The sequence below is a fragment of the Gymnodraco acuticeps genome, unplaced genomic scaffold (assembly GCF_902827175.1).
Source record: "Gymnodraco acuticeps unplaced genomic scaffold, fGymAcu1.1, whole genome shotgun sequence".
In the NCBI taxonomy this organism is placed as follows: domain Eukaryota; kingdom Metazoa; phylum Chordata; class Actinopteri; order Perciformes; family Bathydraconidae; genus Gymnodraco; species Gymnodraco acuticeps.
The window spans coordinates 1,128,224-1,272,402 of NW_022990583.1; the positions used below are offsets into that span (position 1 = coordinate 1,128,224).

General features: G+C 42.0%; 4 protein-coding genes across 8 annotated transcripts; 1 reads left to right on the forward strand and 3 right to left on the reverse strand.

The window, feature by feature from the left end:
- Positions 1 to 1,331: 1,331 nt before the first annotated feature.
- zbtb32 (zinc finger and BTB domain containing 32) lies at positions 1,332 to 15,193 on the reverse strand. The gene is given in 7 exon segments (XM_034228013.1): positions 1,332 to 2,658; positions 5,321 to 5,488; positions 7,222 to 7,331; positions 8,215 to 8,258; positions 8,260 to 9,024; positions 9,026 to 9,272; positions 15,132 to 15,193. Coding segments are annotated over 6 exon segments (1,533 nt in total). The 5' UTR covers positions 9,242 to 9,272; positions 15,132 to 15,193; the 3' UTR covers positions 1,332 to 2,428.
- A 4,238-nt stretch (positions 15,194 to 19,431) lies between these two features.
- On the reverse strand, positions 19,432 to 51,733 carry aplp1 (amyloid beta (A4) precursor-like protein 1). 3 transcript variants are annotated; one of them, XM_034228012.1, is made up of 17 exons: positions 51,437 to 51,733; positions 32,592 to 32,771; positions 31,026 to 31,155; positions 28,985 to 29,097; positions 28,306 to 28,499; positions 27,914 to 28,221; positions 26,388 to 26,515; positions 25,331 to 25,405; positions 25,063 to 25,221; positions 24,799 to 24,927; positions 24,314 to 24,413; positions 24,037 to 24,204; positions 23,895 to 23,912; positions 23,706 to 23,779; positions 23,507 to 23,572; positions 23,281 to 23,424; positions 19,432 to 22,447 (listed from the first exon to the last, which is right to left on the reverse strand). In XM_034228012.1, the coding sequence occupies exons 1-17, from the start codon at positions 51,500 to 51,502 to the stop codon at positions 22,346 to 22,348; spliced, it is 2,154 nt and encodes a 717-aa protein (XP_034083903.1). In that variant the 5' UTR covers positions 51,503 to 51,733; the 3' UTR covers positions 19,432 to 22,345. The 3 variants fall into 3 exon arrangements, with proteins under 3 accessions (XP_034083903.1, XP_034083902.1, XP_034083901.1); XM_034228011.1 differs by having other exon boundaries at positions 19,432 to 22,444; positions 23,895 to 23,915; XM_034228010.1 differs by having other exon boundaries at positions 23,895 to 23,915.
- Positions 51,734 to 52,500: 767 nt separating this feature from the next.
- zmp:0000001114 (suppressor of tumorigenicity 14 protein homolog) lies at positions 52,501 to 76,171 on the forward strand. 2 transcript variants are annotated; one of them, XM_034228008.1, is made up of 19 exons: positions 52,501 to 52,733; positions 62,828 to 62,975; positions 63,615 to 63,775; positions 64,785 to 64,855; positions 65,267 to 65,439; positions 66,147 to 66,182; positions 66,589 to 66,817; positions 68,027 to 68,166; positions 68,600 to 68,703; positions 69,243 to 69,352; positions 69,855 to 69,985; positions 70,421 to 70,525; positions 70,983 to 71,090; positions 71,249 to 71,362; positions 71,878 to 71,997; positions 72,447 to 72,627; positions 73,461 to 73,729; positions 74,658 to 74,794; positions 74,927 to 76,171. In XM_034228008.1, the coding sequence occupies exons 1-19, from the start codon at positions 52,707 to 52,709 to the stop codon at positions 75,086 to 75,088; spliced, it is 2,526 nt and encodes an 841-aa protein (XP_034083899.1). In that variant the 5' UTR covers positions 52,501 to 52,706; the 3' UTR covers positions 75,089 to 76,171. The 2 variants fall into 2 exon arrangements, with proteins under 2 accessions (XP_034083899.1, XP_034083900.1); XM_034228009.1 differs by lacking the exon at positions 52,501 to 52,733 and adding an exon at positions 62,209 to 62,400.
- A 459-nt stretch (positions 76,172 to 76,630) lies between these two features.
- On the reverse strand, positions 76,631 to 109,225 carry kirrel3l (kirre like nephrin family adhesion molecule 3, like). 2 transcript variants are annotated; one of them, XM_034228114.1, is made up of 15 exons: positions 108,580 to 109,225; positions 88,323 to 88,478; positions 87,570 to 87,719; positions 85,438 to 85,595; positions 84,031 to 84,181; positions 83,761 to 83,866; positions 83,301 to 83,449; positions 83,079 to 83,206; positions 81,591 to 81,717; positions 81,339 to 81,439; positions 80,478 to 80,676; positions 79,565 to 79,672; positions 79,252 to 79,361; positions 79,002 to 79,091; positions 76,631 to 78,882 (listed from the first exon to the last, which is right to left on the reverse strand). In XM_034228114.1, the coding sequence occupies exons 1-15, from the start codon at positions 108,617 to 108,619 to the stop codon at positions 78,388 to 78,390; spliced, it is 2,268 nt and encodes a 755-aa protein (XP_034084005.1). In that variant the 5' UTR covers positions 108,620 to 109,225; the 3' UTR covers positions 76,631 to 78,387. The 2 variants fall into 2 exon arrangements, with proteins under 2 accessions (XP_034084005.1, XP_034084004.1); XM_034228113.1 differs by having other exon boundaries at positions 79,553 to 79,672.
- Between the last annotated feature and the right edge of the window lie 34,954 nt (positions 109,226 to 144,179).

Genomic DNA, 144,179 nt, shown 5'->3' on the forward strand with positions numbered 1-144,179 from the left:
AAATGACCCTGAACATGAAATACCTTCACGGAGTGCGTCGATGCGCAAGCTATCATCCAAAGAACAGGAAGGTTTAGCTAGCACTGCAATCTTTAAAGGTCGTTTTCTCAAAATGAGTTTTTTCTCCTACTCTGAGTTCGAAATTTCAACTTCAGTAGCATGTACATACACCAAACCTTCCAGTTATATTCCTATCAATATTATGAAGGCTTTTACAGAAGGGTTTGTTCATATATAATTCATAGCCTGAATTATACAACATTGTATACCTAAAAACATGGCGAAAATGGATATTTTAGGGCTGTTGACAGTATTTTCTGATTTATGGAATGATAAAAAGAGATATCCAATATCCCTTCTGTAAAAGCCTTAGATACTAATATGACTACAAAAGGAAACAAGAATTTTGAATCTGGCTATATCCAAAGTTCAGATTTCGATTCCTGAAATGTGTTAAAATATGTGCATATTTAATGAGATAATGGATAATTTGCATATTTAAACATGCTATTTCAGAAAACTTGTAATACAAAAGACAATTGCCTTATTGTAAGTAATTAACTGGAGAAATTTCTAGCTGATACCTTTAAGTTAAAAAAAGTACCCTATTCACCTGGGGTGTCTCGCCTTAAGTTAAGTTAGTTGCCCCTCGAGCAGGAAGTGGGCCCCTGGTCTCTGAAGCACGCATTCAAAGAATATTGAACTTAATTTCTATGTTTCAATTTCACCTAAGTATGCTTGATGAAAAATGGTAACATGTGTTTGTTTTTTATTATTGTTTAAGTATTGTTTTATCATTGAGGTTTTGAAAAATGAAGCGTCTATCAACATACATGTTTTAATAATTTTGTTCGTGTTTTGAACATCATATTATTTATTGCACATTGTGTCTGCCCAATGGTTGATTAGTTTATTTTATGAATACCTCAGCTTATATCTTTTAATCTTGTTTCATATGAAGACGTTTATTATTTTCTAGCAAAACTTGAAAAGTAATAGACATTCCTTACAGGCCAAATTGTAGTTGGCTGGTATAGGATTTTGGCCGGTATAGGAATTTGTAAGTAGTTTTTGATTTGATTTGATTAGATTTATTTCAAATGTGTATAACAATAATTCAACATGTTTACATGAGAATTATTATACAATACAAAATTAATCAGTGTCAAATTGATATACAAAAATATTACTGATTTTAAATGTATAAACACATTTTAAATTGTTAAAAGAATATGTGAATATCTACGAAAAGATTACATCATTAAAATGTTCATCTACATGCATTTTATTACAAATACAACAACAAAGGATTGCCAATATGGCTGTTATGTGTAAGCTTGTTTATTTGAAGCATATCTAAAACAAGCAATGAAAGGTGCTTTACAAATCAAATGAATTATTATTATTATTAAAACATGGTATATTCATCCATTAAAGCCTTTAAATGGAAATATAGGTGAGTGTTTATTTATTTTCTACCCCATACATATTAATATAATACTGTACACATAATAATAATAACAGCTTTCAGTGGCTTAGCTCTTCTGAAAACTATTGGAAACTTCTTGGAAGACATGTGAATGGTTTTATAAATATGCTACGAGGACTTCTGGAATATTTTCACATAACTGCTGTGATGTTTGTCAAGATGTATGGCAGGTAGTATTTACCTATATTGTTGCCAGCAACATGTGTATTCGGCAGCTCCACATTAGTGACTGATGATTGAATAAAACTACTAATGAAAGATACAAAAAATGAGAAAGTGCCAGACTTCAAAGGTGTTATGCAATACAGATATATTATTTTAATCTGGGTCAACAAATGTAGTCTGCTTAAATCTTCCATTATTTAATGAAACAAATATATTTTTTTCCAGCTGCATACACAATACCTCAGCCACTTCTAACCTGATGATTCATTTGTGAGCAGTGCTACAGCAAACAACCACCTTTTGTTACAGTGGTTGTCCTCATGAGGGAGCTATAAACCTAGGTCCAACTTACAAAAGTTTACACAAGCGTCCAATAAATATGAAAGTAGGGAAGGTGCCTGCGTCATTTGACGAGGAGGAGCTGCTGATGTGACTTTAATGCACGTAAATGACCTAAAGTATCATGGTAAACACTTCCAGTAGCTTTGCAGACTTGCTATTGGAAATTAGTGCAGCATCTCTCTGTTCTATGATGGTGAACGTCAATACAAAGCAGTTTCAGTTTGTATAGAAGTTATTGCAACACCTGGGAGAGCCCCAATTTCTGCCTCATGTATTGTTAACTTGTGGTAAGTGTTGTCAAAGGACCTTGTTGGTTTTTAAAACGAACAAATGCTTAGCGGCTTTTATTAAAAAGTAATGATAGCACATTGGAGGCAACACCTTAAGCTACACTAATGAGAACTTTGTGAAGAAGTGTTTGTGTTGCGAGGCTCAGATATGTGAGTTGTACAGGTAGGTGCTGTTGATGCTCCAGTCAGGAGGGAAGTCCTGCACGGTGTGGCTCTTGATGTGTCTTTGCATGGAGACCAGGCTATTGCAGAACTCCAGACACACCGTGCACTGGTAGGGTGTGGCCCCCCCGTGAGTCCGCAGGTGCTTGATCATGGCCGAGTAGTCCCGTGAGCGCTGACCACAGAGACGACACTCGAAGGGTTTCTCTCCTTAAAGTAGATAGAGGAGAGGTGAGGGGGGGTAAGGAAGACAGAGAAAATAAGTGTGCTCATATGATGGGTAGCTTTAGACATTGACATTTTATTTGTTGCCAGTATTTGTTGATTTGTTTGATATGTTGCTATTATCCCTTGAATGCATATATATATATATATTTATATATATATATATATACAGTGGGGCAAAAAAGTATTTAGTCAGCCACCAATTGTGCAAGTTCTCCCACTTAAAAAGATGAGAGAGGCCTGTAATTTTCATCCTAGGTATACCTCAACTATGAGAGACAGAATGAGAAGAAAAAAAATCCAGAAAATCACATTGTCTGATTTTTAAAGAATTTATTTGCAAATTATGGTGGAAAATAAGTATTTGGTCAATAACAAAAGTTCATCTCAATACTTTGTTATATACCCTTTGTTGGCAATGACAGAGGTCAAACGTTTTCTGTAAGTCTTCACAAGGTTTTCACACACTGTTGCTGGTATTTTGGCCCATTCCTCCATGCAGATCTCCTCTAGAGCAGTGATGTTTTGGGGCTGTCGCTGGGCAACACGGACTTTCAACTCCCTCCAAAGATTTTCTATGGGGTTGAGATCTGGAGACTGGCTAGGCCACTCCAGGACCTTGAAATGCTTCTTACGAAGCCACTCCTTCGTTGCCCAGGTGGTGTGTTTGGGATCATTGTCATGCTGAAAGACCCAGCCACATTTAATCTTCAATGCCCTTGCTGATGGAAGGAGGTTGTCACTCAAAATCTCACGATACATGGCCCCATTCATTCTTTCCTTTACACGGATCAGTCGTCCTGGTCCCTTTGCAGAAAAACAGCCCCTAAGCATGATGTTTCCACCCCCATGTTTCACAGTAGATATGGTGTTCTTTGGATGCAACTCAGCATTCTTTCTCCTCCAAACACGTCTAGTTGAGTTTTTACCAAAAAGTTCTATTTTGGTTTCATCTGACCATATGACATTCTCCCAATCCTCTTCTGGATCATCTAAATGCTCTCTAGCAAACTTCAGACGGGCCTGGACATGTACTGGCTTAAGCAGGGGGACACGTCTGGCACTGCAGGATTTGAGTCCCTGGCGGCGTAGTGTGTTACTGATGGTAGTCTTTGTTACTTTGGTCCCAGCTCTCTGCAGGTCATTGACTAGGTCCCCCCGTGTGGTTCTGGGATTTTTGACCCCACGGGGTGAGATCTTGCGTGGAGCCCCAGATCGAGGGAGATTATCAGTGGTCTTGTATGTCTTCCATTTTCTAATAATTGCTCCCACAGTTGATTTCTTCACACCAAGCTGCTTACCTATTGCAGATTCAGTCTTCCCAGCCTGGTGCAGGTCTACAATTTTGTTTCTGGTGTCCTTTGACAGCTCTTTGGTCTTGGCCATAGTGGAGTTTGGAGTGTGACTGTTTGAGGTTGTGGACAGGTGTTTTTTATACTGATAACGACTTCAAAGAGGTGCCATTAATACAGTTAACAAGTGGAGGACAGAGGAGGCTCTTAAAGAAGAAGTTACAGGTCTGTGAGAGCCAGAAATGTTGTTTGTTTGTAGGTGACCAAATACTTATTTTACCGAGGAATTTACCAATTAATTCATTAATTGTGATTTCCTGGATTCTTTCCCCCCATTCTGTCTCTCATAGTTGAAGTGTACCTAGGATGAAAATTACAGGCCTCTCTCATCTTTTTAAGGGGGAAAACTTGCACAATTGGTGGCTGACTAAATACTTTTTTGCCCCACTGTATATAAAAAAAAATTGCTTTATAAATAGCTAAATAAAGGGTAAATCTTTAACAAATGTTCCAGATATCCATTAACTTGGCAATGCACCACTGCATGTAATCACCCTTAATCCAAGACTGTATGTAATTGTAAAAAAACCACAATATTTATGAATACTTATCAATAATAGAGCAACATAAAGGCTCGACAGAGAATCTTTTGAAAGCAGCAGCTTCCAAAGAGACAGCCATTTTTTTGTTATATGATAAATCTTATAGTTTAAGAACAAGCTAACATTTAAAATGGACCACCAGGTTCCTCTTGATAAAATATTTCAGGATTAGATTGATTTTATCGTCTTTTATATATCTTCTCTTGAAAATAAGGCGTACATTTTGGAGGTGTACATTAAGCTGCATGTGGTTCAGCATGTTTCAACCAATTTATATTTTGACCAATTTACAGCAAGTAATTTAAGGTCATTGCAAGGGCAACCTTTGAATTGCATCTAACCACAGAAATAATCACAATGGCTTTAAAAGCAGTATAAACTGACATGATGTTCACCATTGATAGATTTTCTATCTCGCGCAAGTTTCAGGTCTGCAAGTTTCGAGTTCCTGTTAGGTGTGTTTCATTGTATTTGAATGAGTGGAAATCATCTCCAGCCATTAAGTGGCTCAAAAACCTGAAAAAAAATCAGCAATGGTTTGTAGCAAATTGGCTAAAATTAGCTAAATTGCTCGAATGGTCCTTTCAGGCTAAAACTAAAACTTAAACTTGTCTCTGATCAGTTTTGACACTATGAGCAATCCTACTATTGTTAGTTTTCATTAGTTTAAAGTTATACATGTAACTCACAGTTCAAAGTTATTTCTGCTAAGGTATTATTAATCTCGCACTGCGGATTAAGCAGTGTGCTTACCGGTGTGAACTCTATGGTGTGTGTCCAGTTGGTGTTTCAGACTAAACTTCTTTGGGCAGTGTTGGCACTGGTAGGGTTTTTCTCCTCTGTGTTCTTGTTGATGGCATTGTGGTTCGTGCTGCACCACATCTCCTCTCCCACAGACACGACACCCTGCACAGACCTCACCTGTGAAAACAACAGGATGAAGTAAAACAGGTCACGGTTCGAACATTGCGGTGGGCAGTGAGGGGCCCGACTGTTCATGGAAAAACACAATAAATACACAAACCTTCCTGTAAAAGTGTTGAAGATGATATGGACCTCGATGTGTGAGTTCAATAGTGCTATAATGAAATTATACTTGTTTCTTTTTTGCTCTTGTGATGCTTACATACTGTACATACTTTAGTCCTTATAGACACAAACACAATGAGATTTGAAGAACACATACATGTAACTGACCAATTACTTACAACCAAAAACTTTGAGAGCTGATTGATAAGTCTATTGAGAATGATTTGAAAAGCGATTTGTTCCTCTTTATAATATTTTACATTTAATGTGTTTTTTTTGGTTTCTTTTTGTTGTGAAAAAGACATTTCGTGATCGCCTTGGGCTCTGGATTTATTTCCCCCCAAAAAGGCTTGCTTCTTAAATTGACAGCAGAAGTCACATTTAGGATTGACTTTTGCACATTCCTTGAAATGATAGCAATTTTCATAACAACAATTTATTAAAAAGTTTCTTGCAAATGCTTTGGAATAATATGTTTATCCGATTCACAGAATCGAATCACCTTTGACAGGCACAAGTCTATTTATGGTCAGCATCCTGTTGCAAGACATACATTCAGTTTGTAAACGCTTACTTTCCTGTTACGCTGAACACATGTATCACCTGCAGTCTGCATACGTGTTGGGGAGTCTTTTAAGAAGATAAAGGTGTGATTTTGAGGTAATAGGAGCAAAACAAACTGGGCCTCCTACTTTACACAGGATGCTGAAATATGGAGGGGGTGTACTGTAGATGAAGAGTAAACCACAACAATTGAACACTCACCACTCTAAACAAAGCCTGCTGAGACCTGTTGTCATTAGCATGCTTCCTGTCCAATATTTCTCTTCTCACTTTCAAACACCTATAAAGATAATGCTTTTTATATTGCCCTATTAACATACAGTTCTATCATTTTAGGGGAAAACAAATGACTGTGAAACACAGCCACACTATATGCAGGTACTCAAATGATTTTATCCGTACTTCTTGTTCAGTTTTTGTATTTTTACTTTAAAATAAAACGTTTTTTAAAATTAAATATATTTTCAATCATAGCTTGAGTAGAATTACTAGTATCCTTGTTATCACACTGCTTAATTAGAGCAGGTAGAAAACACATGTATCCCAGCTAATCTTTTAAGTATGAACATAATGTTACATCACATAAAAGATCTCACTCGGCTTAATTGTACAACATTATCTTTCCTACTCGCATATGCTTGTAAGGAGAAAGAGAAACTGTTGGTTTTACAAATTCCTTAGTGGTATTAAAGTGACTAACTTAATTATAGTTAATCAATATGTATAATTTTTGTTTGGTATAACTCAAACCACTGTTGCATTGCAGTGCATACTGTACTGCATATCTAGCTGTATCTAGTAATCACACTCCTGCTCCTGCTGCACCATGCTCTCGAAACCACAACTCTCTTTATCACTTTCCATTGCGTAGCTACGTATCTGGAGTCTGCCGAGGTTAAGGGTCACGACAAGAACTGTCTTACAATCGGTCAAATTGATAAGCTCTACACAGGATGAGCCCTGCTACAGCCCTGATCGTACTGAATAGTAATACTGGTATGCTCAACGTGTTGTAATCATTGAGAAGAACCATTTTTCTGTTAAAAAGCTTGTATTTTTACCCGATGGTGTGGAGGCTGGCTCCCGCTGCGTTGGATTATCATGGAGGGTGCTACAGCAGCGTTGGCAGTCTTTAACTCTCTCTCTGCTGGCTTTGGGTACCTCATGGTAACTGTGGAAAATAAATGTTCTGTTGTAAAAAATACATGAGTTGTTGCTTTTAACAATAATAATAAATATAAATGCAAGATGTATTCACTAAGTAAAAGCCATTAAAAAAATAAATAAAAATGTCAGTGCTGGTATTTTACAACATGTGTTATCACAGATTGCATCTTTGTAACCCCCTTTCCTTCCTCTTCATCCTCAACCACAAGATATTTATAGCGTTCATGCAGTAAAAGCTCTTTTAACTTTGATATAATGTGAGACTAGAAGGAACAGGAAAATAAAGAGGCAATGAAGAATAGCTATTTACTGAAAAAAGACATATAAATGTTTTGAACAAATTATTGTGGTACAGACGGAGCTATTCAAAGGCTAAGCACTGAAACTGTTTTTCAGTGGGTGGAAAATCTTGAATTCTGCAAAGGAGGGGAAAAATGTAGGGGCCTCCCCTTTACACACTGTTTAGTTACACAATGTGGAACACTGTACAAAATGCACAGACATGAAAAAGGTAGTAAATCACCAACAAACTAAGTGGTTTTCACACTAGTCTCTCTAGTATCACAACAGTGGCAGCAGTACATTCATTGAGAATTAGAACAAAGTTTGCGCTGTGATTAATCTAAAAAACTGAACATGATTTGTAAAAAAGAAAAAAAAAACATTGAATTAAGTATTGGCAGTTAAGGGTTAACTGGTGAAACTGCTCTAGTTGGAAAGTGCAGGAGGCTCGAACACACACAACTGCAGTGAGTCAGGTACAGCAGCTGTCGCAAAGGAACAATTGAGCAAATTAGGGGATTTCAATGTCTGAGAGGAATAATAGGGAGACAATGACTGAAAAAAACAAAACTACATTTTCCAAAACTATGCCCTAACTGACTTACCTCCTCTCACCGGTGTGACTGGTCCCAGTAAATGCTCTCTGGCTGGTTTTTTTTTCTTTTCAAGAGGCCTTGCTTGATAATGCTCCCCACCCCTGAAGGCCGAGCATAGAGGTTGTGTGTATAACTTGGATGAAAGCTTGAGTAGCCCATTACAGAGCTGTGAACAGGGGTTTGAAAATGAGCTCCGAGTAGGGGGAACATGTGGGGGGAGGAGAGGGGGAATGGGTATGCAATTGAGGACGGGCTCTGGGACTGAAGGGGGTGAGCTGCGATTAAACTTGAATAATTCCCTGCGATCCGCCTCAGGGTGCTCACAGAGCTCCACATGTTTGGAGGGAATGTCCATGGAGAGGAGAGTGTGGCGCTGCTACTGGCAGGCCTGGTGACACGCTCTCTGTTAGGGGATGATTCTAACACGGGGGGGCCTTTAAGCTTCTTCTTTTGGGGTGGCAGACTGTTGGGGTTCTTATCAGGATCACAGGGCGAGAGGTTCTCCATGACAATGCAATCGTTTGCCTCCTCTGGGGAAGAAGTCTCTTGGAGTTTCTCCTCCTCAACTGGACTTGATGATTGCTTTTGGCCGTTCTTCTCTGCACTTTCATCTTGCTCCTTCTCTTTGAAACATGGGATTTCTCTTCTGTCAGCCTCCACTTCTCTGTAGTTGAGTTTTCCCAGCTGCTTCAGGCACTGGTCCTCCAGCAGCTGCATCTCCAACAGCTGAGCAGCTCTATGCAGCAGATGCAGGTCCCCCTCAGTCACCTCCAGGGTCTGTGTGTAGGTGAAGTCCAGAACTTGCTGGAAGGTGCGGGGGGGAGAAATACTCCAGAGTGCAGTGGGCTGAGTTGTCTGTGGCTGCCTGGGCTAGCTGCTGCGCTAGTCTTCTGCTAGCACAAGCCAGTACTAGCCGATGAGCCTTAAATATGTGACTCTTTACTGAGATGATGACATCACAGAGGGATCCTGAGCGACGTAAGGCATCTGCCTCCTGCAGGAAGTGGAAGTATTGGGTGTTGTTGATGCGGATCATTTCTGAAGGCTGTAGAAGTATTATAAGATGTCTGAGAAAAGAAAGTCAAAGGAACAAAAGATCAGAAGGATCCCACCAGATTGTGATCATACTGACATTTCTATAAATACTAATTTTTACGTGGAAAAATCTTCAGATCAACAGCAGGGATTGGTTTGAAAGATAATGTGTTTATCTGCAGTTATTTCCATGCTTTCCAGACAGCGTTACCTATAGTGAAAGTTGAGGGGGCAGAATGTACAACCCAGTCTCATGGCATTTCGTGTTCACCAACACAATTTTTAATCTATTGATTCGTGTTCACCAACACGATTTTCCCCTTTTTTTCGTGTTGCACAGCACGATTTTAAAAGCAATGTATTTCTACTGGTAATGACACTTATGGAAGCACGGCATTCGTTTGTGTCGGCTGCCCTTAAAGGCAATGTGAGCGTCCATTCTCATTGGATAACGGAGAATTGTACACCCGGAAGTAAGTATTCCCCTTACTGTCGATTGATTTTACAGTGATATCTGCACTACTCATCGACTAAAAAAACACCCGATTATCCTTGTTAATTACACAACATTGATTGGTTTAAATTGTGTGCAATGCTTTTGTATTTTCCCCCTTTGATTCGGAGAAACAAATATTTTTTCGGAGTAAAGGATAGCAGAAGACACTACACTACCCAGAATCCCCAGCTATCGTTTAGGACTACACCATGTGCTCTGTTTGACAAACCCCGTGATAGTCCTCAAGCTCTGTGATTGGAGAGTGTGCTCCGAGGGTTACCGAGCCTCGAACAGCACTTGAAATGGGATGGAACCACGGCAGACTGTCCAAAACTGGATTTGAACGTGTCCACCGCGTCCCCCCCTCCCCCACCCCGTCCCCAGAACTACACATGCTGGCTATTCTGTTTCGCAAAATGTTCTTTATCTATGGCACGTCTCTACTGGGAGTTGTAGTTTTAAAAGACGTTTTCGTATTTCCCATAATAAGAAGTTGCCAGTATTAAACTGTGTACATCCCTGGAGGTTTAGGGGGTAGGAAACACTCAAATTTAAAACATATAATTAATAAATGGGTGAAAATTGCTTGTGCCCATAATGGGCAGCATTAATATATATACACACATGCCAGCGGTCAGAAGAGCTTTATTTAACAGCTGGTCTTATGTTTGTGATCCCTGTTGTTAATTGATAACATTACATTACATTACATTAATTGATAAGCCTGAAACATGCACTTGTCAAGGTTCAGAGGCACATTTAGCAAATATGGCAGTAGCCATCGATCAGCTTAAGATAAGATATACTTTATTGATCCCAAGTTGGAACATTTGCGTTACATCAGCATGTGTAACTGTTGTATGCAGTGGTGTTTATTTGTAAATCATTTAGTATAATCACACAATTTCTGTGTTTTATATTTAACAATTCTGTGTTCTTTATTTATTGATGGTTCAATACCTGACAAGGCCGGAGATGAAATATCTACATACATCTTATAAGAGTATAATACATTATGTATAATATCAGTTAAAATAAGTGCTTCAACATAGTTAACATTGCTGGAGGTATGCACAAATATTGATAGATGTCTTGTAATGCACTATTGAGGAACCTGCGACCCAAGTTTTTCATTCCATGCATAACTACACCATAGTTGTGTGGGCCTATATGATATGTCAATAAACCTTAGAAAATCTTGAAATCTTGAAAGGGATGTGCAAAATAGTCATTATATACAGTCTTTAATTAACTATTAGTAGAGAATAACAAGTAATGAATATACTTTATAGGGATCCTATTCATATCTAATAATAAAAATAATGAAATTAAATAACATGCTTTAACCACTAGGTGTCCCTTTATATCAGCTGTGCACCTTTATGGTGTAAATACAGCCTATCTACCAATTGGATCAAATATAAAAGTCAGCCGAATTAGTGTTGATACTGCAAGGAGACGTATTGTGTGAAAAGAAATGTAAGATGTTGTTTAATGGCTGATATATTTATGATCCACGTCACGTTTTCAGTTCCTCATGTTTGTCTAGAAGTCTTCTCATCAGGGCTCTATAAATACAGAACTACGGCAGATATGTAATATGTAATGCAACCGAACCGTGTATTACAATGTCGTTATGTGATGACTTTCAAAGAGAAAAGCAAGCACACTCGGAATAAAGTATTATTTTTATTTTTTTCCAATGTTTTCGGTCTGTTTCCCGTATTTGTTAATGACGATACGCTGTGAGATGTGAGACTGGAATTGTACAGGGGAAAATAACGTAGGCTATCTTTAGATGCGGATTTTGTTAAACTAATATGTTTGCGCTGTGGACATTACGGGGAAGGGGGTAGCAATAAAGATAACACCATTAAACAGTTACACAACATAACAGAAATAATATCGATAGCAGCGTCCCTAGCAACCACCTTGGTAACAATGAACACTTCCTGAAGTAATCTTCGTAATAACTAGCAAACTAAAGATCATGTACATCCACTGCACACATAATCTGAAATAACAACTCATATTTCTCGCATCAAATGACATCAAAACGCATTTTAATGGCCAAACTAACTTTAAAATAGGCATTTTCCACCGAGAATAAAACGAAGTTCGGCCATGTTTTTTTTTTCTGCAGGGAGAAATTTGAAGACCACGTGACATAGACGCCAGCCATTGGAATGAATGGTGAAAAAAAACGGGGTTTGTCAAACAGAGCACATGGTGTAGTCCAAACGATAGCTGGGGATTCTGGGTAGTGTAGTGTCTTCTGCCATCCTTTACTCCGAAAATATATTTGTTTCTCCGAATCGAAGGGGAAAAATACAAAAGCATTGCACACAATTTAAACTAATCAATGTTGTGTAATTAACAAGGATAATCGGGTGTTTTTTAGTCGATGAGTAGTGCAGATATCACTGTAAAATCAATCGACAGTAAGGGGAATACTTACTTCCGGGTGTACAATTCTCCGTTATCCAATGAGAATGGACGCTCACATTGCCTTTAAGGGCAGCCGACACAAACGAATGTCGTGCTTCCATGAGCGTCATTACCAGTAGAAATACATTGCTTTTAAAATCGTGCTGTGCATCACGAAAAAAAGGGGAAAATCGTGTTGGTGAACACGAATCAATAGATTAAAAATCGTGTTGGTGAACACGAAATGCCATGAGACTGGGTTGGAATGTACCAGGTTTGATTTCATAATTGTTTTACATTGCAATGAGTTGTTGTGACAGTCAATTTCATTTTCAACATGCCTTGCAAAACAGTTTATACAAAAGTTATAAATATGTTAATTGTTACTTTAAAATAAAAATGTTTGACTGTGTTTCTATACACCGATTTAATGTATATGTATAGGTGTGTATGTACGTGCACATGTATATGTATATATGTATATTGATATGTATGCATATATAGTTGTATGTGTATATGTGGGAATGTCAGTGTACGTACATGGTTGTGTATGTATATATGTATATTTGTATATATGTGTATGTATGTATGTATGTCGGTGTGCTTGTAGATGGGTATATGTATGTGTATGTATATATATATATATATATATGTGTGTGTGTGTGTGTGTGTGTTTAAGTAGATGCATGAGTACATGTGTAGAAATTTGTCATTTCAAACAACCGTACTTTTTCATTTGTCATTTTTGGGTCTCTAAAAATATATGATTTGCAAAACTATACTCTTAATATAATGTGACCCCAAATAAATAAAAAACAAAAATTAAATAAAAATGAGTACCTTAACAACTAGTAGAATTCTAATAATATTATTTTAGAAGACTGAAATACGCTGAAGAAGCTTTTGAACAAGACAGTGAATGATATTTTGTCTGAATGTCTAGTTGAAGTTTGAAATGTACTCCCTTTGTCAAAGCTTTGATATTCAGCGCTCACATACACACTCTAAAGCCACAAAGCCCGAACAGTATATGAAACTATGACTAATGACTGTACACACGGGTAAACATGAGAGTCAACAACAATAACTGTATTAGGTTGACTGTATTTTAAAAGATGAAGGTATTTTAAAATGATAAACATACAATTCAAGTGCACTGCAGGGGTGGAATATGTAAATATGCATTTATGTAAAGGAGATATTTGGAATTTCACACCTAAGACTGAGAGTAAATGAATGAAAAACACTGCAGCCGTGCGTCAAAACTACTGTGAAGAAGTCGTCTTCACATCATCTCCTTCTGAACTCTATAATAAACCTATATGATAATACAGTGTGTGGTCGGTTTTTGCAGCGGCGTTCACATCTACTGTTAACTATTACAGTGTGGATTTTCAGCAACCCCATTCTGTCCTCTGATGGTGAATGTAAATAGAAAGTAAATGTAAAACGCGATGACATTTGTCTCATCATTACTGGAAATGTTTTAAGTGTGTATGCCTTTGTACCCTCTTCAAAATTCAGTGACTCTGCAATAATTAACCAAATAAATTATTTATCTTACTGGAAAATGTTGTTCGAAAAAGCATTTGATTTGAAATATTTGTTGTATTATTTTGTAGATTATTTATACAAAACCACACCAAGTGCTGAGAGTGAAATGACAGTGGAGCGGCGCCAGTATCAGGTATCAAGTAACTTAGATTAAGTGAATTTGATAAGGTTCAGCCGGCAAGCTTTATGTTTTTATTTAGTTTTTATGTCTTCTATATACAAATAATTGCAGTTACACAATGTGTAATGTGGAGAGCACCGTGTTGACAGCAAGTAGAGATATTATCATGCAATGTAAACATGCATCAGCTCAGTGAAGGCTACTGTATCGCCTGCGTATACGAATATAAAACGGTGTAATTAACCACTACCGAAAGGCATGCGCTGCATATATCTCATACAACTATAACACACCTTATATTTTAATGTCTAGTTAAAATGTATTCTGTCCAATTAATATTTCTTTACAGTTGTCATTTTTCTGAATTCATATGAATTTCCTTTCACATAATAAGAATAATAATATTTAAAAAAGTAATAATAATGATACAAATAATAAAACTGTAATATTATTGTTATTATTGAAGTGAATAGCGTATAATAATTTAGTGAACAATTCATTATTTAATCGTAACAATTATGCTATTATTTGTACAGTGGTGTTATTGGTCCTCGAAGCAGCACTGTGAGGACAGTTTTTTTGTATTTAGGATGTTTAAGATGTTCAATGTAACTTCAGTTAACGTTATTTTATGTTAAAGAGCATTTTCAGGAACTTTAAAGCAGTGCAATGTGTTTTTGTAATATAACCACCTTTTATTCTCTGGGATTTTCTCTTTTCATTTGCAGAGACAGCTCCGAAATGCTTGTCTTTTAGTGGAGTGCCATTCCATTAACTTTAATTTAAACTTTTTGTTAGATTTTACTTTCAAATATCTACTCACATTTATGTCATATACCTGAAATGTACTATTTATAGAAATTAAGTGGTGTCTTTCATGTTATTTCTTGATTTTGTAATACACCGGCTTGTGCAATAACAAAATTCCCCTTGATGCTTTTCAAATCTTTATTGCACTATGCAGAGTAGTGACATAGTTCTCAATGCATAGTTCTCAATGCTTACAAGGTGGAAAACCTTGCATGCATATGTCTGATCTACACATCCTTTGACAGGACATGAACGTACAGCTAGCCTCTCCACAGCTCGAATGTAAAGGACCCAAAGTCACAAAGGAGATGCCTGAACTTAAAGCCTCAGCAGAAGTTCACAAGTGACACACAAGTTGTATTTACAGTACATCTTGAAATACAGCTAAATAGAGCAAAGATGAGAAGTGTTAAAGTGTTTCTTGTTGTGGTTTCAAGCATCAAATACTTAAAAAGCAGCAAGCAGTGTGAGTGAGACACTTACCCGGTTCTTAGTGAATATTCTCCCTGGAGAATAAGGAGCTACCTCGCATCATGACTGTGAAGTGACATTTCTGTCTGGGTACAGGTTTTGGTGAGGGACAGGTTGGTTTCCTCCTTTGACGTTACAGTCCCTCCTCTTCAGATGATCTCTCTCCCTTATTGGTGCATTGATCATGGTGCTAAAAGGGTTTTTTGCTGATAAAAGGTGGTGACTGTCTTTGAAGTAAAGCAGTTATTTGAATTATTTCCTATTGCTATTTCGCTTAAAGTATAGATGCAGATTTACTATTCATTATGTATTTGTTGTACAGGGTAAACCACAAATCAAACAAAAGTGAAAATATAAAGGTTACACATTTTAAAGAACTGAGAACGGTTTTCTTCTTTCTTATGATAAAGAAACAAGGAAGGCAGTTAGAGTGATATTTGCATACCCTTGATGCTGTTTACCTTCATATGCTGTACAGTACATGGTTTCCTCCCCTTCAGCATCACTTTCTGGTCAATACATTAATAGGATGTTCTGTGCTGAGACAAACACCACTTCAAAGTCCTTGATCTGTGACAGGAAACATACAAACAACAGATACAAGCCCGCTATTACTGGGCTAGGCCTAAAACCAGCACTCTTGAAATATAAATATATTCTCTGTGTTTCGATGTAGTGATCCTCTCAGATGTTTGTGTTAAAAAATGTACATAAATAGGTCAGCTGTAGAGCTGGTCAGTTAAGCAGACCTTGATAGTTTAGTACATTATGACTTCTTTTGTGTGCCTTTTAAAGCCTCATTTGACCATGATTAATAATCAGGCAGTCAAGATTACATATTTCTAAAATAATATGGTCATGCATTCACAAAAATCTATTATTTGTATACATTGTTTGTTTGTTGTTCATTATACATTATTTAACCTAGTTGTACTTGTTTCCCTTATAATCAACATTTGAAATGCAATCATTTTTGGGCCTTAATTTGTGGCTATTCATAGAATATTTTTGAAAATCTGCAAAATATATTATATAATTCAGCTGACAGTCATATTTTACATGTAGCTGGTGAACATACTGTATGTAACAATGAATCTAACACCTAAAGAGCCATATATTTTTGGGTGGAGATCGAAACAGAGCTGAAAAAGAGTGAATGTTGGCTGCAGTGTTGGATATAGTAATTAAAGCACTGCATGTTGTATTGAAGTTCTTCTGTCAAGAGTGGCCAAAAGGTTAACCCAGTATGGAACAGTAAATGAGAAGGCAGCAGACAATTATGGGACTTTAAGGCACACAAGGCCAAAAGTGGAGGATGGAGGAGAGGAAAGAAAAAAAAGGACAGACCTATACAGTATAGCGAGAGAAGCATTGCGTACAATTGTACATGAAAGATGTTAACAAACTGAAACAAAAAACGATGCAACAAACACAGTTGGCCAAAAGTAATCTATGGTAAATTGCAATTGGGGAGCAGATGGTCATATTGCTGATGCAAGCCCATGTAATATAACATGGCAAAAGCCCTTTGAAGTCACATCTGGTATGATTTGAGATGCAGTAAATGGAAGATAGAGTGGGTTTTTGTGGTCAAATCCTATTGTTCTTGGTCAAAATACTGAAAATGGATGACTTTATATGAATTATGAATAAAGACGGTAACAATAATGAATAATTACCTGATTATCATGATTTGTATCGTATGAGGAATTATCTCTTTGATTCCGATGGTTCTGTCTGCTTACATTTCACATTATGAGATCATTCAGGCATAGATCGGTGTCATCTGCATAACTTTTTAGTGTAGTTTTAGAGAAATAAAATAAATATAAACCCAGTTAGAACAGCTAGATGCTATCAGACATGTAACAAGTGTTGCCAAGTGTCTAGTTTACGTATCATTGGGGTTTTGGCTGTTTGAAAATAGGCTGCTGGATTCTTTAACTTTATTTTCGCAGCCAATGCCGCTAGCTTTTACCTTGGATTGTTTAATTTTGTTTGTGGGTGAAGAAGAAGAAAAGAAAATCAAGGTCCATACCAGATGAACAGTGTACAGGTGTCATTAGAGATAATATGTGACATCAAATTACATGTGAATGTGCTTGGCAAGAGACGGCCTTCATTGAATAACTTCATACAATTCCATATGGTAAAAGCCTACTAAGTAATGTAATTTTGTCAAATTAAATTTGGCATGCTGTGAAGACGGGAAGTACTTTTCACAGTGATGGGATTGTCTTCTTATGAAACTCAACGTTAAAGAAAATATCTGGCTTCCGGAGAGACTTTGAAGCACACCACAAGTCTTATCTGACTGAGAAATTAATTTGGAACATGTAGCACTTAAACACACAACACATCTTTTTCTTTGTCACCCACATGGTCAAGTGTGTATAGTGTTAAACAAAAGGTGGTTTCCATCTAGTAGTTCGGTAGCGTAGTGAGGTTTGACAAGTTGGTTAAGGTCACATCTCTTTTCATTGACGTTTTCTTTTTCAGATTTATCATTACGTCATAAATCCATTTTCAGTGCATATGCTTTTTTAATATCTACACATCTTCTTTTTTTTTTAAGTAAAATGTTGACCAGTAAGAAATAAAGTATAAACTGATTTTGGTATGAATGCTCTGTACATGTATAGCACGCAAGCTTTAGTTCCTCTGCTCTGTTATGCACCTGCTAAATATCACTTACCATCTGTAAAAGTTCAATCCTTGTGTGTATATGTGCACACATTAAGTGCTGACATTTGGAGGGACTACTGTGCATTTGTTTGCCTGTGTGAACAGTTATTGCCAAGTATTGCTCTAACCGCTGGACAGTCTGATCTCATCGATTCCTCTCAGAGAAATTAGCATTATACCAACACTTAAATGTCATCTGTAGCTATATGTGAAGGAGACAGCCAGAGCTGATGCAAAGGGCTTCACCTTCCAGTAATATCAAGACTGTCATTCCCCCCACACCACACTCATGCTATCCCCTCACTGTCAGTTTAACAATCACCATCAGACGTAGCACCAATGCTGACTCACTGAGGTGTCTAACTGTGTGGGGTATATGAGGTAAATGCTAGTCTGTGCGCATTCTGCAATAGCGTGTACTTCAGCCCACACACATTTTATATGATGTTAATGTTATTTGTCTTTTATTCATTTATTGAGCAACCTTTTGATCTACCTACTAAACGTTTTAATGTCTGCAAACTGAGGGGTTTCATATATTTTTTTTTTTGAATGAATCAAAGTGTTCCTGAACTAAACAAAACGCACACTCACACTGTGATGTGATAAAGGTTGTGTTAATATGAGTCGTCTTACATTACCACAGTGGCGGTATGTAAGCAATCGACTTCAGAGGAACCACTACCAAGATGACTGATGTGCGCATGATGCCTCAAGGCCAAACTGTCACTGTACAGCCACAGAGCCTTTTCACAGTTATCTGGGTAAGCAGGACTACCAGTTAGTGTTGTGGTTTGGAAGAAGTGAAGCTGTGCAGCTCGGGGCTGGGGTTGGCGCTTCTTTGTAAATTGTGGGTGAAGGAAGTGTGTGGCCTTCCCTGCCCACGCTTGTGACTGTAACATGAATTGGTGCTTGGGAACTGTTTCAAAGCAGCTAATTAGTTAGTTTAACAGAGGGCTTGATATGTATTGATGCTTCTCACAGCATCAAGTAGAGGAATACGATTAGATTAAAGCAGTCACTTTCTTAAAAATGAAAGGAAATTAACCTCCAAAGCTACAGTATATAATTTCTCAGTGCACTACATTAAGTTGTAAGGAACACACTCATGTTACTACCAATGTTACAATGATCGAAGATTATCAAGGTTGATTAAAAGTGTATGTGGTTGCTCAGTCTTCTCCCTACAGTAACATTGTTGATAGAGTTCTATCCACGAAAGTTTAAACAATGGTGCCTATACACAATATGGGCAATATAATCCAAGTTAATTTTGTAATGCTTTAACATAATTTTTGTCATCACACCTTGTGCACCAGGACACAAATTGCATTTATGTTGTATTAAAGACCAAACAAGTATGTTCTTATTGTACTTTAGGTTTCTTTTCCTAAGAATTAAGCTGGGGATTTGCACATTTCTTTTCCAGTATGAGTTAGTCATACAGTCTTCCCCCTGCTAGATTGTGTTTTTTTGTGGTTCATTACATGATGATCAATCTTCACTCACCTACATGTTGCCTGTGAAATTTATAACTGACATAAGTTTCCTTATCGCATGACCATGTTGTCAGACTTTTTAGAGAGAGAAAATGTGAATGTGAAAAGCAATTCAATAAGCACACACATTTATGGGTCATTCATTTTTATTACACTATTCATTTTTCTCGACCAGTTTTAATTTCTCAGATTGCTTGCAAATACAGTTACACAACAGAGAACATTTTGCCAAATAGAAATATCTGTCTGCTGATTTGTGGAGCATGTCTTTGGTTAAAGATCTGAATGAAAATGAAGAACAGCTCTCTCTATGGTGCTATCAACATCCCAAGAATCAATGCGTTATAATTTAAATCAGAGAGACAGGATCAATGTCTAACATTTAGCAACCTTTACACAAATTGAGTCATTTGGTTCTACTTGTGCTTAGCGCCTCTCCTTGTCAATTAGGCAGAGGTCATATGTCTATCTATATTTCACATTTCTGAACGTTATAAACTTGTCAATGTTTTCTTAAACAAGCTTTTAAATTTACATTACAGGTGAAAAGCATGACCCATGATCCAACTGATTATTACATAGAAATAAAAAATACAGAATAATTACATCCAAAACACAGCATTGTAAAAGGCAATAATGCAGCAATTAAAATCTCAATAACATTGTTTATATTTCGTCGGGAAGTAAGGGGACAGACAAACAAAGAAGTCTAGAGTTTGACAGAGGATGTACGTACAAATGTGTTTTGATTAACTACAGTATACACCATTCTAAGTCTGCTAAATGCTGGTAGGAAACCTTCAGTGGTTTGGGAAACACAGGCAAGCTTATTCTCATCTATGGTTTCAGTAGTATCATTACAAGATCAAATGACTTAAAACTGTGAACATACAACGTTTTCATTCACTAACGTAGCTGTACAAATTATACAAGGGCTATGACTTCACCTGTCATATCTCAACCGCAACCTGCAATTAACCTGACCAAGAGATTAATGCTAAGCAAACCATTACTCTGATAGTCAAACTCATTTTGCTTATTTCAAAAGCAAACTTTACACAAAAAAACAACCTATAAGTAAACTACTTTTCCCCTGAATGGACAAGATTTGCAGGTTTTAAAAGTAAAATGTTGACCAGTAAGAAATAAAGTATAAATTGATTTTGGTATGAATTATCTCTTCTATAGGATTGTTAAAGACTGATGGAAAAAAAGCAATGTTCCTTAACCAAGTCGGTTTGAATGAAGTGACTAAAGGAAATTCAACCTGACACACTAAGCGGTTAACAATCAGCCAGAAAAAAGGGTCAGTCCCTTTTTTTACTTACCTATACAGGGTACTATGTTGATCATAAATATGACGAACTACAATGAGTCATTCAGTGAAAAGCTATTTAAGAAGAGAGTAACTTAAATATAGCATCTATAGAGTACTAACATTCAATGTTGTTGAATCCAAATAAGTCAAACTGGGAGATTTAAAGACAAACAGCATGTTTTTCTACTACCATGCCTAAATGTGGTGTTTTTTTTGGATGTATTACACACAATGACACTTCACATTACTATAGCTGTGGCCTCTTTACACTCCGCTGCTCTGTACATGTATAGCACGCAAGCTTTAGTTCCTCTGCTCTGTTACGCACCTGCTAAATGTGAAAATTATCAGGCTGCTACAGAAAGTGTTGAAGGGCATCAGGCATCTAGTCTTTCTGTTGGATGTGTTCAACTTCACTACTGCTAAAAAGGTCTACTAGGGGAATGATGCATTACTGAAAATATGATGGAAACTCAACGTCTACCTTAAATACATTCAGAAAGAAGTTACTTTGTCGTTGTCTTGTGCTGGTTTTTACAACAGTCCGTTTTCAATCAGCCATGTTAGGAAAAATGATTCTCCTTCTCGTAACAGCACAATTTCTTTTATGTATTATTCCATTACATCGATGCAAATTAATCATAGAAATGTTTACATCTAGTAGTATGTATTTCTTACGTTATTTACAGTGTTAATTTTGTACGGTGACATTTCCGACTTCTCAAAAGCAATGACAAGAACAACACAAATAAATACAGCAGTATCATACACCAAGTTGTCATGCTTTCATTAAAATAACAGACTTCTGATTATTCTGTCTTACAGTTCTTTAGGCAGCAGTACAAATAAATCAAAAATCATTCACTGACTAAATTATCTAAATGGATATTTGGTATATTTTGCCAAATAATTTACAATACGTTTGAGGGTAGATCCTCAGAGTTAAAAACAAAAAAACATGACTTTTTTAGTTTTTCATAGTTCTGTATCGACTAGTGTGGTCTTTTTGGCCTTTTATGTTTTGAAATTAAAGCCTTAATGTCTCACACATTCAAAGTAAGAACCTCCAAGTCCTCATTTAACGTTCATTTTGTTTGTTCATAAGAGGAATCGTCCAATGTTACAGTAGCTCATGAATAGTTTGACAATTAGCTTAGTAAATGCCCCAATATCACCGAGTGAGTTTCGAATTTAGAATTAAACCATAACTTGACTAGGCTGTCACTCACACACAGATACATTATATCTAACTGTGGTACATTTTTAACAAAAGGGACTACTACTGAAAAATAAAAAGGTCTACTATAAAGCATTATGCACCGTTCAACTTCAGTTTCTAGTGAGGAGCAGTAGGTCAAGTCATGCCACTGGGATGGTTTTCCTGTCTATGAGGTGAGTGTATTTGAGGATTATGAAACGCTAATGTGTCACTGCTAATGGAAATCCTCAGACTCTAATGAGGAGGGGTATCAGATTACAATAGGTGATGTGAGTTTCTATCATATCTCATTATTCACATTCTAGTATTGATGATAGCTTGTTGTTGGTCATTTACAAAGGGTTTGGGACGTACCCTGTACTTGTTCAGATACTTTGTTAGCAACGCATCAAAAATCCGTCAAAGGGAGTGTGTGTAGCTGGGACACCACTGTAAGGAAGAGTGGGGGGAGGGGTGGGACAAAACAAGTGGTCAGGCATGACTTGTTGTTGATAACCCCGGTACCTCAGTTCATCTGTTCAAAGAATTTGTAGGTAGGGTTTTCATAGCCATGGTTTTGCATTTTGTTGAGCTGTCGTTCTTCTGGTGTCAGCATGGGGTCGACCTGCTGCGAGACAGACGAAAGCTCCAATTATTACACACTACAGACACATTCACAAGCACGGAGCACACATTCAACAATTCAAAGATGTGAGTACATTCAATACAATGATTTAGTTAACATTTGTAGGATGACTGCTGCAGTTTGTGGAGACTTCTCGAAGAATAATCCATAGTTTGCATTCTGGGAAATGGGCTTATTGGTTTACGTGAGTTAGATGAAAAGTACAATACCACTGTCCTATCTGTATTTAGCTGTAGATAGCAGTTGGTTAGCGTAGCTTAAAATAAACACTGAAAACATGGGAAAACCGCCAGCCTAAGTCTGTCTGCAGTTTGGAAAGTCGGCCTTCTAGCAGCTCATTAATTACCATGGTAAAATCTTGTTTGTTTAATCTGTAAAACATTTAAGTGTATAAACGACAATTTGCAACATTCCGACATTTTTTAACCTTTGAACAGAACAAGTTTAGCTATTTTCCCACATTTGTGAAAGATAAAAAGCTACAGCTGCTGGCTACATTATGTGAGTTTGGATTTAATATCCAAATCTTGCAAAGAAAGAACATACAGATATTTCTTAAAATATCAAACTGTCCCTTTACCCTAAAGGATCTTACAGTATTTACATATTCAAGCACATTGGAAGGTGATTTATGGAAGCAAAATGATAGCTTGAAGGTGGGAAATACATCTAAAAACCTTTGTGGTGCTTTAGACAGTGCTATTGAAGGAAATAATGACATATATATATATATAAAAAAACATTTTTGCTAAACTATAAAGTGCAAGACCACAGATGTGGTTCTCTAAGAGCTTTTGGCCTATCTAGGATCGTACCTCTACGATGCCATGACTGATTGTGCCGTATGGCTTCCTGCGTACCAGCAGCAAGCTGATTACCATCACCATGGCGATCGCCACGGCCACCACAAGCAACCCAACCATCGCGCCACGATTAAACGTCTCCAAAGCATCGGGTTGCTTTGGAAAGAAAACAAAGACCAGTTAGACATGAAATGAGCCATTCTGAATTACATTACGATGCTCATGCTCTTAGCCTCACCAGTTCATCTCTCTCGATCTCAGGAGGCTTGTTGACTACCTGCTTGAGCTCCACAGAGGTGTTGATCTAAAATGATAGGGAATTAGGGGAAACATTACAAAATATAACATAACTACAGAAAGCACAATTAATTAATGAAAAAAAACGATTATTCAACTGGGCTAGGTTTATATCACAGATTCTCAGATCATTTTCATACTTTTTCCTCATATTCGTATGTGGGGCCTCTCTCAGATGTGGTATAATCATATTCTTCTACTGGAGACACTAAGGCTGACAGGAGACAAAATGTTATAAAAACATGTAACTGTAAGCAAAAGTCATTATTTACACTACAATCATTGTAAACAGAAAAACATCATGCTTTAATGACACTGAACCGGCTCACCTTTCTTGTTAGGCTGCACTTCTTTGGAGAAAAAAAGAGGAAAATAGCATTAACAACAGCAGGCTGTGAGAGGTTTTTACATGCCACTCCCACCATTAAGGCAGAATTGTATCTGTTGAATATGATAACTGTGGATGTATACCAATGCGGGGAGGATAAGGCCTGTTCTGGAAGGCTCTCTCCTCTTCCTCCTCGTCATCCTTTTCCTCCTCGCTCTCGGCCGGCAGAAGCTCCTCGGTGGTGCGGGTCTCAGAGAAGGATGTGGTCATGAGCTCACTGATGTCTCCTCTTTCTGCCTTGACCAGCTCCTCTATAGGTCATACATAAAGAAACAATCCATCAGAACAGATATGTTACAACAGGAAATATTAAAAAAACAAGGCAGCCTGCAGATTTATAAAAACAGTAGCGTCGCTTACGTATATCATCGTGAAGCTCCTCAGCCAAGTTAGGATCCTTGTACAGCAGTGCAAGACTCTGGTTCATCCTCTCTTCAATGACATGGAGATGTGTGTACACCTGCAAAATATAATTATGCTTAGTTTTCTACGAAGAAAGGGCCAACAAAGCTCAATCAAAGAAGTCAAACTGGTCTTTGCTGTGAAAAGAGAAGCAGTGATTCGCTCCTTAAATGAATGAAAAATGAAAACCCAGATAAATATTCTAGTCTGCGTTTGAAGTCTGCACAGACTGACTTTGATCTGATTTTAATGAAAAGAAGATTGGTAGCCGTTTCACCTATGTGGATTCAGTTCTTATTAACTTATCTGTGACGAGTACTAACTTTTCAGCACACAGTGTTCTGTACTTTTCATGGCCAGCAGAAGACAGCCCCGCTTTTAAAAGAAAGTGTGTGCCAAAAGCCTCTAGGGGGCAAATACCTCATGCACTCTCAGACACACACCTGGAATTTCATCTGCTCAGCCTTCTGGGGGTCGACAGCCACAATATGCTGGTAATGTCTGAGTGTGTGTCTGCGGTCCTTCTGCTCTGCTGCCATGTATCGCTTCAGAGCCTGCAGCACACGCTCTGGCTGGAAGACAGAGGGGGCAGAGTCAGGAAATGCCAGACTGTTAGATAACGGCACACAGAAAGGATTTAAAGCAGATATGTAATTGAGCCAGGTTTAACTCTATCTATTCTTCTTTGCACTCCATGATGGGCGTACCTGAGGGGGGTCCGACTGTACGGCAGTAAGGTAGTTCTCCAGGGCCAGGCGGCGGTTGTTGTTGAGTATGGCCTCCACTCTGGCCAGATGAGTCTCCACCAGTCTCTGCCTCTCTCCAGCGACCTGCTCCTCCAGCGTCTGCAGCACAGACTGGAAGTGCTGGTAGAGGAAACATAGATGCAAGGATGACTAAAGGGGCTCTATAACCACATGAGTATTTCAACTATGGGATGAATCCTATCGAGTTTGAAAAACAATGACTGCTTACCTCATTCAGGGCCTGTCGCTCTAACCGAGGCAGATTCTTTGACTGGTTGTCTGCCTCGGCCCATTCCTTCATGATCTGAGGAGTTAAATATACTGTGTAATAGCACACTGATAAAAAGTACATTTGGCATAAAATGTGTTTAAGTTGTCATATCACATAAAGTGCATAAAGAGCAACAGTGCAACTCTCCCTTTTAACTTATGCACATGTAAACACAATGTCACCGATTTAGAAATGAATTGGTTTTAAAATCTTCGGATGTCTGGCTAAAAATCAAATGTCAACAATTTAGGAAATATACTAATTCACAGGCTGTTCCCTAAAGAAAGCCAGGCAATAGTTGTCATACCATATTTAATCACCTCAAAAGGAAATGCTGGCAGTTGTAAGGAATGTTTGAAATGTAGAGACAAAACAGACGCAGTAGTTTTCTGACTTACTAAGTTGTCCTTTTTTATATAAAAGGCTAGTTACGAAAGAACAGTAAACCTATCATAACTGTGCATCTTTAAAGACATGCTCTTATCAAACTGTTGAGCAAAATGGCCTGACAGTGATAAAAAGATGGTATTTGTGGTAAAACCACAAATCAAAAATACAATCTCTAACTTGTACAGCTCCTGTCTTGAGAATGTAAGCGTGTGTACTTGTTTGTCAGATAAGCACGCACACAAACACATCCAGATGTGAAGTGTGATAAACTTCCATCATGTGTTGTGTAAAAACAACAAATACTGCAAAGTATACATTTTTAAATCTTTGTATTTATAATAATGTTAACTCCTGGAGAGTCTTGTTTTGCACCCATTGGCATTTTAAAAGGATTAATTACACATGTGATTATATTCTAGCCACAGTCCATACAAGGTCACACTGACCAGCTCTTTTTGTTTGGGCATATTTGAATTCTAAATGTTTCTTGTCTTTATCTGCTGTCCTGATTGCACATAAAACATGTTGAGGATTAGATGAGAAAATGAGAGCAATAGAACAGCCAGTCTCAGTCCGACCTGCTAGTCAACAACCATTAGCCTCTTCTCTGCCGTGTGAAAGTCACCTCATTGATGCGCTTCATTCTGCGTTCCTCCAGGTCTGTTTTGGCACGCAGGAAGTTGGCATGCTCTGTGTCATCCACTGGCTTCTCAAAATAAACATCAACGCCATCTGTGGGCCTGGGTGTTGTCACTAGTTAGGAGAGACAGAAAACAGAGGTTATTACCGTCACACAGACTGCAAAAGCCAGAGAGCAATTATCCTGTTATTAAAAGAACTGCCTCGGTCAAAATGTGACAGGGAAGGCAATTTTACACTCCAATTTAAGGAAGGGGAAACATTCAACAAACCACAATAGAAAACTACATTGGATTTTGTTCTGGAAAGATGAATCAATTACTTAAGTTATGAATTACTTTAGAATCCCAAACATTTAGGAGATCTCTGATCCCATTCTGCTTGTTGTGTCTGGATTTTGAAGCGTGCAATTAACATTATTGACATCAAATTGTATCCAAACCAATGTAATAAGACTTTAGTTAAACTGAAGTAGTTACAGCGCACAAATGGATCATTTAATTGTTTCAATTGTTTCCCACACATACAGTGAGTAATATCATGGTTTCCATTCTGAGTTTGTTCTAAGTAGTTTATATGTTTGGTGGTCAGCTGCTCCATTTGCTGCACACATGAGAAAGAGCCCTGCTGAGGCCTGGAGGTTGCTGAGTGGGTGGAAGTGTGATATGCTTCAGATCTACATGACACACACACACAAGTGGTGAGGACAGTGGTCAGTGAAGACTGTTGAGAAATATTCAGTATATATTTAGACAGAGACACTTGTTTGCATTTCTCCAACATGTCCATCTTCATCCATGCACCTCACACATGTATGGGGTGTGTGTATTGGACCCCATACATGTGTGAGGTGCATGGATGAAGGTGGGCATGTTGGATGAAAACAGATAGTTTCACTTCACTACTATAGTTTACAGCCGAGGAGATGTGCTGAGCATCATAAGGGTTTTTATCAATATTACTATTCTTATCATACTCCTTATCTGTTCAGTTCTTTATTGAAACTCTTACAGGTTATTTTTTGCATCTATATAATAGCGTTTCATATAGATTTTAAATAGAAATCAATGAGGTTTCATGAGCAGCAAAAGTAATTCCTTCACTATATAAAATAAATAGTATTCCTGGAAACTGTGGAGTACTGTGGACAAAGCAGCAGAAATAACTATTTTTGAAATGTTTATGCTCGTTGAACATGTGTATTGACAAAGTAATGGCTTTTTATTTCAGCCCAGCACCAGCAATGAGAGCAGAGTAGATGCTACAGTGTGATAATAAATTAAACAAAACGATTAAAGATTATCGATAATAGAACTGGTTACATTTGGAGCATATCAATACTTGGGTTTATAATAATTGAGCTCCGGGGACACCGTTTAACCTGGTTCCGTACCCATCCCTATTCAAGAGTGATGCTGTCATCAACAGTTCTTAGACCTTTGATTTTTCTGTGTTGTTATCTACAGCTACTAAACACTATTTGCATGCCAAGCAAACATGAGGGACACTCACAGCTCTCTTCCTTCATCAGAGGTGCAGAGGTGGTGGGCTTCTGGCTTTTCTCGTAGAAGAAAGAGTCCATGTAGTCAGATGTTTGGTAGGGACCTGAGTCAATGGAGTATTCATACTCTTCTGGGCCTTTCACAGCTATTGCCTCTTCGTCCTCCTCCTCTTCCGCCTCTTCCTCATCAACTTCGTCTTCCTCGTCTTCCTCCTCCTCGTCTTCCTCCTCCACCACTTCATCATCCTCCTCTTCCATATCGGCTTCGTCTGCATCAGTGTCAGGAGAGGGGCTGGGAGTGGGGGCTGTCACTTTGGTTCTGTGGAAAGCCAAACAGTCATTACTTTGACAGCCTGTAATGCACATCTCTCAGCCTCCTACGTGTCAAGCTGAATGATCTTACACAGAATTGAGTTTTCCATTGGTCTGGGACGTGAATGTCTGAGGAGCAGCGGGGACGTCTCTCTCCTCCATCTCTGCTTTGCCGTTGGAACTCCCTCGGCCTGGGCAGCACACATACTCCACTCCTCGGAAATGATCTCCACATGGCAACAGCATTCCATAGCTGTGGAGCTCCAGATTGTCTGCAGTGCATTCCTGATAGGGTAGAAAGTTGAAATACTTTGTGTTAAAAGTTACAAAAAATAAAACAAAATGTAAATATAATGAGAGATAATTCTGAGTTTCTTCTTTCTGAATATACAATGTTGACAGGAGGTGATGTGAGGGAGTGTTACAGCTTGAACTCAGCCATCATTCTGCTCTTTAAAAAACACCTCAGGTAGGCGTACTGATGATGTGACGTGATGCACGACAAACCACAGAGCAGACGTGTCTAGTCTGGACTGCTGTTTCTGTTTTAGCTACAGAAATGTTTTTTTGGTGGCACTGGGTTGTTCAAGATTCAAGACTTTTATTGTCATTCGTACATAGCTACTTAGGTAAATCTTAGGTAACAGGCTCCTCCAACAGTGCAACACAATCAAACATGTGTATGTGATTACCCTGCTGCTTTAATGTGGCTTGGAAACTTGTATAATCTTTGTAGATATTTGCTTTACATCTCTATTTGCTCTTCTCACCTCCTTAGCAATGTTGTGCCAGTACACGTAGCTCTCGCAGGCATCCATCTGCTCCTGGTGGAGGAAACGGCATCGGTCGGGCACCAGCAGGGCCTCGCTCACATACTCGCCCCCTGCAGAGTGGAGAAAGGGCTAGTTCAGTGTATGATGATTTTAAACAGTGGGACTATTTTAAAGTGGACCTATTATGCTATATTGGAAACATATATTGTAGGGCCATACCTAACAAAACATGTCTGTGAAGTTTTTTGCTTAAAATACCAAACAGATCACCCATTGTAGCTATGCTGTTAGAGAAACGCGGATTTTGGGTCCTTAGCTTGAAAAAAACAAAAAGAGGAGGCGGAGCTAATGCCTGATCAGAATTCTACCGGAGATAAAGTTAAATTCGGTTGTGATAAAACGCCATCCTGTTCTAAAACATTATTTCTGAAACAGTATGGAGCTCAAATGCTTTTTCTCTTGCGGGTTTATCACAAGGTGAGTTCCTTTTTTTATTTCCTGCTTTTTAAACACGTGCTCTACAGTACAGGTTAGCTCTGAGTGTTAGCTAGGCTTGCTAATGTAAACAAAGACGGGATTACGTCCAAAACACGTCAGGCATTGTTTCTGATAGCAATTTTCTGTGGGTCCGCTGCCGATTTGACGTCAGATCGGCAGCAAATCTGTATCCGTTCGTTGTACCCCCGTTTTTTAAAAGATTTGGGTACGGAGGAAAAGAGAGAGGGTTTTATTTTCTGACGCTGCGTGAGTTCCGCGGGGACACATATTTATGTATAAAAGACATCACAAAGTGCATTTTGCATGATAGGTCCCCTTTAAGTCATAATAATAATAAACGTTATTTATATAGCACCTTTCATGATAGATGCAACCAAAAGTGCTTTACAGATACAAAGTAAAGACCACACATACAGATGAAACATGGAGGAACATAGGAGACAGGTTATAAACAAACAGAACGAGCTTATCACAGAACGATAAAACAATAAAACATGAACAGTGACACAACTAAAATTACCCCAAATAAAAAGCCAAATTAAAAAGATAGGTCTTCAATTTAGTTTTAAGAACTCCAATGGAATTTGCTGTTCTAAGATCCAAGAAGAAGTGTGGTGTTATAAGGAAATAAATAGCGTATATGAATGAAAAGAAGGCATAAAACAAATAAAAAGGATGGTGTAGAATAGTTAAATGGGGATGGGGTGCATACATTTGTAATGTACAAGCACTTTCAGAAGATAAACTGCAGCTATGGTATATTTAAAATGAATATTCAACATTTATTATAAAAATCATGAATGCAGCTGCCTTATTTGATTTAAGCAATGAATCATACAGAAGTGAGGAACAAGTTTTGTAATCTATTTGCATTTTAGACATGTTCCATATATGGCACTATTACTACATACTGGCCTTTAGGGCTTACGGTACACATAAAGGAAAGTGTTTACCTATGTTAAGGAGTAGTGAACTAAATGTAGTTAAACTAGTTGTAAAGTAAATTGAAGTAGCTTGCTGGTAGTTTCACTATGTTCATATTAAAACTTGATTGAAGTTCTCATACTATGTTTTTTGCCAGTACATTTTGACTTGAGAGAGTTCTACAGCGCTGTGTTTATAATAATCAAGAAGGTTTCTGGATCCAGGGTGACTCACTACTCACTCATTCACTCGTCCATTGTTAACCTATCTTCCCTCCTAGTGGCTTATAGCGGCCATGGCCCCTCTGCAATACTGTGGACTTGTTTCACTGTTCTTCTATTGTTCTAATAGTACTGAGGCAAAAATATATCGCTGTTGCATTGATTGAGATGCAAATTAATATTCATTTTTGTAAAACCATATAAAACCATATGTGGAATTGTTTTGGCCTTTGTTGTAGAGCAGTCAGAGTATGTCGTACCCCTGTCCACATTTTTGTTTCCATTGTCCATAGTACACAGTCAATCCATCAAAAGTATAAAAGGGAAGTATAGACGTACAGTATGAATTCCTAGCAGTGACATTATATAACGACAGTGTGGTGTGTTGATCTTACCTAGACAGCGGTAGGGCAGCACTATGAAGGGGTGTGGCTGGCAGTGGCCCCAACCTTTCTTACACCAGGCGGGGATGGTGACAGGTCTTTTTGACTCCTCTATATGGGAGATCGGAAGTGCTGGGTACATCTGGACGTACGGGTACATGCAGAGACCACCAGAGACAGAAACAGATAGATGGATGGACAGAACAGAGGGTTTAAAGACAGGAGGGACAGGGAGAATCAGTTTGAAGAGGGGTTGGGGGTTTGGTTGGGAGGGTGGGTAGAATGAAAGTAGCAGGAACCAGGGAGAAGAGGGGGGAGAGCACAGTCAGTGGGGAGAACACTAACAAGGGAGAGAGTCATGCAACATTTTCTCTAGATACTTATAGAAAGGCTGTTTAAATCCTTTCTTTCCAGCCATCTTAGACATGGCAAACTGAAATTATTATTTCAATAAACATTCTTCTTCTTTTATTTCCAATTTCACATGTGACTACTTTCACTTAAAATCAAGGCCAATAATTTAAAACTCATTATGAGCTTTAATAGTGAGAGAAATGATCTGGCACAGAGTCTGAATGCACACTTAAATGCTTTCATCACAAATGTCAAGGAAAACATGGATGCTTTGTGTAAAAGCTATCACAGCTGCATAATGTGTCTGCTAATCGCATTACACTCCATTCAGACCCGTAGCAGCAGTGTCTATTTTGACCTCCAGATGGCGCTTGGTTGCCTTTACCGTTCTACTTCAAATACATATTTTTGAGGGAGGAGTGTGTGGAGAGTAGGTGTAACATTGACTACCTTACAGCACATGTTTAAGAGTACACATATTGGATAACAAGAGGAGGGAAAGTGGATGGCGTTAAAAATGAAATATTGAAATATTCCAACAAGCCACCATCACTTCACTATATATGGTTACATATATAGATTAATAGGACAGGTGTTAGAAAAACCAAATTATATATTAGCAATTGGGATTTAATGCTTCATTCTTTCAACACTTTAACATCAAATGGACAGTTCACCTAAATATCTAAAACACATATTTATTATCTTGTCTGTTGTGCTATTTATAAATCTCTATATATATTTTTTAGTGCGAGTTGACACATGTTGGAGATATCGGCCATAGACAAGTCTGTTTTGTATTCAATATAATGGAACCAAATGGCTTGTGGTGCTTAAAAAGCACAACAGAGAGGTTTCTTTTCAGAAATCAATCACAAGCTAGATCCTCTCTTTCTATAGCGTTATAAGATAGAAAGAAAAAGGTTACTACATTATAGTCATGGTTCCTGGAAATACACATTGCTGTTAAGTTTTTCAAATATATTCAATGTTTTGCGCCACAGAGTAAGTGCCATTTAGTTGCATTTTACTGAGAGGAGGAATACATCTCCACGGATCTCCAAAACTCGGCAAATTGTATCTGAACAATCTATATTGTTTGAGAAAAGTCATTTGGATTTGATTTTCTGGGTGAACTGTTTCTTTAAGAGTGATTCGTTTTAAAGTCTGTTTTTAGATGCTGTACAGGTTTAAATGATTTATTTGCAAGGTGTAGGACCTTACCTCCTGACAGTAGGACAGGATCTCTCCGGGCTCTTTGAAGCAGCCCTGCCGGCCCTGAGGGTCCGGCTCCCATTGGCCAGTCTGTAGGTTAATGTGCAGGAGCTGACGGCCGCAAAACATGGCAATCTGTGGCTCAGCGCCTTCCGGGTCTGGCCCGTTCACCTCGGTCATGGCCAGGGCCTAGAGAGCATAGGAAGGAGGGAAGAGAGAGACAAGGGAGTAAAGTTAGAGTTAATATAAACACAGTGGCTGATAATACTGTGTTTGAAGCTGATCCAGGGCGGGTAGACCACAGATAATTCCTAAATGCACTCCAGCACTTTCCAACATTAGACCAAAAGTGTAAGCAAGGGTGCAAGACTGAGTGAGGGAAGATCGAAACAGAGTGGCGAGAATGTAGAGGAAGCTAATGCACAGGAGAATTGAGTGCACACTGCAAAGCTTTAATAGAATATCGGAGAACCTCAAATTCAGAAAAAAGATCTGTAAAAGACAGTGAAGTGAATGAGAAGAAGAGCCAATAAAAAGCCTGAGTTATTGTCTGGTGGCCTATTCTCCCTGTTGGCTGACAGCAGTGACAGCTGAGGAAAGGAGGAATGATTAAAAGGAAGGTGTATAGCATAAATATACAAGAGTATGTAAAAGATTGTCTGCCGCCCCTCCTCCAGCGGCCTTCTAGGATGTTGTTATTGATCGTGGGATATGTTGCCTCTGCCTGGGGGAGGGCCCAGGGGACCCCACATAGAGGAAGAAACAGCAGCTAGGGCTGGGAGTCAGGTGTTAATACAAGCTCATTGACCGATGGGCCACTTCACTACATTAACACACAGCACAGAGACAGAGAGAGCCCAGGGAGGAATAAAGGGGGGGTGGGGTTAGGTACTGTAAGAGTAGGACAAAGCTCTATAAACAGCACAAACAAGGATCTGCCTTAACAAACAAAGCAGGATTTCAAAAAATGTCACAGCAGCAGGCTCTCAAGAATCATGATAAATGTGGAAAAGTGAATCATGTTCCACTAGATGTCTGAGTCATCTTTGGGGCAGATTTGACCTTTTACAAACACGTCTGCAAGTAAGTCAAATATGTGGTTTCACAGTGCATCATTTGACAGCTCGTATCCTTTCATCTGCACTGACAGACAGATGGACCCACCGACGACAGACAAGACGAGCGACGCTGAACCAATTAGTAGGAAGTTGCCCAAAGGGAAGAAATGGAGGAGATAAAATATGGGAGAGTGGCGCCTGATCAAAGGAAAGCCCTACTTTGGCCAACTGGAGCTTAATTTTTGAAGTCCTAATTAAAATTCAAACAGAATAAAATAAATATATAAATCTCTTTGAGTAAATGTACAATAAATATAAAAGGCCCTGAGCAGCCTGTGCATTATAATTACACTAAGAGCAGTTTGTGTTTCTGCATGTCCTAGCAGATTTCTTACAAATTACAGATCTACTTTTCATTACTGCTGACCATTTCCAAAAGCATAGCGGAGTTTTTTACATTCATGATTGCATTTCCCTCCTAGGTTTTAGGCTTTTCATTCATTTTAATAGTTTAGATATAAATAAGCAGAGGATTACAAAGTTGCTTAAGACGTGTAATCACAGCCAACATGCTACAGGGTAGATTCAAAGTTTCTCTGCTTTAAATATAGCAAATTATCCAATGCAACACCATTAACTTCTTCCTTTTCTTCCTGTGAATATTGCCCATCGTTTGTCCTCTGGGGTTTTGGACAATATTTCTCTTAAAACAATGCTGTTTTGCAGCCAATCTAAATATGGGGCTGTTAGTACTTGCTGACAACTCCAGTGTGATGGATTACCCATCAAGCAAGTTGCTGCTTGTTAGTTAGCTGTAGTTAATCATCAACCAACAGTTAAATAAATGGAAACAATGGCTACTACATAAAGTATGGAATAAACATGTTGCAACAAAATTGCTTAACGGTGCTTTGGAAAAGTGTTGATTCATGATTTGTAGTGTGTTGTCAGCTATTAATGTAAATGTAAACTGTTGGTAGTTTCACAGCATGACATTTTATATTTTCCCTTAAAACTAAATGACAGTATTAGTAATTGACAGTGCTAAAATTGATCTTTTTTTAATGGTTAATTAACTTAAGAGTAATATTTGATGATTTGATACAATATAACACTGCTGAAGCTGCTGTAACAGTCTGTAGCTGCTGAGCTAGTGTCTAATATATATATATATCTCTCAGGGAAGGTCAGTGCCACAAAGAGAAAAATACTTCCGGATATTTGAGAAGATAACCTGGCAGCTCCCCCTGGTCCAGCTCTCTCATTCTGCCTGCTCTCCACTATACTGCACTTGCAGAAAATCAATGCTGAGCGACTGCAACTGTATCGCCACGTTCCCCCGAATCAATAGCAGTCCATCAGGAGCCTAAGGCCCTGACCTCCAGCACACCCAGCCTCCAGACAGATCTTGGAGCAGATTAGATCTCCCTCTTGTGATAACCCCTGATAAGAAATACTGTTTTAAGATGTACGCTTCTTTTCGTCTTGCACCACTACACATAGCAACACAAATGCATCCCAAAAAGATTATTCAGGGGCCGACGTCATAGAGCCGCTCTGTTCTGCTGTGTGAATGCCTCGCAGGGCTTTTGAAGGTGTTTCATTGTACTGTGTCATTATATTCTCACAGCAGTAACAGAAGCTGGCCTCAGCATGAGTCAGCCTTTTTAGTTCAGATTGAGTTTAGATCATTTAGATAATACTTTTAAAGAAGTATAAGTAGCTGGACAGAAATGTATTTTAGAGTATTGACATTTGCTTTACTTATATGTCCGACTGTGGACCTCTATTTTGGAAAAATAACACTGACTTGTATAATCAGTTGATGTTAAACTAAGGATTTATGGGAACATCTGGCAAGAATGTGCTTGAACACGGGCATGACTCAAGATGCCAGATTTTATTCCAGTGAAACTAGTTGACTGTTCTTCTCGATCATGTTTAGTCACATGGAACCTTATTGAATTACACAAAAATATATATATATATATCTTATACAATAAAGGCAAGCTTTTCATGCTATAACACAACTCATTAATTATTTCATTTATTTTTCAGCCCATGATAACATGTGATTGATATTTTTGTCTAAACAACTCAATATCCGACCTGAATCCCAGCCAGGACAGAACGCACATTATGTATGTACCAGAGGCCTGTTGTCTGTACAACAAGACAGTGGAGAGGATCTGCCAAGTTGCTAATCTTGTTAAAATGGCAAATTGGTCAGTCAGCCAAGAGCAGAGTCAAACTGATAACAACGGTTAATTTGAGAAGAAGGTCCAGAGAGGTTGTGGAGGGGGGCAGGGAATTCAATTTGTAGCTAGGTATGCTATTGCTTACAATACTAATACATCAAAATGTCATAGAGACCTACAGAGACATACAAAACAAATGGTCTCCTGTTTACAACGTTTCAAATATGTGCCTTTCTAAGAATTCTGTGAGGTCTTTAGCAGACACATTGCATTAGATACAGATTACATTTACAGACAATAGTCCTCTGTGGTGAAGGATTATGCATCCATTAACTGCTAAAAATAGCCTTTGCTTCAGTGAATGAATCACATTCTCCTGCCTTGATTAAGCTGTTTAGTCCATGTTTTATGCTTACAATTTATAGCTGTAATTCCCTTTGGACTGACTAATGCAGACACAGATTTGAGTGTCTTGGTGGTATGCAATTTTCATTTTCATACCAATTCAACTACAGTGTGTAAAGACAGCGGTGGCGTGAGCAGGTTAGGTCTCTCTGAACATTCAGTCTCCATTCAGAGGCACACTGATCCAGTTGGCTTCACTATCTGTCAACAATTATGCTTCTCCTCCAGTCCATGTCTCAGTGAGAAAATACTGTAAGTGTACTGAAGCATCTACAGATCAAGCATGAAGTAGGTGGGTGTGGGCGTGCAGAGGTTGGTAAGGCAACGCTGTTCAACCATCCTGAGTCTCACATATCATGTACTCGTGCTGATGAGGCTGAACAGGCAGACAGCCCAGAAGCCCGACAGCTCCCACTGCAGAGAACACTGCATCATTAATAACGACCCGGTGATATAAAGCATCGATTGGGTTTCTGCCTTTTTCACCAGGTTCTTCGCCTCCGTTAGCTCTCTTAAAATTCTATTTTACTCTCAACTGCTTCTCTATATCCGCTGCGTAGCGACTGTGCTGCTTCACTTTGTTATCTTGTACCTCCACAATTGCCGTAGCGGAAAGCGCCAAAAGGAAACTAAGGGATGTCCAGAAATTGTGGAAATAAGAAGGATATAATAATGGTTGATAATATGTTTACTATATCACTCTAGTAAATAATGCTGTGCATTCAAAATAAGAGAGACGACAGACTTGATCATTATAAATACTCCTGTCAGCTGGGTTGGGTTTGGGCCAGGGCAGAACATTTACATGTTCCTCCAACATCTTCCATCCTGTTCTAATTACATGTTCAGCACCTGTTCCATCCTTATGTTGCAGGATGACTTCATCCTCTGTAATGATGCAATCTCCTGGCCCTTGTAGGCAAGCCAGAGTGGTAGAGGCGGAGGGGAGGAGCCCACCAATCATTTGTCACCTTTTATAAGCTGCTGCCAGACTGTGCATTGGAGAACCACGCCATAAATGCATCAAAGGCTTCAATTTGATGCAGAGTCCTTAAGTGCTTGGAGCAGCATGTCTATAGTCACATAGGGGCCTTTGCTATCACTTAAAAGGATATGTTATTCCCTTGCATACTATTGTGATTGATAGTGTTTTGGTTTCCTTTTATCTATTTATGTTTTTGAGTTTCATCAATCTATAATTCATTTTTCTATACTTCCTTTGTTATATTATATGCTGTAAATCACCTGAGGTACGTGCTCTGTGCGCATGTATTCTGTTTAATCTTTCTTTCTATCTTTGGGAAACACTTGAACACTTTTTTGCTTATTCTTGACTCTCTGGATAGAGATATATGGGAGCTTGCTTGACACCTGATAATTAAGCGACATCAGACCCATGAGGAGCTAATCCCTATTTAGCAACAGGGACCTGGGATATCCCATCTGACCATAAGACTACATGTAGTGACAATGCAAGCAAACAACCAGACATCACAAAACGACACAGAAATCCAGGATCTAAGCAGCAAGACTTCACAAACTTCAAATAATTCTATTCTATTCTAAATAAGAACAAACACGTTACTATCACATCATGAGCTTTGTCACTTCTAAAGCCTATTGTGTAGGTTAACTGGGGTTGCTCGTGATTAGTATTATGGACTGGCACTGGCTGCTTTCCATCACTCGTGTGGAGAACACACCCACGTACAAATTGGCCTCATCGATGCATAACCCATGCGTGGATGACACACGCACACACACGAGCAGAGCTTCCTGAGCACGTCTTTGTGCTTCTCTGCAGCACAGATGGCTAAATAGTGGGTGTCTTCCTGCTCTCTGGGCCCCTCCTTCACTCTTTTTCTATATTCCCTCCCTGCGCCTCCTCCCAAGGCCGAGCTGGATCCACCCTAGCTTCCCTATCCTTGATATCCCTCGTCTCCCCCTCCCTCCCTAACAGCTTTCACACAATGCCTGACACTCTGCTGTATGGCCTCTCTCTCTAGGCCAGTGCTAAATGGCCAGAGAGATTTGGGAGCATTCATCATTGTAATCATGTTGGTTAAATTATTCATAGGCTCCATCAAGCCTCTTCCTGGTGTGGCATGTAGTTATTAGAGTAGCAACATTAGTCTGCCAGAATCTCATGGTGCAGTGGGGACAAAGGAGGATAGAGCAGGTTAGCTCAGCACATTGACACTCATTATTATACATCACTGGCTAATGGCTAATTGAAGTCATTACTTTTCTATTCAGAGGAGACCGATGGGCAGAGTGGAAAATATTGCATTGTTCTATAGCTTTCTGTAAACCACAAGCTCGCAGTGAAGTTACTTACTGAATCCTAACTTCAATACGATCGCCAACAAAGCTGAAAGTAACAATTATTTCCACAATCGATTAAGTTCTAATTCAATTGCCCATTTCATATCAATACACTTTTTCAAAAAGTACAAGGTGATGTCTTTAAGTGTCTTGTATTGTCAGCCCAAATAGATGTGTTTGACTGATATTATTTGTCCATCAAAAAATGAATAGGTGGAAAAATGATTGCATTTCACTACCGAGGGTTTTGGTTGCAGAGATGTGCTTCTCTAAGTCAGCTTCATCAGTCCAGATTACAGCGGTCCGCCTCCAGCTGGGCACCCTGGGAGCAGATGGCCCCATAATCACCCGGGTTCACCTAGGTCTGAAACAGCAGCCAACACCAGCTCCCAATATTTGATTTCATTTCAAGTTTAGCTTAAAATACACAACATGTCAGATGGCATCACTGCAGGAGCCTTCATGGATCTAGAGGCTGTCAGTGTCAACCATGTCATGATTGTGGTTATTTAGGATCATGTTTATACAGTGAACCCCACATCTTCCACCTAGCACTGAACAGGCTGCTGCGGCTGGGGATTAAGAAAGGGACTGAATTCTGTAAACGTCGCTATATCCTCCTGGAATCACATGACCTTAGTGAGATACCGATTTCCCTGATGTACGATATCAGTGTGAGACTCAACAGAAGCCAAATACCCTCACGGACAGATTTCACCTTTCCCAGCTGGGAGCCATGACTCATGATAAGTATCATGTTCACACACATCCTGCTTCTCTCTTCCCTTTTCTTTCTTTACAATCCATGATACACGCACCTGTATTTTACTCCCATTGTGAAGGCAATTATTGTTACAGAAATATTTCCTGTTAGCATTTGTTTTTTAAACATCCTGCCTTTCAGCAGTATCCGTTGTAAAACAGAAATGTCCAATGGATTCAGAATAAGAGAGCAGAAAACTCCCACATGGCAACATTGTTGGCATGCGTGGTGTTCCCAGTTTTATGGAAAGGCTGTATTTAGGATTGTGATACTTGTGTCATAAAAGAGGCTGAACTTATAAAGATGGCTTACGCTTTGTTCCACCCACATTTCAACATGCCTCTTCTGAGTCACCATAATGACGCCCCACTACATGTTTTTCTCCAGAAAGGACACAAACACAAAGCATAGAACATAGTTTGTCATGTTCACAGCGCTCTCTATGCCAGATAGAGATATGTGGGAGACAAACAACTACGTAGTAATAATGTCTCATAAAAACAAATCCACCAGAAAAAACAGTCAGTCCAGATTCCAGAGAGCTTTGTCAACACAGCAAAACTGATATTTTCTTTGTCTTCGGGTAACATTGTTATTTCTGCTGTTACATAACACAGCAAAACCTCCTTCACAGTTAAGCAACGCATCATGGGCGTGCCAGCATGTTAAAGCCAAACACAGTGAGCCTGCAGATATGATTTCAAGCTGAAGAGCTACCTCAGGAGATTGAAGGAATCAAAGGCTTAGCGGAGATTTGAGCACTGCAGGTCCGTCTGAAACATCCTAATGTCAACACAATTGCCACTAAATCAGGGATTTTCTGCAGGCAGATTGAGATTGACACAATGCAAACAAGCTCTCCAAATCTGTATTTAAGCGGTAAATACGTTCAAAAGGCTCGAATCGGGGACTGAAAGGTTAAAATCAGCCAGTGCATGTTGTGTATTATTGAATACTAATTTAATTATTTCACACAGGCTGTTTTTTTTACCTTTCCTCCCACATAGTTTAAAACCTCTCTTGTGATAAGCAAAACAGCATATTTGAATTATTTAAAAGAATGCATAAAATATCAAAAGCTTAAACCACAACAGGAGAAGAGGTCGGATAGCGCTTGTTTTCAATGTTATGAAAAACTGTCCCCCATTCATGACAGACTGGCTTTGAGTTTGAATCTCTTGGTAATCCACTCAAATCCAGAATTAAGCAGGTTAATGGAGATTAGGAAGTAACACGATTTCCAATTTTAGTCTGATATACAGATGATAAATGTATTCATAGAGTATGGTTTTAGAAAAGTGTGTATTTTTCTTGCAGGTAGATACGCGACTGGAGGTCTTTAAGCGATAACACAATGCCCTTGAGCATGTTTTAAGTAGATTAAGGGAATCAGGAAGCCTAAACGAGGGCATGTTTAGGTTGAAAGACTGTAATAATTGATCCACTTAAAGACAGACTGTCTTTCTGCGGTCTCCCTGACAAACAGCAGGCAGCCAGCATCAGTTAGATCTGAAGCATCGTCTTGTTTTCTTCTTATCTCACACTCCGGGCCTTTGCTGCCTCTCAAGCCCCTCACGCTGCCTTTGACTTTTGTATTTGCAGCCAATCTGTACTGCAGTCTATTTTCCTGGGTATTCTTCTTAAAATCCGCTCGTCATCTCTACCCCAGTGCAACGTGTACTTACCTGTCACTTCTTGTGCTTCTCGAGAACTGCACATAGTTCGTGAATGTACTCTCTGCAGATCTGTTGCAGCTTGTTAAAACATGTAAAGGAATCTGCCAATACAGTGACGTTTGATGATCAGTAATAACGGTTTGGAGATCATCTGTCAGGAAGGCAAATTAAACACAATGCATTACTTTGGATTTTCAATCTCTAAGGTAATTTTTTTTGGATTGTCTTTCAAGTTCATATTCTTTTGGCCATGGAAACATTTCCTCCATATGACTCAGGACCTCTACAAATTACTTTTGTAAAAAAAAAAATGTATTGTTACTCGTGGTGAATAATTTACATACAAATGGCATTTTTGTGGGTGAAGTATTCCTCTAATAGCACAAATATGTAAAGTAGGAACTCTTAATATGTACAGTTTCTGCTTTGGGGGTGTTCTATACCTTTTTATTAAAACAGTATAATTGAGTCTTTTAAATATAAGTTTGTACAATAATGAAAATGGTGCAGAACTGAATGTACATAAATAAAACAAACAGAAGATGGAGTAATGTACTATATGGGAAGGGGTGGGGAGGAGGCGGAAATGAAGACGGGGGTTAAAACATTCATATATTTCTTTCTTTCTGTCTCTGATTTATGCATGAATATACAATTCTGATGACATCATGCCAGCTCCTCTGGGAGCGTGTCTAGCAGATGCATCGTATGGAAATCAGGCTCTGAGGTTATATATACACATGTGTGAGCCTCACAAAGAGAATGGGAGATAGATGGAGAGGGCTGTGTGGTTGTGTGTATTTATTTGTATTATTGTATGTATTTTTTTAGGTGGGAATGTGACCAGAAAGCTAATAGAAATAATTGATCTTTGAATTGTGGTGGAGAGCCACGATCCATACCACATGTAATACATAATACATGCATTTAATATGTAACATTTAACCTCACAGGTTAAATGTTCACAGCTTTAATTCAGAGGCATGTGGTATAGCCACAGTTGGAACAAACTGGTCTTTAACTCCAAGTGAGAGGTTAAATATACACCATCACTGATAAAAAGAGCCCAGCATGGCTAGCTTTAGCCCAACAAACTGCAAAAGACATATTGAAGGGACAACCTCTTCCTCTTAGCCGTATGTTGCCCTGCGCAGCATCTTTGGCTACTGTTCATGGTAATGAGGTGCTCTGTTACTGAACAGCAGGATGAAAGCATTTTACCCTGGGGCCTGCTGGGACCAGCTTGTACAAAGCAAAGGGAAGGAAAGAAAAATCAAGGTTATGCTCACAAACTTGATGACACAGTTAGCGGCGCGGCTGACGTCACTCTCCCACGTTTAACATCAGCCTCCGCTCACATGGCGAGCTAGCTGTTTCACATGTTCCCATCCAACCCTGGAAACACACTTTTTTGTAGCCATCTCCTCTACTCTCAGCATCACTTGGCCACTGTGGATGGTTTCCATGGTAACACCACCCACAGGAGCCGGCTACCTTCCCTGTTACCGTAGCAACTAGTTCCCTACAGAATTTCAAGCATGTCACTCAGTCTCTCTCACTCCCGCTCGTCTGTCTGTCTGTCTGTCTGTCTGTCTGCCTGTCTGTCTGTCTGTCTGTCTGTCTGCCTGTCTGTCTCTCTCTCTCTCTCTCTCTCTCTCTCTCTCTGTCCCTTAAACGGAACATGTTTATTTGGACTTTCTTTCCTGGGCAGGACTCTAAACTCTGGTTTAGTGGTTTGTTAGCTTTCCCTTATCGCTGTCTGTTGGTTGTTTACATTCTACTTAAATTACTTGCAATACTGGGAACTGCTGAGCTGTGCTCATTGAGATAAGAGCAGACTAAAACTTAAATGTTTCCACTATAGTGTTGGGAATAATGTCTAATAATATAATTAATTGAATCATTGATAATATCATCTGTATATAAACAAGAATAGAGTGAAGAAAGATGAAGAGAGTGTAATTATAACTGTGCAAAGGCATAACAAACATAAATTAGATAATGGATAATGGATAAGCAGCCAGAAGAACTGATGGAAAATGGAGAAACAGCAAGAAAAGGAATTATCATCCATACTGGTTTATCTCGAAGCCCCTTCAGACTATTTGGTAAACAATTAATAATAAAAGCCATTCACCATTACAAATGTAAAAGGGGTTGCCTCTGTTTCATATGAACTCAATATCTTTGGGTTGTACTGAATTTCGGACATATCAGACATATTTTCTTAATAGATATTTCTCTTAGATTAAAGAAATCTACAGATTTATCATTTGAAAGACAGCCACAAGCGTAATATCTATATTATATAACATATTAATGGTTTTAACTATGTATATGCAATATTCAACATTTACTGGTAAAGTATATTACTCCCCTATTAGTGACACCATTATATTGTATTTTTTTAAATTACCCCACTCGTAGTTAATCACAATGTGATGACTCAGTAGCTGACTTAACGATTTGTCACGTTCTTCTGATTCGTCTGCTTTAGAGACAAACAACAGATCATCCTTACACTAGTTTTAATTATCGATTTGGAAGACTTCTTTTAGGTGTTCTCATAACCACTACTAAAAAACATTTGATATGTGCAAATTAGAATGATCTGATTATCACTGTTAAATAAAGACTAACATGATAAATCACCTCACATACAGTTTGATAAATCTACTGACGAGGAATAACAATGCAAACTGAGATCATGCCAGGCGGACATGTCCTGTCTTGCTTTCTCAGTGTTATTTTAGACCGGGCCACTCTTGTGAGATAATGAGTGCTGGCTGTGCAGTCTGCGAGTCTGTTCTGCAGAATCACTCAGTAGATTAAATATTAGTGTTATCTCATTTCCTAAAGCCATGAAGTCTCAGCAGAGCGTCCAACTGAAGGGAAAATGGTTTAATCATTGAGACAATCTGCACAAAAGACCCCACACTGAGGGCCTACAACCTCCATTTGTGCTTTCCCCTTTTATTACAATCTTTTCACAAGCCACCACCAGACTTGTGAGAGGAATCTAATTTGTCAGGCGAGTTTGAGTGAGCATTGATAACCGGCACAGCTTGGCCTTGGTGAGCATGATGACCCTGAGTTCAGAAAAGAGTGGAATACTATCTGTCTGTCTCCATCACTGAATGTTATTGTGATGAACAACAGGAGCAGCCACACCTGAGTCTCATCATCTATAGCAGCCTGGTTGTTTACAGTAGGCAAGCCTTCTGTGTATTCTGTATGGAATGGAGGCAGGGTCAATTGCAGGAAGCCTTGGAGAATCTAAGCTTGCTGAATACACAGTATCGAGTCAAATGCTATGGGAACACTTTATCTCAGGGGAAGAGGAGGGTATATTTGAGACTCTGCAATAAATAACCATCCTAATATACATTGGCACTGGCAAATAAACAACAGCTGGGAATATCTTGGTTGTAAATCTTAATTAAATAATATTAATATAACAGAAAAAGCCCTAGTACTCGTTATCAATCCAATACTAAGCTAACTTTACTGCTTACACATACACCTCACATAATAATACATTTTATTTCTATAGCGCTTTTCTTGAACCCAAAGACGCTTTACATTTGGGAGGGAGGGTAGACAAACAAAACAAAAACAAAGCCGAATGCAACAAGTTCACACCAGTTGTCTGGGGATTGTCAAAAAGCATTATAGGACATTTATTTAATCACTAGAAGATTTTATAGAATGTATTATTAGAAAATGGGTACAACTAAATTGCCAATATCAGTGAACCCTCACAAAATAACTTAACAAAAATTCCCACTGTATTGTCTTCGTTCATATTGTAGGAATATCTGATGTTAAACCCCTTCTGTTCAAGTGTCCTAGTAAGGTGTAGGGACAATAGAGAACCAGCATATGCCGATAAAGACAGACAGAGTCAGTCAGACGTCTAAACATTTCAAGAATGAAGAAAACAAATGCAAGAGAAGCAAAGTGCAGAATAAAAAGAAATCAAAAGAAGGGTGAGTTTGAAGCATCAATTATTCAAGGACTATCGGTAAGTATACACAAGGAAAGTGAAAAGATGTCACTGGCCACTGAAAGCTGCTGAGGCAGATGGAGGGGCAGTGTCTGGGAGAGTGGGGGGGGGGGGGAAGGGAGTGCCTTTGGGATGAGGCAGGGGCGGCTGGGGCAGAGACGGGGAGGAGGGGGGAGGTGGGGGGGCTGAAGCAAGGCGGAGACATGGGTGGGGATTTTTTTCTTTGTGTTCTGTAGAGCAAGGGTGGGGAGTAGACCTGGAGGGTGGGTACAATAACAATGGGATGGGGGCTTACAAAAAATAAAACAGGTAGTATCAAGAGGAAGGATTGGCAGAGCGTTGAGAGGGTGCGTGGCAAGTGCTAAAGCCCCGTTGACAAGCGAGAGCCCAGACCTTTCCACGGCCTTCAATAATTGATGCGGCTTCTGCAACGTGCCATCTTTATAAAGCAGCTAGTCTGTCTGAAATGTGTCTGCCTGTATTTCTGAGCTATCTGTGTAATACCACTGTACGTTTGTGAATTAGTGTCTTAGAAAAGTGTGTTGAGTTCTTCCAATAGGAGTGTTTTTTTATGCGAGTGCAAATTATTGTGGAATGTATGGAGCCCTGGAGGGTTCATAGAGAGAAAAATAAATAGAATATATGTTTCCCTCCATAGCAGCTCACAATGTTTCCCTGTAGACTGTACTTCCTGGCTGGATCAGTCTCCGTGGGCCTCGACAATTCCTTACTCCCTTAAAACCTGCAGCCACGAATGTTAAGGAAATTAGATTTTTTTTTTGCAGTCCCACTTCAATAAAACTCCAGTCTGGCCACAGGGTTTTTTCTTGCCTCTGCCTTCGCCCCCACACTCCCTCGTCTCATTTGAAGGCCACCTGTGAATACATGTACATGACAGAGATGGATCTCTCTGCTCTCCCAGCTGCCCGGGCTCAGCAGCTATCGGGCTGGGTTCCTCCATTAGCATGCACTCCACCCTGCAGCCCACATAACATTCTACATGCTCTACATCACTTAGACACTCTCCATCCTCCCTCACCCTCTCCGTTTTCTCAAATCATTCGCCGTGCCAGGGCAATCCCCGCTCTCTCCCTCTCTCTATCTCAACCAGCCCTAAATCTGTTTCACTGCGCTCTCTCTTTTGCCTCCTGAACATGGAGGACAAGTGTTATCACCACACTGCAGATGTTTTTGAAGGGGGCTGCTCTGAAACCTCCCACTGGCTGCGGCAGGACTAAACATCTCGCTTCGCCTTGGCATTAAACTTTTCTGCAGAATTCCAACCCATTAGGCTTACTGAGGCGCGTGTGCAGGCTGTGAAGACCTTGGGCTGTAGTGGTATCTCTGCCCTGCATACTCTGGAGGAAAGCCACAGCTGGATGTAATCAGGACGGTATGCTAGTTTCTCAACCCCTCAAGGTGACACTGAGCAAACTCATGACATTCGCAAACACACACAGACAACACCTGTAAATCCACGCAATCCCTGGGCTTCAGCTTTTACAAGCAATTGAGATTTCATCTGCAAGTACTCAAGTCCAGAAATGGTCCCATCTACATGTATTTCATATGTGACATTCAGTAAGAATGATGAAAGGTTGTGAAGCCTTGGGAAGTTATTTTGAATGCTTATATAACCTAGAAACAGCCATGTGATTTGGGAAAACATAACAATTAACTCATCAAATGCAGTGCATCCGGTTATGCATGGCAGGTTATAAAGATGGCACAAAGAGATGAGCGTTGCAAGCAAACATTATTAAATGCTGAATTGGGAATTACTCTCTTTCCAGCTGAGACGCATCATTTGAAATGTTGCAGAAAGGCCAGGAGACAAGATGAAAATCGTCTCAACCACGAGTTGGCAGAGCTTTCCTGAATCTAGGGAGGAGCCGTGCAAATATGCAATTAATGTCAAGTTATTTTCAGCAGAAAAGCTGGAAGAACTCCCAGCCTGGAGATACAAATTCATTCATTCACAATCTAAAAAGACAAGAAGTGATAATAGACATTTAAAAAACCCTATGACCTTTTGAAGCACGCAGCACAAGGCACTGTTTCAATGTTTCTGATTGGAAGAATGGCCAACATGGCACATTCATTTCTTTCATTAGACTGTCACCTCTACTAAAAGCTCAATGCTATAGGGCACTTTTACATCTGTCCTTTCCTCAAAACACTATCTCTTAAAATATTATTAAGCAACACAAATACTTGGAATACGTTGTAGTTTAAGCATGTGGTTACATTTGCAAACTGAAAACTGCTTTGTTAGATTAAGGAAAAAATAATGATTGGGCTTTAAATAAGTATGTGTTTGCAACTTGCAACATTAAATTACATATATAAATTCAGTACATAATTGACTTGCCGTGGGCTAATACATTAATATATAAGTTAAAATAAGTGTAAGTAAGTAAGGGAACACAAGCAGTCTTCTTGGTGAAAATCTGTTTTTTTTGGATAATTTTTCCACCCAGCCTCTTCCATACCACGTATTTGTGATACTTCATAAGCAAACCAAAAAATAAAACTTCAGGCACACAACATATGTAATTCAGAAGAAACTGTTTTTCCCTCTAAACATATTTGACAATGCAGTTCACTGTATGGGAGTGAAATGTTTAGGAGACCCGGCTGTTCCTCAGGTACAGAGTAGCTCTCATTTCAAGAGGACCCTGCAGGATTAAATCCAGGTGTTATAAGTGTGCTGCGCTTCCAAAACCTTGGAAAGGAAGTCAGACACGGGAACAGGGGGAAAACATGTGATACAACAAAATGGTACGTTTTATGCCCACTGGCACACGGATATAGTAGAGAATAGCAAGCGCACGGAAATCCATTAGTGGAACCTGATTATCTCTTGGCTCTAAAATTAATTAAGTGAGTGTAGGGCAGAGTGTATGTGTGTTTGTGAGAGAGAGAGAGAGAGAGAGAGAGAGAGAGAGAGAGAGAGAGAGAGAGAGAGAGAGAGAGAGAGAGAGAGAGAGAGATCTGGTTATCCTTGTCTTTTTCCTTGTTTTTTTCTCCCAACAAATCGTCTTGTGTTACTGCATAGAGAGGCAGATGGGGAGGTGCATGGATCTGAATGGCTGTATTCCAGCACGAGGCCTGAAATTGCTGTTTGGGAGGAGCTGCAATTTTATGACTCATCATTTTTATTTTAATCTCTAGCCGTACTTTAATCTGCTTCCTATCCTTCCGCTGTTTACTTCCATTTTCTCTCCCTCCCTTTATGTTTCATGCACTCCCAGATTTCTGTATTTCCTGAAACCTGTAGGTACGGTGGGATTTTCCGAGAGTGCCACCAATCTTCTTCTGAAGCCTCTCTGGAGCCGAGTGCTCGTGCTCAGGTTCATGCTGCAGTCATTTATCTTGATAAATACAGAACTTGATGAAAAAGCTGAGCACGTACCTGTAGTCTTTAGTCTCGCTTGTCACATGCCTTTTATCACATCCGGCTACACCAAACACAATCTTTATATGAAGCTTTCATAAATCAGGTTTTCCTTTGTGGTGGTTTTGCTGTAGATACATCTCACAAACTGCAGTCTGGCATTTTGACAAGTGAGAACTCTCATTGCCATAGTTATTCCCCAATGTTTGTAATCTTAAAGAGAGCACCTGGGTGGTCTGATAAAACATATCCCAGGGTAATATGATTATTTAGCTTTGTGCTTTATGATAATACGTATTTGAAACTGTTAGTAGAACCATTGCTGCAGTAGCTGTTTCTTCAATATCTCCAATTGTATGAGAGCATTATAGCAAATGTTGCAAATCATTGACCAGGACAGCTAAATGATAATATCAGATTTGTTTAAATTCATGTTGCATCAATGCGAGATGTACTTGGAGTGATAGATTATTTAATTCCCTCCTTCTAAAAAAATACATTTCTGTGAGGTAATATGATTACATTGATATACCGGGAAACATTTTAATATTGATATTGATATATCAATATCAATTGATATTGGTAAAATGTAATTACATATCATTCACTAATACTGTAAGAGCTGAAACTATTCGTCAACAGATGTAATTAGCAACCATTTTGAAAATCAATTAGTCATTCAAGTAAAATATATTTGAAACAAACACTCTTGTTTTCCTTATTTTTTCTGATAGGAAACTGAATACCTTTAGGGGTGGGAGTGTTGGTTGGACCAAACAAGATTCCTGAATATGTCAACTCATGCTTTAGGAAAATGTTATCAATGCTCATCAAAATATCTAAGTTCAATGAATAAAAAAGCTAGCCACAAAGGCCTGATTTTTGACAAACCCAGAAGATGAAATGTCTGGTAAATCAAGGTACTTCTAATCCATGTGAAAAAATCATGGGGAGAATGGCATTTTACAAAAAGTGTATCAAGGTCTGAGTTACATCACCTACCCATATAATATTGTATGCATCACAATCATAATGTGATTAAAACGGTATATTGCCTACTCCTATTAAATATGAAAGAGCACATGTGACCCATAGAAAACCTGCTGGCACACATAACCCAAAAAAGTTAAAACAATGTTCTATGCTCCATGCATGTCAGACTTCATGATGTAGAAATGTACAGGCTGCCTAAAAAGGTGGTTGTCATATTTTCACGCTTGACCTTGAGTATCATGTCAATTATCTAAATGCTCTTGGGGCTGTGACAAGTACAATACTGGCAGCTGCCATAGGAAGCCCAAATAGGACTTGAGTGACATATGTGACAACTTAGCATCAATGTGTCCAACCAATCAGAACACAGTATGATGCTTGATATGTATTTCAGTTAACAAATGATCATGGCTTTATAATTCAGAACGCTGAATGGAAGTGTAATTTGATTATATTCTGATTATCCCAGTGCACTGACACATATACATTTAACACTATTAAAGAGAGATCAAAACAAATGTATCCAATTTGCACATTTCCATCTGAATAAATGTTGAGTAAATTAGGGGAGGCTGACAGTTTTATTAGGGCTAATACCACAGTGTAATCCAGCCAGCCAACTCTCTCAGAGTAATCTTCAGTGTAAACCTTCATGGGCAGGTCTCCTTGTATGAAGCTAAAGCCTGTTCCTCAGCATAGCAGTAATCCCACTAAGGCTCTTAGAGAAGTGAAATTATTTCAAAATGAAAGGAGAGGCTTTATGACTGTTGCAGAATCACTGTGGAAGATGGCTAATAAATAAACATCTCACAAATCCTCTTAGGAACTTGGGCAGACTCTGAACCAACAGACAGGATGCTCAGTTATCTATCTCTGACTGTAACTTCATTCACTCTTAATTTCCAGGTGGGAAAGTATGTCTGACCTGAACCACAGCTCCAGCTGGGACATCATGACTCATCCTCCCCTCCCCTCCTCCCTCCCCCATACCATCCACACTCACCTCCAAACACCACCCTGTTTCTACACACAAATGTCCATGCTCCAACCTGCATTAATGCCTCAGGTCCATTACAGGAATGAGATGATGGGTGATGGAGTTATTGAAAATGAAAGTCCATCAAACTGCATGTCTGCTGATAAGACAGTGGGAAGGTGGAAGCAGCTGTCGTTCTCTAACAGAGACTTTCACTATCTCCTCTCTACATATTGATGGAGACAGATGCCGATAAAATGACTCCACATCTCTCACTAGAATACTCTGGATTGCACTCTATGTCCAATGATATATCAAAGTCACCCCCTCTTCGATGATCAGTTTATTCGGATATTTAGAAATAGAGGTAGGCCCTTATGAAAGAACATGATCCACTGAAAATCTAAGACCACTTTTTTCTTATCTATTCAGTGCTTTGCCATCAAAACCAAAAATGGAATACAGAAAAGCAATTGAATATGCATGACTCCATCCTGCTGAAGAGCTGCACCACTCCTCTAAAAAGGACGGATGCAAGCTGATTCCTTTCTCTCTGACAAGGCCAGATGGGACGCAATGAGATGGGATTTGATTTCCATCCTTCCAAACAGAAAAGCCTGAGTGACATTTTTTCCATATCTGATACAGGCCCCGACTTGACGCAGCAAACCGAATACACTGTAAACCACTTCTTCATAAAGCCTTTTATATTTACGTCCTGAATTCTGGCTATCATTCATATTTTACTGCAGCATTTGCATTTGTAAATCCTCTCTCTATCACTGCCTTTTGGTGGACGTTGCGTGCCATTACTCTTGTTGACATAGGACGGAGCCAGAGGATGCATTTACAAATTAAACATGCCCTAGATTGATAAGGGTGTGTGTCAGCAATATGGAGATAGAGGCAGCTGTAGCCTATGAAATGCATGTGTAATGGCGACATTAACTATGATAACGCATTATTTTATAAAAAAGTCACATCGACATTCAGCTTAACAGAAGGCAAAATTACATTGTGCCATTGGTACAAATGGTTCAGATTGTGTTGCTCTTACCTCGACGTTGTCCAGCACGCAGTAGGACAATACAGCCATTAATATTGGTATTGCGGTATGTCCCATTTTCTCGCCTTCTTTTATATTTGTTATAACGAAGTTAAATGTTAAATAACTGCCTCCACCATAGGCTGTCTGGTTACATCAGCTGAAGTGATGGACACTGCGTTCGTCGGGCGCCTTCCTGCGATATCTCCTGCGTCTGCGTCCTGCTCGCTCTCGCCAACGGGCTCTCCAATGGCAGCCTGGGATATTATGAGGATGAAGCCTGACAGAACCAAGCCCTGTTTCTGCGGGTATTTATCACAGAGTTTACTTATGGTGTCCTCACGGTGGCTTGGTAAAGGGGGACATCTGGTGGTGTATGTGAAGACTGCACAGAATTTCAGCGTCAGTTTGAGGGAAGATCCACCTGAAAATAGAATACCATAGACTGTATATATGTAGAATACCAATAGACATTACCTTTAATGTGTGGGTTTACATATAAGATTAACAGCAAGCAGACTTACTGTAGGAAGACCTCATCCAGGAGGTTTCATTAAAAAATGCTCCTCAAGTAAAAGTGCAAAAGTATTGGCATAGCCTACAAATATAGGCTACTTAAAATACAAAAAGTAAAAGTACTCAATATGCAGATTGGCCCATTTCAGAATGATGTTAGGCTACATATTTGTATTATACTTATTGTATGCATTAAAGTGTTTATCACAGCTGGTAAAGGTGCAGCTAGTTTTAATTACTTTGTATACTGCAGGGTAGCTTGTGAATTTACTCCAGGTGGAACTAAAGAGTTGATTATATTTCACATCATTAATCAAAATCTGCAAAGTAACTAAAGATATTAAATAAAGTGGTCTAAAAGTAAACCAGTTCTTGGCGACAACATCCGTAAATGGACCACACCAAACGGGGGAGAAGCAGGTGTTTGAATAAACATGTGGGTTAAGAGTCATAGGTAATTATTAGGTGCAATGACAGCATGGTCTTGTAGTTCTTTGAATTGGTTTCACCCACAAACCGCTACACTGCACATACAGCAGGTATTTAGGGGCGTGGTTTATTCCCCCAAAGGTGTGTGCGGAAGAGCTCTGTCTCAGGTGCTTCGTGACGATACAAGAAGACCTGCAGACATTTGGATTTAACCTTAACGAAGTGATAATATAGTCATTTTTATAAAGAATAAGCTACACATCTACTATTCATTACAACACTGGTGTGAAGGTAAAGCTGATCCTGTTGGACTTCAGTGGGAGGGCGCTTTTGGAAGATGCATTCCGCCCGATATGAATACAACGTAAGTTCTTATCAAGTTTGAAATTAAACTTCTTTGTGCTAATGAATATGTAAATTGTTCTGTACAACAGAGAGACACACCGTTTTACTACACACCCAAAGTGTGGGCCTAGCTTTTCTGTCGGAGCTAACTATCTGTTTACACGACGAGTTCTACATTACCAACGATTACAAACGTGATATTTTGGCCCTTGACAACGTTTTGGTATATGGGGCATTCTACCGAATTAGGGCAAAGTGCGGTCCCACAACAAGAAAAACGATTTAACAAAACAATTAAGTATTCATGACATAGATATGTACTAAGAATATGTTATGGTCTATTTAAACACAAGGCATTCAATTAGATAGTGATAAGCTTAATACAAAAACATCATTTATAGGGTACTTTCTATTGGGAAGTAGCTGTCCCCAACCCTGACATTTCAATTTCAATTTCTGTAAATAACACTTAAAACATTTTATTTTGTTCAATGGTGTATTTAGAAGATCTTTATGATTACATTCAAACAGAAGTTGGAATATTTACATTTATTGTGGGTTTAATTTTTTAATAAAACAAACTATACTCAAAAAATCATGTCCCCAGTTTTCATGTCACTACCGAAACACAAGGGAAAGTCCAATGGCTGAGCCTGGTTTTTAGCCACTGCATTTTTGACTAGGCACTAGGCTTGTTTTATACTTTATATATCTTAGCATATTCTTACACACTGTTCATACTGCTCACAGGCTGCTGTGTATATCTAGTGCAGGGGGGTCAAACTCAATTGCATCGCGGGCCCCTATCAGCATCATGACTGCACTCAAAGGGCCGGTTGTAACTTTAAGAATATATAAAAATACATATATAATAAATATATATATATACAGTAATGCATTATTTTTACATGATTACCTCTGCATTGGATTATTATCTGATAGGGTAATAACTTCATAATAAACTATGTCTGAAAGCAGAAGATAGGGTGAATAATAGCAAGTCTCTTCAGTGAGAATGGCACAAAATGATTTAAAAAGAAAAGCCACATTCTGGGGAAAAAGTCACAAAAAGAAGAAGTGAGAATTTGAAAAAAATAAGTGAAATAAAAAAGGTTCTGAGAAAAGGTCAAATTCTAAGAAAAAAGGCATATTTAGAAGAAAAAAAGTCAAATTTGAGATGCATTGTGGGACATGTAGTTTATGGGCATCGTGCATCTGTAAATCATCATGTAACCGTATAATAAACATATCATATTCTTTGCAAGCTCTTGTGGTGCCACATTAAATGAACTCACGGGCCAGATTTGAGTTTGACACCCCTGATCTAGTGTATTCATACCCACCTCACTGTTTATTCATCATTCAATTAATTCTATATTTTATTCTGCTTTTTGCACTCCTTGTTAGAAGCTAAACTGCATTTCGTTGTCTCACACCTGTAATATGTGCAATAACAATAAAGTTGAATATGATCTTGAGCAGGAACAAATGTATTTACTTAGTACATATCTGACAAGCACCAACACTGATACTATGATGTTGTTTTCCCTCTGATCTGAATGAATAATTGAACTTTGAAGACTTCACTTAGGCTTACACCATTTTTAATCCTATGTGGTGTGTCATTGTGGGCAGTGGTCTGTCACAGCAAAACAAGTCGGGAAAGTTTAGCATGTCTGAAGTGAACATTGTATGTAAATAATAGAATAGAGGCCTAGAAAACCTGTTAATATAAACATTGCTGTTATTAGTCTATGTATTTGTTTACGGTATGGAAAACATTGGTTGAATGTGAGTTGAGGTACAGTTTTGTGTGTGCATCAACAAAAACTACAATTATACTTTGTGGTAAAATGCATTATTGGTTGCAAGTACACTAACATGTTACCACAGTGGTTTTAGATCAACCACGTTGTTTGTGTGTGATATTCAAACAGGCTTTTAGAAATTATAATGGGATGAGAAAACTGCCAAAGGCTTATTTTTCCTCACCTATAGGTCAACGTCTTCTGGAACATGCATACATTATGTAAATATCCATACAGTTCTTGTCACTACATAATTCAGTCTTGTTTGAGATGAATGAATTACCAGTAGAGGTTGTGGGCAGAAAATAGTGTCGGCCAGCCAAAGGTGAACTTCACTCTGCGGGGACTCATTAATGGTTACAAGGCTTTGGTCAGTGCTGCTGAAATGTACCAGCTCTTTACAGCATATATTTGACAGCCTCACAAAAACACTCCTTACCCTAGGGGAAAAACTCACTGGAGTGTACTAGTAATGCTGAGAATGTAGCCAAACAGGAAAAGGCTATTTCAGCAAAATAAACCTTTTTCTTTATGTGTGACAATAACAAGGAGTTCAAATCCATCTGTTTGACATGAAAAATATCTATAGAGCCATTGCCAGGCTCAGACAGGAGTGGGTGCCTGTTAGGTATTTGTCATAAAAGAATGGCCAAGCGTGTCCTTACTTGACCCCTCCCTGCTTATTTGGAGACATAGCGAAACTAAGAAAACAAGCTGCTGCTTTTTCCTTTACTTCCTTTCATTTATTTTTTCATTAAAAGGTTATTCTTTGGAAAAGTGCGTGGGATTGGATTTCTCAAGAAAACTTTGAGTTGCTGTAGATTTCAAAATATACCTTCACAAAAAAATACTTTAAAGCTTGCCATGTACCACTCCTTGGCATTCTGCTCCTAAAAGTTGGGAGAGATAGTTGTTGTTTATTAAGATGCAGTGAAACTGTTGGGAAACTATCATTTATTTCCTTTGTTAATATTTGATTACTTCAATAAGTAGATACTGGATCTAATGGGAATTCTATGATTATTGCAGTCAGTCTGTTCTCTGTTTATGTGGTGACTCAGTAGAGTAGAGAGAAACAATTCTTCAGGCAAGGCCATGCTTTTCTCTTTTTTCTCTTACTGCATTTCAGGACACATTTCAAGGGTATTCTTGTTGAACAGCAGTAAAATGAGTACAGTGTTAACGTCACGTCTCTTATTGTTGACTCTACTGAGTGATGCTTTCAAAGGAAAAGTGGACAAAACTGGATAGTTAAATAAATGTTTAATTGGTTCAGTTATCACATGGGCTTTGTTTGTACTTATTCAGGGCTTTGCCTCTTTGACAAATGACATTCTCTGTGTGTAAATCCTGATGGAGGCTGCTTCCATACAAGGCCAGCAGCATTCATTCAGTCCTTCTCTGTTCTGTAAAGAGGAAGACGCAGTTATGGAGGATTTTGTAGATTTTCTCCCAGCCTTTTGCCTAGTTCCTCCTTGAGCAGCAACTCTGTAGTATGCTACAAGGCTGTAGCCTCACTCCTCCTCACACACAGTGATGCTGCAGTATTAGGGGCTAACTGTAAAGTGTATGCTTAGGGCCAGGCCCAAGGTCAAGTAATAGATCTCTGCAGGTGTTTACTAAAAGTAAATATGAGGCTACTGAAATTGTATTGATTGGCTGTCATATTTGATTGTTGCTTTTTTGCTAGCAGTCTCCCGGGTGTTTTCTTTTGGATAGGACAGATCTATGCTGGTGAGTTCAAAGGAGGTTTTTAAGAGCGTTTTAAATGGGAACTCTACTGATTTTCAAATCAAAGTCCGTTAACAGGTCGTTGAGGGGTTCTACCGCATATGTGTAAAAAGTTACTAAAGCTTTTTTTGGTCTCCAGAGGGAGCAATGCCAAAACTGATTAACTGCTCTAAGTGATGTCACTTGAGGCAAAGTCAATTGAGGCTGAAGAATAACACTTTGAAAGTGAATACATTTAGGGGTGTTTGATTAAAAACAAGTGAGCTTACCTCTGTTTTCTAGTGACACTGATTTAGCTGCTTCTAGTATAATGTGCCACAATCAGCCCTCAAGGAAGAGCGGCAGTCTCCTTTCCTTGTGGCCAAACTGTGGGACTACAACTTCCGCGTCCTTCACATAAAGCCATGGGTCCCAAACATCCTTTTTCCCATAGACTTAACTTTTATGTAGTTAAGGTTAATCAACTTAAATCATTAGTCCTTAATTGCAAGCTAATGTGTGTGAGTCGAGGTGAGTTGCTGGGAGGCAGGGTTATGTATCTCTAAGGGTCCCATGTATGTGGAAGATCTGGGTCCTGTTATACTCACTATAAGTCAGTAACAGTCAAGATAATGTTTTTGGCTCTATGCACTACTGAGCAACCTTTTTATATGAATGAACAGTGTCACAGCCTCAAAAGGCTGTATCCAGGTCTCTTTATACGTCCACTGCCCAAATCTTTAACCAATCTGTGGCAGGTTGCATAGTGGGTAATGAAGGCTCCAGGTTTTAACACGACTATGCAAATGTGCAGAAGAAATTATGTGGTTTATCTGGTTCAGCTGCATGAATTTCTTAATATTATTTTATCCATCCTGAGTTGGACAATGTTGTGGCTGTGCAATTCTAAAAGGGTGGAGCTCTACTCTATACAGTCTATGAGCTCTACTTTAGGGCTGAATGCTTGGCTTTTGGCAGGTTTTGCTGTGTGTCACTGTGAAACGGTGTCAGCTTCTAGTCACTACACATTAGTTTCGAAATATGTCGACAAACCACTTGAGCAGTTGCAACAACAACATGCAGATTATATGCAAATGTAAAAAATATCGGGCTGCACCTGTGTGAACACACATGGAGGTTTAGAGAAACATTTTTGCTTATTGTACACATACAAAAAGCTTGTAGGCCTTTTTGTTGATCCAGACAGTTTGATTTGTCACAATACGAAGAGCACTTAATGATGTCTGGTCCCGCCAAGTCACGACAGAGCAAGAGTCAGCCAACACTATTCCAGAACTGAAGCACTTAACATAATTCTTAAGGGTTGTACTTGTATATCATATTTTGTATGTTTCGTGTTTACTATCATTTTGCTGGGATTTCTTAGTTCAGCGCTATGAATATTTTTGATCCCCTATCTTTGCTCTCAACATCTTATACGAAAATGTAAAAAACATTTTTTTTTTATCATATCGGTATTGGCTATAGAATTTCTGTATCAGTTAAAAACAATACATCTGTTGCATCCCTTACTTAAAATCATTAATCATTGACTTTATTATTCCCACGTGCTTTGCTGTGACATGTCAGCATGTCTTCTGCTGAGACCAAGAATCATTGTATTTATATTAGCTGAGAATGAGACTTTAATATCTATAATATAGTGGGTCCCTTTTTACAAGGTACGCCATGTTGCAAGGTCATTTTTATACTTTAGGACAAACCATACAGCGGCACAAGAAAAAGTTATTTTGGGTTATATCATTACCTGAAGGCCACCATAGCTCTCAGAAACACTTCAGTTTGTTCCAATTTGCAATCACCCCACTAGATGCCACCAAATCCTACATATTGTCCCTTTAAGGATTATTACACTTACACTATACACCCGACACAACCCTTCATTATGTCAAACATTGCACAGCTGTGAAGAAAATGTTTTTCACCCAAAATAATGACTTAGTTTCTCAAAATAACAAGATACCGAGTCAGTGTATTTTGAGAAAGTTTCCATAGCATCTAAGTAGCCAAGTACAATACATCTCTAGTTTATACCCCGACAAGAATTCTGGATTGTTCAGACAAATCGTTGTTAATAAGGTTGTAGACCAGTGTTGTAATGACATAGCTGCAACTGTGCTTGAGGTCTTCGTCATTTTTCACCACACCCTTCAGCAGTTCTAAATTGTTTCCCACTTGTCAAACCGGTTAGACTACTTGGAAAAACTGACTGCAGGATATTTCACAACAACTTTGATTGCTTTTCTTGTTAAACATTAACATTTCGTTTTAGTCTGCATCCACATGATTGGTTGTGTTGAGAGACGGACAGCACTACTTCCTGTTTAATAATTGGCATGGCACGGCTGAGCTGGTATTTAAAAAAACGATTACACATACATAGCTATAAAATGTTATACTAACTCTTTCTAGGAGTGAAGAATGGGAAATGATGGAGAGTATATAATATAATGGTTTTATTAGGCTGTGATCAGGGTAGATAGAGGGAGATAGACCCTGGAGCACTCGCTGGCCCCATCTCTAATGATCCTCCTCATTCTGGCCCATGATTGCTGTTAGAGATTCCAATTAGAAAGCATGTGTGGAAGCCCTAGCCGCGTAAGAATAGGCCTTAATTGCCATGAGTTATCATCTAGACTCATGTAATTGAGCCCCCATCTTCAGGGGCAGCACATCTGACAAATTGATTTAATACCAAAGTGATTCTCCACCCCTAATAGCACTTGGGCTTCTTCACTCATGGGCTACTACAGGCACTGAATTCATTGTGTGTTGATTACTAACTGTCCAGAAACCTCTCTCTCAGTCCACCCACTTGAGAGAGCTCAACAACATACACAGACAGACAGACAGACAGACAGACAGACAGACAGACAGACCCATAATCTCTACGTGGTCCTTCTCAGTTAATCATGTAATTTCTTCCCACAAACATGTGTACCTGAAGGTGTGAGTGTGGTAGCTTCGTCCCACTACCTGAACAGGTCTGATCAGTCTTGTATGCCACCATATGACTATACCTGTTTGAACTTGTCTCTCTAGGAAAGAAGTTAAAGGACACATCCCATTTTTGTTTATATATATCTGAAGTTAAGATATTGAGAAAGGAAACTGTTCTTGTTTGTTTTACAAATAAAAATAATAATAGGTCTACACATTTGTCATATTTTCATAATGGGGACAGTGATGAATTAAAAAAAATGTATGTGATTAATGTGCTGACAGTGTTATTTCTATAAGTTTACTTACGGAAAACACCTTCTAAGACAGGGATGGGCAAATGGTGGCCCGGGGGTTGTTATGCCTGCTGTGACGTTAAGTTACCACTTTTAATTATGCCTTTACAAGCTTAAAAGTTGTATTTATCATCTGAATTTGGCGAAACAAGTTTAATATTCTAAAAACCAAGACTTTGTTTATTTGAAATCAGATGAAAACAAACTGTCACAGACCCTGCCCTGTTATCTATGATTACTATACACTTTTCATTCACAATTTCAGCGGGAGGGAGGGGGAGCGGCGCTGAGGAACAGCAGAGTGCGGGTTGACGGGTGTCTGTGTTGACATTCCCCTTAGGGGTGCACCGAATGGGAAATTCTTGGCCGAAACCGATACCGAAAATAGGAAACAGTTGGCCGAAAACCGAGTGCCGAAAGGCCGAAAATGATTAATAGAAATATATATATATAATGTATACATTTTTTACCAATGTTGTTCAGCTACCTGATTATGGAAATAGACATGATTATGGCAAAACTTCACTTAAATAATAATCACTATTATGGGTCCATAAAACATTTATTCAGCACTTTTGAATGCATACAGTACATTTATATATGTCATGTATTATTGCTAAAAAACATTATATCGCAGTCTTAGTGTCGCCAACTCGTTTCTAATATGCAAAGACAACAAATGCGTCTATGATGTATTTTCGATCAGACGAGATCTCTCTCCCCCGTCTGTGTGCGAGGGGGCGGGGCAGTTTACACACACGCAGCTGCTACATGCAGCGGAGCACACTGCGGAGATGGCGGAGAGAACGCGCTCCGAGGTGTGGTTAAACTTTACCCGTCTCGATGTGGAGAATACTTGTTACCATAAGTGCAATAAGAGTTTAGCATGTAAGCACGAGCAATTTGTCTAAACATTTAGCAAAAGTGCACCGCATGCAGACGGAGAAATGTACCGGGTTCGACCGTCTTTCTAGCAGCCCTGTAGCCCCATCCACGAGTAACGTTTCCACGTCATGTGTTATGTATGCTAGCAGCAACACACGGAGTTAACTACATTATACAAACATGGGTTAATGATTAGAGGAAACTGAGTTATTTAGTTTGTTAAAATTTCAGCTATTCTGTTTACAGTCTGTCATCAGATTATTTAATACGATTTGTTAAAGGCTCAGGGCAATCTCGATGACAAAGGTCAATGTTCCCCCCCCTGTGAGCCAGCCGCGAGCATGGTCGCCGCGTCTTTATTACGTCATCACAACAACACGTTAGGTTACCAACGTAAGCCTGTTCTGACATTCGGTGATATTTTTTCGGTGCAAAAACCCTTTCGGCCGAAAGCCGAAAGGGCCTTTTTAACCATTTAAGGCCGATAATTTTCGGTGGCCGAATATTCGGTGCATCCCTAATTCCCTTATTGTGCGTCATCAGAGACAGGCTACAAGTGTCTTAGGTTCAAGTTAGACAACTAGTGTCTGGGTTAGTGTTCATGACTTCATGTTTATGTCATCTTAATGTTTAATCTCAATACACACACATTTTCCGTGCTTTCCAATAGTTTAAAATAGTTGTATTCCACTGTTAAATAACCTGTTCAATACAAACATGCCACTTGTACAAATTAAATAACATTTCTGTGAACTGATATTTGTTTAGTGAGCTTAGTAGAGGATGTTCCCTGAAAGATTGTAAAATGTCAATGAAGATGTCAGACTTAATTTGTTAATAATTACATACATGCAATTTGTGTGTGTGTGTGTGTTCCAAGTGAATCTGCGGCCCCCTGGTGGCCAGTACATACATTATGTGGCCTCCACCACCATCCAAGTTGCCCATCCCTGTTCTAAGACAATGGTGTCAAAGTCATCAAAGTCCACTTTATTGTGTGGGAGATACAGACAGGGAGATTAAATAGCTTTTTCTCATAATCCGGACAAATACAAATTATGGCATTGTTCTCCAATTTAAAACAAATATATATATTTTTTTTTATATATGTGAAGTTTGCATACAACCCAAATAATCTTTTGCAGCATCTTTCTGCATTATTCATTCAATATTTATATTAAAGGAGAACATGTGATGGTTCCTGCAGAACCTGTTGTTGGTGAACCAATCATTGTGGAATCATATCTATTGTAAAGCAGAGGTTAGTTGCAGTGGTAATGGCGATTGATGCCACTTTTAGATGTGCTCGCAAAGCTAATTATTTCTAAACGTTTTCCACATAGCCAAAACCAGGGAAAGCCACTCCTCTCGCATTGATATTTAAATGTTGTATTTAATATAAGTATAGAAATGTAATGTATACTGTCTCTCAGAAATGAAGAGATGCTGATAAATGACATTGTTTTTGATCAATACAACTATTTACTTGTCAATCTTTATTTATTTATTTATATAGCACATTTATAACAACCTCAGTTGACCAAAGTGCTGTACAGGGAACAAATATAAAATAACACAATAGGAGTAAAATAATAAAACCATAATTAAAAACAAGATAAAACGCACAATAACTAGAAACGTATAAAAACACATACAAATATCAAAATGTTGTGCTTAACTAGTATTAAAACCCAGTGCAAAGAAGTGAATTTTTAGCTGATATTTAAAAAGTTCATTAGACTGAGCAGTGTGGATTTGTACTGGGAGGCTGCTCCACAGTCTGGCTGCCACAGCGTAAGCGCCTGTGGTTATTTTCCTGCACAGAGGAACCACACACAGCTAAGCACATTGCTCTAGTCTAGCTGAAGCACGCCGGTGCAACAACTCAGACAGGTAGTGTGGTGCCAGTCCATGCAACGATTTAAAAACTTTAATGAGTAAATGCTTAAACTGGATCCTGTAACTGACAGGAAGCCAGTGAAGATCTGCCAGAACAGCTGTGATGTGGTCATATACTCTCAGCCCGGTAAGAAGGCGTGAAGCCGCATTTTGGACACCAATACGTCAGGGAGATACAATAATCTAAACGAGACGTTATAAATAGGTGGATGATCTGGTGATTTACTTACTTCATTCTGCTTTTCTATTGTCAAGTTTTCCAATTAACCATGGACATTTGTAGAGTTAATACCTTTATTTTAAAATAAATGTACAGCAATCAAACAGCAAATGTTGACAATTAGTGTCAAATATATGTTTTCAATGTTCAGCGATTTGATGTGTCATCTGTTATTGTCATTATTACCATTGTTGTTGTTATTATATATGCTCTCCAACTATCAGCAGTTGCCATTGAAAAGCCCACGTCACGTAATTAAAGTAAATATGATCTGCATCCACATCACGGTACACTTGCTGTATGTTTGCTGACCGTGTATCTTTTTCTTCATCAGGGCCGCAATGGCCGTCACGAGCAGATTGACTTCCTTACCAACAAAGAAAAGCCGTCGTCAAAGCGGAAGATCGGCATGGTGATCGGGGTTGTGGTGGCTCTTCTCATCCTTGCCGCCGTTGCAGCATTCCTCATTTGGCTGTTTCTCTGTGAGTACAGTTAGATGCTTCCCTCTTATATATCATCCACAGTAGAGTAGTCTTGAAGTTTGAAGCACAGTGCTTTAATATGTCTGGAGATGTTGGACATGTGGCGGACAGTTTTTGACAAATATCAAAGTTATTCTAAACGGAAATAAATGAGAAATTAGCTGAATATTTAAATTATTTAAATCAGTTACTGCCAAGACAGCCATAACATCAGATACTGCGGAGTGGATCATGTGCACTTACTGTGAAGACACAGCTCTTTGATAGAAGAGTGTAAGAGTGGCTTGTTTGGACTTTGTAATTTCCCATTAGTGTTTGCCTATTTGACAGCTCGGACTTTCTGCTTTTAATAATGCAAAAGAGACAAATATCACAAAGACTAAGGCACAGCTTCCTTGTCATTTACTCATACTGGGTTTGATGAAAAGGCCTCTGAAGTGTTGATAAACAGCCTCTTGATTCAACTGGCTGCTTGAATTGCTCCGAGAGCCTAACAGTCTGCTGGATATCAGATCACACTGTACAACTTTTGAAATGGTGCTTCAGGGTCTCTTTAAAGCTCTACTCTTCTAACAGAGGGAGCTATCTCATAGCATTTTGTTGATCAAACACTGAACTCACACCTGCCTCTCCCCCAAGTTAAAGATGCTGATTCAGAAGGCAGTTATAATATGCGGCTCGGGCCTTCACAGCAGGTCTACAGTGGGCATATGAAGTTGGTTGATGTACCGTATGACCAGAAGCTGGAGGACACCAACAGCAAGGAGTTCGACAAATTGGCAGACAACCTGGAGGCACTAGTGAGTTTCACATAAAGTTTCACATGACTTTCCTGTGTTTCTTCCCCTTTCTTTCATTTATCCTATTTATTGTTAACTATTTTTAGCACAGTGTTACATTCTGTTCCCTTTTCTCAGTGAGGATTAGCTGTGAAAACGCCCCTCCCAATGCACAGTTACTGCTGAAGGCACAGTAGTGTGGGCGGGATAAAACGCTGCACATTCGCTTCGTGATTCCCTCAACAGCATCTCCTATTATTGGAGGCAGTGGAGATGTTTGTAGCACCACTTAGGAGCAAGTTGATAGCAACAAAAAAACAAACATCAAGAGCACACAAACGTACATAAGTGAGGGTAAGGATTAGAGTGCAGCTGGAATATTAGATCACTAGATGATTGAGGGGAAAAAGCTTTTTGATGTACTAGCTTTTTTGCAATCGCATACAACAACAAACAGGATAGCTTTTTTAAGGAAAAGTTTCAGGTCTACGTTAGTCTTTACACGATTGGGAAGTATGGCTTTAAGTAAACAATGCTTGGCTTAAAAACACCCTTGAGATAGAGATGTCATGTTCAACTAGTTGTATTCTGTCTCTAGAGTCCTTGAGAAAATATAGTTTATCCTCTCTGTGTCTCTAAAGTTGTTTTTAGTAAAATGCTAATGGGTTAACTTTTGATGTTGCTAATTTAAACTAATAGTCATTTTGGTATATTGATATTTATATTCCCAATGTCATTTGCTGCTAAATCTCTAACATTACAAATGAAACCTGCTCATGCTTTCCTTCTCTTTTCTTGGCGTTAGATGTTGTATAATACATGTTGGTGTCTAACCTGCATTTAAAACTACAAAGAATGACTGCAGCCTCGTCTGATACACTTTGCAGCTGAAGGCAAAACACTTAATTGAGAATCCCATTGTTGTGTGCTTTGCATGGGAGGCGGTTTTTATGTTAACATGCTAATTTGTACTTCTGTCTTCAGGCAGACAAGCAGTCCTTAACATGTTCTATTCAATAAAACCACACAGCTTTTACAAAACTACAAGAAAGATCCTCTCCTCGGAAAATACTACAGCAAGTCTGTGGTCACTGCTTTCAGGTAATGAGATGTTGAGATTGTTCTCTTTTTTATACTGCTGAGCAGATGGTGAAAACTTCATGAAAAAAAAAAATGTTCACAATACATCTTGCATGAAGAAAATGTTGTGTTGCACTGCCCCCTGGGAGTTCAAAAAGTTGTATTTTGTTGAATAAAATCAAGGTTAGATGAGGTCTGTTGACTTGTAATCTTACACAGTTATGTGTTAAGCATTGGACACTAGTTGATTTAGACATTTTATTCAATCTGTAATGGTAAATCTGCTCGATTTGGCTACTAGGAATATCAGTAATTGTCATGTTCAACTAATCTGTGCTTATTCTTGAATTTTGAAGCTTGTTACTGAAAGCTCTCTTTATGCTCTTCCTTCCCAACCTCCATCCATTTCTCTCTCATCTCTGTTTCTACCAGTGAGGGTGTGATCGCCTACTATTGGTCCGAGTTTATTATTCCTGTCGAAGACCTGGAGATCGAGCCGGAGTTCTCAGAGGAGCGAGTGCTGGAGGTGTTGGAGAAAGGCATGAAGGAGCAGCGCAGCCTTGGGAACCCCGAGGATATCAAGATTAGTGAAGTCACAGCCTCATGTAGGTACCATCAGGGCCAGGGAGGAGGAGGAGGGGGGGGGGGGGGGGGGGAGGAGAAGAAAGATGGGGTGAACTTGGAGTATGCTACATCTGGCTGCCTTTTATGACATCAGCCTAAGATAAAACTCTGTGAATACAGATCTTAAAACACTGTCATCTCCTATCAGCATTGGTATTCTGTATGGTTTCTATTCGTATTAAAGGAGCTTGCTTTGAGTTGTGCTGATAAGATGATAACAGATAAGCCAGGCCCCTCTGCTTGTGCTGCATCTGAGATTGCACATTCAATGCTGTTTGGATCCTCTAATGATATTAGCTGGGCTCTGGCCTGGCTTGAGACTGCCATTTTTCTTCCTTCTGCCCTATCAGCATTCACATTGCATTTGTCCACATCCTGGCCCACAGCGCTGACCCTGTGACTCAGTGGTTTTTTGGTCCTCTTTTAAAATGATTTTTGTGGGTATGATTTGATGTCGCTGTCCCAGATAGTTAGACAGAGATGTATGGGTTGCTGCTGCGGGGCAAGGTGAGATGGAGCAGAAAGTGCTACACACCATCACCAGTTCCCACAACCGCAGGGAAATTGAACAGAAAATGTGCAACCCAAATATTTTAGGGCTCATGCATCAAATAGTTTCAACCCTCCCAACATCAGCGACCCATTCTTACCTTTCCTCCTGTTTTTCTGCCACTCTCTCCATCTCCAGTCACAGATTCCCGCATGGCCAGGAACCCCAGAGCCAGTGAGTACAGCGTGTCCCATTTCAATCACTCCAAGTTGTAATTTTCCAGCTGGCTAGATGCTCACCCCCCCTGCCAGTCTTTAACGAATGTCTGGCCTGCACTGTACATGTGCGGCTGTAGTCAGAGATGGAGATCCCTGCGTCAGGCACACAAAACACTTTTTTCTTTGACACTGCTGATGTATTACTATTAGGATGATTAGACTGAAGTTAACTTAGTAGCTGTACCATCTTACATTAATCTATTTTTCAGATACATCTATAACCTAAAGGATGGAATAGTTTGACTGTTATTGTTCAAATGTGTCATTGTTTTTGCATAATTAAATGTTGCATAATTGCAAATAAAAGTTACTCATCATTTTTATGCCCACTGTATGATTCAACTAATCTTATTTATTCCCAGATGAGTGTTTCTTCCGTCTGGAGGCTTCCGATACGACACAGACATTTCATTCACCAGGCTACCCTAAGGGCTATCCCCCCAAGTCACGGTGTCAGTGGCAAATACGAGCTTCAGAGGCTGACGCCATAACGGTTTCTTTTCCTTTTTTCCACATCGAGGATGACTGCTCAGATGACTTTGTCTCCATCTATGACTCTTTGAGTCCAGATGACTCCCAGGCCATCACAGAGTAAGTCAGAGGGCTGAGAATGTCCTGGCAGTTTGGAAAACATGTTGGTCATGGTACATGGTCATAAGGGTAGGGGCAGCATTTCTTGCACTGATGACTCTCCCTGAAGTAAAGACAATAATCTGACTTGATTCGCTCCCACTGTAAAATAAATTGTGACACAAATCAAATTCTCATTTAACCTTACACCTTGGTAGCAGGGTTTGTTTAATAGGGTTCAACCGACATTTGTCTAATTTATTTAGCCTTGACGATCAGAGGGAGGGGGAATATAGTTCTGCATGATTCCCACAGGAAAACCACGAGGTATCACTTGACTGAAATGTTGCAGAAGGGTTTAGGAGTAATAGCTCTTTTTGATGTTGGTGAAAAACATGTTCCACTTCATTCCTTTCAGTAGATTTGTGATTACAACTTTTTTTTTTTAGTTGGCCCTGAAGCCTTTAGCACTGCATGTCTCTTTTTATTGTTAACTTTTGAGACCTCGGTGAGATTGAGTTGGCTCAAAAAGACCTCTGCTTTCAAATCTGTGAAGGTTGCCAACCTGAATCCTGCTACACCACTGTGTGTAATTGCACTTTGTCTATGGGGGAAGGCTGTGATTCTGAAACTACAGGCTCCTGTATGCAACATCAGTTGGCATACAGGCAATTTCTAACTCAGAAATCATTGCCAAACAAATATGCTTTACCAGGCGATGCATAATATTTTATAAATCTATTGAGCGATCAGTTTTATCCAAGGTGACATGAGGTTTATGAGAGCGATAATATAATACTCTATAATGACATTATTCTACTAGAGGTAGATGTATTGCTGATCTTGCGGTGTCATTCACACCTCCATTGCTCTGCCTCCAGCAGTGCTGAAACTTTCTGCTAATTCACCTAATGTTTGACTTTGAAACTCCACCTAAGCATTTTCTATCTAGTGCTGGCACATCTCATCTCATGTATATCTTTTACTACCCCTCTCTGCTAATCTATTAATTTTCCTTTTCAAATGATTTTTCTCTTGAAAATGTTTAAACCTGTATTGATGTTTTAGTGCTTCTGACTTAGGGAACTCAAATACAGTTGTAATTCTTCTAAGTGTTGCGCTTCCTAAGGGAGAGAGACTCAGACTTTTAGCTCCTGCTTTATGGTAGTGTTTACAACAATTAGTTGCTTCTGATTCTGTTACTTTTGACTACCTATCATTCTCTCACAGGAAGTGCGGTCAGAGGCCCCCCTCCAACCCCCTTGAGGTGGTGTCATCCGGCAACATCATGCTGATTAATCTGATTACTGACAGCGTGGTCCAGAGGCCTGGCTTCCTGGCTAAGTACAAAGCCATCCCCAGGGAAAAAGGTAGTTCAGCGATTAATGGCCATTATTTTACTGATAGATTCTGTACTTTATCCATTTACCTTGATTTGCTTGTGTTTGAATACCTAACCAAGAAAATGACCATTGTGTATCAATAATCATCATCTTGCGTGAATTCTTGATGGAAACGTTGGTTTCCTGGCATGCCTTCACGGTATATCAAAACATCCAGTATTCATTTTTTATGCAGTTTTAACGCATGCTCACTATTTCCCAAATACTACATTTTTGCTAAAACCTTGAAAATGTGTCCTATGCTGGCACGCGCGGTACTTGTCATGCGAGTCCAGCAGTGTTTAAATAGGGAGTAATTTATATACGATTAGTGATAATGGTGGGTAATTGTTTCTTTTAAATCCATTTAAAAAGGAAATAGTTTTTTACTGAATGTGAATTTATCACTTGCTCTTTTCAGTTAAAGTGTGTGGCGGCCAACTCCCTGAAAACAAAGGAGTCTTCACCTCCCCACTTCACCCCAGCTTCTATCCCCCTGCAGTGGACTGCAAGTGGACCATCAAGGTTTGAAACACTGCTTGTCTCCCTTACCCCCTCCTCTGCCTGAAACCCCTCCCTCCTCCTCCTCCTCCTCCTCCTCCTCCTCCTCTCCTCCTCCTCCTCCTCCTCCTCCTCCGCCTCCTCCTCTCCTCCTCCTCCTCCTCCTCCTCCTCCTCCTCCTCCTCCTCCTCCTCTTCCTCCTCCACCACCGTATGAGAAGAATGCTGAGGCAGCACTGTGGAAGCCAAGCTGTTCAGTACCTCCTCTATCTTCATCTGTCAGCCCGCTGTTGCTGCCGCAGCTCTCACTGAGCTGCAGTGCTTTATGTGTTGGTTTTGTTTGCTGGTGTGTGTGTGTGTGTGTGTGTGTGTGTGTGTGTGTGTGTGTGTGTGTGTGTACATGTACATGCACATGCGTGCGCCCATGGCCTGTTTGCGTGTGTTGCGAACTTGTCTACTTGCATTTACATGGGAGGCAGAAGCATGTCTTGGTGTGTAGGAGGAGGAGTGACATGCATGTTAAATAAGGTCTTTATGAACCAATCACCTCTTCCTCTGCTGTAGGTCCCTGCTGGGAAATATGTGCGTCTGAGGTTCACCATGTTCCGCATGAAAGAGCCTGGGGTGGATATCCGTGTATGTCACAAAGACTATGTGGAGGTGTTGGGCACCAAGTAAGACATTCACTTATTTAAATGACACCTTTAATGATTCCCTGCAACCGTCACAGTTGACAGATTAACTGTTGGTTCAACTTCGACCTACTACAGTACAGTTTTTCTATGAACTTACTTGTATTTTAGTTGGTCTTCCTCACCAGAATATTGTAATTATTCAGATACTTTACGAGTGTTTTGTTTAGGAAATGTCTCAATGCTCCTTTTTTTTTTTACCCGTTTTGGTCACGGTATATCTAAAACATCTAGTATTCATTTTTGTATGCAGTCTTAACGCATGCTCACTATTTCGCAAATACATGCATGTTTCTGAAAAATGTGTCCTATGGTGGCACGCGCAGAACTTGTCATTCGAGTCCAGCAGTGTTTAAATAGGGAGACATTTATATTACCGTTTTGGTTGCAATTATTCTCTAATATCGATCAGCAAGTAATCATCAGAATAACTACAACAATTAAAACAGTGTTTTCCTTTAAACATATATGTCTTGTGTCCCAGGTATTGTGGCGAATTGTCCTCTTTGGCTCTGACCAGCAAAAACAACGTCCTAGAGGTGATGTTTCACTCCGACGAGTCCTTCGCTGACAAAGGCTTCAGTGCCGAGTACAGCGCTTACGATCCCGCAGACCGTGAGTAAAGAGTCCCGTCTCTCACCCATTTTTATATGGCATTTGGCGGGAAGGCTGAAATGTTGGGATGTGACAGGGACACTCATAGCCTGACATTACAGAGTCAGACAGGGTTAGGGGATTAGCTGTGTAGTCTGAGAGACGATGAGATGGCAGCTGTTTGACAGTCAAATGGAGCCGTTTAGTGATAAAGGCTTAGGAACTGCAACAAGAGCTAGACTAATCACCAGATAGGTTGTTTATTGGGTCCATTTTATTTTCCACTGTCAGTCAGGAGCACTCCACTTATAACGGCTCTGATCAACAGGGACAAGGATTGGCAATGTGATGGATGTTGTGAACATACTGTGTCACTCCTTTATTCTTCAATTTGTCATCATATTTGTTTCTCCTTGTCTTTGCTCCTTCAATATTTTCTCTGTTGTTTGGGAACAGCTTGCCCCGGCAAGTTTGCCTGCGCCTCCGGCATCTGCATCGCAAAAGAACTGAAGTGTGATGGCTGGAATGACTGTGGTGATATGAGCGACGAGATGAAGTGCGGTAAGTTCCCGCTCGACCCAACAGCACTTTTTCTGTCGTTACTCCTTTCCTTATTTCATATCCTCTTCTCATATGAACACCTACTTGCCTTCTTGAGAGAGATTTATCACGTGAGAACATCAATACCAAGCCCATAAATGCCCCTTAAATATGAGGCCATGGCCAGGCAAGAAGCTAGTTAGCTTAAGACCGAAACACAGGGAAATGACTCACCTGGCACTGTCTAAAGGTAACAAAATCGGAAGAGTATGAATACGTTTATTGGGTGATTTGTTACGGTCTTACCTTCATATTAATGTTACTAGGCTCCATGAAGTAACTTGCTGTAAACCAAGCCCTCAGAAGCAGGTACTGGTGTCCAATATATGAGTGATTTGGGTTGGTGAACGATCCCTTTTCACTTGTATAATCTTCCTCAGTTGCATTGTTTAATACACACTATTTTCTCTTACTTCAGAGTGTGACACTGATCAGTTTGGTTGTTCCAATGGCCTGTGCAAACCGAAACTCTGGGTGTGCGATCGAGTCAATGACTGCGGAGATGGGAGCGATGAAAAGAGTTGCAGTAAGTATTGCAAAGCCTATAAAATGCTAATTGTGCTAACATTAAAGGCACATCACAGCTAATGCTCTGGTCACTGTCTCAGTCATCATTTTATTCCGTAATGGAGTTTGTTTGAAGCACTGCCCAATGTTCTCATCACTGTCTTTCATTGGCTCCAGGTTGTCAGCCGAACGAGTGGCGCTGTGGTGACGGGCAGTGTTTGCCTCAGGACGTTGTGTGCGACAAAAAGAAAGACTGTGAAGATGGAAGTGACGAGGCCTCTTGTGAAACCTGTAAGTGGCAGCACTTATTATTTTTCCCTGCCAGTTAATATATTTAACAAGTATGTTAAACAAACAATTAACCTCATCTGTAAAGTTTTAAGTTTTACAAAAACATTGCACTGCCAACTTTATTCATAATTCAAAGCATATTTCCTGTCACTGTTCACATTCTCCCAGCTCTTTCTAACATTTCCTCCCCTTTCTACTTCCCTCTTTATCAATTTTCCTTGCACTCACTTAGTCAAGCACACACACACACACACACACACACACGCACAGGACTTTCTTGTATTTCCTTTTGATTTTTACTTCTGTGAACAAAGAGGTATATTAGACCTCAACCCCAATCAATACCCCCAATCAATGCTATCTGCTCCTCAATCACTCCACATTGTGCATTCAAGTCACTTTAAAGCCCCACTGATTGCATAGTATTTTACTGGTTAAACTTAGCAATCATCTAACGCTTTGATTGAAATACGCTATGTGTTTTGATTTTGGGACCTGTCTCCACTCCATTGTAGCTCCAGGCGTCTGCTCTGAGTTCAGCTTTAAGTGCGGGAACAGCGACTGTGTCAACAAGGTGAATGCCGAATGCGACCGCGTCAAAGACTGCTCTGATGACTCCGACGAGGACAGCTGCTGTAAGAAATGTTTTAATCTCTTTCCCCTTCCAAAATTAAGCTTTTTTTTTTACATATTTTAAAACAGCTGAAAGTGGATCTAATCTCTTCAGTGTCATTCAAACTAGATTATAGCAGAGCTGGGTTGAGCTGCGCATTGGGCTGTCTGAAAAGAGCCCCAGGCCTTGACTACTTTATTTATTTCATTCGTCTTTGAAAGCAGCTCTTGTCAGCTCTGAAGTTTTTTGCTTTTTCCTCTATTTAGGCCTCAGGGTGTGTCTGTTTTTTCATCAACTAATATGCCAGTGTGCTTTATTAGGATTCCAGAGAGTCATATAACAGTTAAGGCCAGCATCATGATTGCTTCCAGTAATCTATTTTTTTCGATTATGCATGCCATTCTCTCCAAATATTTTGCTCTTACCCTCCAATGCTCCTCCTCTCTCATTATATCCTGTGTTAAATGTCAGCGTGTGGCACCAGGCCGTATAAGCTGAACCGCATCGTGGGAGGGCAGAACGCTGCCGTGGGGGAATGGCCCTGGCAGGTCAGCCTTCACTTCCAGACCTATGGGCATGTGTGTGGGGCCTCAATCATATCAGAGAAGTGGATCCTCTCCGCCGCTCACTGCTTTTCAACCACCAGCCCAGAGTGAGTGACAGCTCAAACACCCATAGACTGTGCCAAGTAGATAGTATAGTAACACATCCACTCTTTCACATCCACTCTTTTTTTGGTTTAAAAAACATTATTAGTTCCCTCATGTTTTGTTTATCATCACATTTTTCAACCTTTTATTAAATTCCATTATGCAATTTCTCAGACAAACAGAACTCTGCTCAACAGAGGAGTATTTTATCAAAATTGTTAAATCGGAAAATTAGCCACTGATGGAGATAATTTAGAAAAACCTTGGGGAGGGGGGCAGAATTTACATCTCAACTATGAAAGCATGGAGCTGTATTCACAAGAGTGCCCTGTAGGTGGAGCACAAACCCTGCTGTTAGACCTGAGCAACCTCTATTGTTGTTGAGAAGGGATTGTGTTCATTTTCAGTTGTTGATGATATTTGATAAACAAAATGATATTTAATTTTCAAGCTTTTTCTAGATTACTTTATATGGAAGCCACAACAAAGATATTTAGTTATATATCATCATAAGTAGTAAGTCGTTTTGCATATTTATGAACAGATTTAGCACCTAGAGTATATCAATAAAATGAAATGCAATCCAATAATCAAGCACTACCTTTGTGGCTTATGATATTCTGTTAGAGAGGTTGCTGAATTGCTTTCCATTGAGTTTACAGTACTAGTAGCATAAGTTGCAAGGCATATGTAGATTGTTACTAGATTGCACATACGTTTATGATGTTGCATACATCCATCCTGGCTCCCATGTAACCATTACATTGCATTTAGCTGACGCCTTTATCCAAAGCGACTTACAATAAGTAACCTTTGCCCTGCAATGCTTCCAAAGGAATCATGTTGCCTCCAACTGGCAGACCTACAATGGCATGCAGGATCAGTACAAGCAGGATGGAGTGCAGCGCCGGCCGGTGAAGAAGATCATCACCCACCCAGATTACAACCAGATGACCTTTGACTATGACATTGCACTGCTGGAGCTCAGCGAGCCGCTGGAGTTCACCAACACCATCCAGCCCATCTGCCTACCTGCTCCCTCCCACATCTTCCCTGCAGGCACGTCCTGCTGGGTCACAGGCTGGGGCGCGATGCGAGAAGGAGGTATAATGCATGAATTGAACATTTTGGATAGTGTGAAGATAAAACTTCTTTGCAGCAATGTTGAGCCAATCATGAAATGAGTGAAACTGGATTCGCCTGTCAATACACTGATATTTATTGAGAGACAAACGGCCGGAGGATTAACAAAGCAACTCGCACTGTTCAATGCAAGCTGCCAAAATTAACTCTACCCACACAAGACAGAAACATCTCTATATATCCTTTAAAGGAGGGGTCCCAACAGCCCGCCTTTTCCCCTAATCGATTACAGATGAACAGACAAAGAAACTCTGTCTGAGTGGGCAGTAAACCCTTCCCCCCCACACAGAGAAAGAGTGGTCACTCATGTGAAGTTTCTCAGTACAGCTACGCATCAGATGAAAATATTCCTTTACAGATAGAACTCATCACTCGTCATTTGTTGTTTCTCACTGTTACTGGTTATTATATATTTATGCTGTGTTCTCTCTCAATTCGGAGTGACCCACTCTACAGTTGTGTTTTCCCTTTCTGCATATCCAACTAAAATTAAGACATCCCACTCCTCCCCCATCTTTCTCAAAATGAGTTATTCATCTCTGTCCTTCATCTTCCTCCCCTGCCTACTTCCTCCTTCTTCCCTTTATCTCGTTATCATTTCATCCTTTATTCTGCCTTTCCTTTAATGTCCCTCCCATTTCTTTATCCTTCCCATCATGACATATTTCTCTTCCACTCAACCCTCCCTCTAGTTTCCCCTCTCATCTTTTTATCTCATCTGCTCTATTCCATTAAGCCTTCCGTCCATATCCATATATCAAGACAGACGTTGGCTCTCCTGGGAAGCCTCTTAAACCTTCATTAGCTAACACTAATCCAGACCATTAACACCTTTTGATGTTAGTGACGAACACAGAGGCCATGTGACCCCTTTGTCCTGCTCTTTCAGGTTCAAAGGCTCAGCTACTGCAGAAGGCGAGTGTGAAAATCATCAACGACACGGTGTGTAACATTGTCACCGAGGGCCAACTCACCTCCAGAATGCTCTGCAGTGGATTCTTGTCCGGAGGAGTTGACGCATGCCAGGTGAGACCAATCAACATGTTCTCCAGAATAGAATAGAAGGACAAAAGGCTGATGTAGAAAGGTTTTCACACCCATATAATCATCATGCTCTCACATCCAAAGCCGATCTAATAATTGCTCTCCTGTCACCAGGGAGACTCCGGGGGCCCCCTGGTGTGTTTCGAGGAGAGTGGGAAATGGTTCCAGGCCGGCATCGTGAGCTGGGGCGAGGGCTGCGCTCGTCGGAACAAGCCTGGTGTCTACACGCGCGTCACCAAGCTGGTAGACTGGATCAAGAAGGAGACAGGGATTTGATGAGGTCGGTAGGATCAGAAAAGGGACACAGAACGGGGAACAACATCAAAGTGCTAAAAATAATGGAGACGGAACTTTGAGTCGTATTCAGGACAAGTCTCTCCAAGATCTATTCATGTAGCAGCAGACAGCTGAGGATACTGCTGCACCGACCCAACTACTCTCATGAATGAAAGCAACTTATTTTATGTAGACGAAACTCTGCAAAGTGTCTTTTGACACACATCAAAATAGTCATATTTCACTGGTGAATCTATCCTAAGAGAAAATGAGGAAATATGCATATTCTAGGAATTTTGTTCCTAATATTTGTCAAATGCAACTTTAAGATGGATGGAGAAACTAAAAAGGTTATACAGTTTAAAAAGAAAAAAAAAAAAGGAAATATGGCTCTTTTGGGCTGCAGTCAGTTTGGAACTGTGCCAGTCGGTTAATGCTGTAAATAACTAGACATTGAGGTTTTTATTAATCGAATATCCTATCAGACCGTAAATGGGGTTCGGCCTGTTTGCAACAAACAAGTTATCTACAAGTATTTTCCAAAGCATTGCATAGGTTTTTATATTGATTAAACTATTTGTATTTAGCCATTAGTCTCAGTTGTTATCAGTAAACTGTAAACATTAACTTTTAGCGCTTTCTGCATTTCCATATATTTTTTATGATAAAAACAAAATAAAGACTCTTCAGTCATCATGTTGCTCAAATCCATGCAGGGGCATTTTCATAACATACAAACATATTCAAGCCAAAAAGCCTACAGTATAAAAGTCATGTTTGGTATACCGAATTGTACCAACTGTACGTTTTTTTTTGTAGTTGTTGTTGTTATTTATTTAAGGGGTAAAAATTAAGAAGAAAAACATGTTGAAGGTATCACTCAATGGATCTATTTTTCATAATTGTAAATGTGTATTGTGTGAAAGCAGGGAGAAGCCACAACTTTAAGATATTTTCTTGTACAGTGTCTTTGGAATATGGACATTGTATAACCTTTCTTTGTTTGTCTGTGCTTGCAAATGTTTTTATACTAATGAGTCTTAGCAATAAACATATTTGATCGGATTCCTCATCACCTAATTGCATCACCTGTATCATTTGTCTTCGACTAGGTCTCACTTTGTATTATGTTGTGCATAATAAATGCGTGTCTTGTGAGAGCTTGTCTCTCCTCACAGAAGAATTGTAATGAGCATGTACCTCTCCTCCCCGCCGTGAGCAGCGCGCCTACCTGGGGAACAGAGGTGACAAGCTGAACTCATATTGTGGAATAATACCTGCCTTTGTCAGAGCTCTATCCTATTACCCTTCGAGATGGGCCTGTCGACTTCGGGAGGGGGATACACATACACACACCATCTCATCTGTCTTCATTAAAAGCAGCGCACCGCTGGGGGAATGGGAAAATCAACATAGACAGTGCTGCTAATTTATGTATTCATCATTGTTGCTACATGGGAAGCTTTGTTTTGTCGCGGTTCCCCATGCCCACTGAAGCTCCTCGGCTGATTAACTCTCAGGATTCACACCAGCCAGTTGTTTATCGGAAATGGTTTTATTTAAATATAAATATGTGTACAAAGGTACAAGCAACGATATTACCAAATAAAGTCTTAATACATTATTAAAAGAATGAACAAACAAATGGCAATTAGTTGTTCCAAAAAAAAAAGCATAGTAACTGCATTCAATGATTGATGAACAACTTAGAGAAGAAATTCTGTGGAACATAATAAATCAACCAAGATAGATACATATGTATATAAAGATACTTTACAATAGAGCAGCTTACACGCTGTACATTAAGGCTTATATAAAATATAAAAATAAAGACAAGCGATGATGTTTGCCTCCTTACTTGTGACATTTGTTCTCTCATCAGGCTGCCTGGTAACAGCTTTTTAGACAAATGGCAGTACAGGCGTCCATACTGAAACATCCAGGAAGTGGAATGCAACTGGGCCAGGTGCAGAAACCAATGTCTCAAACATGAAATGGACATGAATATAAACGCTGAAGATTTTCACTAGACACATCATTTGCATGCAACAGAGAGAAAGTATGGGCTCAGCCATTTGTACAGATCATTAAGTGTTTCAGGGTAGTACTGTTTCTTGTAAACATTGAGACAATTTGATTGAGATGTAAAACGAGTGTATGGTCCACATTAGGACAACCTTACATGTCTTTCCCCAACTGAAAGTCTGCTGAAGATGACGCTGCATTCAAGTTTATTTCAAGTTCAAGATTGCCCCCATTTTCCAAACCACCACTTTTGATTGTTCGGGTATCAGCCTCGTCTTCATTTTAACAATCAGAAACAGTACCAGGGAATGGACAGCAGGTTTCAGCCCCAGTTTTCCCCCATACAATTATCACCATCTTTGGGTTTTCATGGCCTTATATTGTCCATCTTGGTACAACACAGTTAACAAATAGCCCTCCATTACAATGATGGCTAAAATACACATTCTCTTCTTTTCTCCTTCTCCACCGGTAAGCAACACTGCTATCCAACATGTTAGGGTTCAAATCAGAAGAAGATTCAGGAATACAGCTCAAGCCAGAAGTATTCCACCACTGATTAAACTTCTACAGTGCCCGTAGCGCTTGTTGGTCAGTAGAGCTAGCCTGTTGTGCAGAATAGTTTGTCTTTCTCTGTGGATAGCTCAGCCTTTTGTGAATGATCGACACAAATGTGCTTAGAATTTCTTTCGCATGCCAACAAAACACCAAATGACAGACAACAGTAGGTCTTTCATATCGGCTTTTTTGAACCTCGTCATGTCTTAGCTTCTAATGTCTTCTTTCAGTATTTAAGAGGTCACATTTCATAGTTCAGTAGACTCTGAAAGGCAGGTAAACAGCTACCCCAGTCATTTTGGCCACCCAAATTCAGGAGATGCATTTAATTTATTTTCTAGTTGGCCTGTCTTGCACTGACAGAATATCTCCACAGGTTTGGGTGGTCATTATGTAGGCATTACCTGGTGAGGTATCACACTGTAATCATAACTTTGACTTGAACATCACAATCTGCTGAAATCTCCAGCTCAGGAGCTCTACAGTCAGCATTTTTGTAGATCCCATCATCCAACACAACAAATAAAGGTTGGTTATCCAATAACCAACATAAATCATATGGCTCCCTCCATATACTGTCCAAACATGTCCTTGAAGGAACGTCCGAGTTAAGTAAGTCTCTGTTCATGTTAGTCCAGCCACACTTGAATGTGGAGGTGACAATGGTTATCGACTCACTGCTCCTGTACTATTCTTTTTCAAAATATTTTGTCCAATCAGACATGCGTCTGCATACGTTGTGAAGGCCGGCCATAGTCAGACTGCTGGGAGGATACTTGCGAAGAGGCATAAGAGAAGCGAGACGAGCTGGACACCTTGCTGGCCTGATCTGATTGGTCGTACGCATCCACCTTCTCATAGGAAGCTGGCTTAACGTAGCTGGTGAAGGCGCGGCCATAGGTGGCGGGTGGTAGGTAAGCAGAGCCACTGTAGGCGGGGTCAGTGGGGTAAATGCTAGCTGGCTGGGTGGGCTGTTGCTGGGCAGCCTGCTGCTGTTCATACGCCGTCCTGCCCGCTGTGGTGGTGGCGTACCGGTGGGAGAAGTCATAGACACGAGGCTGGGTGCCATGCTGACCGTATATGGGGCTGGGGGAGGGCAGCTGCGATGGAGTGTAGACTGGCCGAGTGTTGGGCACATATTCAGAGAACCCACTGCTGCGGATGTGGCGGTCCTCGTTACCATGGACATTGTAGTAGCCATTGGTGGGGTCCTATGAGAATGAAGATAAATCATGAACTCTGCATGGTTCGGTTTTATGAATTAATGATGAAAAGAACGCATTCTCGCTGTTTTGAGAGTGTTTCTTTAAGACTGTTTTTTCAGTTGTACCTTGATGTCCGATCTCTCATCCTCCTCCTCTTCCAGGAGGTCGCTGTGTTCTGTGCGTGACGTCCCAGGAGACTCGCTGCTGTTTGGTGCCTGAGGGAAAGACCGAGAGTTTTTTGAAGAATTATTTAGATGAGCATGACCTCACTTGAATAAGAACAAAACAAAGTCGGAGCAGTACGGCGTTGCTGTGAATTTTCCATCAATAGAGATATTTATGTGGAATACAAAGACGGTGCTCAAAGAAATGTACCATTGGCTCTTTGACATCCTCTTCATCATCATTGCCACGTGTAGCGTTGTGATCACTATGAACAATCTGAACTCTGATGTCACTCTTGGATAGACGAGTGCACCTTTTACCTGCAAGGATTAAAAAGAAGAGGAGCTTTAGTAAACGAGCAGACTTCTCCATTACAATTTAAAACACATTTATTACAGGGTGAAACGGCACAGAAATGTAACAAACTGTTACATTTTCAGCTCACAAATGACAAAGACTTGATTGTGTTAGATTTGAAGAATTGGCTGTTGACCCTCTCGCCCATACTAACCATTGAGCTCACCTTTGCCTGTGTGCCTGCAGCAGAGGGAGACCAGAGTAATGACACAGATGAGCAGGACACAGCCTCCACCTACTGCTCCCCCCACAATTATCAACATCGGCAGGGCTTCTGTAACAAGAACAGGAATAGAGGAAAAGAGTGGTGTAGGGGGGGGGGGGGAGTAGATAGTTGTCAGGAGAAGAGGAGGGATGACAGGAGAGATAGTAGAACATAAGTGTCAGTGTCAAGAACGTACAGATCAGAACAAAAGAAATAAAGAGATCCCTTCATTTGTCCTGCTAATCCCGGGAACGTCAGCGCCTATATCAATTCATCTCATATATACTCGCATATACTCATGCGGGCAATCTGGCATCCCTCAGCCGGGCTATTGTCTATAATCTCTCTGAAAGAAGGGTAACAAGGCCTGACATGCAATGAAGCAACAGACAGTAATCTAATTAGAGATTCCAGGAGATACCGCCGTCCATTTCTCCAGGGACCCCACTCGGCTACGTTGATGTAAATTGCTGGCGAGGACCTTATTTTTGGTGTCTGCTGCAACAAAGGCTTCCACTAGCACAGTGTAGTAGTACTACCAGCTTATTTTAAGATCACTTAAAAGAGGGCTGCAGCCTTAGATGCTTAACTTGGCTCTGAGACAGTGATAGAGAATACGAGCCCAACCGCAAATGCATGTGGCTTCCTCTAATTGACTATTGCCCCCAATCAATATCTACGTTATGGGGCAAACATATTCATTAAAGGAACCATCTGCTGATTAAATCATATCGATTTGGAGGAGTATAATTAAGATAAGCACGAGACGGGAGTGCTGCTGTCGCCTAATCTGGCCCCCTTCGCAGCAAGGATTGAGAGGATCACTGTAAATTCTGAGGGCTCTAGTGGGGGTTATTACTCTTTTTTTCTGTACCTTGCTCCTTCAGTGTGACCAGGGCAGAGTCGGTGCCGAAGCGGTTCCAGGCGGTGCAGTTGTAGCGCAGCTGGAAATCCTGCGCCAAAGTCTCAGACAGCACCAGGGTGGACAGCACTCCGTGGTCACCGGCGACCGTCTGCACTGAGTAACGTCCGGAGGAACCAGAGGACAGGCTCACGTCTCCGAAGGTCCACACCTGTTGAGAGGAGAATGAGAAAAGACAACTGGGAGTAAGTCACTTGTCTATGAAGTATGCAGAGGCCTGTTTATCGTCAGATCCTGGCCTGCCGCTGACTGAACACCAGATTCTCTCTCTGTTCTCGACCGCTAACGTGCTACGTGGCTGACACAGCTCACACGCTCATGTTTAAGCTGCCTCCCACGTCTGCCCTGCAGGTGAGGCCTAAGGAGGGTTTAGGTAGCTGCACTATGAAATAAGGCTCCTCTCTGCCGTCTCCTGCGCAGGGCCAGCAGGGCACCTTTCTCTCACTCCTCTTCACACCCTCATTATCCTCTCTCAGCCCAGCGTACGTTCAGCAGTTCAATAGGGTCAGCCGAGTGATGCCTCTTGGGCCGCTAATTGAATGCGGTTTGGCTGAAACCTGCAGGAAGCCGGTCTCCCACAGCTCGCCCAACTCCACTGTCTCTACAGTCAATGTCGGAGCAATTACAGTTGTGAATATGTGTGTGTGCATGTCGGCTAGCGAGTGAAGTGGAGACGTGTTGGCTGCAAAGGTGTGAAGGTGAGGTCAGGGGTAAAGCTGCGCCGACTGATGTCCCTTATGGGGGGAGGAGGAGTGCAAAGTATGCAAGCTCACAAGTGAAAGACACGCAACACAAATACAAGGGATAACTTACAATCTTATCAGGTGGGGGGCTGCTTTCCACTCTGCACTCCAGCTTGCCCTTGGAGTGCTTGACAGCGTGCTGCGTGGCGTCCACTGTGATGATCGGTGGGCCTGGTGTGAGGAAGAAAGAACGAGCAGAATATACAAATTAAATAAAATACTGCCCGATGCAAAATTGTCATATCAATTTTGATGCTATTTAATCATCACATCAGTGAAAAAACATTAGAACCCAAAGTGGATACTCTGAAAAGCCACTCACCATTAACGGTCAGAGTGACATCTCTCTCTCCTACTCCTATCCGGGGTACGATGGCCTTGCAGATGTATGTTCCAGCATCCTCCTGGGTAACAGCCTTCAGCTGCAAGGTGTTGCCATTACTGAGGACCTGGTGAGGAATTCAGGAGAGAGAAGGAGTGAGAAAGAGCAAGGTGGTGGGGAGAAGAGGCAGACAAAAGAAAAACCAGGACCTTTATCGGTGGCTAACTCATTGTGGAGGCAGCACAGAGGTGGGCTGACCATTGTAACAAATGCTGTTGGTTTGAGTTTAATTTCATTGTGAAGAGCTTTAATCACAGCATTAAGCACTCTAGCCACCGCTGAGTGACCATGCTGCTGGGGAGATTGTTGTAATTAAACAGTGGGGACAGAACAGAGAGCACTATGGTGCACATTTAAATGTAAGTATAGTGGCGTAGAACATGTGTTGGTAAATATGTTACTTTGTTACATTTGTTTGTTATCACCAAAAATGTGTTCCGTGAAAGTAAAGCAAGTTCATAATTAGATAGACATCGTGAGGTATTTATTTTCGGTACAGTTTATGTTGAAACCGTTAGAGAGAGTGGCACACTTGTTAGCCTGTTCCATTCTTCTTCGTTTTCCGAAGCCGTGGCTTGGAAGCATACTGCTTCGTTTCTGAAGGAAGTGACTTGGAAGTACGCGACTACCAAGCCAGCATCCTCGCGATTGAGAAACGGCCACTCACTCTTTAGCTCATTGATCCTGTCATTCCATCAAGCTGTAATCCATTTACCCCACTACGTCCTCCTTCCTCTCTACACCTCCCCCCCACACTTTCTCCAATGTTTTATTTCAACACACTTATGGAGTAACCCAATTAATCCATTACTGTGTGAGGGACAGTGGCAGTGGGTGGATTAGAAAAATGCCTGCGTTTCCACTCAGAGTGCCTGAAAGCGTTCACCCTCTGAGATGACCGTATCGCTTACGCCATTCCACAGCAATCTTTGCTTGGGGGAGGGTGGTTACTCTAGCATCGCCTCAGGAATTATATTAGTCGCCAGGAGAGACGCTCCTATGGGATGTCCCCAATGAAAGACTCTTACCAGGATGATGTAAAGTGAAGGTGGAAATGTCCAATTTGTTCCACATACGGAAATGGACTGACGTCAAGTGCAGTGACGTCAGCCCTTTTTAACGTCTAAGGCTGCTCTAAGAGTTTAAGTCACATTCTGTTAGAACCACAGATTGATTGATCTGTTAATAAGAGTTATGACATGTGCCTTGATTATGCTGTATGAATCTGTCAGTGGACAGACAGATTCCTGCCAGAGGCTTTGCCCCTTGGGGAGCGTGGAGAGAGGAGGTGTTAAGGATTCAGGATTGTGGGGAAATGTGTGAGGGATTCGTGCCTCAAGGCCTTAAGAATGAATGAATGCCTCTCTCTGGAGGGATGGTGTTGAAGCGTTAAGTTAAAGTGGCGACTACTAGTGTTTGTTGCCTTACCACGCTGGAGCCCTGCTTGGTCCAGGCCAGGGTCAGAGGAGGGTTACCAGTCCATGCACAAGTAAAGGCTGCGTCCATCCCCATATCCACCGTCATCGGCTTTGGCTCCGACATCAGTCTGGGGCCAACTGTGAACAACAGTCAGTTACAATCAATAATAAAACTGCTTTTACAAATCATTTACCTCGAGAAATTACACCACACTGTATATATTAAACTCACATTGGACATCGACCAACGTGCTGACATTGGTGCTGCCCACAGAGTTAGACACCTCGCAGGAGACGGGGTCTGTGAAGTAAGAGTAGTCCACCGTCACCTCAAGGCTGTCCCCATTTGCTTCAGAGATGGGAACTCCTCCTTTTGACCACCTGGGACAGATGAATAATCACATTATACAGCCACATTAGTTCAGGGAAGATACTAAGCCATGCGTAGCAAAGTGGCTATTAGCCGATTCATGGCTTGTGTCAATCATAATTATACGCTGCCAATCAAGCAGCACATTTTACCCAATGAATCTACCAAACATTGTGCTGCTTGCTTTGGATGACATTTTTACTCTGGTTGGCAGCAAATAATGCCTTGAAATATGGTGCGATTGTGCAGCATCATCATCTTAAGACTGCTGGCTCTGCATGTATGGTGGCAGCACAAGAGGGAAGAAATGCAGGATGGGTACCTGTATCCGGTGATTTCAGGATTGGCTGAAGCAGAGCAGATGAAGAGGACCTTGGCTCCCTCGGTCACAGTCTGCGGCTGCACTGATAGAGTCACTGAAGGAGGGTCTGTTGGAAGGAAAAACCTTTATGTTACTGACACAAATTGGATTCAGCCATCGTGTTGGCACCGTTCACCTTTTTAATAGTGCGACAGAATTAAATGTGCTTTACAGATCGCTGCACACGGCATTCACACATATTTTGGTGTTTGCTGTTGCCGGGACACTCACGCTGGACATTGATAGTGATGGATGTCTGTCTTCCAGCGGGAGCAGCTGGGTTAAGGACCCTGCAGGTGTAGGTGCGCCCAGAATCACTGTCCTCAGGGACAATTGGAAGCATGCTGACAGCTGACTCCTTCTTTCCATCCTCCATCATTGTCTGTAGAGTTACACAAACACTGTTATATGCTGCTGGATGCCGGAGCAACAGTTAACATTCTGTGCCTTTTTAAAGAAAGACTCTTACAATTGAGTAGAACTTAACATCAGCTGCACAAGCAAGTCGCTTGCCATTTGTGATCACACTACTTCAGGAATATCTCTATGACACTGCAGGTCTTATATTTCCAGGGGTAAGGCGTTGGAATTGCCGTCCCATTCTTTGGCATGGCAGTTAAATCATATATTTTATGGTGCAGCGGGGGATATTGTGCTGTTCCCACATTTCTGAGAGTGTTCCCCGTCAGCGCTCCTTGTTTGTCATCATCTTTTAAAATCTATTTACTGCTCACCGAAATCAATACTCCTAAGTGAGGAAAGGTGTAGATTCTGAGGATATGGCTCACCGCTATCTCACTTTCTCCCTCTCTTCCTCACACACACACACACACACACACACACACACACACACACACACACACACACACACACACACACACACACACACACACACACACACACACACACACACACACACACACACACACACACACACACACACACACACCACACAAACAAACTGTGATGGCCAAGGTGCCTGTGTGTCTGTTTTTTTGGGTGTCACACATCTTAGGAAGAGTGCAAGCTTAGTCATTTCCCTGGACTCTCGAATCAATGGATGCCGGCTTTCATTTTTTATTATTTTCCTCTTCTCCCTCCCTCCCTCCTCCAATCTCTTTCCCTCCTTTCTCACTTCTGGCTCTCGCCTCCTTAAATGTGGCGTTTAGCGTCGTTTAGCGTGGTCAGAGAGCATGACAAATGTGACACTTTCCCAGCCGTGGCTGGCTCACGCTCCGGCACATCCCCATTGTGTTTCTGCATTGTTGTGGGTGATTTCTTCTCTGCAGAAACTCTACTATATGAAACACTCATGCCTGTCTGAGCTTTGGCATGCTCCAGTTATGCTGTAGTGTCACCGCATTAGCGAGCAAAGGGGGTAAGGCAGGGAGGGAGGGGGGAGGAAGAAGAGGAGGTGGGGTGGGAGGTGGGGTCAGGCATGAGTGAAAATGGGAGGGGGACTGCAGAGAGTGAGCGAACAAATTGTGTGAGAGAAGGGTGGTGATAGAAACAAAAAACCTGTGAGAAAAATACTTGAACTTGAAGCTTTGCATGTATTTCTGCTGATATGTGTTGTAATACTGTGTGGGTGTTAGTGATTGAATGATAATGCTGGGCATGCATGTGTTCTCACTGTACCTTGGAATAAATTGCCGTCTCCATGACCTCTCCATCTCTGTACCAGGTGATCTCGGCAGCAGGTTTGGCTCCTGAGGCTCTGCAGGTGAGATTGTGTGGTGTGTGGGCCTTAAGACGTACAACAGGGCCGCCCTCCACCACAGGGTCTGCAGGAGGAACTGTAAAGAAAAACAAATATACCACTCAAAACTAAAAAAGTCATTACAGCTCCAGGCCAGCGCAGAGCCACAAAGAAGTCATACTGTTATTGAGTTGCTGTTGCTCTTAGCACAGCATCAATACTTCGCAACAACAAAAGAGGCAAACAATATCATCTTATGGCCATGTGTCTGTTTAACAAGGTGTAGTTTCAGATATGAGAGATGGCAGAGAACAGTTGTCATTTCGTAGAAAAACAGACTCAACCATATTTATTTCCTTTCTTGGGACTAGTATTTTTACTCTATTTGCTCTTACTGTTGCAGAGTGATGTTTCAACTGAATTGCTTATTTGTTCATTTATTTGCATGGTTTCACACGCACCACTGGCAAGCCAAGCGTGCCACCCCTGATGAAGGCGTCTATCTCCCCAACCAATATGAGAAGGCGTAAACATGGGGTTTGTGCTGGCCTTTCTCGCTCCCTCCACCGAACCAATTTCACTGTGTGTATCTGAATTGTCAGAGGTCCTTCCGCTGCCGCGGCACGGACACTAATGGAATCCGAATGCTAGGTGATTTTAATTTCCATGCCGATTCCCCTGACTGCACTCCTGCCGTTGACTCCTTTGACTGTGCAGGATTGCTTTGGTCTCATCTGGTCACATTGATTTGCACACACACACATACTGGCACGTGCATAGAAAAAGCCACCTTCTCTATTTAACACTCTTACGCATAAACATAAAACTCAGGTTCCTGACCGATGCACTTGATTTCCTTGTTATATATTTATGAAATGCATACAGTATATTGTTCATGATCCAGCAGCCTTGGTTTTTCAGAGTGCATTAAATGTAAAAGTGGAAGTTTCATCAACTTCTGTTACTGCCTCCACATGGGTCGTGTACGGCCGTGTGTGGGCATGTGGTCAGAGCTGTGCTTTGTACAAACAGTTACTCTAGACCCAGAAAGGTGGGCTGATAAACACAGGTGAACTCTAAATCTCATCATTTAGTTGAAATGTACCACTTTTGATCACAATCTGCTTGCCTTTCCATGGCAACCCAAGCTTTGCCCACGTCCCCCTTGAGAACTTTGAATACACACCGGCGACATACAGATTCAAGGAGAATATGCTTTGTGGTAAAAGTGTTGCACATTGTTGTAGCATAAGCTGTGCCATCATGTTTATTTTCCCTCTTTTCGTATGGTTCTTGTGTGTAGGTGTATACTGTATGGACGATTCACGGGAAACATGAATGGAGTGATGTTCCTTTGCATGCCACCAGATGCCAGCATTGCTTTGCCGATTCCAATTCCCATAAAATACGGCCCTTAATCCCCCGCCCCCCACCCCCCACCCCCCACCTCTGAGCGTCTGTGTGAAGAAGTAGATCACTCACATCATGTTAATGTAAACCGCCTTGCGGTTGACAAATGTTGTGGCTCACTGTAAAATGTGCTAACTGTGCAGACCCTGACTTTCAAGCGGCTACGCAAGTCATTTGTGACTGCAGCAATCACATTATCCTAGACGTCCACAGTCTTGATTATCGCTACTGAGAGCAGAGGGGTTTCCCTTTTTCTAGATAAATCTCTCGGCTGAGCGTGGCTTGGTTTGAATTATACTATCAGGACATGATTTAAACCAGGAAACAAAATGTACAGCGGGCTTATCTTTAATGGTGATAGAGAAGTTGTTTAGAAAAGGAAGGAGTTTTTTTACATGAGTATGTTAAGTTGTGTTTTTAAATGTGGATATATTTTTGGGTATTGTACATTATACACAAATACATATTATGTGTAGCAGGTCTCCCTTGAAAAAGAGATCAATGATATCAATGGGATTTATCTGTATAAATAAAGGTTTGAAATGAAATGAAACATGTTTTGTGATGAAGACACTCCCCTGATTGTTCCCAAGCTCTGCCAACCTGTAGGCCTTGGCACGAGGGCTTGCTGTGAGGATCATGCATGAGTTGTGTATCTTACCTAGTACAGTGAGCTTGGCTCGGTGGGAGCGCAGTCCCGCCTGCGTAGCCTGACACTCATACACTGCGTCATCCGCCAAGTCTACCGAATCGATCATCAAGCTGTGCTCGCCTGATAGCGGGTCGCCCATTAAGGAATAGCGCGTCCAGCCTGCGTGAAGCCAGCACAGAGAATAGAGTCAGAGACAAACAAAACCACACAACAACAAACACATTAGGAAAGGACTATAAAAATGAACAGACTTGTGTGCTGAAGAAAGGCTAGAGAAATGTGGCACGGCTCTTTAAGACACATATGAAAGCAAGCAGCACCTCACTGAGCCAGGCATTGAGCCGCTGTGTTATACTGTAGAGCAGCGTGAGGCTGGGAATGCAACACGTGAGAAGGCTGCTGCATGAGGAGATGGGGTGGCTAAGGTCAAGAGGAAGCCTCTCCACCTTCTCTGTAGTCAGCCACACATTTAAATGTCAGCGTGTGACAAAAGCCAATTGATTATCTACCTTCCTACGAGACCCTTAAAATGCTAAACAACAAATTAAAGTTCTGTGTGTGCAGCTGTTAGCCGACCTGTCTGCATTACATTGTTCTCTAAACATTAATTTGCGTAAAACTCCAGCGGTCGAGACAGACGGACTTGGTTTCTAATGAGACCTGGCATTGATCGTGGCAAGACAGACAGAGACAGAGAGAGCAATAAAAACACAGAAAGCGGGTGAGAAAGGAGAGGGAGAAATAAGAGGTCAGTGATAATACCTGGTAGGTCTCTCTCTCCACCTAGTGCCAGACCATCTTTGGTCCATTGTACCATTCCCCGATAACCCACGATGACACAGGGTAAAGTCACCGACTGGCCAGATACAACCACCTGGTCCTGGGGCTGCTGAGAGAAGTAGGCTGCTTGGGTGGCTGCTGTAAAAACAGAAAGAAAATCATAGAGATGTTAATAAAAAGTATTTTAGAAATCTTATTTTCATGATTGGTAATTGAACATTTCATAGAGAAGATCACCAAATAGCTAGCAAGTGAATTGGTACATAGGCATTTTACAAGAACATGAGTACACTTCTGCAGTGCCAGCAAAGATGTAGTATGAGAAAAATAAAACTCGCATTGTAAGTGGTGTGAAAATGAAAAAGGGCAGACTGCCATGAACTAGTCTGCTCACTCTTGTTTTTATGGTACTTGCTGAGAGAAAAGACAAGACCGACATGTGTGAAAATATTATTTATTTTCTCTATAAATTTGGCTTCTAAGAGGAAGAGTCAGATGCGCTTCATAAGTTATTTAACTTCTTCTCGAGACCATATGGTTATATGCTCGCTGACATGAAGCAAACACATTTCTGCCACTCTTTCAGTGTGCTTTTTGTAAAAATGGATGTTAAACAATCAAAACTCCATTAAAGTTCCCAGGGGAACCATTCGTTTGAGCCTGCTGAAAGTCAGTGGAGACACCTGCCGCCGTTCTGCTGCTGTGTTTAAGCACGGCACACGGTCTCACTGGATTGGCTGGCCTGCCTCCACACGCATACAGAAACACTGCGTGAATACGGATCCACGGCTCCAACTGTTTGTGCCACTATGCTAAAGATTGAGTATTACAAACCCTACTAGCAGGGGAAGATGGCAAGACTCCAGAGGTAACTAATCCGTATAGGGGAAGGTAGGAGGAGAGGGAGAGGCAGTTGGTTGGTTATCTAAGTGGGGTGTCTGTTTGAGTCGGGAAGAAGACTTAAAAAAAAACCTTCCCTCATTCTCCTTCTCTCTTTCTTTGTTGCTCAGAAGAGAATGGAAGGGAAGGGGGATGGAGGAAGATAAAGAGGGTTCTATTCAGGCAGTGCTAAGCCCCCCCTGAACTGCTTCTCTTGGTGGGAGCGCTTAAACAGACAGGATTGCTCCCCCCCAAGCAAAGAAAGCTGCTGAAAGGAGGGCAACATACGGCGGCCAGAGACGCGCTATTGTCCCCTTGTCCCTCTCTTTTAATAGGCCTCTTCATTTCCAATCAATCCTGCTAAATGCAAGTTTAATAGCTTTTCAATAGCAGCTTTTCCCCCCAGAGGGTAGCTGGGATTTTCTCTCTCCCTCACCCCTTTTCTCCCCCCCCCCCTATTTCTTGCTCTATTCTCTCAAGTTGTTTTCTTTCTTTTTGAAAGGGGGGCTTCCGAGGTTGTTGGCAGTGTTTATTCTGCACTCAATTATCCACTTCATCTCGGGGTGCACCATGGACTGAACCCTGCCCCTCGTCCCCCCTCTCCCTTTGTACCCTCTGTCTCTGTTACCCAACAGCACAATTAAAGCCGCCAAACAGTGAGTTCATCAGGAACGTGAGTTCTCCATGGATTACACAACTGCTGTGGTTCTCAACAACCGCCTCAAAAAACAATGTTCACATGCGCCCATTCTTTCTGATTCTCCATCTGGGCCAAAAGAGATGTTAATAGATAGTTAAACAGGGAAAAAATAACAGAGAACAATGCATGTTAGTTCTCAAATAATGTCTCCCTGTATATCATTTTACCAAAGTGCCTGGAAAGCCTATTGAGCTGTGGGTGGAAACAGGTAGCTGTTCATGTGTCACGCACTGTGGATCAAAAGAGGCCAATTTGAGAGCGTCAATGAGAAGTGAAACGTCTTCTAGCTCAGGCTATTAGGCGTTTAGCGAAGGCTGGCATTTTCCCATCATACCTTAAAAAATTCTGTTTTCACAGTCTGCCTGCCTGTCCTTAACATTCTGCTCTGATGAGCGTTTTTATATGCCTCCCCTTGCATAGCAGGTTAGGGATTTTACTCTTTGTATCTGCAACAGTACAAACATTGATTGCAATTAACTATCTTGCCCAGAGTATCTAAATGTTTACAATGGGTAATAATTCTCCGCATTGGTTTTTTGTTTGGCTGGATTACATGCACTGAATTGTTTCTCTTTACCTCACCCACATACAATTTCTCATGCTCACATATGGCAATTAACGTCACGCGTACAGGCATACAATTGCAGGCGTACAAATATAGAGTGCAGAGTATGTGCTGTAGCGAATGTCTTCACACCATATGAGTGATTCATTGCTCTCCAGATCCCTTATTGAAAATGCTCAACAAAACATCTCGACTGGCTAATGACTCATGCCAGATTCCTTTAATTCCTCCTTGCTGAATTAGACAATTTGTTGACGGTGTATTAGCAGCTTAATTACATGAATACATTTCTGACGGGGAGAGAGGGAGGAACAGAACCAGACAAAGGAACCATGGAGGAGAGGCAGTCAGAAGAAGTAGGGAGCTGTGGGTGTGAGGAGGCTCGTTCTTGGTGTGCTGCTGTTCACACGCATGTACACAAACACCACAACGCCATCGCTTTTAGTGTTTTCTCTATACTTAAAATAGGGAGTCTGTTGGCTGCAACTGAATCGCATTTGAGAAGAAAGATATGAATCCCCTTGAAATCCCACATTCCTGCAGTAGATGTGAGTTATTTACCATGTCGTTCTGAATGTTACGCAGGTAAATATGTGCGGCATAGATTAATTGTACCACATGCGGTGTGCTTAATTTTACTTTAAAGGTAGCCACAATTTGGATTTCAAAGTTCTCATCATGACAAATTACATCAACATTTACTTGGTTTCTTACCTTTGCTGTGTGTATGTGTGTATGAGCACTTTTCCATCCCCCAGTAACAAGGTCAAAACACATTTGGCCTGATACATTTTAATCCGGATTTCTCAAAATGGAATATCATTTCACGCTGCTGGATGCACATGGGGCTAAGTGTGTGTGTGTGTGTGTGTGTGTGTGTGTGTGTGTGTGTGTGTGTGTGTGTGTGTGTGTGTGTGTGTGTGTGTGTGTGTGTGTGTGTGTGTGTGTGTGTGTGTGTGTGTGTGTGTGTGTGTGCGCGTGTGTGTTTGTGTCTTAAGTTGTGCTATTTCTGTGTACATGTGGGTGTGCGCATCTGAATGTCTGAATGAGTGGAGGGTGGGGCAGTGTTAATAGGGAAAGCGACTTGTCAGGCACCGGAGGGCACATTTAGCAGTTACTTTGACACAGTGACTTTGCTGTCACATGGTCGGACTTAAGTGCAAAACAGCCTCTCAGACTTAGACGCAACCTATTTAAGAGCTTTGCCTCGACCCGATGCTGCCTGCACTCTCTCTGCCCCTCATCTGAGCTGATAGAGATACATCCACATCAGGAAGGATCAGGAAGAGATGCATCTCTTTGCTGACATCTGTCCATGGACAGATGTCAGCAATGTCCACCACTGGACATCTGCCTTGATAGATAGAATTAGATTGTGTGTGTGTGTGTGTGTGTGTGTGTGTGTGTGTGTGTGTGTGTGTGTGTGTGTGTGTGTGTGTGTGTGTGTGTGTGTGTGTGTGTGTGGGCCCCGGCCATGATGTTAAAGACTGAGGAAGATAATGGTACTGCAGATGACCTTTTGATACAATTGGGATCTAACACACACAGTACATTGCATTTAGTACCCAGTAGCCACAGTCATAATCTTTTATGCTATTTTGATAATCTGCCCAAAAAAAGAAATCATGGCTATAAATCAGCATTCAAAACGTCAGGAATACAAACATATATAAAATAACTTCAGAGTTTCTTGTTTGTAATGGCTGCATGCGATGCACTCTGTCCATTTCCCTGCGTTGTTACAATGACACTCAACTGCACATGTTCATTCACTCTTAAGAGGCTCCGCGCTGCGTTTGCAGAGAGTCCCTATTTTAGTCCTGATTTCATTCCATGTCCCCATCTAGTGCAAAGAGTGCAACATCCAGTCCTGTGGGGTCTATAAATATAAGTGCTCTCAACTTGACTGGACAATTTGCTCTTTGCAGAAATAATTCAAAATGTAAAATAAATAGAGCCCGATATCGCGTTTTTGCCCCTGTGGTAGAGCCAGAATCCTGCGCCAAGCTGGTGTGAGTTTTCCACAATAAGTGGCTGAGAGGAGAAAATGAGGAGGAAAGAACAGACCCCCAGAAAAACCCCAGTACAAAACAAGGCAATTGGCAGAAAAGTGTCAAGCTTGGAATAAACAACCCCTTTCCCCAAATGCCATCCATTGTGCCTTGTCTAGATAAGGCTTCTAAATCGGGCTGGAAAATGCAAGCTCCATTTCTCTCTGTATGGAATTATTATCCCTTTGTTTTGAGTCAGGCTCTTTTGTCTTTCCCTTCCTGTGTGTGTGTGTGTGTGTGTGTGTGTGTGTGTGTGTGTGTGTGTGTGTGTGTGTGTGTGTGTGGTGTGTGTGTGTGTGTGTGTGTGTGTGTGTGTGTGTGTGTGTGTGTGTGTGTGTGTGTGTGTGTGTGTGTGTGTGTGTGTGTGTGTGTGTGTGCAAACAGATAGTTGTGCTGAGGTAGCTGAACCAAAGAGTATGTCCCAAAGGGGACCCTACACCCATCTCGTGTTTGATCTGGCTACTAAGCTCATTACCACGACTCCTACAGAACTTCTGAAAGCTTGAAGAGGGCTAACAACAGATACCACCCACCAACTCGTTGCAGCACCCAACACATGCACTGCTTGTGTGATGAATCTCCTTTTTGTTTTTTGTACTTGGACCATTGCAAACAGCCTCAGCTTGTGGCTCTGCAGATGGTCTCTTCTCTCATACCTTCATGTGTCCCGGCCTCCATTCAATCCTTTCTCTCCCACATGCATTCCAGCTGCACTCCCACCCACCGACTCTCACTATCTTTTTCCCATTCTGTGTTTTTTGTGCCCAAATTGCAGTCTAACAGCTTTTTAAGAGCTGTTTTGCCCGAGTTTAATCCTCCTAGCCTTTCCTTTCAGCCGTTATTCCATTGTGAACATATTGGCTCAGACCTGGACCCTTTTTTTAGAGAGTGGACCCGCTCATCCACCCAAACCCCTCCCCCCTCAGCTGATGCCCCCCCCACCCTGGGCATTCTCTACCATTCCTCTACAATCCAAAACCCATCCTCTCATTCCTCTGTTGATCACTCAAATGTCTACAGTCAGTGATCCGTGATCCCTGAAATCAATGCCCAGCAGGCCCCCTTTGAGAGTTATGTAAGGTGTTACTAATTGTTGATTTGCTTTCTACATGGCTCTTTCTGCCATCGCTCCACTTTTTTCCGTGTCAGCTGTCATCTCCTGCCAGTCTCTCCCCTTGCACTTTCCATCCCCATCTCTTCCTCTCCTCCACCTTGTATCCCCTGCCCCCTTTCTGCTGCTCCCTGCATCCCTGGTGTGAAAATCACAGGGGTTTGTGTCAGCTTGTCAACAGTACACTCAAGCAAGCAGGGCAAGGGGAACAACAGAAAAAAAAGAAGGCCACTACATGTTAGAAAGACCGGAAAAACTGAGGTAAGGTAAAAATGGAAAAAGTGGGCTCCTGTCAGCTTCCAATTGCAAAGGAGCGGACCATGAGAGGGGATTGATGGAACGCTGTAATCAGTCTGTCTCCGAGGCTGTCACCACAAGCTTTTTCTCCGCCGGAATAGGGCACTGCACACATCAGGGCAGCAGTCAGGCTGATCGCATGGGTGAGCAGCAGCAGAGTTTCTCCCCGGGTACCTGCTACAGCAGATGCAGTGGATAGAGTAATAGAGTGGTATGCATACAAGGAGGAGAAAAAAGGGAGGGAAAAAGGAGGAGGCTCTGGGGGGGGGAGACCAAGAGTGCTGATGTGACATAGTCAGTGTGTGTGGATGTGAATGGTTCACGCAGTCACTGTGCTGCAGTGCCCGACAATGTGCCATAAATACCTTCATTCTAATGCTATGTCCCCATACTTGCCACACACAGACAGACAGACAGACAGACACACACCCACACACGCACACACCCTTACCGTCACACTTCCATATCTTTAGGGTTTGTAGTGGGCACAAGCATCTGAGTATAAGTCTAGCACAGCTTTTAAACAGCACCCCCCCCCCCCCCCCCCGACCCCCCACTATGAAGCCAACAGCCAAAGAGCTGAGAGCTGACTCCATGTAGACAGATAGCAAGTGACTGGCTGGCTGGCAGGAGGACAGGAAATAAAAAGCCATATAAAAAAGGAGAGAAAAGGGGAGGGAGCCAGTTGTAGCAGTATGAAATTGTCTGTACACATCAGCCAGCAGTGTTGACAAGATGTTGATTGAGCTAGTCTTGTCATTTCGTGTTATTCCTGCTTACCCCCCGGTGTTTTCACTGCAAGACAGCTGCTGGCTGGATCTGTGTCACAGTTCCAGCCCTTTTCTGTCCTCTCTGCTACTCGCTGTATTTCTCGCTTTTTTCTCTCTGTATCCCAATTTCCCTCTCTGCCACCCCCCCCTTTCTTTCCCAGTGTTTGGATGGAATGGCTTTTAGTATAAATTACTGTGATTTTAAATCATTAACTTCTTGTGCTGTTTTTGTGTACTCAGAATTGACACGGTGGATAAAACAGCTATGGTGCGGAACATGTGACAGGAGGGCTTCTCAAAGATAAAAAAAAGAGCAAATATTTTCATAACCAACTGCAGATATGACAAGTGAACAAATACAGATATGAATAAATAATAGATTATTAATCCATAAAACAATGAAGAGATCATGTTAAAATTGCCTCCTTCTCTTGCTTGTTCTAAAAGGCGGTGGAAATGAAAACAAAGGAAATCTCTACATAGATTCTGTACTGGGACTCTGGGTCTAATGCCCTGGGGTGTCAATTAATTTAGTCTGGGGATTTGCGGCCAACTCTTCCTAATTGAGCCCAGTGGAGACCCCCATGGCTCTTCAAGATAGGAAGTAGTGCGTTTCATAATTAATACTTTTTCTCCTTTATTATTATTATTTTTTTTTTTTAATGAGGGTGGTAATGTTGTAAATGTATGCATCTCATTAGAGTAAAAGGGCCATCTACACTATTGTTCACTTGTGCAGTGTTAGCTGCTGGAGCGATGAATGAGAGAGACAACCTCATTCAGCAGAAGCGGCACACTGAAGTCATAGCTGTGCGTTTGTGTGTGTTGGAATATAAAACACAGCTAGCTCAATGAGAGTCTCATTAGTGTTGCTTAATATGTGTGCTTTTTAAAGCTTAGAGGTTAATGCCCGACTTGCCTCCATTTCACTAGTGCTCTCTTTAATGTGATGCATAATTCTTTTTTTGTCAGCAGCTGACAACAGCTTCTTCAGAAAAGGCAGCTGAACTGTGTTGTGAACTCTGCATCCAACAGGAACACAAAGGCACAAAAACCCTTCTAATTAAACCTCTTTAAAGTTTGTCTCTTCTCCTGTTCGCTCCACATTACAGAAGATATTTCAGAACTCTCCTGTCTTCCAATCTCTCTGTCCAGAGAACATAACTCGTGGCGATTAAACAAATTACCTCCCCTCCCAGGAGAGCCATAGATCCAGTGAAAACAATAAGTGTGTGATTCACAATGCAGCCGCCTCTGTTGTACAAACGGCCTTCAAATTGCCATTTATTAATCAATGTCTGTAAGTCTGTGACCAGAATTTATCTTCTCTTTTTTCACGAGGTGGAGAAAAGGCAAGCTTTAATTTAACATCACATTATTATTCTGTTCATCAGATTGCCTTGTAACTTGAATCATTCCTTTAAAATGGCTGATGACTAAGAGCTTCCAGAGCATAAGAAAGGGAGGAGAGAACGTTACCTGCCGACCTCAATGCATCCTGCTTTGTGTTGAGAAAAGAAGGGAAGGGGGAAACTAATTTCCTGAAACTCCATTTCTTAAGCGTTGATTAGTAAAGGAGCATAATTAGACTGAAATGTGAAGTCAGGGTTTTTCAGATTGTGCTGCTTCCTCTAGAAAAATCAGGCCATGATTAATGAATAAATGATTAATGAGTTAACTAATTAATCAATTAATTATTAATCAAGCACTCTGAACAAGAAACGGGTAAGATGACAGTGAACAGTGGATAAGGGAGGGTTAGGTTGTGTGTTTGAGAAAAAAGGATTTAGGATAATCTGTCTGTTTGTTCTGTCAGTTTGTTTTGTCTCTCGTTACAGGGGAGGATGAGGAAGAGGGCGGAGATTGAAGGCTTAGCCCCTTCGTCTTGAGCCTCCTGAGTCAGCGGGAGTCATCTGGTGTGAGAGCATTGACCTCAAAAGGCTGCATTTGCAAGTCCCCCCATATCTTGGGGTCAGGTCTTAATGTTGCCAGTAGTGAAGCCTGGCATAACATTTGTCAACCACAGTGATAATGTTTGTATTGGGCGTAAAAGGCCACGCAACCCACAGTCAACACCTCTGAAAAGGCAGAGGGTAACTCAAAGTTCCCTCTCCCAACCAGTCATCTCTCCACCCCCCTGTCTTTAACTAGGACATCCCATCAATCTTTGATAATATGCGGTGCGGGTCTCTCCTGTGTGACCAGGCTGATGAGACATCACAACAGGGATTGATGTATGAAATGCTGGCTCCCAATGTAACTGTGATATACTGGACCGTTTCAAGTCAAGTTTGACCTTTTTTCCCCGGATATTAATCGCTGCAGTGAAAGAATATATGTGTGATATATCCCTCCCCCAGGAGCTCCTCACACTTTATTCTTTGACATGGGCTTCTTCTATACCTTTAGCTTAGTGGAGGTGGGGGCTTTTATTCGCCAAAAGTCCCCAGAGCTGTAACACAACAGGATATGGGACACAGAATATTATTTTATAAGCAGATAGGTTTATTGTTTCTATTAAAATGCAGCATTTCTCTGTAAAGCTGCATTTCCCCCTATCCCCCCATGACACCCGGAAACGCATCATCAAAGCAAAAACATGAGAGGAAGATCTTTCAACCCTGCATATCTTTCCTGGCGTTTACTGCTGGCCTTATTAACAGAGTTGTGAGTGACGGAGGCAGGGTGTGCTGGGAGAATCTCAAGGGGCTTTGATGGAGGCAAGCGATGGAGCTCCAGCAAGCCGAGGGCGAGATCATGCTTGCGTTTATCCGCTCAAAATGCTTTGTAAAGTTCTTTGTCTTCGTACCCTTCTCCCTTAACACTTAGTTTACTCCTCCGTACGTTCTACTCTATTGTTTTTCTCAAACTGCCACCGGTTGGGCTAGTGCTGCATTCTGTTCTAACCATACCATGGCATTGCAGATTACCTCGGAGTCAACTGGCTGTGAATGGGTCTTTGTAAAGCTGGGTGGAATGGCTCATTGACTGTGAAACCCTGGACATATGGTGGCTCTGTGTTGGGATGTATCATGGCAGAGAATGCTGTGGGTTGGGCTCTCGACCCTCGCCTGGCCTTTAACACCTTACCGGCTGCACCAAAGTCTGGGGATTGATGAACTTAAACACTTCATTGTGCACTCTTTTTTTGGGGTGTGTTCTCTTTGGGCTTCTACTCTGGATGAAGAATGTAGCCTTTGCAGTAGCGGCAGATGTATGCTATGTGACTGTTTTACCAAAAACGAAGCACGCGCCCTTTTGCAGTGACACATACAGATGGACACACTATGTCTGTTGTTTTCATGGTGGTAGTAAAGCTACATAGGATGCTAACAGTACCAGTGCATACTTCTACAGTGACATCTCCTTTTGTCCTGGTGTGATAAGACTGTTAATTAATGTAATGTCTAGCACTCACTTTGGTGACATTACCACCCAAATGGAATTACATCACACGGGGAAATTACTTCACCCTCCATTGACATGTCTGGTCAAGACAACAAAAGCAAACTTCAAACGTTTGAGACGTGCCTCTAAAAGAGCTCTTTTCTCTCTTTATTTTGCCGGTCTGCAAAATGAGACTTACTTTGCAGGTCACATCTACGAAGAAGCCTCAGGTTTGGGGCTCTGATAAATAAGTGGAGCGTTACAGGCTCTTAAGCGCATCTAGTGAGATGATCGATCATTAGACAGAGTGTGGAGATAACTCCCTCAGCTTGCCTGCTGGCTACCACTGATCCCATATCACCCTCGCAGGATATGGTATGAATCACAGGAAGTTGAGATCAATCTATATAGATTGTGCCGCTTGATTACAAATGAAAAAAAAATCCCATTTGGCTTAGCCACTCGAATGCCTCAGAGTCTGGCTGCGTTGAGTGTGAATGTGTGGGTGTTTGCGACGTGCGCACCTACAGCTAAATAACAGCTTTTAAACGTTCTCCTTTTTCCCGATTTCTGATATTTGTTGATCCCTCCCTACAATCTGTCCTACCTACATTCATTCATATACTTTGCTCAGTCCATCCTGCTCTTAAATCTCCCTTCTTGAGGGAGTCGTCTTTTAAATCTTAATTAAAACAGACTCCAAAACCCCCCACCCTCCCAGGGGCTGGCTGAAAGCAGCTTAGAACAATCAAGAGGACGGATTAGAAGTGAGAAGAAAAGAGGAGAAGAGGAGACACATAAGGGAGGGAGGAGGCAGAAAAACAACAACTAGAATGGAACGTCAGATGAAAATATTGAGAGAGGGAAGGAATGACCCCTTTCCTTCATCCCCCTGATCCTCTCTTCTTCCCCCTTCACTCTGTCTCTCCCTCTCTCTTAGGGCTCTGGAGTCTTGGCCTGACCTATTGACATTCAGCCTCTCTGCAGATTAAGCAGCGAATAGAACCTCTGGAAAGGGTAAACACACTGGAGGAACAATGACCAACAGGCGGCAACCTTATTGGATTCTAATTAACTGCCAGGAGAGATGGCTAGGGGCATGATAAGCGCTGTGGGACCCAAGTTAGTGCCCCAGACCTTAAGTACCACGACTCACAACACCTAAACACCCCTAATTTCTTGTAGATAGTCTCCCTTTTCACTTCTGTATCTTGATCCTTACTATTCTTCTGTCTTTCAACATATTTGGCCGCTGTTTCACATACGGCCCATGAGAACAGCAAAGAGAGACTTTTGAAAGCACTCCTATGAGAGCTATTTGCTATCCCTCTTTCATTGGCTACCTCTCTCTCTCCCCCTCCCTTTTTAACAAGGTGGAACGAGGCTCATCACCCAGAGGTATCTGTTTGAGCGATAAGGTTCAAATGGGCTGAAAAATTGAGAGAGATTATTTGATATTGAGCAGATTGAATTATCTGGATTGAGGGAGAGGGATGAAGGAGAGCAAAAATCATTTTTCTGCATCGCCCTCCAGAGGAGCACAACCGGAGGGAGAGAGGGCGCTAACCGGTGAGGAGCTGAATCTCAGTGGTCACGTATCAGAAAATACACCACTTTTTTTTTTAATGCTCCTCCTACCCCAATTAACAAGGAAACTAATTTGAGTCTAGTCCAAGCAGGTCTGCCTATTTGTGTGAACTTTCTCACTCGGTCTTTGAGTGGTCCCCTGATAAGGCCAACTCACAATGCTCCTGTGGATTCTGGGGGTCCCCTATATGGAACCGCAGGCACTAATTAGACCGGTCTCAGTGTTAGTGTGAGAAAGGGCCCTTCCCATTATGGGCTGAAGCCGACACACAGAAGAGAGAAACAAAAGCCATGCCCTGCTAGAGACAGGCCATCGTCACCTCAGCAGGCAAATAAAGCAATTCATTAGTAGGCGCGAAAATACACATAAAGCCACACATGTGTAAACACAAACACACACTCTTACACCTTGGTGCGAATACACACACTAATGTTATGGGTATTCCATGAACCCATTGCTTGTTAACACATTACCTGGGATCAAGGAGGCAAAGGCTGGAAGGAGAGAGGACTAGAGGAGTCATTATTTGTTGAGGAAAATTGCTGCCCAGTGTTAGGTTTGTCCCTCGGCAAACCTGGTAGAATGGAGGATTCATCCCCTGCACAAAACGGAAGGATCTCTTCTCTCGTTGCCATCATGTGAGAGTCTTTGAAATCCTCTGAGCTTTTTTTTATTTTAATCAAAGCTGGGAGGAAATGAATCAAGAGCTTCAGTGGTGATCGAGCCTGGACGGTATATTAAAGGGATCCACATGACCACTGTCCATTTCCACACCATTACACAACGTCATGGCTGTAATAGGTTGAATTGGGCCATTGATTTCTCCAATGCACCCTCTCTTTCACCCAAAACCTAGGCTCTGCCAGTTTGAGATACGCCTAGTTTCTTTTAAACAAAACAGCACATGCTCAAAGACAGCGCACACCAAAACTTAAACCTTGGCACAAGAAATACACTAGAGCGCGCTCTCTCTCGTCGTCTCCTCCTCATTGCTCGGCTGCTCTCTCGCTCGCAGTCGATCTCGCTCTCTCTCGCTCTCTCGTCCTCTCTCCTCTCTCTCGTCTCTCTCACACACACACCCGAACACACACACACACACACACCCACACACACACACACACCCACACACACCCACACACACACACACACACACCACACACACACACACACCCACAACAACACACCACACACACACACACACACACACACACACACAACACACACAACACACCACACACACACACACACACAGAGCCTCTCACAGCCATACACAATATGTCCAGCTTGAGTTCCTGGGGAGTTAAACAAAGGACTGAGTTTAAATTGGCTTTTAAAGAACTCCCCAGCACAATCAGGGAGTTGACTGGAGCTATACTATAGTGTCTCAGAGAGCTGTTTAGAGACAGAGGAGTAGTTAGGCCAGAGGTCTATAGTGCAGTGAATGGCTACATCTAAAGTGTGACGGCTCAAGAGCTTCCGTCCATCGGCTTCAATAGTCCTCCGATCAGGCCTGACTGCCCCCTCAATCTTTGCTCAGATGTTTTAAACTGGCTTGTGAATTGAGTGGCTTCATTAAAGGCCTATTTATCTCCCCCTGTATCACAGTCCTGAAAGACTGGTGACATGCTCAACCCACCCACGCACCGCCTACACGTGAACCAGAGCAGATGCACAAATGCATTAGTAACACAACAACCAAATACCTGTGAACATGTTCCTTTTTAGATATTTGAAAAGATGTGCAATCTCTGTAGTGATTTTAACTTTCAGACAACCTACATTTAGTCCTCAGCTTTCCTGCTGCTTCAAGGCCATAGAACGTCACAAGTTCTAAAAAACTGTCCCTGAAGCCTGTGATACTTTCGAGGGTTTGGCATGTGGCTGTGCTGCAGTGTAATACCGCCTGAGCAAAATAACAGGCCATGTCAAACCATGACCTCACACACACAGAGACCCTCCCAAACAAGCCACAACAAACAATTTTCTGTAGCCACTCTATGCCTTTGATCTGAAGAGGCAGAGATGAGATCTGTCTCCTCTTTCCTCTCCTCTCTTTTGCCCTTCTCTCTTTTTCTTTGCCACATCTCCTTATATCTATCTGCCCCCTCCTGCTGAGCAGGTGTATTAAATAAGGTGACTATTCAGGCAGCATTTGGCCGCACCTCAAAGTGCAGCCTGTGAAGAGGGCTTTTCTCTCACTCCCTCTTATCTTTTATCCCTTCCATCAGCCCATCTCATTTACTCTCCCTTCTCCATTCCCTTTACTTATTTTACCACTCTTGAATGTGAAATAGAGAGGGCTGTGCCTCTCATCTATTTGAATTCATCTACACCTCCCTGTCTATCTCCCTCTGTGCATCTCTCTCAGCCTTTTGTCTATTTAGCTATACGTCTAATTATGCTGTCTCACTTATGTAATTAGTGCAAAAATAAATGGCTGCCGCAGCTTTGTCTATCCCCTTCACCCCCCCCCCCCCCCCCTCCCCCCTTTGCAGGCTCTGAGAAAACAAATTATGGAGAACAATAGGTACAAATGGCTTCTGCACCAAACCACATGATGGATGCAGCCTGGGTTCCCTGCATCTCATCCGTTCCTTTTTTCCCCTTCCTCGCTTACTCTCTTAGCTCTCCCTCCCTTCCATTATCTCTAGCTCTATATGTCTCTGTTTGGAAACAGGGGAGGACTTGAGCACTCTCTCGCCCAACTACCCTATCATTGTATGGCTGTATCATCTGTCTTCCCTTCTTGGCACTGACACTATATTCACACTGACATCATATTAGGCTGGGTCCTTTTTCTGTCCCTTTCTTTCTTTCTTTCTTTCCTTCTTTTTCTTTCTTTCGCTCTGCTCTACTCTCTCTTTCCTTTCCCCTGCTGTTGTCTCCACTGGCACATCTCCTCTCTTCTATCCCCCGGAGCATACACCACGACTGCAAAGCAAACGCCTGGGACTTTCTAAAGCAAACAGCCAGCATCCTGTGCCGTAGCCCCATCTGTGGATAGTCTGAGCAGGGAACAATCAGTCCCTCTCCGCCGCTGCCTAGTTCTCTTTCCAGCCCCCTGGGATCCACGCAGCACTAGGATGCCTCCGTCAGACGGGTGCAATGTGCTGGAACAATGGTTGGGCTGCTTCCTCCAGGAGGGGTGTTGGGTTCACCTCAGCCAGCTTTGGAAGCACTTAGCCATGTGTTTTTGCCCTCCTTGCTGCAGCTTCACAGGAATGTGGCAGAAGCAGAAAAGCCTCCCCCTATACACTTTCCTTACCTCACCATCATTATAAGCCCCCCAGCCACAACACATTGCCACACACAATCGCATTTCGCATGTCCAAGTGTACACCTGAGATCTAACGTTTGGCCCGAGGTGTTGGAATATCAACTTTCTATTAATGCCCCTCAGAGTTGCAGTCAGTAACACCTTTGTTGTTTTTCACCTCAGCCTTTCAGGAAGAAAACCAGCAGGATTGGTTTACACCAATACAAGCATATCCATGACCTGGCTCCTGGCAGTAAATCCCTTTGACCCCTCTCCCTACCTTTTGTTTCCTTTATCTTTCTTTCCCTTCCCCCTTATTCTCATGCTGAGTCCATCGCCGTTTCTGCATCGGCTTTCATTGGACAAACATTCGGCAGGAAAGAGACACACCTTACCCTACCGGTCCACCCGCCACCCACCTCAACCACCCACCCACTCACTTCCCTGTTCCTCACGTTTCTACTCAGCTCAATAACATTAACATGTTTTGCCATTGAGGAAGCTGCATTTAAAAGCTTGATCGATAAGCTTTGATTGATATCTCTCAGTTGCTAACAAAATGGCTGCCTTTTCAAACAGACCTCCCAGGGCGAGGTCAGCCTCCGTCCGAATTGGAAAATAAAATATGTTTCTCTAACCCATCACCAAGCCTCCTACAGCAACAGTATTTCATTGTGTAGAAGAAGAAGACACTGAGAAACAGACAACCCACTATTTTGGTTAATGGTTGAGTCACTAACACAATATTAGCCGTGGCGTTCCAGGGGGTTTGAACTGTCAGGAAGGAGAGATGAAAAGAAAATAAGGAGGGGGGAAGGAGTGGACTTCAAGTAACGAGTAGTTGTAGTCCCAAGTGTACGGATGCTGCTTCCGTCACTAATGAAGTGAGCAGCAGGCATCTCCTGTTTCCTTGAATGTGTTTTTACCCCTAGTTGGTTAAGGAAATGACATATCCTGATTGCTGGAGCATCATTAATTAGACAGTTGGACTTTGACTAATCGCTCCAGAAAGGGCACACAGCCCTGAAGATGCCAAACACTCATCTCAGCTTATCATTCTCTGCCCCAGTGTATGCCCTTGACCTCTGAGTGTGTGTGTTGTTACCGTGAGCTCCTTGTGTCTCATTTCTGGATGATGCGCACATGCCACGAGCCCTGGTACACCCAGTTTCATATTTCAGAGCTTGTATTTACTACTGAGTGCCACTGACTATCACATTTCATATAGGGACAGTCTAAAGAGGAGTTAAATAAATCAGCTTTTCTTTTTCCTGAGCCCCCATCCTTCTCCAACAGAGCTACCTTTAATACAGGGTTAAGGAACACGGCTGGTGAAGATAACACAGGAACAGATATTGCTGCAACGCAGAAGATACATTTCAATTTGCTGTTGGTTTCTGTGTCTCGGCAGGAGATATGAAATTCTTGTCTTGCAGGGCAGGAATTGATTGGAAAATAAAAATGAACGTGTGGTCTAGTATGTCTGCAATGTTTCTATTGTATGTTGGTTTCTGGGCTTAGGGTCTTTGAAATGGTGATACAGCTCTCTAGAAGGAAGTGACACTTGCATTTTAGGGGGCGATGAATGCAATCCAAGTCTTTCTTAAAATAGCTGCTACAGTATAAACGTGACTCTTTCCCTTGGGGGGCTGTTTTAATGACATGCACAGAATCCCTGATTTTCACTCTCTCTCTATTTATTCCATTAGTGTGTTTGAACAGAAAAATAAACACGTTTGTGCTCTAACTGGGGAAGAAGACTCCAGGCGATGGCAGGAAGCTGACACGGCCCCTCCATTGTCCCATTCCTTGTCATTTCCTCCCCGGATCCTCCGATTGTCCCAGAGGAAGACAAGGTGAGGATGTGCAGACACAGACACAAGGAGAAAGCAAAGACAAAAAAAGAATGGGCGGGCAGAGGTAAAAATAATCCTGGAAGAAACCAAGTGCCATAAACTATTTGCTATGCCTGGCTACTTAGGCTTCCTGTGTTGAGCCATACCAGCATACACATCCAGTTAAGTTGCTAACAGCTGATAACAAAGCCTCAGGACACACTGCCAAGTTCTTTATCTGTGTTTACCCGCATGGCAAAGCTGATTAGAGACAGGCAACATTATGAAGCCCTATTGTTTCCTTTCTCCTTCCAGTTTCTCCTTCCGTACACGTAACAAGTGTGTGTGCGAGATGGGAGGATATCTGTTTGAAGAAGGGCAGAAAGACAATGGCATGCGTGCAAGACACGTCTCCAGGATGAGAAGAAACAGCAGGCCATTGTTTAGGATCTTGATCATTCATTACTGTCTGTCTGTGCGTGCCTTTGAGTGTGTATATGTGTGTAGATGTGTGTTTGTGTGTGTGTGTCATGTACTTCCAAAAGAAAAGGATGAGGAAACATTCACTTTTTAGTTTGGTTAAAATGCTAAACTAAAAACCATATATTGACTATAAGTTAAGTTACTGTTACAACAAATGTATGGATCCCTACTTTTTTTTTTGTGGCCACTAGAGAATGTAGAAAATGCAGATGTTATGTTCAATACAACACCCCAGCAGTAAACCATTACACAGAGCTCAGATAGACAGGAAATCAAAGTAGGCCAAAATGCATCTATATCTTTGCCATGAGTATGCCTCCTAAATAATGCAAGACACTTCTGTTCAAGACTCAGCTGTGTTTGGATTCTGCTGCGTCTGCACTATTGTGCACCGCGTATCTAAAACTCCTCATCGGCTGGCTGGGGTTCTCGGCTGCAAACTTTTCACACTTTACCTACTTTATCCTCAATCTCTTTGTATCGCAGAGGATTGAAATTGACAGAGGGATAGCAATGGTGGAGTGATTTGAGTATGTTTGTGTGACAGAGAGAGACAGACGAGAGTAACAAGATGGAGAAAGGGTTAACGGTGCTCAGCAGTCTTCCTCAGTGTTTCCCCACTGCTTGTCAGCTTAATCATTGAGACACTGGTGGCACATCCGAGTCTTACCTCTGCAACACGACTCCCCTTCCTCTCCCTGTTTATCTTAAACTCTGTTTTGCTATGAATCTTGACTTCCTGCACAATAATTCAAAGACCGGCAGTTCATGAAATATGCACATTTCCCTAAAACCAACCTCTTGGGACATGCTGCCATGCATTATGTCCACAAACATATTTGCGCTGCGTGAGGAAAAGACAAATCTCTGGTAATGGGAAAGGGAAGGATGATGTGGTGGAGAGGAGTGGGCTTGGTCAGGGCTTATCACTTTCCCGGCTGGATATCACTTCTCTGTTTGTGCCTGTGTGTGCTTGCATTAAATATGTGTGTGAAGAGGCTTTCAACCTTGGGTGAAAGTCTGCCAGCCGCCTCCAGCCCATTAAGCAGATACGCTCTCATGTCCCCCTGTCCCACAGTCACACATTCTTCAGCCAGGCAAAAGAGTTGTGAGAAGAGGCAAGGTGGAACATTTCCACGGCGTTACACTGTAGTGAGACATGAGTGGCGACACGACTTAAGAGGAAGGGAGAGAAACTTGTAATCTCGGCTCACAGCCTTTGAACTTGGCCCGATGAGACTCAAGCGACCCATGCAAAAGGTTCCAAAGCAGAGCTCACTGAAGATTACTCAGAATACTGATGCAGTGTGGAATCCAATTCCTCTGAGAGCCCAGGGGACTGTCCGAGGAAGTAAATGATCAGTGTTGTACAAGACTACATAGAAATGTATGTTATATGCCATACACACATTTCAAAGGGAAGTCTTGCTGTGTCCACATTTTGACTGTAAGAGAGGCTCAATAAATTAGGTCTATGGTCTCTTAGGTTTTAATTAGGGCAGCTGTTACCATTTTCATTATTTGTGTGTGAGAGTGAGGAGTTGTGTGTGTGTGTTAGGGTCGGGGGAAATATGCCGCTGTCTGGCTACCACCCCCTTCTCATCCAGCTGTTGCTAGTCTGTCAGGGAGCGGAGGTCTACTGGTGTCATGTCCCTTCCCCGAGATTTGAATAATGACAAAACCATGCGGAACCGGGGCTGATGGTAAAGAGGTACTCACAACAAATGGCCATTAAACACGCTTTGCCATTTGTGATCTTGAAAGCTGGTTGAAATACGGCACGGGATTGAGCCTGAAAGCTAATGCTGCTTCTGGCCAAGGCAGAGAAGATAAGGGAAAAATAAAAGTCTGAAGGGATTTTGATTTCATTATTGCACCCTTTGTCCCTGCCAGAGATGATCTGTGTCAGTGTGATGCTGTTGTGTACTCCCTCATGTTTAAAGCTAATTAAAGTGTTAATACCACACACTAGTTAATCAACAACTCTGAAAGATGCTGATAAGTCAACAGTTGCTCAGTGTTAATTGCGTCAAGACATTCACAGCACTAAATTATCAGAGTTCATTTTACCAGCTGCTCATAGAGCCTGCTTGTTCGTAAGGATTATATTTATATTGAAAAGGCATTCATGATAAGTTATGATATTATATTGAAATACACATGGTGATGCATAGATAATACATACACTTAGGAAAACTATCGTCATAAGCCACACATGCAACACATGCATTTTTTTTCAAAAAGCTGTTCATTTGTGACATTTTTCCTTAAAACAGTCTCTTAGTCAGATTTACATACATACTGGGTAGTTTGAGTTTAAGCTTTGAAACATGAGTTTCTGTTAAAATTATTCATAAACAAACTACTGTAGGCAAATTGATTCTGTAAACACAAATCAGCAGGGGGTGGTGGTGTTTGGGGGAGGCAGACAGGTGCGTTGTGCCTCTGCCTGTCTCCCAAAAAACAAATGTTCCTCCTCTCGGTGACTCTCACACTCCCTCTCTGCCTTGCTCTAGCACAAACGCATATACCCGCGAGACTGTGCTCCCCTCATGATGCACCCTTTTATCTCTTTACGCACCGGAGTAACCATGCACGATTGTGTTGGATTGCGCCTCAAAGAGAAAAAAACTTCAAAACCCAACCATAACGACCCAGTAGCAAACATAATTTCCACATCGTTAAATCGGGTCAAACCTCTTCGGTGCTTTTTATTTAATGGACATCATTATCTCAATCTGCGGACCACTGACTAACTTCGAGAGGGAAATGGTATGCGGAGCTCTGCACGGCGCCGCCTCCAATCTCAGCGCTTTAGTTGTATTTCCCCCACCTGCTTACTCATCAAAGCATTTAACCCTCATTTTAAAACAAGCTAATATATTGTGAGGCATACTCTCGCACGCGTTGCAGTCCGGAATAAGGAATCCCTCAGGTAAAACAATAATGTGGGTTCAACTTTCCGTACGTGCGCCCTGCATCCGCAATCTCATGCCCATCCACTGAAACACAGATAGTCTCTCACTGATCAGGCATTTGAACCAGAACAGAAACCCAGAATTACGCAGTGACATGATTCACTGGTGCCCCGGAGTGGCTTGCAGACAGTCGAACCTCCTGTTGTAATCACTCTTTCAAAACTAATTAAACATTTACCGGCTATTAACAGCAGTGGATTGTAGCACTGCAGCACATCATGCCCCTCGATAACCGCGCGCTGGATGGCTTGACGCATCGCGCCATTATGGAGCGATATTTTCTCCATCAATAAAGATATGCATGCTTAATTATAACAAACAAACAAACACATGTCTTACCTGTGGCCATAAGGCAAAATATGAGGTATAACGCCGTCATTGTTGTAGCTCTGGCCGCTGATTGTGTAGCGTGGAGGGATTCACTCGCTCCGTCTATGCGACTGATCTGGTTATGGTCCACCGCGGCACCGAGATCTCACCGGACGGACAAGTCACTGGGACTCGTCTATAATATCATCCAGTTTAAGGAAATGTCTCTGAGTTGTCCGAACAGTTTGAAAACTCTCAGTTAACAAATCATCTCCATAGTTGGTAACTTTCCCCACTGCATCAGCTTCTTCTCCGGTATCTGTTCCCTGTCAGGCCGGCACAGCTTTAACCACTCACTGCGCTCTCTTTAACAGTCCATTAGTTAATCGGGGGTCTCATTCAGTAGCTTCATCCACAGTCCACTTTTTAACCTGCGTGAGCATGCTGCGCTGGAAAGCGATCTCTTCTCCCTGACAGTGCGCAGTGATTAACCCCGGTGAAGTTGCCTCTCGCCCCCTCCGCTGGAGTCTCTCTCTCACTATGTTCCCACTGTAACACACTCACCGCTTCTCTCTCACACACTCTTCCCCTGTCGGTCTCTTCTGTTTACTTCTCACTCCCTCTCGCCAATAGGAAATGCGCACTGACAGTCATCTGGTAGGGAGGGGTACACCAATTCTGCCCGAGCTGAGTCTGAGGAGCCCCTCAGATGCTTGCAGTGGGGCTAAGCGGCCCCCGCCTCCAGGGCCCCCCGATTGGCTGACTGGGCGTCATGGGAGGGTATTTAAAACACGTATTGTCAGTTAAATGACTGCCCTGGCATATTTGGGTTGAGAAGCGAGACTTCAATCATATTAAATGATAGACAAGCGATTTGGTCCATGCTTGCAGAACACACTAATGTAATGTAGAGGTACATAAAGTGCCATTTAAATCCCCCATGGGAATATAACAATACAATATTGTAATACCATTCATGGTTATAGCTCATTAAAAACCTTTATTTTCAGAATGTTTTCTCCTAACATCTCAAATGCATGCATCTCCACCTCATGTTGTGATTTAATCATGTATGGAACACTATTTATGAAGTTACAGGACAACCCTTTGCTTTTGTCAATCATTGGTCAATTTTCTGATTTATATACATTTATCTGTCGAAAAGTAACCAGTTTAATCCATTTCGCCTTCAGCCAACATATTTCCAATTTCACGAAGGTGAATCATGAGTAAGATTGCAGCAGAATTGGCTGTACATGTTTTGCCAAATGGTGAAGTGATTGAAGGCTTAAAAAAACAAATCTTTAATTACCGGCTTACACCATAAAACTGTCAGCATTAACTACATTTGTCTTTTGTTTACACAGCTTTCCATCAGAAGACTGCTAATGTTTTCCAATCTATGTATTGCTATTTCAGTTTACTCACAAATTAGATGTTTTTTTGTTTATATAAGTATATTAATAGTTTATGTAGTGAAGTTCACAGACGTATTTTTGCTAATTATTTTCTTTGAAGTTGACTCACAACAAACCTTTTTCAGGTGCAGTTTGATCTAAAAAGAGCCTTTTGTTCATTGTCATACGGTGAGCGCTAAAATGAACAGAGAACAGAATCATTATCATATTTCAGCAAAAGCTGGCTTTCATAAAGAGATGAAAACAGTGCAGTCTATCACTTGCCCGTGGCTGTTTAGGCTTGTTCTTTGATGTTGTTCATTAGTTATTCAAGGATCTATTGATTAACCAAAAAGAATAGGCCTTGCAGTCATCTGGTTAATCAGTCTTTCACTTGTATGTGTATTGTAGCAAGCAACGCCTTAATGTAATGTTAACATCCCCCATTCACACTCACACACTCAAAACAAACACACATGCGCCCTGTTAACTCAACCAGGTGGTAAGTGCTCCACAAGACTGTAAAAAATGCATCAAAGTGTGCGGTTTTGGACACTAAGGACTTCAGCATGTGTGGATTTTAGAAAACATCATCCACAAAAATGAGTCTTTTGACATGTTATGCTGCATTTAATTAAAGGCTGAAGTGCATAATGATTAGGGCTCACTCCTCATGAGGGTTCTCCCCCAAACAGTAGTTTTCAAACCCCCGGGCTGGCCTTCCTGTTTATTGCCTCCCCGTAATGCAAACATAAGGTTCCCCTGCCAGTAAACACATGTTGATGGAAGAAACAGCTTGCACAGCTGGGAAGCCAACCCAGGTTAGTGTGAGTGAGCACATGGGCAAATGAGCGTGTCTGAATGTGTGTGTGTTTGTGTCAGGGAAGATTTTACATATGTCAGAATGCGATTTAGGTTGTGAGTAGGGGTTTGAATGTTGGAGATAGACAGTTAGAACATCTAATTATGCTTTGTGTTGTTTTCGGGTGTGTGGGTTTGCTGTCTGCAGTGTGAACGTGTGAAATCAACAATGAGTGACTGACGGCAGGGGCTTGTGTGGACAGTAAAACAGCAGGGGGCCCACACCAGTTGGGATGTGATAATAAAATCAGCATCCATTGTGTAAAGTCTGTCACTTGGCGTGATGCAGGGATTGAAAATGTATGATCTCCCACGGCTCACACAGATGGACAGATGAGGGCAAAACAGATACATGCACAAGCATCAGCTTGAGCCAATATTCTTAATTATGCTGGCCTCCGTGGCATCAAATGGAGGGCGCCCAATACTCCCTATGCTTTTGAGTGTGTGAATAATTCATAGATAAAAAGGGGGTTTTCAGCTGTGGGTTTATCAATAATAAATATGGTTTGATATTTACTAAACTGTTCAGAGGGAGAAAGGGGTGACAGTTAAGACGTCGTTTGCATGGTAATTGTAAGGAGGTAATAAATAAGGCATGAAGTGGAGATATATGGAAATGTGATTCATAGGGAATGAGAATAACTTAACAAAATATTATCCCAGTCCCTATTTGACCCGGGGTCAATTAAAAAAGAGATGTCAGTCGTGGTGAACGGCATGCTGGGCCCTTAAAATAACAATCGCTTTGCTTTCTCTCTTGTCTATCTGAAAAGAGGATCTAACGTTCAAGTGGAGGGAAATGTATTCATACAGACACAAACCATGTGTTTAGAGTGAATGAATATTAGACTGAATAAAATCAACCTCATTATCTACAGCAGGAAATAGGAGACATTTCTCTCCTCAAAAGTAAATTAAGCCAGAGGTTGAGGAATGTGAGCTTTGTTTTGTTTCAAAATCTTCTACTGCTATGGGAAACTCTGCATAGTTTTCAATGAAAATACACATTGTGCATACATTATATACATTCTATATAAGCATATCAATTAATCATATCATCATGTATTGTTAAAACATACACAAATCAGTTACCCCTAAATGAATCTGTATCATAAAAATAAGCTTTGTGTTGTGATTTGAAATATGGCCTGTTAGATTGATGAATATTAACTTAACACTACTCTATACACTGCGGTGTATGTCTTTGTTTCAGTGTCAGGGTGGCTCTAGGGGTCTAAGGTTTATGCTGCTATCCATATGAGAAACATTACACCAGCTTTTACTGTAATTGTGATATTGAATGTTGAGCTGATCTGTGTCAACCATAACTCTAAATACCGCTACAAGCTCATAACTCATAAGGACATATACCTTTGCTAGGCAGTGGTATCCATCTGCCCAGCTCGCAAGCAATTCAAAACCTGTCTCCTCTCTCCCATTCCAATAATATGACGTCAGTTCACTGCACTGGTTTGAAATTTGCAATTAAGCATTTTCTTTATGTGTGATTGACGAGCAGGAGGAGGGCCATTAAAGCTGAACACGGACCCGCGGCTCTCTCTGCAGTGTATATGACTATTTCCAGCCACATATCAAATCCATGTCCTCTGCCCTAATATCAGAATATGACGCTGGCCACCCATGGATTTTGTTTTTGTCTATAATGAAAGTCTCTCTTGGGATCTGGTAGAGGGATTATTTTCCTCAGGGGTCAAGGAGAGGTTGAGGCTTCTGGTTCAAACTGCGCTTAGAAAAGGGTGTGGATTACAGGAATGTGGCTGTTTAACTCCATTTATACTGATATATGGAAAAGATCTGCAGTCTGACATTACGGTAGACTGTAGGGACTGAAGGTATATAGGGGCTCTCATGGTGATAAAGTCATCATGGCAAAAAGGAAGGGAAGACATATACCCTATAGCTCTGGTGCATACTTATCAGGATAAAGACTGTTTTGAGCCCTTTTGAAGATTGTTTTATCATCATCTAATAAAAATGCATCTAAAAAAGCAAATTGTCTTCCTTCTTTTTACAAGCCAACACTTGTGTGCGTTTTCCCTTACTTTCCATAAAGTGATTTCAACATCCCCCAAAATGTAAGATTAGATTGATTGGGTCCTTGGCCAGCCTAGCCGTGTCTCCGCTGATAAGTACAGCAGTAAGCTGTCTGAAATATTCATGCACTGATGCAGAGTTGTTGTCCCTTGATGGGCCTCACCATGTGCAACATCTGTTCCTGATGTCATGCGCGTTCCTGTGTGCCAGAAATGCCCTGATGGCGGACGTGGCATCTCTGCTGTGCTAAACCATGTCCAGACACACGGTGCTCCACTCAGCTGCGATAAATATCTGAGATAGTGATCCAGCTGCCTGGACAGAACTATTGAACACTTCTGCTAATCCATACACATAGATTAGCCTCTGCAGTCTCGCACTGAGATCAGCAATTCTGCCACTCAGTGATTGATGTGTCAGTTGATTGTTGGCTCTATCAACAGTTCATGATTGTCTGGAGAATATTCCACTCTGACGCCTTACACCGTGTAGCTCACAGCGATGTGATACAAACTACACAGTAAGCTGCCAATGCATTAATGCAGCTCATTTGCAATGTGAAGAAAATAATTGTATTCCAACGTTGTACTTTGCAGTCGTATTATTAAAATGCAAACAGCCAGATTGTTTTGGCCAATCCACAAGTGACTCTGACCTCTCATGTCTATGACACGAAAAGGAGACAATGAGAGGGACAGGGGACGGAGTCAGCAACAGCCAAGGTGAATCCTGTCCTGCACAATGTCCATGCTAGGTCTCAAAACTACAGTCACCACTGGGTTTGCCTCCCTGTCTGCAGACAATCACATGAATAGGCCACGACTGGCTGCTTGTTTTGTGCTATGATCCCTTGCTGCTCATGCTGCCGAAAAAATAAATATCCCAGCTCTGCACTGCTATAAATAATGGATGACTCGTCCACTGTCACTTTTCATAGCATGTCAAGTCACGGCCTGGCCATTATTAGGGTCTGTCCTCTTCCCCTTTTGTGCCTCTGACTCCAGTTTTGTTATTGTTCTGGTCGACTTGCCTGCACACCTCCTCAGTGGGTCGGCTGTCAGTCTTTCTCTGGGTTAGTGCAGTTGATGGTTGCCACAGAGAAGAAAGAGTTGCTTTGGGGGCTGAAACAAGATGGGTGATACAGCAAGCCTGTGCTCGAAAAGCAACAGGAAATCTGCCTCGACCTGGAACAGGTAGCTAAGCACTTTCAGCTAAGATGTCATCTGTCTGCTTGCGTTAGATAACCAGTGCTATTGTGCTGCCTGAGATTTTGTTCGGGAGGGATTGACCTCATCATCTTGAGACAGACTTTCTGTCGCCCTTAGACCCAATGAATAACTCACAGTGTTGCTTTAAAGTAAAAAAAAAACGGTCTACACCCATGGCAAAAAAGAGGAGACTGCTTACTTTAACAGACACACAATATGTCCCGATCTACCCATCCAGCAGAAGAAATCATGGATTATTTACATATGCAGCTGTTTCGAGGAACAATGAATGAGGAACAGCTGGCTGAAGGAAGAGGTTTGAGAGAAAGATATGAGAAAATATTTAGTCATTTGGCCTCTGTTACACAAACACAAGGGTGTGTTGAGGAATCAGAGGGGGATGTTGTTTTAGGGGGAAACGCTAACCCTTATCGTTTTCAGCTCTCTGTTTGTTCAAAATGTGCCTGGGTGCCACATGGCCAGGCCAGAGGCAAGTGTTGTCCACCAGCAGCTCTCGTCTCCCGCAGACTGAGCCAGTCTCTCCATCTGCAGAGTAATAGCATCAAATCAAGGCCTGCAGCAAACAAATCCTGACAGATACTCTCATTTGGGATTCACTTTGGGACAGCTGTGGTGCCATCCAAAAGGGGGGACGGAGAGGGGGAAGCCAGCAGTCAGTAATGTATGCAGAGTGTCTGCACGTCCTGGATGACAGCAACACGAGCGCTTGTCACAGGAGACATCAGTTCTACTTAGTCACAGCGCTGCGGGGCAATCCATATGACTGCAGTGCTGTGCGAACTCTATTAATAGTTATCTACCTTTCAGGAGTTATTATGCTGAGTAGGGAATGACAGAGGAATATAAAGGAAGAAGTCCCAAATGAGGGAAGAAAACAAGGGTCTGCAAAGCATCTTTTGTGTCACTTGGCCCTTTACAGCTTAAGAATCCGCCTCCAATCTCCTCTCTCACCCTACCCCTGTTAGCCTATGTGGCTGGGCAGCCTGGTGCCAGACCCACAGTTTATGTGAGAGGCATAATAAGGATTACTTATGGGGCAGGAAAGGGGGAGGAAGGAGAGAGGGAACGGAGGAAAAGATCAGCAGAGGTGGAGTGCAGAGGAGGAATGAGATAGATGAGGAAAAGGAGGCTGGGAGAGATAGGCGGGCTGCTGCAGGGGACTTGTTTAAAAATCAAGGTCCTGAGTTGGCCATGGTTAATTTTTCATCATACTCCTAAATGAAAAATGTGAGAGTCATCACTTATTTGTCAAATTGTCTTAGCTCAAAAAGGTGGGCGTCACATTGGGTTTTCAAAAGGTCAGGGGAGCCGACCGGCAGGGAGGGGGAAGACGATCAAAGACTGCTGATCCCACCAAATGCCCTGCAAAAATACCTTGTTTAAGGGGCATTTACTCCAAATGGAGTTCCTGCGCTGTTACACTAAGTGGAGATGACATGATTTAAAATGCAACATCTGGAATGGCTTTGGAATACTTATTCGACATACCTTCGGTCCTATATGAATATCGCAAAGATATAAACAAAAATATACCACCACATACTTATATCCCCTACTTAAGCCTAAAAAGCCTGTAAGTGAATACCCATATGTGCTAGTCTAAATCAATACCATTCCTTTCAGTGTAAGCATAAATACGTATCTAACTTTTCCTGTGATTATCATGGCCACTCACATTTGCGGTAATCATATCACAATGCTTCTCCATAAGCATGAATATTTAGACATACTATAATGTAAAGTGAATCCATTCCATTTCTGCAGATTATTTGACTGACTGTTGCTGTCCATTATCCCACGACTCTTGTTATTTCCATGCTCTTTGGAAAGAAAAACAACGTGTCTGGAGGAAAACCCCATGCAAATACACAGATAGAATAATCAACCTCCCCTGGCGGTGCTCAGTGTGCCTCATTTCCAAGATTTCCGAGATTAGAAAGAAAGAGAAGGAAAAAATGATTGAGACTGGTGTTGCTCCTACCTCTTCAAAATTGCAAATGTGTAGATCTATGGATGAGTGCTTAGCCCACAGCTGCCAGCCGAAGGAGAGAGAGCCACAAAGGTCCCTTGTGTTCGAGGCTAAAGACTGGCCAAGGAAGGGAGCTAAAGATCTAGTGTACCTCAGCTGTCTTTAGGGTCAATAGATCTTTGCCATCTCTCGAAACAAGCCTATAGCCCCCACTGTTCTGCCATAGATTGGTCAGCATTGGTAAATCGATGTTATGAAAGAAAACAAGTCAAAGAAAATTGGATTCCAGCTTCATCTTTGAAACCGTAACTTGATCCGTTCAACAACAGTCATCTCAGATTGAGTTGTTTTCCTGTTTGAATAGGAAACACTAAAAAAAGACGAGAGAGAACCAGATTCCCGGCCTTAAACATGGCACTTGTTTTGTTTTTGCTCATCTGGAGAACAGGATCTTTTCGCTTCACTCCCTCATCTCTTCTCGATATAGGCTCAGGATAAACATCTGTTACCGGGGACATCTTGGGAGACAGGGCAGCCTAACAGATTGTGTTTGAGGATGAGGAAAGGGTTGTTTTGATTCAAAAAGGAGGTGTGATCTACCACACAGGCTTCCTGTTAGTCTCCTGACCTCTCCAAGTGGAAGAGATAACAAAGTATGATTCTCACTGAAGAGTGCATTACAGGATTGAATCAAGCATTGGAAAACTGTTAAATGCGGATATGTTTATTTCCTTTAAAACATTGATTATTTTGTTGTATTTACTGTAAATCAACCAACTGGTATTTAATGTGTCTCTGAAATGTCATTATGATGTAAAACTAAATTACTACTTATTAGAATTTTCTAATCACATTAAAGGCTATTTAAATAAGAGGGGAAACAAATCTACAAAATGTAACAATATTAGTGATATTTCATTTGCATCTGGACATCCTGCTCATGGGGACGGCTGGAATCGTGCAAATGATAAACTCATGTTCCTGCTGGACCAGATTTATAGCAGTTAGTCTGTGTATTGTTTGGGTAACACTGCTCTCTTATCAGCCATTATTAGCCGGCCACTCGCTCTCTGCGGTTGCCTTCCTTCCAGTATTTCCTGATTGCATTTTTCATCCCTGTCTCGACTGCGTCCCCAGTTCTAGTTTGCTGTGTACTTTCCCTGGCAGTTCCCGTGCAAGGCCATATCCTCACTATGATTAGAGCAGTTTTTAGAACATAGGATCTGAGAGGAAGTTTATCATGCCCTTGCCACACCAAAGTAACATGCCCTGAAACTCTGCAGAGACACGCCCTAATTGCCTCTGTGACTCAATTACATTTACACTGAAGGATGTAAGCAAAGCTTTCTTTCAAAACACAGCCAACGACACGTTACGTGAAGCGTTGATCAGTGTCCCCAAGTCATTATGCCTGCTAGAAAATGAAAGAGGTAAGAGGAAGTGAGACCTTATCTAAATATTAGTGTTATTATTTCATGGCTTGGCACATACTTATCCCAAGCGACTCACAAATTCTGCAACCCATTTGCAAAGCTGAGCGTTGCACCAGAGAAAAGCAGGTAAAGTACATTGCTCAAGGGTACAACCGTTCCACATAATACGTGTTGTATTAAAACAGGTTGTGCTCAAATTAAGCAGACCCATGAATTGAAATGAAAAAGGGCCCCTTTTGAGAGGAAAATAGATTAGCTTTGCTGATAGATGATCGCTTGAAAGCTCTGTGATCTGAATAAGTACATTTTGACCAGTTGCAGTAAAGCTGATTTATATCAGTTAAGACGTTGTCCTGAGGGCCACTGCAGAGGGGATGGGGATACGGCAATTTACCCATGAATACATCAAAGCCTTCTAAAGTGGCTCATTGCTATACGCCTGTTCATTGTTTATATTGTGTAACCTAATTTACTTTCCTGAGAGGATTTCCTAAACAGAATATAAGTGTTACATTCACTGTTACAGTCAACGTAGTCATGTTAGTAGCAGTACATGTTGTTTGCATTTGCCAAAAGCTGCTCCCTGTGTGTCTGGCGCAGAACAGATTTGTAATAAGACTATATTTAACAGAGATCCCTGTGGTACTATTCATTACTGGTGTAACACAGGCTCAAGCACCTTATTGGACACTAGAATTGTGGTTCCCCTCAACCAAAACCTGCTCATTATTGTCCATGTGAACAGCTTGTTTGATTCATTAAGTGTTTCCTGCACTGTGTGCTCAAGAGACGAAGAGAAAGTAAAGGAAGAAGGAACTGTAGGAGGGAGGGATGATGATCATGATGGTAGGTTGTGGTTTAGCCCCAGCGTGCTCGAAGTGAAATATGATTGATTAGTGCATTCTTGGGTTGACATGCCCTCACTGCAGCTGCAACCTGTTAACTCCATGTGCACAGACTGGGCCGAATGAAGAGTCAAAGCAGTTGTGACTGCCACATGGGAAATGTCTATGGTTGGCTGGCCAGGCCGCAGCTTAAGTAGGGTATGAGATGTATAAACAAACAGCCTATAAGGGATGGAGGTTGTGTGTGACAATGCATGTCCATTTTTGGCAGTGTGTGCCACGTTTGCCTGTGTTTGTATTCCTATGCGTGTAATGATGGTCTGTATTTTTCCTTGGTTGACAAGGAAGATAATACAACACGACAGAAGCTAAGTGTTCCTTAACATCTGTTTCCACGTTTTACACAAACATGGTGTTGTGCAAATCTGACCAGAGACAGGCACTGTTACATTCTGCGGATTTCTGAAGGAAGTAAACCAGGAGAATATAACAAAACTTGGGTTATCACAGTCAGAGTTAATGACACCAGCTTGAGTCATCATCTTTGTCGAATCACTATAACAAATAAATTATTTTCTTCTTTCTTCATCAATCCTAGACGGGTTAATGTAGATTTAACACAACTCTGGAAAAGGTCAGATTAAATCAATTCTTGGTAAAGCTTGGTCCTAGTAAGGCTGGAGGAAACACAATAAGAAGGAGCGTGATGTGCGGGGTGTGAGCCGATCTGTCAGCAGCCATTAGTGGTCACATCAGGGCCTCAATGAAATCAGAGTCTTGCTGGGAGCCGTCATTATATGGCTGTTTTAGAGTCTGCAGGGCCCGGTTCCAGATCTCCCTCGATCCCACAGTGCTCTATGGGGACCGGTGCCTCCGCAGCTCAGTATTCATTCAACTGGGCCAAGTTCACACAGCTTTCTGCCACTAATTAGCGAATAATAAGGTGAGGAAAGGAGGCGTTTGGAATTCATGATGGTATCAAAGAGGTGATTTAAAATTGCTGCTCCACAGGTGTCTTTATCTCTATAATGAAGCTGGCATTAGCACATTTATCCACAGCACGACACACGAATTATTTTTAACACAAAGAGAAGTGTAAAATATACCTTTCACATAAAGGTGAACTATTTCTCCTTGCACTCCTAAAACCCTGAGCATGGCTGAATGGGTTTGAAAAATGTTAATTCATAAATACATGTTTGCATAAGTCACCACAGGAGAGTCAGGTGTCATACTGCTTCACATGCTGCTTTCAGAACATTCCTGTCCACAGTATGCCTCCACAGACACGGGAATTTCAGCCAGTCTGTCTAAACATCTGTGTCTGCAGCTTCATGGATGGCCTGTGCAGTGAGGACAATCATTGTCATCTTGACCATAGGAGAGGAAAGAGTAGCTCACCAGGGGTTGAGTGTGGCTGTCACAGGAGTCCATGCTCGACAGGCATGCACTTGAAAAGACCCCGTGCTGTGAGCGACTGTCCTCTATTTCCTGTCTACCCCTTATCTTTCACACACACACACACACACAACACACACACACACACACCACACACACACACACACACACACACACACACACACACACACACACACACACACACACATCCTTCACCCATCACACAATAGATGCTGCAACAACTGTCTCCCTTGGCCACCTCTGTTCCCTACCCACTCAAGGAGGATGACATGTGTTTGATGGTCCAAAATCACTGCACTGTCTAGCTTCTCTGTCTCCTCAGCAGCAAGCACACTACGTCTGGAGGGTGGGGATTTGAGTGAGAGGCATGTTTGTACTGCTCAGCGCCTTCAGAAGAGATTTAACGTAGCTGATATGTTGTTGTGTTTGTTGCCTTGTGTGTCTTTCTTAATTAGCTCTATGGACAAACAGTTTGAATGTGCCTCCTCAAAGCCACTGCTGCTAATCAGGAATGCTGAGGAGCCAGAGATGAGTAGCAGAATGATGCTGACCTCAAAATGTCAGCTGGTGTTGCATTTCTTATTGTTTACTCTCACTACTTTACATACTGGTGTGCAATGCTTAAGGCTCTTGGCATATTTGAACTCTGCTTTTTGTCCATAGTTATTTCTTCTAGAATGAAATGGGATGGGGAAGAAATTAAAAAGGTTTTAAAAGCCTTGTGGCTTTTTTGTTGAAAGGACGGAAGCTCATTATTGGGAAACAGACTGAACCTTGGCCGCCCACGCCATTCATTTGTGGAGCCATGAGGCTCATTATCCTTTTGGAGAGACTACAGGTCAGGGCACCACAACCTGCCCTCTGCAATCACCACAGCAACAAGACTCACAGAACTCAGGTGTGACGTTAGCACATTAAGGTATTTTGCTCTTATGTTATTTGCTAGTCAGCCAACAACCCAAAATAAGAAGAGAAGGATGAGATGAGAAGAGACGACAGCCGCCAGTCACTATGAACTGAGTTGATTGATGGTGGGAATGCAGTCTGTTTAGGGACATTAGCATCACGCTTTGTTGTTCTTAAAGGTTTTGCCCTCTCATGTACTGACTTGAAGTCCCAAGGAAACATAAATATATAGGTTCAACATTTAATTTAATACATGCTGGGCTCGCATTGAATTTCTTTACATTTTTAAATCATAGAATGTTTTACTTTCAGCGAGTATGCAATGCATTATCTTAAAGTGGTGGTTGTGCCTAAAACTAAGACAGGAACACCCAAGCTGATTAAATGCCTGGCTCAGGCTATATTAATTAATTCGATTTTAAGGAGCACAAGAAACCTGCTGTCATTGTATGTGTGGTTGACGGAAACATTTTTTTTCTGTGGATGTCTCCTGTGTTCATTACAAATTCACTGAAACAACAACAAAATGTAGTCAAAATCAGGGCCGAATACAATCCAGAAAAGCTCCCGGACCTAACATTTGAGCTCATATGCTATTGCAGAGATTTCTTAAAACACCACTAGAAGTGATGTTAGATATTCTCCCTATTTACATGATCCTTTTAGTCAGATAGCACATGCACTGGGTATGGACCAAGGAGCCAGGGCAGAGCAACTTACAAGAGGCACATAAAAAGGGCCAGACTCCAGCCTACTTTAGGGTTCTTGCCTCAATGGAGCTCTACTTTGTGAGCATGTTTATGACTGTAATGGGTGTGAGAGGCCCATAATGCTCCCGAGAGTCTCGCCCACACACTGAAGAACTTAATATTATGGCCATACAGACGATGAAGAAAAAGGATGTAATGGAGAGGCAGCAAGGTCTTTATTATACCTGCCAGAACACATTCTGACTTCAGCCTTCAGAGTCTTCCTGCTCCTCTACTCCAGGTGAGAGGTGCACCTCCTCCCTCATCTCCTACTGTGTCCATTCAGTAAGAGTTCATTCTCTGGTGGGAATGCTACATGCGATGTGTCCTGCCATGTGTCCTGCCATGTGAGGAGGAAGCATACAGCTTGCATACTCCTCTCATGTCCACAATGTCCTTACTAAACTGAATGATGCTTTGTGTCTTACTTGTGTTCTTTCTGTCCAGGAGTGCTAGGTCCTCATAATCTCAGTGATATGCTAATGCAACAGCTCTTTTGAACACCAGCACATTTATTTGTATCTGCTATACCAGGTTTTTATCATACAATTAACACTGACACTGCATTTTATAGGCTTGAGCAGCTTAATTTGCAAGTTATTCACCCATGTCTCTCACAAGGCTACCACAGTCTTTAATGAGAAAAGAAAAGAGAAAAATACTTTTTCAATGATAAAAAAGAGCATTATATTAACGGTTACTCTGGCAACACAGCTTTTTGTATTTCACCTGTCTCTTGTCCTTGGGTTACACAAATCACTAGCACCGTTCTGCCACAGGCACCAGCTGTTTTTATCAGTTGTTGCTATTTGAAATGATGGTTCTTGGACTCAAGGGGCCCTTTCTTAGCCTTGATAGAGCTAGGTATTCTGAGCCTCTTGGCTTTTTCTATACTCCTGGTAACAGTATGGCCACAATCTGCCCTTATCACTAACCCCAATATGGCCCCCTTTCTGAGTCTGGCTCAAGGGAAAGGGAGGGAGGGAAATGGTGTTTTGATAATGTTCATGATTCCTGCTCTTGCCCTTTCCTTCTCCCCACCCTCCCGTTGCCTGAATCCATCGGCTGACTGATAATGGAACAAAGCTGCTGTCCACTCATCTGTGTGTGTGTGTGTCACATGTCCAGCTCAAAGCCCCCCCTCAGTGATGGTGAATCATCTGCGTCAGAGTAACTGGAGCACATGGTCACTCGGCCCCCTGGTTCTGCCTCGCCAGTGCCAGTGCTGAATCCATCGCCTGCCCAGGGACAGTAACGAGAGGGCAGGCAAGACTTTGCTGAGATCTCCCCTCCCTTTCCCCTAAAGCCCGCAGAGATCAAGCCTGCATGGGTGGCCCTGTCTGAGGCAGTTTGCTCTTAATTGAGTTGCTCACTCAGCCACTGGCCCTGGGGGACACCTCTGTGTCACTTCCTATGATTAACCTAAATTTCATCCATCGTCCAAGACTGCTGCCAGATCTGGTCAGGCCAAGAAGTATGTGTTGAGACATCCACAATAAAAGAGCAAGTCGGAGGAAAGGGGTGAGAAGAGGGCTAAGGTAAGATGTGATGATGGTGGCAGAATAAATCCACTCATTAATGCGCACATCTATAGATAAAACAGAGAAGTGAGGATGAAGATAATTAGACTGGTTAAAGGTCCAATTTTCAAACCTCAGCAAAATATATACTGCACTGATGTTGGCCAGTCTGCATTGAGCTGGTCAAGTGGATATAAAAATGGCCTCTTGTCATACTGAGTTCCATTAAATAGCATTGGTGCGGACCAATTTGGGCTTTTAGCTCTGGCCAAGCTCCAGCGGATAGGATGGTAATGTATAGGGCTTACTTTGAGTTTGTCTTAGGCTACGTGCTCATTTCCTCAGTAAGTAGCTGTAGATCAAACACAGTGAGTAAAGAGCCATTCTGTCCAGTTCTACACTGGGCCAATCAGACCTTCCATTTATTGGCACACCAAGAAGCCGTATAAATCACATCAACCAGCATCGACCAGAGTCTTAGTCATGAACAGTAGCTCACAACAACACATGGATTTGCTGCTGTCTTTGATAAATGTGAAGTTATTTAACAGCTTTGATGGGCGACCATCGGCGAGTACCATTGTTTTCCTTATAGGTATTCACAGCTTTTTTGCTCTCACTTGTTTTCTTCTCACTTGCTTTCTTTTTCATGCCTATTTTGTTTTCCAAACACTTGTGTGCGTCTGCAGCCCTCTCCCTGCCAAGGCACTCATGGAGAAGTGATAGGCATGGGGAGTCTGTGGGCCAGCAACCATGAAATAAATATGGATGGTCATGAGTGAGATGAGCGAGGATCATCTGTTTTGCCATCTGCTTGTGCGAGGGCGTGGATGTAATGACTGTAGTCCTGCCTAGCCCAGTGAGCCCTCCGTTGCCGGGAAGGCGCCTGATAGAAACGCAGACTTACTGGGCTAAAAGAATCACACACAAACACCGACACCATGCATGTTCACATTCATTCATGAATGAACACACACACACACACAGCATTTCACAAAGAAAAACCCTTGTACTGTAGACTGTCTGTTTTTACACACCGCTGCCTACACACTTTCCACATATACACATCACTACACAGCAGTAGATTCCCTGCTAGGCTGAGGTACAAAGCCCGGGCTGCTGCCTGTGTGAAACTGCCCTGCCCATTCTGTAAGCATCTGGCCAACCGTGGCCATTAAAAAAGACAGGTTGACAATTGCCAGGCAGGATTGGTGTTGGTGATTGTTCAGCTGGCAGTGTCCTACCTTTAGACAGTCTGCCGCATGAGGAACAACGTGGGGACTTGTGTTCGCGGCACTCTCAGCATTGAGGTAAATAAAAAGCTGCACCAATCCACCAACACCAGCAGCTCCCCCTACACCCCCCCCCCCCCCCTCCGCTCTGTCACCCAAGCAGACAATCCTCTCTTTTTTCCTTAGATAGTGTTGTCGCTGAGGCCTGGTAATAGTATGAGTGTGTGTTTATGAAAAAAGAAGAAAAGAAAAAAACAGGCTGTTGAATTATACATATTCCTTATGGAGGGTGACACAGTAGGAACTCTCAGAATCAATCTTGACGCTTGGATGGAATCATAGAGCACAGAGAAAATGGCAAACATTGCTGTGGCTCAATGGCCTGATGCTCTCATAAATATGTTTTTATGGCCCTGAATGAGTTGGAGCACAGAGATGTTTGGTGCTCATAAAGGTGTGTGTGTGTGCGTTAGACTGTACTGTCTAATGCTTCGAACTGGAGGTTATAAAGCATTCATAATTTAATTAGCTTATACAATATGAAAATCAATAGCACACCAATTATAGATTAGCAAGTTATACATAATAAAGCTGCAGTTCAGTGTAAGATAGGGACTTGATTGCTGATGCTATCTTGTTTCTCAGTCTGTCTTGCCCAGGATGCTATTACCACACACTGTATTGACCATTTGCACAACAAAGTTACAAATGGATGCATTGCAACACAACACTCAAATCCAATCCCATCTCATTTACTGGATCCTCTGTGGAGAAATTTAACATTCTGCTGCCTCTGATTTTTCATCCATCCTTTGGGTTAAGCGTTGTCTTGGGAACTCGGTGAAAAGCAGGCGGCTGGGGGTGGAGTGGGGTGAGGGAGACTGTTAAGAGGCTCTTGAACTATAGTCTACTGTCAGTAGAGAGTGCTGAATGAGAAAACTGTCCAAGAGGAGAAAAGAGAAGCAGAAGAAGCAACAGATTCATGGCTAGGATGATTTGTTTTGCTTGTCGACACCCCCTCGAGCTACCAGCCTCCTCTATCAATGAGATACACTTCAGCAGAACCGAGCATAGCTCTATGCCTTGTACAAAGTCACGGGATGGGAGAGTTAAAGCTGCTTCACCCCTAGCAATGTAGCCCTCTCTGTGTTGTTTACAGTCTCTGTTCCAAAGTTCTTTTTGTCTGATTAGGAATTTCACAATGTTCTCTTTGGTAAAAAAAAGCTCTGTGTACAGAGAAACAACGAAGCCATCCCTATTGAGCCGTGATGTTTTTCTCCCTTATTCAGTTTGAAGCTTCACCAACTGGCACATTGTACTGCTTTTTTCATGTTGCCCTGGCATTTAAGCTACAGCGAAAGCACTCTTTGAAATCTGTGGCTAAAAAAAAAAAGTCATATCCGTTCCCACTGATGTGTGGCGGTCACAAGACACACAGCTATGTTTTGAACCTGGGTCCTTTGGTGATTAATGTTGACCCAGTCTGCCCTATACCTTATTTATCTCTGGTTTTATTGAACCGTTGGGAATCACAAAGGCAGCAGGAACCCAAACCTCTGGATGCCAGTGGTGTGAGAGCATGATGCAAAGGGAGTCCCATACCTCTTTCCAGGACGTTCTTTTATGCCCTTTAACTCTCTGATGATTCACCTGCCAATAATCAAACAGGCCTCACTTTCATGTCTTGTATGCTCCAATAAAGCTTGATAACAAGTTGTGGATTTAAATAGCACAGGCCAAACTCTGGCCCCAGCTCTATCCCTTCATCCACAGAAGGCTAGAAATAGCCTAGATCTGGCCCAAAACGTCACAGGGAAATTGGGATTAAGTTCAGCTCGATGTCGCCCGTCTCTCCACTGCCCAGATTTCCACGAGCACTTTCCCAGCAGCACTCTCACATCTTTGTGGGTCACATCACAGAATTCCTGTCATCAAGGGCGGCGGGTTTTAACGTCAGTGACTGCGATATCTCCTCCCCAAACCCTTCCCTCTCCCCTTTCCCTTCCACCGATAACAGCTAATCCTTGCCTCACATTAAACTGTGGACCCAAGATCAATTAAAACCCTGCCATCACCCCGATAGCAATCTCCCTCTGCAGCAGCCAGTGGTGAGAGCCGTTGTGTGTCTGCGTGTGTGTGTACAGTATGTGTGTGTGTGTGTGTGTGTGTGTGTGTGGTGTGTGTGTGTGTGTGTGTGTGTGTGTGTGGTGTGTGTGTGTGTGTGTGTGTGTGTGTGTGTTGTGTGTGTGTTGTGTGTGTGTGTGTGTGTGTGTGTGTGTGTGTGTGTGTGTGTGTGTGTGTGGTGTTGTGGTGTGTGTGTGTGTGTGTGTGGTGTGTGTGTGTGTGTGGTGTGGAGAGAGCTTGTAACAGAGATCTCCATCCCCTGCAATGGGCTGCAGCCGGCTGCCAAGCCGCAGGGAGAGCCTGCCATTGATTTTCATCGCCTCTTAACAGAGATGAAAGACAATAAAAAACAATAACAGTGATGATCACAACACTGCTGGCCATGTATGCATGTAATGATTATCCATATCGTAATTAGTATTCTTTCCTTTGTTGTAATTATTTTTTATTTGGCGCAAGCCTTATCATTGTTATGAATTCTGTAATGAAAATAATTATGTGAAGTGTGTCTGTGCTAATACAATACTGGTGAATGTGGGTCTCCTCCTCACATTGTTCCTCCTACTCTCATTTCTCATTTTTGGATCAGTCTAATGGAGATCTCTAACACAAAGAGGATTCTCCCCGCCTATCGCTTTTTATTTAGAAAGTTGATTGTAAGTGGGCAGTATTTTCTGTTGTGTACGGCGTACCAGATTCATGGTGCGGAGTTTGTTTCCAAAACCATTGGCATCACAGTGAGACTGGCTTGCAGAAGTGGAAGGATTGGTCCTGGGGTGCCAAATATGCTTTGGCATGTGAGATGGAGGGTTGGGTAGTGCGAAGTGGGGGGTGCCATGAAGGTACAGCATGGGGGAGGGGGGGGGGGTAGTGAGCACGGCAGGACAGGGCGGGAAAAGAGGCGGAGTGGAGTCTCAAGCGTGCAAAGTCGCTGCCAAGCCGACTGTCATGTTAGCCACTGGGATTGGCTGCTGTGGGCCTCGGGTTGTTTTGGTGTGTACATCAAAAGGACAGGCTGCGAACATGAAAACACAACTCATTTTTACCCCATCTATCCCATCTTTCGCCCCAGCCATCTCCTGCACTACTTTTTTCTCTTGCTCTTAGGCTCTCTTTTCGTCTTCTTTCCCGCGAGATGCACATCTAAGGTGATGCAGAATCTTTGAGCTCTGGAGGAGAGACAGCCTGCCTGCAGGGATGCCACGACAAAGAGCAGGAAAGACCCGCGAGAGGAGAGGAAAGGATAGACTTTGGGAAAAGAGGTGGCCAGCAGTCTGCAAGACGCAAGCCTTACTATTGAGTTATCAGACATGACAGAGGAAATGTGTCCACCATATTTTCAACTCAACAGATGACCCAAGAAAACTAAACACAAGCTTCTCAAAAACCACAAGAAATGTACCATCTGCTGATTTTCACCATCCCTAAATTCTCTCTGTACCGTCTTTTGCACTGCTGTCAGCACTGTTTCAATAACATCCTGCAGCTTATGTCTATAGACGATTATACACCAGCTTGGTGTTCATGTGCAAGGCTGCAGGTTGACTTGTGTTTGTAGGCTATGCGGGGCTTTCTTCTTTTATTGTCTCGTCCAAAGACAAAGCCGTTTTTGGCCTGCGAGCAGTTTCCACCCCTTTGCGCCGCAGTGCAAGAATTACGTTGTGAACAATCCAAATTCAGAACAAAGAGATCCAATTCTGATCCCGTAATGTTGTTGTTTATGTTTTCTTCCCTTTTTTTTACCACACTTTTTATTTTTAGTTGGTGCCTTTTTCTTCTCCTTGATTGGCTCTGCTTAGTTGTGACCTAGTTTATTAAAAGGGGGGAGTTTGGCCGAGCCATGGGAATCAGGGGCAGATTAACTTTCTGTTAGTTCTCCCTAGCAATGTCAAAGCTGCTGCTGTAAGAAAATAAGTCAATAAATACAAAATAAAAACGGAAGTCACTTTAAGAGTCAAATAATTGTAGGCGTGAGATGTCCACTGCTTACTGAGCAGAACAAACTAAAAGCAGAATGATGTGTCTACTGAGTGAGCAATCTCTCACTCGCATATCGATGTGAACGATGAATGCAGCAAGGAGAATGTTTGAGCTTGAAATGGATTTGCTAGACAAAATAGTGATTTATCTAGAATAACTGCAATCGAGAAAATTACTAAGCCTTTCTTCAACCTGCTGCATTTTGTCTCCAGTGTCAACTAACACTACTACTGAAAACATGTCAGGATAAAAACAAAATCAGTTCAAGAGAAGGTCAATCAAAATTATTTTGGTCTCCACAAACCCCTATAGCCCTGATGTGTACTGCAATTACATTTCTGAGGAGGTGCACACTAGGGCTGAACGATTAATCGATTTTAAATGATGCGATTATCAAATCACAAAGCCTGCGATTTTTTTTAACATTTTTTTTTTTTTTACAATTTTTTTTTTTACAATTGCTTTTTTTTTTATTATTATGTGTCAGTCATCCACACCAATCAGAAGTGCTGTGTTCCACATGTACCAGCCATTGTTAATCAATCATAATTTGCCCATGATAGAAGGTGAGACAGATTGATCCAATCACCTGCCAAGTGTTTTTGAAAGTGCCTGCCCTTTCCAAATGGATTCCAATGGAGCTTTCCTAGATGGTTTGGTGAAACAAACCATCTGAGTCAGGTTAGTAATGCTCCATCACATGTTTTACATCTAATACAGGGTGAATCTTAAACTGAAGCTTGACTTTAAAGCAACCCAACGGAAGTTTCATGTAAGTTTAGTTCTTTCACTCGTAGCTCGGGCTGCGAGGGTGCTAGAGACAGGAGTACGTTGATACGACCTTCCTTGACAATAAACTTCCGTTGGGTCGCTTAAAAACAAATATGGCAATTCGAATCGCAATCGCAATATTTGTCAGAAAAATCGCAATTAGATTTTTTCCCAAAATCGTGCAGCCCTAGTGCACACCAAATCACGTACAGTATGTACCTCAACATTTCGATGCAGTGACAACCTTCAGCCTTGAGAGTTTGTGTTTGCATTGCATGTGAACCGCCAACAAACACACATAACAAGTGAGAGTGATGGTGACGGTTGGTTACTTACAATTATTGGGTAGAAAAGCATGTTCTCATTCATAACACTCCGTTCGATGTCTCACTATGGGATGCGCCTCATCGCGGAGCAAACAGAAGCATCAATCTCATTACGCCAATCCTGATTGGCTGGTGATCTTGACGTCAGCGTCAGGGAATTCACCCCCTATAAGTAGCTTGCGCCACGACGCATGCGTCATTCAAACACCTCTTCTCGCTTCAGAGCACATCTCTATAGGCCTAGTAGCCGGACAAGCTTAACGGTCCACAGACTGAACCCAAATATAACCATTTCGGTCGACGGGCGCTCGCCGGCTACTCCTTCTGCTTCGCAAGAAGACGGTAATACTAACGCCAGTTAGTATTAAAATCGACCTCGCCGTTTCTTTCCCCGGAAAGTAAGGTAAGGTTTTGATTGATTTGCTAGCTTCCCCTTACTACCGACACCACGGTAGCGAGGACGCTTTTATTTTTCTCTCTCACGGAGGAGAAAAGGATTAGAAGTATATTGACACACACGTCAATATTCTTTGAGAACAAAGGACCCACACCGTCCCTTTTTCTCCGGATTTAGGACGGGTTGGTAACACTTTTTCTCTCAACGACGTACCTGTTACGAGCGGGTCCTCTCCACGCCACGAGGTGAACAAGATGGACGCCTCTCCCCCTCACACCAGAGGAGTCAGGGACTCGGAGGCTCGGTCATGCGGCTGCGGGTTGAAGATAGGTCTGCTCGTCCTGCCTCGGGCAGGAACACGCCCAGGAGGCTATCGACAACCTCGGCTCGTGCGGGCATTGTGCCCGTTTCATCCGAAAGAGCCTCCACCGACGGCTAGCACACCAAGCTAGCTTGTTGGAACAGGACTCCCTCATGTCCACTGATTTGCCGTTTGGCAATCAAGACACGGGGGCGTCCGCCGCAGAGAATGAGCCCCTCACTGTGTCGGTCTGGGGCTCATTATCTGCGATGGCCGCAGAACCGGAATCCCGCGCCCTGGCACGCCGGGACCCGGTGACGGCAAGACACGCGGGAACGGGACCCCACGCTTTACCGAGCTGGGGCTCCCGGTTAGACCTCACCATGGTCTCACCCGCGGAGGATGTCCTCGAGCTGGACTACGATGAGGACGAAGAGGACGCCTTGGTGTTCCTCCTGTCCGAGTCGGATGAACATAAAGAGGACATCTTCATGTCATCAGCTCAGGCTGCAAAGCCTGGAGCGAGGGCTGCTCTCCCGGGCGATAGCACACCAGCTTCGCCCTGTCTGAGCATGGACCTGCAGGCCATGTGTAAATGCGCCGCGGCCAGACTCGACATCCCGTGGCCTGAAATGGCCAAGGAGACCTCCAGGTCCCGCTACGAAGGGAAACATTTTCCCCAAGCAGCGCGGACAAAGAGGCAACTCCTTCCGGTCTTCCCGGAGATGTTGGATGAGGTGTCGGTCTCGTGGAGAGACCGGCCCTTCAGCAACAAGGTCCCAATCCAGGGTGCCTCCTCCCTAGACTGTGACGGAATGGAGAAGCTCGGCCTGCTCCGCATACCGCCCATGGAACCGCTGGTAGCGGCCCACCTCCTACCGAGGATGGGCCCGTCACCAAGCAGGAACCCCACGCTGCCAGCAAAGTCGGACCGATTTCAGTCGACAATGACTGAACGGTCCTACAAAGCCGCAGCGTTGTCCGCCAGGGCCCTGAATGTGTCTTCGCTGCTAACCGCTTACCAAGCAGAGCTCTGCGAGGACCTGTCGGGTAACCCGGGGGAAGCCACTCTGGACGAGATGGCAGCGGTAACGGACATTTGTCTTTGTGTCCAACGCTGCGCCGTCCAGGCCACGGGCAAGGCAATGGGGATCATGGTGGTGCAGGAAAGAGCGAGATGGCTCAACCTCACCAACCTCCCAGACCAGGAAAAGGAGGATGTACTGGATATGCCCATCGTTCCCGAGGGAATTTTCGGCTCCGCTCTTGCTTCCATGCAAAGGAGGTGTGAGTCGAAAAAGAAGGAGGACGAGGCACCCCACCTCTGCCTCCCTCGAAGGGTCCAGCCGCTGCCTTCGCAGCAGCAGTCCTTCGCCCAAGCTGCCTCGAACCCTGCTCGGTTTAAAACACCGAATACGCAGAGGTCGCAGCCCGCCCGAGTCCCCAGCCCAGGCTGGAGACGAGGGCGAGCTGGCCTAGAAAATCTCCGGTTCCGGCTGCAGCTCAGGCGCAGCCAACCGAGAATTTAGGCCAGCAGTCGAGGAAGAAGAAGCGAGCGGCGTGACAGCCCCTCCTTCTCCCCTCTGTGACAGAGCTGGAAGTCCACGGTTCCCCAGCTCTAAATGTGTTCCCGCCGCCTCGAGAGATGCCTCAACACCATCCTCAAGTCCGCACAAACACATGTCACACATTTGTTGATTTTTCTGTCATAAAACATTTGCCGCTGACGCATCCAGGCTTCAGGCCGAGGGCGCAGCTCAAAAAAATGATAAGAAAAACAATCAAACCAATAAACAGCCCGTCAACTGTTCCCCTTCTGAGAGCAGCTACGGCATCTCTCAAAAGGCGGATTACAGGCGGGTCTGTGAAGGCACCACCGCCACGCGCATGCGCAGTGCCGGCTGGGGCTTTAAAGGCACCACCGCCACGCGCATGCGCAGTGTCGGCTGGGGTTGTGAAGGCACCACCGTCATGCGCATGCGCAGTGTCGGTGGGGATTGTCGAAAAGGGGCACCACAGTGCTCAGACACTAGAGGGCCCCATAACACAACAAATAGAGACTCAGAGGGGAAGAGACGTGACATCTCCACTGGCTCTAAGGAGCATGCAGTGGAAGATGCTCACATCATCTGCTTGGGTTTCTCAAGACAGTTACACGGAGCTACAGACTCCAAGTCACCGTCACCCCCCCTCGCTTCTCGGGAATTCTGCATTCGCAGGCCCGAGGAGAGTCAGCCCATATTCTGGAGAGAGAGATTCTCTCTCTCCTAGAAAAGAGGGATATATTTATTGTACCCCGCCGAGCAGAGTCAGGGCGGCTTCTATTCCAAGTACTTCCTCGTTCCCAAACGGGGAGGGAACGGAATTCGGCCAATACTTGATTTGAGGGCTCTGAACAAATATCTAAAAAGATATAAGTTCAGAATGCTCACTCACATATCTCTGCTGCGGCTCGTGCGACAAGACGACTGGTTCACATCAGTCGACCTGAAAGATGCTTATTTTCACATCCCAGTATATTACCCACACAGGAAATATCTGAGATTCGCATTTCAGGGGATCTGTTATGAATACAGAGTACTCCCCTTCGGTCTGTCTCTCAGTCCAAGGGTGTTTGTACGATGTACGGAAGCCGCGATAGCCCCGTTAAGACAACAGGGTATTCGCCTGGAGACCTACCTGGACGACTGGCTGCTTCTCGCACAGTCGGAGCAGGAGGCTGTTACGCAGACAAATGTCCTCGTAAAGCACCTGCTCAACCCGGGTTTCATAATAAACACAGAGAAGAGCATGTTGTGCCCCGTGCAGACTATACTCTTCCTGGGTTTACGCCTGAACTCGGTGCCCTTTTCAGCTCGCTTGTCAGCGGAAAGAGTGAAAGCTTTCAGAGCTTGTCTCGCTCTTTTCCAGCTGCGCAAACATGTTCTCTTCAGATCATGCCTGCGATTGCTGGGGCTCATGGCGTCAGCCATCCTGGTCGTACGACTGGGACGCTTACACATGAGGGAGTTTCAGCGCTGGGTGGCCGCCCTAAAACTAAACCCTGCGCGCCATAGAGTTATGGTTACTGTGAAATGCGTAATGGCACTGCGCCACTGGCTGCACCCGACTTTTCTAGTACGAGGTGTGCCTATGGGTGCTGTCCTTTCACTGAAAGTGGTCACCACGGACGCATGTCTGACAGGTTGGGGAGGTATTTATGAAGGTCGCCCGGTGAGGGGTCTCTGGAGCAGAGACTTCCAGCGGGCGCACATAAATTACCTGGAGCTTTTAGCGGTGTTTCTCACCCTAAAACGCTTTCTGCCTTTCCTCAGGGGACATGACGTCCTTGTGAGGACAGACAATACGACCACAATATCGTATATTAACCGCCAAGGGGGTTTGCGTTCTCTCCAGTTACACACACTGGCGCGCAAACTGATCCTATGGAGCGGTAGACGTCTCCTCTCTCTGAGAGCGACGCACGTACCGGGAGTGATGAACCTCGGGGCAGATCTACTGTCCAGAGGTATACCACTTTATGCAGACTGGACTCTACATCCAAGGATTGTGAGCCAGCTGTGGGTGCGTTACGGCAGAGCCGCGGTGGATCTGTTCGCATCGAAAGACAACGCTCAGTGTCAGCTGTTCTTTTCGATGCACGATCTAAATGCACCGTTAGGCGTGGATGCACTCGCGCACAATTGGCCCCCGGGCCTTCTGTACGCGTTCCCACCCCTGGCTCTGAGACCCCCAACTCTGGCCAGAGTGAGAGAGCAACGCCACACACTTATCCTGATAGCTCCGCACTGGCCAGCTATGTACTGGCTAGCGGAGATATATCAGCTGCTGTGCGGGCAGCCATGGCAGCTCCCACTACGCAGGGACATACTGTCCCAAGCGGGGGGGGGGCGATCTTTCACCCACACCCAGAGCGCTTGGCTCTATGGGCCTGGCCCGTGAGTGGTACAATCTGAATACAGTGTGACATGAAGCTGACCCTGGCAGCTGCCAAGCGAGCCAGTGGCACTCATGCACTATCTGTACAGTCTTCATGCACTCAGGGCAAACAGAGTGTGGTTGAAGCCCAACCCTGCCTTTATCTTAAGGCGGTTGGTTCAGGTACCACATTTGACATTGAGGCATCCTCCCCGCCACTGTATTCCTCCGGGGAACAGCGGCCGGGTTTGCCGTGTCCAGCCCATGCTTTACGCACGTACAGGGACAGATCAAGGGTGCTTCGTCATAATGACCAACCCCTTGTGTCCTGGGCTAACCCTTATAAGGGCAAGCCTGTTACTAAGCAACGGCTCTCCCACTGGTTTGTGGAAGCAATTGCTTTGGGGCTCATACGAGTCAGAGTTCGCAGGCACCCTCGGGTCCGCGAGCTCTTTCGACTCAGGGTCTGGCTGCATCCTGGACTCTGTCCAAGATGTCTCCCATCAAAGACATTGGTGCAGCGGCGAGCTGGTCCTTGCCGCTCACTTTTGTCCGCTTCTTAACAGGCTGGACGTTCTGCTCCCAGTGTGACTCAAGCAGTGCTGGGCACCTGGTTGAGTCAGAGCTCTACCTGTTAAGTTCTGGTTGGTTTGGTGATTTTCGAGATAAGCTCGTCTGACAATACGGGAGCTACAATTTCCCATAGTGAGACATCGAACGGAGTGTTATGAATGAGAACTATAGGTTACTTACGTAACCCCAGTTCTCAGAGTAACATGAAGTGAGATGTCTCACCAGACGGCCCTGCTTGCTATGGTGAAGCGAGAAGAGGTGCTTATTTTGAATGACGCATGCGTCGTGGCGCAAGCTACTTATAGGGGGTGAATTCCCTGACGCTGACGTCAAGATCACCAGCCAATCAGGATTGGCGTAATGAGATTGATGCTTCTGTTTGCTCCGCGATGAGGCGCATCCCATAGTGAGACATCTCACTTCATGTTACTCTGAGAACTGGGGTTACGTAAGTAACCTATAGTTTTAGTGCTTTGTGCCTCATCATTGTTTTTGAGTGATGGGCTGAAAACATCTTAAGAACATCTTGAGTCATCTGTCTTTGCCGTATATCTTCATTGTGTATCTGTTTTTGTCCCTTCTGGTGTAAACACATTGTAATTAAGCAGATTCAGGAGTGATAACCTCATTGAATCTTAAAGCATTTACGGGGTTATCCAGCCGAAGTCGGCTTACAAAAGAAATCAGGGATCAGGAGTAAATGACAAGAGGATAAAGAGATAGGAGATAGGAGAGTACTGGGGAAGGGCGTTCTGCTGCTTGTCTTACTTTGCTGCAGTAAGAGGCAGAGGCTTGTGATTATTTAGATGGAAAAGAGCTAGAAAATACTTGAGGGTGTTCTTTTGAATCCTTTCTTTTTATGACCGCTGTGTGGTTTCTGTACTGCATGTCACTAAATGCTGCCTCTATCACATGCTCACACTCATGACTCAGTAACAATGTAGCATCTTAATTTGGGGCCCCATCCCAAATACTAGGCGAATCCTTGTAAACCTCAGGCATACACAGCCAGGGGCCGACCAAAAACAGTTTAGGAGCTGGGAAATACACCAGATATATTACAGCAAGTTCCAGGAGCAGTTGTGGCGACCAACAATTAGTATTTAAAATGCAATGAGAGTTATTTTGTTTCAGGTTAGATGTGTTAGACGATCGTCACATGGATGGCAATTGATCTGTTTTCTTTAATCAGCAACTCACCTTTGCAGATTAGGTTACTAACACTACATTTGGTTGGACAAAACAAGGTCTGTTTTGACAGCTTGTATATTTGCATTTAAGTAGGGGATAATGTGCAGCGAGGGTTATTATTCAAATCAAATCAAATCAAGTTTTATTTATATAGCACATTTATAAACGATTTTTGGTCGTGCCAAAGTGCTGTACATAAAATAAAAATAGCCTACAGTAGAGACACTTTACAGCAAATACAACAGCACAGATTGTTCAGAATATCAGTATGAGAAAAACGACACCCTCTATCCTTAGACCCTCACATCGTACAAGGAAAAACTTCCAGAGAAAACCCAGTTTAAGGGGAAAAAATGGGAGAAACCTCAGGGAGAGCAACAGAGGAGGGATCCCTCTCCCAGGACGGACAGACGTGCAAGAGATGCCGTGTGTAAATCGAAGAGATAATACATTTTACAGCATATAGACCGAATGTTAGGAAATGCATGTGTCTGTAATAAGAAGATGAATCCACGAGGATGTCAGCTACAATCCTGTGGAAGCCATCAGGGAAGCAGCATGACGAGACCCAAGGCAGGACCGCAGAGACAGGTTCAGCCACGACCCGAAGTCCACGACTTAATCCAGAACTCAGGATAGAGGATCCAATATATAATATATTGAAAACATAAGACCCAACAGGCTGATCATGGAGCCCGATGCTTATATTACCGCCACATACTAAATTAACTAGCGACTTGACTCCCAATATTAATTGAAAGGATTTTATTGGCTTGAAAATTATCGTATTGCTTCCGCTAAGAAAAAAATTACTGTTCCACGGCGTACCAATGGTTGGAACAGCGGCAACAACAACTTCGTTTGTTGTAATGAAGGCAGCACTGATGGAGGTTTTCTGTTACTGTCCAAGTCTGGGTACATTTTATTCTCCACTAACAGGTCCTTAAAAAGTGCCAGAGCAGCCCAAACCGTGTTCCTGTTGTGTTTATTTATGTCTGCCTTCTTCTGTTGGTTATCTGACGTCCATCGCTTTGTCTTTTAAACTCTTTATTTCTCTCCCTTGATCCTCCTTAGCAACGGTCATTATTACGTTTAGCAGTGGTGTTTTATCGAGTGTTACTAACCTGTGAAATGCCCGAATTGAACAATCAGAATCGAGTATTTAACTAAGCCTTGTAATAATTGTTAATAGCAATAATTAAATTCCACATTTCAATAGACAGATCCATTTAGGGCCCAGGTATTACATTTTAGGGTTAAGTTCTTTACTCACTAACTTACTTTAATAATGCTCTCTGTATGACTGACTTAACTTTCTTGCAGGAAATAAGATACAATAAAGACAGCTGAACAGTTTGATTCTTTATCCACATTTAATATATGAAAATGCCACCACAATACAAACAAATGTTCTCATTTGGATGGTGACACACGATGCAAAGGGGTTACATCATGGTTATAGGACATGAAAAGAGCCCTTTCCAAATAGGTACTACACAGCACATTTTGAGCAAATGATATGAATGCAATGTGGAGTGAGCAATTTATGGCAAATGGCACTCTCACAATCAAAACTAAAAGAAGCACACAAGCGCTAATCAAGACCTGAGAGTGCTGCCGGAAGATCACTCATCCACGTCTCTGCCTTCGATTACCTGCCCTGCTTCATGCCAGGGCAGTTGGATAGAGTCGCCTACCCCCTCTGCAGCACATGTCTGCAAGGCCCCCTCATGGTGGTCCCTCCTCCCTTCCCACCACTGAAAAACTACCCATGGATACTTTTAAACTTGTATCGGATGATTAGACTTGGGTTGCATCCCAGAACACCGCTCAGCCTCAGCAGGGATTCAGCAGGGAGCATCGCAGTCAATGCATAATTTCTCAAGATGGGGGGACTCACACTGAGCCAGCGAGTCCCAATCCTGCAATGTCAGACATGCGAAAAAAGCTTATTGAAGAACTAAATAAAAGAGTATTGAGCAGATGAGAAAAAAAACAAGATACGACCTTTTCTTTGACACCTTTGGATAGCCATTTTACAAAAATTGGAAGTTGGTAATTATTTGGATAAAGATGAGCTGGATGTCTTCTTTTTTTATCCAAGGGGATAAAGCTCACATTTTGACTTCCGACTTGTGTTTCACCTGCTTTCTACATCCTACTGTCTCCTCCTTAATTTCCGCAACTCGCCATAAAGTGACGAACAAGAATACACTATGAAACACTGTCTTCTCAAAACGAACCACATCTTAATTCAATGTTTTACTGCTTTCTTAAGTTTCATTTTGTATTCCTCCACGGTTATCTTATCTAAATATTATAATGGAAGACACTTTTCTATATCAGCAGAGAAAAAACATTTTTGGAACAACAACAACAGCATCATGTTATGAAGATATTTGTGGGCCTCTCTATCTGCCAAATGAGGAGATTGCAGTCTCTTTCATCCAGTTCTAATCAACGCTGAACATGTGGGAAACTAATGGTGTTTTTCCGTCTGCAAAACAGCGCTCGCTTCACCTCTGAGTGGGACAGTATTATCGGATTGAACAGATTATAGACTGTGCTGTACATAACAACGGGTCAAACGTACAAAATGTGCATCTTTTATTTTTAATGGCTTATGAATATTTAACTGCACGAGTCAAAATTCCACAGTGAAAATCAATAAATTGTTTTTTTAAATGGAAACCTGGGGTAAAGCATTTAGTCTCAACAAAATATATATGAATTACACTTAGTACTCTGCCAGGGAGAACAATCAGAAGTTCCTGACTGCATTGAGTGTGTGAGAGTTTTTGCATGGCTGCATATTCTTCTTTTTTGTTGTTGCAGGCCATTTGTCGTGCCGTGTGCACTGTTGACTGTGCTTTTGGGTATCGGTGTGTACAGTGTAGCACTTGTTTCAAGCAGGAATTTTGTGTACAGTATTTGTTTCTGCAACTATAAAGGCATCTTTCATTCTGTCACGCTCATACATTTAATTTCCAAGTCAGGAAACATGAAACAGGAATTAAAAAACAGACTTCCACTGTGGCTGGATGTGCGCCAGCATACTTTCAGCCAATTCTTTCAAGCTTTTTTCTTTATCCAAGAGTAAAACGTTTTAACTGAGGGTGATTTTGCAGACCTATCTGCCAAGGGTTTTAGGGAGAGCAATGGTGTTACCATGGTGCTCGCACCCCTCTCGGTGTTGTAAACAGGAGCCAGTGATTCCCTGTTGGGATGATTTTGCATGCAAGATGGAGAGAAAAAGCTACTGGCCCCCCAAATGCATTCCATTACCATCGCCCTAGGTCCACTGCTGGAGCCTTATTTCGACACATTGAGGAAAGGAGGGACACTGAGGTTCGGTGGCATAGAAAGAAACAGGGATATTAGAAAGAAGGTTTTCAGAGGAATGGATGAGAGGGAAGAATGTATCAAAGAGATACATAAGAAGACAGATGCAGAGAATATCTAGGATTGGAAATGGAGACCTGAGAGTATAGAAATGGGAAGAATTGGGAAAAAGGTGTAGTGGGATTAAATGCTTTGAAGGTATAGCTGTTTGAATTTACATTCCAGTAAAGATGTTACCCAGGATGATTACTCTATATTGTAACCGGGGGGAAAACTCTTTTGCATGAGACTTCGAAAATCAGCCCAAGACAACTATAAGCAGCACAATCTTAAAATCAGTGGATTCTACAGGAAAATGTTATCAGAACGTTCCTTGGCGGTCTTAGGGAGGCCCCCTACAGAGCCCTGGGTAAGTGATGGGAGATCTACTCAATGCAGTGTGAGTCTTAAGCAGGCTGGTATATCTTAGACACATGGTGTGTTATCTCAAGCTTGATTTTGTTGTATTTACTTTTTGTAGTCCAATCCTTTTATCTGTGATCCAACCTGCAATGACGAGATAAAGCTGTGCTGACTTTTTCCATAAATGCACTCAGAGCTGTACAAGCTCCAATGAGATGGCCATGATGATCACTTAGCATTCCTTATGCATGCCTTCACCTGTGCTGCCAACAGACACACAAACAAGCATACACATACACCTACAGTACATGTGGTCGTACACAAAGCACAGAGGCGCACGCACTAAGGCACTTTTCCACTTGCGTTGCTGTGTCTACAGGCTATTCACGGTAATAGCTTGGGCTTTCAGCCCTAAGTGTGCTTTTTTCAGTTTCAATCATACAATAGTGCCTGCTGAGCTGGCAAGTAAGAATAGCAAATAGCAAATGAAATTCCTGGAGCCTTTTGCACCAACACCAACTTGTAACATTAATTTGTCATCATTTGGTGTGGTAATATTACCTCATTAGAGTACTCAGAGAGCCATTCAATAAGCGTGGTCATTCTTCCTGCCAAGACTGGATCTGTGGTTGTATCAAAACAGCTCAATTAATTTGCCCCCCTGCACACACTGATATCTATACACACACACACTCATTGCATCTTGCTGTACATGCATTACACTGACATGTAATGAGCGTCATCATGGGTGACACAGAAGACGGAGACAGTCACTGGGGACATATTGGGTACAGGGATTTTTCTCATGCACAATCTAATATGTGAAATGAATGTACAATATTACCCACAGAAAAATACTCAATATTTTTCTCTCACACATTAGTCTCTTCAACTATTTCTATCTTCACCTGTCTCACCCTGTCTCTTTTACCCATCTTTCTACTCCTACAGGGATCAAAAGGTATCAGACACAGAGCGTGGTAGGTGATGGGAACTGACAAAGAGTTACTAGCACATTGTGATTTCTACACAAATATTCCAAGCAGATCTTAGAAAAGTTACTCCGATGTGGTGTATTCATTACTCTACTGGCTCTCCTGCCTTATGCTCACCTGCAACCGACAGCTGCTAGCTCTTTTGCTGGGTTGGGCGCAATGTCCTGGTGGACAGGGTTATTTTCACCTGCTATTTTTTTGTGAGATGAAAACATCACAGGTTGGGAGATCTTGGGGATCTTCAGTTTCTAGCGGGAGATCAACACACATGGAGAGGAAGGGCTAGCTGTGTATTTATAATGTTCTGGCTAGGAAAGCAAATTATAAAAAGAGAAGTAAAGGCCATTTGACAGCGAGACAGTGAATCATGGAGTAGCCGCATCTTTCCTTAATAGTTTAGCTAAAGAGGAGAGGATTTGGTGGCATGATGGAAAAAAGCTTGCCCTAATGGACAGTGGGTGACGCAGTCTGCACATAACAGGGATTAGGTTGGGTATCATAGACGAGTCCACATTCAAAGCTTTTTTCTTACCTTTAATTGCAGTAAACAAGAGGGTGGGTAATATAAATGCCTTCCAATATCACAGTCTATGTTATTGTATAATCAATTTAATGGGAAATGAACTGAGAAATAGTTCATAAATTAAAAAACGACGAAACATGAATGTCGTTGTTGGCCAAGCCAGCATAGTTATTGTTACAGACACATCCCAGTACCTTGTCTCATTGATTACAATCATATAAAATGATATATATAAATCCACTATCAAACCATTAGACCACTCGGGTCAAACAAGAAGGGATTTTGCAAAGAAGTCCGCCTCAATCTGTTCCTGTGATATAACTATATATATGTTTTAACAGGTCTTAATCCACATTACAGGGATTTAACATGAGATACACAGGGATTTGAGAAGATCAGCGTCTGCTCGGAGACAGAGAAAGAAAACAAATCTCTCTCTTCCTCTCTTTTTGTCATCCCTATCAGTTAAGGCTGGTTGTGGAGAGGTGCTGCAGACATGTTTTTTATTATCATAATCTTTTTTTCACATGTTCCTGTGAAATACATTGTGGTAACAAGTCCCACATCTTTCTGCTCTCATAAGCCCCAAATCTTTTATCACTTTTGTTGTCATGTATGCTTAGCGCAGTGATGTTTTCTCGCCCAGCCCACATTATGTTTCACGTTATAATCATCTTATTTACAGGTTATGGTCCCATAAAAGCTGCCTCTAATGATCTCAGTCACAAGAATTCATCGTAATGAGGCATGACGTTCATGATGGAATCAGGATTTACTCCCTGACTAACGGGTGTGTGGCACGGCTCCACCGGCTGCCTCTGCGTCTTCTGGAGCCATCTCTGACTTCCCACGGCCTTCATCGCAAACTAGCCCTACAGCACAGCTTCTGTTCGCCTCATGCTAAGAACCAAATCTGGCACAAGGCCGCTTAACAAGAGGCTTCTGCTCCATATCGCTTTACATTGAGAAAGACAATTAGTTTGGAATCTGAGCGTATAGAGATCCAAGACTTCTCACTTTTATCTTCACTAAATCCGATTCCAACTGGTGAGCCAATCCCCAAGTACAATGGCTCTACAGCTTTCTGAAAAGACATTGTTCCCGAGCAGCAAACTTCTTAGAGTTCAGTTGGAGATTCATTTTGCCAAGATATTATATTTTCAGTGTGAAATGAAATGAGAGAGGAAGAAAGAAAAATGACTGGTTGTATAATGAAGTCTTCCTGCAAATTCAGTTGTGATTAATATCTGACAGAGAATAATATTTGATACAGTGCATGCTTCACACCTGTGAAGAGTGATACTTCTTGCTGCCACAACATATGAAACATCAAGCTCTCCACAACCGAAGAAAGAAATCTACAGTAAGTCACAAAATGAAATAGGAAGATTTGTTTGAGGGAGGAATTGTGTTCAGCAACCATGGCTGCCTGCGTCTTGGCCTCTGTCAACCTTATTGCTTTGGTCCTGTATCCCTGCTCCAATATGATAAGATTTACTGGCATGTCCAAATGGGTAATCTTGTTTATTCACTGTAGCTGTTTGGATCCCGACATCACCGGGAGAATTAAAGCCTCTGAATCTCAGCTGGAGGTCAAGCGGGGAAAAAAATGTAGTTTTCTATCTCTATTCCGCCTTCGTGTTGGTGTTCATTAGTGTTGTAACAGCTGATATCATTTTCACTGCAGCTTATTCTTATATCCCATTTTCTCTAGCTTGAGCTCTTCAACCCTGCATCCTCCTGCGTGAAGGTATATACAGTGGGGCAAAAAAGTATTTAGTCAGCCACAAATTGTGCAAGTTCTCCCACTTAAAAAGATGAGAGAGGCCTGTAATTTCCATCCTATGTATACCTCAACTATGAGAGACAGAATGAGGAAAAAAAATCCAGAAAATCACATTGTCTGATTTTTAAAGAATTTATTTGCAAATTATGGTGGAAAATAAGTATTTGGTCAATAACAAAAGTTAATCTCAATACTTTGTTATATACCCTTTGTTGGCAATGACAGAGGTCAAACGTTTTCTGTAAGTCTTCACAAGGTTTTCACACACTGTTGCTGGTATTTTGGCCCATTCCTCCATGCAGATCTCCTCTAGAGCAGTGATGTTTTGGGGCTGGTCGCTGGGCAACACAGACTTTCAACTCCCTCCAAAGATTTTCTATGGGGTTGAGATCTGGAGACTGGCTAGGCCACTCCAGGACCTTGAAATGCTTCTTACGAAGCCACTCCTTCGTTGCCCGGGCGGTGTGTTTGGGATCATTGTCATGCTGAAAGACCCAGCCACGTTTCATCTTCAATGCCCTTGCTGATGGAAGGAGGTTGTCACTCAAAATCTCACGATACATGGCCCCATTCATTCTTTCCTTTACACGGATCAGTCGTCCTGGTCCCTTTGCAGAAAAACAGCGCCAAAGCATGATGTTTCCACCCCCATGTTTCACAGTAGGTATGGTGTTCTTTGGATGCAACTCAGCATTCTTTCTCCTCCAAACACGTCTAGTTGAGTTTTTACCAACAATTTCTATTTTGGTTTAATCTGACCATATGACATTCTCCCAATCCTCTTCTGGATCATCTAAATGCTCTCTAGCAAACTTCAGACGGGCCTGGACATGTACTGGCTTAAGCAGGGGGACACGTCTGGCACTGCAGGATTTGAGTCCCTGGCAGCGTAGTGTGTTACTGATGGTAGCCTTTGTTACTTTGGTCCCAGCTCTCTGCAGGTCATTGACCAGGTCCCCCCGTGTGGTTCTGGGATTTTTGCTCACCGTTCTTGTGATCACTTCGACCCCACGGGGTGAGATCTTGCGTGGAGCCCCAGATCGAGGGAGATTATCAGTGGTCTTGTATGTCTTCCATTTTCTAATAATTGCTCCCACAGTTGATTTCTTCACACCAAGCTGCTTACCTATTGCAGATTCAGTCTTCCCAGCCTGGTGCAGGTCTACAATTTTGTTTCTGGTGTCCTTTGACAGCTCTTTGGTCTTGGCCATAGTGGAGTTTGGAGTGTGACTGTTTGAGGTTGTGGACAGGTGTCTTTTATACTGATAACGACTTCAAAGAGGTGCCATTAATACAGTTAACAAGTGGAGGACAGAGGAGGCTCTTAAAGAAGAAGTTACAGGTCTGTGAGAGCCAGAAATCTTGTTTGTTTGTAGGTGACCA

Bases quoted from the DNA above. Each gene is read 5' to 3' on its own strand.
- aplp1 (XM_034228010.1), bottom strand. From the start codon at position 51,502: ATGGGACATACCGCAATACCAATATTAATGGCTGTATTGTCCTACTGC. The intron at 23,780-23,894 runs GTGAGCCGGTTC...GTCTCCTGTCAG, and splicing joins AGTGCAGCCTAACAAGAAAG to CCTTAGTGTCTCCAGTAGAA. The intron at 23,425-23,506 runs GTGAGGCTAAGA...TTCTTTCCAAAG, and splicing joins AGATCGAGAGAGATGAACTG to CAACCCGATGCTTTGGAGAC.
- zmp:0000001114 (XM_034228008.1), top strand. From the start codon at position 52,707: ATGCATTCCGCCCGATATGAATACAAC. The intron at 63,776-64,784 runs GTGAGTTTCACA...AAAACCACACAG, and splicing joins CAGACAACCTGGAGGCACTA to CTTTTACAAAACTACAAGAA. The intron at 69,986-70,420 runs GTGAGTAAAGAG...GTTTGGGAACAG, and splicing joins CGCTTACGATCCCGCAGACC to CTTGCCCCGGCAAGTTTGCC.
- kirrel3l (XM_034228113.1), bottom strand. From the start codon at position 108,619: ATGACGGCGTTATACCTCATATTTTGCCTTATGGCCACAG. The intron at 81,440-81,590 runs GTGAGTGGCTTT...TCCTCACACCAG, and splicing joins TGTCACTCTGACCGTTAATG to GCCCACCGATCATCACAGTG. The intron at 79,362-79,552 runs GTTAGTATGGGC...TAATCCTTGCAG, and splicing joins AGGCAAAGGTGAGCTCAATG to GTAAAAGGTGCACTCGTCTA.